A 144,179-nucleotide genomic window follows, 5' to 3' on the forward strand; every position below is an offset into this window, starting at 1 on the left:
ATTCAATCAAATATCAAATGTCCGATTATGTTTTCACGGTGACGCTCAGATATCCGAGTGTAAGTGAATGCAGCATCGCTTCTGCGCTATGTGCATCACGTTAGCAAAGGTAGGAGAGCCAAGCACGAAAGACGTCACTGCAGGAAACAATTTTTGGGTGAAAGAAAATGAGGCCAGAATAAATGTCCCGGTAAGTAATATCAAGTTTGTTGAGTTTAGTAAACTTCGGTGAAATTAGAATACCAAGGAAAAAATAACACTTAAAGAATTATTGCAGCCGTCGAATATTTCAGACAGTATGCTACTGAGGGCAGCTAACATAAGAGTTATGAGTTATAAGATATAATCTAAGTCGTAACATTGCTGTATGGAGCTGCAAATTTGGTTGCAGGTTAACATAGCTGGACTGGCCATCGGGCTTATTTGACTTATTTTTTATTTTTTTTGTAATGGCATGAACAATGAGAGGTGGTGGATTGGCCAGATGCAGGTCGATGTGTAGCAATAACTCAGTTGTTTGGTGGTGGCTATGGCGGGGCTTCCACAGAGGCAACAGGTGGATGAGGGAAGGGGAGGCAGGAGGAGAGCCCCGAGGCAGCCACCAGTCCGAGTGTCAGGTGAACTGAACTTCAGGTAAGAAGTTATGACCTGCAGTCTATCTGGGTCAGATATAAACTAAGTTTAGGTGGAGTTTATTTTCATGTTGCTGACTTTTACTGTCAGTTGCAATAACTCATACTGCGTTCTAGCCAGTTTGACGGAGTTTTTATACAGCTGGGTGGGTGCTATGATGTTACTGATAGTGAACTTTATTTTATTCATAAGGTTAGTAGAGTTGCCAACGGCTCCTTAAAAAAATGGAATGGTCCCTCATTCAGAGAAAATATTACACGTTTCGTATTGAGCTGAGAAGAGACGCACTTTGTCCCGGACTTCAGCTAGAATGGAAAAAGACACAAAGCTGGATTTATTCTGTCGTTACGCTGCACAGCTGCCTCTTCTCCTCTCATTCTCTCCCCCTCCCTCTCCTGTTGCTACTTCAATCATGAAACTGATCAATGATCAGCTGATCGGCTTTTCTCTCTTGTTTATTTATCGCCCACTTTGCGCCAGAAAGAGGAAACCAGCAGATGTCGCGGTAAACAACAGCAGCACGTTTAAGCTTGATCAGCTGTTGTTAGAATTTATTTAATATTAATTTCTAGTATCAGCTGATGTTTGCTGGAGCCACAGCTGTAAAGCTGCTGGTCATGATGTTGGTTTGGATATGTGGTGAGAGGGAAACATGAAGATGAAACCAGGAGATGTCCTTACTGAACCATCAGAGCTGAACAGGTGATGGAGAAACAGGTTTACCTTTTAGGTGACATGAATGAGTTGAAGTTATGAACTGTTTCTGAGAGACAAATAACACCAGGATCCTTTTTTATGTAGCTGACAGCTGGTAACTGTGCAGGGGCGGGTCTAGCAAAGTTTTGCCAGGGGGCCACATAGGGCATTAACAGGGAGACGGGGGCACAAAGAAATACTTTTCTTTCTTATTCTCATTTAAAATATCTAGCTTTTATTAAATAATTATCTAAATCTTACAACCAAAGTTTTTATCTGACGTAAAATGTATAGAAATCATACATATACCAACAAGACTGTACATCACTGTCACAACAGCATTTGTTTTCATTCAAAGGCTTTATGGCTTTACTACCTGGTGGGCCGGTCTGTAGTGAAAATGCCCGATTCTTTTGTCCCAGTCCAGCCCTGCAGGTTAATACTGGCAGTGTCACCATGCCAGCTGACTGTATTTCATCATCAGCCAGTGTTGTTCTTTATCAATATTACCAAAGTTTACCATAAGGCAGCATAGAAAGTATTTACTTGCTGTCAGGTTTTATTCAAATATTAGTCTTTTCATTTGTTTCTCCACTTTTTTCCTGTTTCAAAGTCAAACACCAGTTTGTGAGAAGATTATCTTCTTTTTTTAACAGGCAGATAAAGTTTTACATTGGAATTGGCTAATTTGTCAATTGTTTGTTACAAATGTTCGTATTTTAATATTCAAAAATGTTTTTGCCCAAAACATATGTGCACTACATGTCAGTAAAAATACTATGCAAATATTGCTGTCCTTGAATGCTGAGTAAACATTGACAAAGCACTGATTGTATCTCTTGTACTTTATCAACGCAGTATCTAAAAACTTTGCACCGTAGTGGTTAAAATCTCATTCTAATAAGAGTTAAAAGTGCATTCGGTTATTAGGTTTATAGGGTTATTGAATTATGGTTAACAGTTGGTAGAATTTTTTTTAAACATTATCTGCCAATTAAATCTGCCACCCTTCTCCAAATCTGTGCCCCTACCTGGCCCCCCCAACAAAAATTTTCTAGACATGCTACTGACAAGCAGGATTCACTGCACTGTTAATGTTAGCTATGTTATATTGCTGCCTCTGTTCGGTGGTGTCGAGCCAAACGGACTTTAACGTGTGTTTGAACGAGCTGACGGTTCACTCGTTAAGCTGAAAGAAAGATGCTTTAATCACAGCAGTCACACATGTGTCCACTGTACCATCTGGGAACTGTTTTTGTTTAGTCAAGTCAAGTCAAGCTTATTTATAAAGCACATCTAAAAACAACCAAGGCTGACCAAAGTGCTGTACAATAAAATACAAATATAAAATACAATAAAACACAACTACATAAAACACCTCACTGATAAAACAATAAGTTAAAACAGTAAGTTAAACCTTGCTAAAAGCCAATGAGAAGAGGTGAGTTTTAAGAGCAGTTTTAAAAGTTCGTAGGCTTGTGGAGAATCTGATGTGAGGAGGTAAACTGTTCCACAGTCTGGGTGCAGCCACAGCAAAAGCCCTCTCTCCCCTAGTCTTTAATCTGTACCTGGGAACATCTAAAAGCATCAGGTCTGCTGACCTCAAAGATCTCCTGGGGCAGTAAATGCTAAGAAGCTCTGCCAGGTACTGTATATAGCCTCTGTAGAAATTATCCACACCCTCACTTATCTTAACTGCACTACTGTATACAGGGAGTGCAGAATTATTAGGCAAATGAGTATTTTGTCCACATCATCCTCTCCATGCATGTTGTCTTACTCCAAGCTGTATAGGCTCGAAAGCCTACTACCAATTAAGCATATTAGGTGATGTGCATCTCTGTAATGAGAAGGGGTGTGGTCTAATGACATCAACACCCTATATCAGGTGTGCATAATTATTAGGCAACGTCCTTTCCTTTGGCAAAATGGGTCAAAAGAAGGACTTGACAGGCTCAGAAAAGTCAAAAATAGTGAGATATCTTGCAGAGGGATGCAGCAGTCTCAAAATTGCAAAGCTTCTGAAGCGTGATCATCGAACAATCAAGCGTTTCATTCAAAATAGTCAACAGGGTCGCAAGAAGCGTGTGGAAAAACCAAGGCGCAAAATAACTGCCCATGAACTGAGAAAAGTCAAGCGTGCAGCTGCCAAGATGCCACTTGCCACCAGTTTGGCCATATTTCAGAGCTGCAACATCACTGGAGTGCCCAAAAGCACAAGGTGTGCAATACTCAGAGACATGGCCAAGGTAAGAAAGGCTGAAAGACGACCACCACTGAACAAGACACACAAGCTGAAACGTCAAGACTGGGCCAAGAAATATCTCAAGACTGGTTTTTCTAAGGTTTTATGGACTGATGAAATGAGAGTGAGTCTTGATGGGACAGATGGATGGGCCCGTGGCTGGATTGGTAAAGGGCAGAGAGCTCCAGTCCCACTCAGACGCCAGCAAGGTGGAGGTGGAGTACTGGTTTGGGCTGGTATCATCAAAGATGAGCTTGTGGGGCCTTTTCGGGTTGAGGATGGAGTCAAGCTCAACTCCCAGTCCTACTGCCAGTTTCTGGAAGACACCTTCTTCAAGCAGTGGTACAGGAAGAAGTCTGCATCCTTCAAGAAAAACATGATTTTCATGCAGGACAATGCTCCATCACACGCGTCCAAGTACTCCACAGCGTGGCTGGCAAGAAAGGGTATAAAAGAAGAAAAACTAATGACATGGCCTCCTTGTTCACCTGATCTGAACCCCATTGAGAACCTGTGGTCCATCATCAAATGTGAGATTTACAAGGAGGGAAAACAGTACACCTCTCTGAACAGTGTCTGGGAGGCTGTGGTTGCTGCTGCACGCAATGTTGATGGTGAACAGATCAAAACACTGACAGAATCCATGGATGGCAGGCTTTTGAGTGTCCTTGCAAAGAAAGGTGGCTATATTGGTCGCTGATTTGTTTTTGTTTTTGAATGTCAGAAATGTATATTTGTGAATGTGGAGATGTTATATTGGTGTCACTGTCCATCCATCCATCCATCTTCATCCGCTTATCCGAGGTCGGGTCGCGGGGGTAGCAGCCTAAGCAAAGAGGTCCAGACCTCCCTCTCCCCAGCCACCTCCTCCAGCTTGTCCGGGGGAATACCAAGGCGTTCCCAGGCCAGCCGAGAGATATAATCTCTCCAGCGTGTCCTGGGTCTGCCCCGGGGCCTCCTCCCGGTGGGACATGCCTGGAACACCTCGCCCAGGAGGCGCCCAGGGGGCATCCTTGCCAGATGCCCGAACCACCTCAGCTGGCTCCTTTCGATGTGGAGCAGCAGCTGCTCTACTCTAAGCCCCTCCCGGATGGCCGAACTTCTCACCCTATCTCTAAGGGAGAGGCCAGCCACCCTTCGGAGGAAGCTCATTTCCGCCGCTTGTATCCGCGATCTCGTTCTTTCGGTCACTACCCACAGCTCGTGGCCATAGGTGAGGGTAGGGACGTAGATCGACCGGTAAATTGAGAGCTTCGCTTTTACACTCAGCTCCCTCTTCACCACGACTGACCGGTGCAGCGTCCGCATTACTGCAGCCGCAGCCCCAATCCGTCTGTCGATCTCCAGCTCCCTTCTCCCATCACTCGCGAACAAGACCCCGAGATACTTGAACTCCTCCACTTGGGGCAGGAACTCATCCCCGACCCGGAGTGGGCACTCCACCCTTTTCCGGCTGAGAACCATGGCCTCAGATTTGGAGGTGCTGATCCTCATTCCCGCTGCGTTACACTCGGCTGCGAACCGCTCCAGTGCGAGCTGGAGGCCCTCACCCGATGAAGCCAACAGAACCACATCATCCGCAAAAATCAGAGATGAGATTCTGAGGCCACCAAAGCGAAAGCCCTCCGCCACTTGGCTGCGCCTAGAAATCCTGTCCATAAAAATTATGAACAGAACCGGAGACAAAGGGCAGCCCTGGCGGAGCCCATCACCCACCGGGAACGAGTCCGACTTGGTGTCACTGGTAAAAATAAATCATTGAAATGGGTATATATTTGTTTTTTGTTAAGTTGCCTAATAATTCTGCACAGTAATAGTCACCTGCACACACAGATATCCCCCTAAAATAGCTCAAACTAAAAACAAACTAAAAACTACTTCCAAAAACATTCAGCTTTGATATTAATGAGTTTTTTGGGTTCATTGAGAACATGGTTGTTGTTCAATAATAAAATTATTCCTCAAAAGTACAACTTGCCTAATAATTCTGCACTCCCTGTAGCTCTGTGTAAATAATCATTCTGTACATACGATAATTTTTAACCCTACAACTGTTTACAACTTGATAGTTTCATCGACCAAATGCAGAGAATACACACTTCAACAAACAGTTAAAATCCAAACGAGCGATTCCTTCACATTGTAACTATTGTTCTTCATCCTCTCTAAGAAAACCATCTTTAAAATATACCGTATCAGTCAAAAGAGAGCAGTTCAAATGACTGTCTTTGAACATCACACAGTGATATTTTACATAGCTTACAGGTGGTTCAATCATCCAGTTTGTATTTTTGGGCCTAGATCCCTCTCCAGGACTGAGTATATACGCAGAGAACAATGGTATACGACGGTTTCTGTCATACAGGGTGGCAAAGCGGTATTGACTTTTATAGTACTGACATAATGCCTGGTAGCCGTCTCCACTGATGCCCTGTGGTATCGTTTCTGCGTAGAAAAATTCAATGCATGGTTTAAAGTCAGCAGTGATCTTTCCATAGAAGAGAACACTGAAAAAACTTAACAGTGATGAAAAAAACCCATCCTTCCTTTGAGACAGCTCTCACAGCAAAGTAGAAGGTAGACTGAACCTTTCTCCTGAAAATGAGGGTTGGAGTTAAATACTGTCAGCCTCTGGGTGGTGGCAGTGATGGTGGCTGGTACTAATGCAGATACCAAACACAGGCTGCTGTTTAACAAAGGACAGGGCACTTGATTATCCAAAGTTTTTATCCTACAGTGTCTATAAATTTATGACAGTGTCATGTGTACGCATTGTAACATAATGTTTTACATACAATCTTAAAGAATACGCAAACCATTTTAACTGTACGCCCAGCGAACTAGTACTGACCTCTGACACATAGTTGCACCTGGTTGCAACTGAATGCAGAAAGCATTCAGACTTTTGAAACACACACGCATAAATATATATAAACAACATTTTTTTTCTATCTGGCTGCTTATTGTATTATGCAAATAATTTCTGCTGAATAAGAAAATGAACTAATAAAATACATGCGGATTTTACATAAACCTAAACTCAGGTGACAGTGTGGTGACCTGCGCCTATTCAAACGTTTTCTTATTTGCATGCACACGACCTGAGTGAGTGAATGAGTGTGTGTGGGGCCCCATACTCAGCTGAAAACAAACGGAGACAGAGCCTCCTGTTCAGTGGCCTCCAGACTCTGGAACTTTTCTCTCTTCCTTCTTTCGATTTGAGACTCTGTGATCTCTTTTAAAAATGAGTTAAAAACAAATGTTTTAAATCTGCTTTCTATTAACTTTGCTTGTTTTTTTTTCATTGTTGGGTCTTGTGAAGCACTTTGTGATTTTATATCTTGAAAGTTGCTATATAAATAAAATTTTACTTACTTACTTACTTACTTAATATATACAGTCTACTATACAGTTTAAAGTGTCATATCAAGTAAAATGCAACTAAAGAAGAAACTAATGGAAAAGACAACAATTTCTTAACCCTGAGATGTATTTTTATCTTTCTATAGTTAATTTTTCAATTTTTTAAGTTTTAATGAACGCCTTCTGTTTCTATAAATAAATTATTCAGTTTGTTCTTTTATAAAAATTATTTTACAATAAATGGTTACTTGTTTACTGCTATAGTTTAGGACACTGACATAGTATAGTCTCTGGTATAGTGCGTACACTGTTCCCTGTTATAGTCTGCTCAGAGCGCTACGCTTCCACTGCTGTAGATATACTCATAGGACTCTGTAGATCTGTTACCACACACCAGCACATCTGTATATATTTAGCAAATCTGTATATTTGTTCATAGTACATCTCTATATCTGCCCATCTGTATAGCAATATAGAACATCTGTATGCTATACCGATCATCTCTATATCTGTACATATGTACTGTATATTTGGTCTCTCTGTACATAATCTGTTCATAACTATTGCCCCATTTATACTACTCTTATCTGTATATATCAGTATATCCATACATTAGGCCGTAGTACATCTGTATATTTGCTTAACTTAACTGTAGAATTTCTCTGATTGCTCTGACTATATCTAGCCGGTACCTCTCAACCTCACGCACTAACTCAGGCTCCTTCCCCACCAGAGAGGTGACATTCCATGTCCCTATTGCCAGTCTTGGCAGCCGGGGGTCAGTCCGCCAGGGCCTCCGCTCCTGGCCGCCACCCGGCACACAATGCACCCGACCCCTATGGCGCCTCCTGCGGGTGGTGGGCCTGCGGGAGGATGGGCCCATGTCTCCTCTTCGGGCTGTGCCCAGCTGGGCCCCATGGACTAAGGCCCGGCCACCAGACGCTTGCCCTCGGGCACCCTCCCCGGGCCTGGCTCCAGGGCGGGGCCCCGGTAACCCTATCCCGGGCAGGGTAAACTGTTCCCTCGCTGTCCTTTTCATAAGGGTCTTCAGAATCGCTCTTTGTCTGGTCCCTCACCAGACAAAGAGTGCAAGAATTTCTCTGATTGCACTTCTAATTAGATGCAAACTGTATTTCGTTACATTGTATTTATACATGTGTAATGACAATAAAGTTGAATCCTAATCCTAAAGATACCACACATAAATAAATTCAAGTTATGTGTTGTTTGTTCCACCATTAATGATTATGATTGATTACACTGATGACACTGAACGCTAATGATGAGGTAATGAGGTTCAACATGATTTTTATCTAAAACCTGTTTTTTGTTGTTTTTTTTTACTTGAGCAAAAGAAATTTGTTTTATTTTATTTTATTTATTTATTTATTTATTTTTTGTGTCCCGTTTGGATCTTTAGCATCAGAATTGTTGTCTTAAGGCCAAGAAAGATGCCAAGCGGATTTATTTTACCAAGTGGATCATCATGGCCTTGCCATATTGGTCCATTTGATTGACCTTTATTATAATTATGAATTTATTTTATTTTCAGTTGCTACAAACGGGACAGACATGACTGGGGGATAGGACAGGGAGAAAGAATGAAAGAAAGAGAGGGAGAGAAAGAAAACCAAAGGGGAGAAGAGACGGTGAGAAGGGGGGGGGGGGAGGAAACAAACAAACAAAACACCTGGGTCACCTGTATGGAGAAAAAAAACAGAAGAGAAAGCAAACAACAAAGAGCAACATAATAAAAAAACAGCACCATCACAGTAAACTAGCTAGCAGTAGATATCAGTAGATACTAAATAATAAACGATATTGTGCAGCACGCAAGATAGACAGCGCACAATGTGCTTTGAGGCAGCAGCCAAGAAAGCTGTAGTCCGCGTCTGTGAACACCCGTGTGTACACCTGTGTGCACACCTGTGTGGATCAGCATGCTTGCATTCCAAAGGTTTCTCCATGTAATGATCTGCTAGGGAGTGTGGGGGGCCACAGCCCCGTCCCCCAGGGCATGAAGCAGGTATGGAGGAGATCCAGGCCCCAGATATCCAGAGGCCCCAGAGTACAAGGACCTGAGGAGGACCACCAAAGGGGGGGGGGGACCGTGCCACCCTCCTGGGAAGAGCTGAGTAGAGCCCCAAAGGAGAGGTCCCCCACTGACCCCAGTAGGCACCCCCACACTCTGGAACCCACCAGGGCAAAGATATAACAACCTCCCCACCATTTAGAGAGCCCCCTAGTAGGGGCTAGGGGGCTCCAGAAATTTGTTTTAATCCGTGTCAGTCTTATAACAAAGTCATGGGGTTGAAAAATGTTATTAAAATCAAATCATCATGAGAAAAGAACGCCTTTAAAGTTCATCCAGTAAACACAAAGGACTGATCATTCTACTGAGTGTAGTCAGCTGCTTTGCTTACATGACAGATAAATAGACAAAGAAGCCAGTTGATTCGGGTTGATATGTGAATGGAAAAACTGAAAACGTCTGATCTACTTTTGACCACATTTGCCTGTGAACTCACAGTAGGCACAGTATCTACTCAGTAAGAAAATGAACTGATTAAATGCTGCTCATGCATGGCTGGAGGCTGAGGTCAGTTTAAAGTGATGTCACTACAGAGATATTTCCATCACACATCCTGATGCTCTCTAAGAACTGATGAGGCAGCATAAAGTTTCAGTCAAAAACAAGACTTTAATTTAGGAGGACGGTTTGAAGCACCCGGGCTGGATACAGCAGCTGTGAAAGGAAGAAGAATTTGTGATCGTCATCAGCTGGAAATTAAACTGCGTTGGAACTTCATGTGAAGCTGTCTGTTCTTTTCTTTCCTGTCCTCATATGTGTCCAGTTCGGCCTCATGTGTGTCATGGCTTACTTGCTGTACGGTCAACAAATATGCATCATCGGGGTCACATTTGTGGAGGGTGGTGTCATTTAGTGAACTGACCATTAAACATGATATGTGTTAATATTATAATAATACAGTAAATTCAGCATGGCTGTGTGTGTTTTATTAGGATTAGGAAAGCTTCAGTGATCTATGTGGTTATTAAAGAAACCTTGCTCACTGTGGTGTATTGTGTATATCATTGAATCTGTCAGACTTCAGCATTATCCAGTTTATTTTTAGCCCTGCTAATAACACAACTTAATCTGTAAACAAGTTAAAGATTACAGTGGGGCAAAAAAGTATTTAAAATCAGAAAGAGGAAGTACACTGCAGCCAGTAACTGCGTATGTCCTCTTAAAAGGGAAGAGAAATAAACACATATGGGACAATTCTCCCCAAATTAGACAAAATATGACCATAAGTGTCCTTTTCTGAGTCATGTTCTTCTCTACACACAACTCTTGGCCTCCAGGGCATAAAACTTTGGACTTATAACTGTGATATAAGTCCTCACAGCGCACCAAGCACGGAGAAAACTCAGTCTCAGTGCTTCAAAATTCTCACAAGATTCAAAAACTGTTTCTGTCATTTATCTGCCCAAGAACTTCATCAAATGGACCTCTATGGGTCCAGTAATCTTCAGCACATGTATCTCACTGCAGCCCGTGAGGATTTAAAACAGTTTCTTGTCTCAGTGCACCCAGCATTAACTTATCAGATGGATCGCAGCCGATCCATCAATATCAACACAATTGTGTATCCCCATGTACACAACTGATTCTTCACTTGTGCACAGCACATCTAGTAATATCTTCAGAATTACTTCAACATGGTCAACATTGATTTTCCTTTAAAATCAACTTTCCATTAGAACTCAAAATCACAACTGACTCGATTCTCTGAAATCCTGAGCCACTTAGACACCTTGCCCAGTTCTAGGTGCCCTTCTCATCAGACTTCCACGTCCGGAATTACTCTTTTTACTCACAAATAAGTGTCTCCTAAAATGATCCTGTCAATCATTGGCTATTTTTAAAACCAAGCCCACAACTCTTGGCAGGTGCCACCTGCAGTATGCCCACGCCGGAGCCCCCTTCCAACGTCTCAGAGGGGTAGGAGGTTCTCGAACCCCGTGAGTTTGACACTTATTAAACCATAAACTGACCAATTACCTATGATCCTGTGTTATCCTAAACACACATTGGTCTCTTTTACCATAAAATACCATATGACCTTTAACTCAGTACTGTCATTCTCAAGGTTTCATTATCCTTACTTCAAAACTTCACTTTATTCTCAAGAATTTAGTTTTACCACTACTGAGCCAATTTAATAGTTAAGATCATCACTCAGTGAACAGATAATTTAGAATTCATCCAATCTGCACAAATGTGCTTTTTGAACAGGTTTGTGCCTACCTTTAAATCTCTTTAGACCGGTCTTCTGTTCGCCTCATATCAGATCCAACCTTCGGCCACATTTCTTCTCTCTGTCACACGAAGAACCGGGCGGAAACACCAAATATTAACCCCGATTCTTTTGTCCCTGTGATAGAACAGAGAAACCCGACTCATAGTGTGTTAAAACATTTATATTTCTTTTTATTCAATCATCTTCTGGAAGAGAGAGACCCCTGCACAGCTCAAATGCCAGTTGCAGGATCTCTAACATTTTTAGCTCCAAGTGTGTCTTATATGGTGTTATTTCTGCACTTTACACGTCACACAGTCTCAAACATTGCTTATATGGAAAAGTTCCTCTTTTCTGTGTCTTATCTATTAATATATCTGTGCACTAAAACTTCCTGTTTTTCAGTCTGGCTGAGCACTTAGCTTGTGAGTCAAAAGTGGCCTTGCTCTACAAGCCTTCATTATTAAAGTACATAAAACAATCTAATGAGCAGATACACATTAAAAATATCTCTCTATTTCTTAACACTGCACTCACATGGACTCCACAGTCACCAGATCTCAGTACAATAGAGCACCTTTATGATGTGGTAAAATGAAGATTCACATCAGAGTTGTGCAGCTGACAAACTCTGTGACACCATCATGTCAATATGGACCAAAATCTCTGAAGCATGTTTTCAGCACCGCACCAGACAAATGGAGAAAACTTTATTGAAACTGGAAACTAAATAATTTTGAGTAAAACCAGTAAACTCTGTATCAGGTAGGAAAGAAAAACACCCACACTCTCCACAGGTCCTGCTGTTAGTTTTCTCCTATTTACTGGATTTTATGATAAATACTTTTTTGTTGTCTCATAATTTCTAGAGGTTTTAGAAACACTGCCTTTGCTACTGATTTGCTAGACAATAAAACACTGGCCATACGAGACAATCAAATAAAAGTTATTTAAACTAAAACACTGTTTTGAAACTATTTACCTCACGCTCCATGGATGAAATATTCCCCCCAAAAACATAATCCACACTAAACAACATCAGCAGACAGGAAGCTGTTATGGCATCACATGACATTAAGTTTTATTTTTGAGATGTTTTACAATCTAATCTGTTACATACAATATAGAAATGAAATGCAAACAAAAATATCCAGGAATTTTGTGATCATCTTCAATTATCAGAAGTCTGACACGAATCAGAAAAGATTTAAAAATATGCTTTAGTATGTTTAGAGAAATGAAGCTTTATTGTACAAAATGTGCTATTTTCTAAGATTGAACTGATGAATTATCATTTGCCAGTTTTTACTAATCCACTACTTATAACATGAAAAAGTATAAAACAAAGACATTTTACCTTCAAATAAGTGACTATCTTGTTTATGGAGCGTCTTTACTTTTTGTTGCATAAGAGAATGATTTTATGAATTTTATCGTTTTAACATAAAATCTCACAGATTTCAGCGCTACCACCGTATACACCGAGCCCAACCAGGAGTGGGTAGCACCTAGTCTTGACTCTGTGGAGAAGAGTCATGGTTCGAGTGCTTTCAGAGACGCTGTAGAAGGACAGAAAAATGTAATTAGCTAAATCCTTATTCAGGAACACTCCAATTCTCGAGGACTGTGGACCTTTAATGAAAGTCCTGCTGCCTGAATGTCTGAATGTATAACCGCCACTGAAACACTCCAGCGCCCATGAACTGTTATTGTTTCCAAAAGCACTCTCTTTTCCTGATCTGCTTACACTGCTGTCAGCTAATGCTATAAAGACATCATCCCCGCTCCACTCCACCTCCCAGTAACAAGGTCCTGTGAAACTCTCTCTGCTCAACACCTGAGGCCAGTCAGTGAATCTGTCAGTGTGATCATAGCGCCTGATTGTCTGAGTATGACTATATTTTGCTTTTAAGCCAGGCCCAAGCACAACACGCTGGTGTGCTGTGTTTGGGTTAAATGTGATTTCACATTTATATTTTAGGAATTCAGCTCTGGTCTTGGGCTCTGACTCTGCCTGATAAACATCCCTTTGAGTTTCTTCAACAGCAGTTATGGTCCATTCAACACTGGACTGCAGTTTCTCTCTGGACTCTGACACAGCTGCTGCCACATCCTCGGTGTAGCTCTCAGGATGAATATTGATTCTGGCTGAGTCTGGAGCTTCACTGAGACGTGACAGCAAGGTGTAGTTGTGTAGAAACTGGGTGGGGTCCTCTGTGTGAGAGAGCTGCTCCAGCTCAGTTTTTCTCCTCCTCAGCTCAGAGATCTCCTGCTGCAGGACCTTCACACTTTTCTCTTTCTCTTTAATTTTCCTCTCGATGTTCTGCTGTCTCTCTTTGAGCTCTGTCTGCTTCTCGCTCATCTCTGCTGCAGTGGAAACTGTGTCGTGGCCTTTATGTTCATCCATGGAGCACAGATAACAGATACACTGCTGATCAGTGCGGCAGAAGATCTTCATCACCTCATTGTGGCGAGGGCACAGGATCTCCTGGAGCTGCTGGAAGGGGTCCACCAGCTTGTGTTTCTTAAAGGCAGAGGATTCATAGTGAGGCTGGAGGTGCTGCTCACAGTAAGAGGCCAGACACTGCAGACAGGACTTGACAGCTTTCAGCTTTGTCTCAGTGCAGACGTCACAGCTCACATCTTCATGTTCAGCATGACAGAGATCAGCTTTAGCAGCTTGGAGTCCAGTCTTCTTTGTTTCCTCCACTAAATCTGCTATCACGGTGTTTCTCACCAGAGCAGGCCTCGGTGTGAAGGTCTGTCTGCACTGAGGACAGCTGTGGGTTTCCTTCTGATCCTCTTCATCCCAGTAGCTTTTAACACAGTTCATACAGTAGCTGTGTCCACAGGGAATAGTCACCGGCTCCTTCAGGAGATCCAAACAGATCGAGCAGCAGAGTTTGTCTCGGTTCACCTGGTTTTCTCGCTGCGCCATTTCCGGGACGCTAAATGCAATTTAGCTCGTTGTCGCCTCAATAATCCAACTCTTTTCAAACACTCAACGTCGGTTGGAAGAACACAGGAAAGCTTTATTCTGCGTGGATATTAAGCAGGTCAAACTCACAAGTCTTCTTGCTGGATGATATAAAACTGCAGAAGTTTGACGGTCTGGAAATCTGAACGTTAGCTTAAGTAATCCAGCCAGGGTTGGTCTCTTAACAGCGCACAATTAACACAAAGGTACAAAGGAAGCGCAAAGTCCCTCCTCTTTATGTGAGCATGAAGAAGGTACAGAAGAAAAGAAAAATAGAAGTATATCACGTTATAACGTGAAAAGTTTATTGTTCTAACAAGATACTTTTCACGTTTGAACAACATAATATCACGTTCATACAATATAAATATTATATTGTACGAACGTATAAAGTTTTCACGTTATAACATATTGTATTGTTCGAACATGATATATTACCATAAAACACAGTGAAGTGGGTGACAGTGCAGATCAGAGTGCGAGAAAATGGCTCGTTTATTGGAATGAATTAAGTTCTATTTTATGCTTGGATTGAGGCATGGGGAGATTTTGCTGTTATTGAGCAGTTTGGACAGTATTGTGATAAGCATGCGGACACTTAGAAGAAACCTAAAACGCATGGGACTGTACAGGAGAAAGAATGAGTCCGATCCAATTGAGGTAGCAGAATTTCTTATTGATCAACTGGAGGAACACGGGAGGCTCCATGGATACAAACTACACCACCTGAACTGCATTCAGGCAGGTTATGTTGTCGCGCAGAGTACTGTGAGACATTTACTGAAATATCTTGGCCCTTATGCGATGTATATAACAAATCCTGGACCAAATTTCATGTGGCATATTGACTCCTATGGCAAACTGAAGCCTTTTGGAATCTGTATAAATGGAGCTATTGGTGGTTTTTCAAGAGTTATGATTTGGCTTCATGCCTATTCAACAAACAATGATCCCAAAGTCATTGCTGGCTATTTCATAGCAGAAGTTGAAAAGAGGATGGGAACACCTGCTAGGATTCGCTCTGATTTGGGAACAGAAAATGTCATAATGGCCGAGATGCAACGATTCTTGCGATGGACTATGGATCCGAACGTCAGAAACTGTTTTATTACTGGATCCAGCAATCACAATCAGCGTATTGAAGGCTGGTGGGCCTTTCTGAGACGACATCATGCTCAGCACTGGATAAATCGTCTCCAGGAACTAAAAGACCATGACTGCTTTTCTGGATGTTTTTTGGACAAGCAGCTCATATTGTTTACATGCCTGAACGTCATCGAGGTATGTAACCATGTTTATATTCTTTTAATGAGTCATTGTGTGTGTGTGTGTGTGTGTGTGTGTGTGTGTGTGTGTGTGTGTGTGTGTGTGTGTGTGTGTGTGTGTGTGTGTGTGTGTGTGTTAGAGAGAAAGAGAGACACGGAGAGAGAATAAAAAGTTTGCTTTAACACCTACCATGCACCATCCCTATTATTATCACTGCGTTCAGGATATGAAAAAAATGCATATTTCACTGGCCAGAAACATAAAATGTCTAAAACAATTCACGTTTAATAATTACTTTAAATTTTCCACAGTATCACGTGTCTACCACTGTTAATCTTGTTGTTGAGTATTTTTGATAAACTCTGTTTTTCTGACTGTCACTGTGTGGTGCTTTTGGGTAACATGTTGAGCCCAGAGAAATGTGTTCTTTTACTGATATGAGATTTTTAATTTTTAATATTTAACAGGAAGAGCTGCAGCAAGTTGCACATATGTGGTACACCCACATAATACATAGAAGCAGAAATGCAGTTGCTCCAAGTGGGCGTCCGATTCTCATGTACACCATCCCTCATCTCATTGGAGGACAGGATCATCTGAAAGAGGTTTCTCGGGAGGCAGTGGATGCTTGTAAGCAAGAAGGCCAACAGAGAGGACCTTATACCTGTGATGAAGCCGTTTTCAGCTTGTGTTGCCTTATAACGTCAGAGAACTTCTTACTTCCACCAAGCACAGCAGATGAATCCATTGAACTGTATCTCTTCCTGAGAGCCTATATACTGAAGGACTTATAAACCTAAATATAATTGGGCTTTGGGAATTTTTACGGACATATTTTTTGGTACAATGTTTTATTTGTGCAATAAACAATAGAAAAGACAATTGTTATTATTTTGTTTGGATTTTCGGTTCAAGATAGTAGTATTAAATTCAGTTCTTTTGAATTCTTTTGGCGGCAGAAAAAGATTGGACTCAGAGTGGTCAAAGTTTAAAAAATTATCTTTATTTTACATTTCTGGAGGCCTGAACACACAAAGACTACTGCATTCAGCCAGCATGGTTATATTTCTGCAGCACGTCACACACACTCAGTTCCTCTTTCTTTTTGTGTCTGATTTCCTCTACAGCTCTGCACTAAACTTCCCCTTTCTAAAGTCGGTTGCCAGGGCAACCTGTCACCCTCTGACCTAGTTTTTGTCTCGTCTGAGCTTGGTTTCTAAAGGCCTCTCTTATTAAAATACATAAAACAATATAATCAGAAAATAAGCACTAAAAATATACATTTATTTCGTAACATACCCCCTTTATAACTAATTGTATTAGCTAACATAATTAACTGACTCCCTCAATAACTACTGTGAACTAAAAACAGATATAATTAGATTTTTCTGGTAAAAGGTCCTACATCACTTTTGTCACTCTTTGGAAACAGCCTCTATAGAGTTAACCTGTTTCCTCTTTCAAAAATTTACTCCTGCTTTCTTCACCCCCTTTAACGGGTAGCGCATATCCGGCCTTAACACTGTTTTTGGGCAACTTACATAACATAAAAATCCTACAAACTATTACTAAAGTCCCTCTCATTACTCTTCATTACTTTATGCTCACATTATAACCTCTGTGTAACAAGTTTTTGATCTTCTTTGCAATCTAAACAACTGCTCTTCTGAGAGGTTTCTCTGTGCTTCTTTTGGGTCACATCCGTGTCCCTCTCTCTTGGCCCGATCCGTTCAGACTGATCCTTCCTGGATTCTCGCCAACCCCTTCGTAGTTTTGCTGTGGTTCTGGAATCTGCTCCTTCTTCTGTAAAGGACAGAAAACGAAAACACCTCTCTCTGCTACGCCTCAATATCCTAATAAGTTCATCAATTGTTATCTAAATTGTCCTAAGTTAGTTTAAACTATCATGTTCTGGGCTCTATCCTTTATATGTATTTAATCTCCATGTTCTTTATGTGTGTAACCGACGCTTTTAATTTTATTCGACACACCCAGGGGAAGATATACACCATCACCATATCAGCATAGATCTCCACTAGAAAGTACACTTCAAATGGTTTTTGTCTATCAGGGTTTACGCCCCTTTTTGCTTCAAGCAGATACCTAACATGCAAAAAGTTACAGTTAGTGACAGTCGCCACAGTTCCTTTTTTGACAACCTTTAACACACTTAAAGAGACAATTTCCCCGCCTCCGCTCCAGTTGTTTTCTGTCATTGCTCTCTTCACCCTTATCTCTGGAACATCTCGAGCACGTCTTGTACAAAACTGTTATTTTTACAGGCACAAATGCAGTTACAAGAAAAATATGTCTCACCTCTACCCTAGAAATAGGTCCACGTCATGTCTGTGTCTGTAAGCATGTTTGCATTCACCCCTAAGCACTCTAAATCCCTTTCCTACGATATTTCAATCCAGACAGTCACACTGAACAAAGCTTATGACCTTCACAAGACTGAGCGGCAATTCCTATGATCACAATTGCAATGTGTGTATGAAAAATGATAATAAACGCTTATTCTAGAAATCCAAAAGAAATCAAACATTTTCAATCCTAACATCTTCCCTCCCTTCACCAAAGGATATGTTTTATTCAAGCTGCCGCCCCACAGTTTCCCCTTGAGTGTGGTATTCAGCTTCCTATGAACACCGGCATTTTATCTTCTAAAAAGGATTCAGTTTATTCTAATCCTTTGGTTTAAACATGAAAATAATGATTTCTGCCTAAGTTTTACCATACTTAAATTATCAAATACACAAAAAGTCATAAAATGATCATATAATCCATTGTTCCACATTAGACCTAAAACTCACCCTTTTTGACACATTTCCATGTGTCGAACAAAACCACAATTAGGAAATTAAAAGAAAAGAAAAAGGTTAATCATATTATTTCTCAGAACACCTCAGCAATTCTCCTCTCGAGTATATTTGCCTACAAACCTGTGTTAAGGAATAAAATCAGTTTAAGTATCATGTTAAATCTTTTGAACTCCTGGCTCCATCCAGAGCCTGCATCCTCGGAACTGCCTAGAAACAAACCTGTGTGTTAACCTGAACTTCACATTTGAAACTCAGTTTTCCCCACTTATGATCCAATCTGTGTTATAAGAAACAAAACTTAAAACAGTTATCAGTCATGTGCTTCATACAAAATTTCCATACCTTTTTAATTTCACCTCGATCCTCTGCGTGTCATGGTACTTCTTTTAATTTTGACTTTATCAGAGCTAACCAAAATGTGTTTTACTTTCCTTACTTTGCTCCTGTTTCCCTCCAGTACCACCTCGTATCACATACCCTTACCGATTGTGCTCTTTTAATAATTTACTGTTTTAAAGGGAAAAACCCTCGGTCCCCTGGACCAGTGTTTGTTATTCCATAACTCTATTCTTTTTATTAATACTTTCTCTTTATTGATTTTCATCTTATTTTACATACAGAACTAAAGAGGGCAAGGGAAACCAACACAGTCACATATGTTCACATATTCCAAAATACACAACGCCTTGTTTTACTTACACATATTACATATTACACAGGTGCATGTTCCATTCAAACAAATTCATAGCTGTCCCTCTGCATCACAGAGGTATCAGTTTCTAGTCTCTTGACGTATAACGATCCCATCGTTCCCAAAGTCTCTCTCCTTTCTCCTTCTGTAGCCGCAGTGAGAGGGTAATCAGTTCCATATGATGAATTATGTTAATAATGTCTATGACCAGCTTCCGTGTGGGGGGGCTTGTCTGTAACCAACACTTAGTAATTGCCTTTTTGCATGCAACCATAACTATTTTCAGTAAGTATGAGTCTGTTATTTATATCCTCAGGGATATTCCCAAGGTACATGGTACTAAAGGAGAAGTCCAGTGTTACTTCCAGCACATCCATCACCATTTGTTTAATCTCCTCCCAAAAGGTCTTCAGTTTAGGGCATGACCAGAAGACATGGAAGCAACCTGCAGCGACCTCCCCGCACTCCCTCCAGCATGAAGCGCCTGAACCACTTATTTTGGATTTCTGCTTTGGTGTGATGAAGAATCTAATTAAATTCTTCCATCCAAAATCTCGCCATGTTAAAGAATTTGTGGTAGACAACACATTCTTCCACATCCGCAACCAATCTTCCTCTGAGATAGTTATACCTGCTTCTTTTTCCCATCGATGACTGACATATCTTGTTGAGGTCTTTTTCATGGCTGTAAAACTTCTGTATATTTTGCCTATAGTACCTCTTATAATGTTCTCACCATAAGCATCCATAAATATTCGGATCACCCCACTAGCATCTGCGTCAAGCATTCTAATTTCCTTCCGGAAGAAGCTCCGAACCTGCAGGTAACAATAAAAATCTTCCCTGCCGATCTCGTAAATCTGACACGTCCTCAAAATTGATCAGCTCCCCATCTTACAGATTGCAGTGATTCCATGCCTGGACCACTCCCTGAATTTATGGTCTAACAATGCTGGAAGGAAGCGTGGGAGATACGCTGGCCATCCCAGCAACCCTATTTCCCTATTAAGACCAAAATTTTTAATCACATCCGCCCATTTTTTCAGGGAAAAACTTACACAGAAATTTTGCATCTGATATGCCTGTGGCAAACTCTCAAGGGACCCCAGAACAGACTGTATTGGGAAATCCATCAAAGAAAGCTCAATGTGCTTCCATTTTGCCTCAAACTTAGAGTTACACCAGCACACTAGAGGTCTGATCTGGGCTGCCAGATAGTAATCCTCAAAGCACGGTAGAGCCATGCCCCCCCGCTCACCAGGCAGCTGCAATGTTGCATATCTCACTCTCGGTCTTTTATTTCCCCATATGAATCTTGAGCAATGCATATCCCATTCCCTAAATTGTTTTGCTGGAACCTCAACTGGAAGTGCTGCAAACAAATATAGCAGCTTTGGGAGGATATTTATCTTTATCGCTCTAACTCTGCTGCCTAGATCGAGGAGGCGCAGAACCACCTCTCCAGATCTTCATATATCTTCTTGTTCACCCGATTATAATTAACTTCATATAACAATGCAAGGTCTTTTCTCAGCAGGATCCCCAAATACTCCATTTGAGATTGATGCCATCCGAATCTATATCTTGCTACCAATTGTCTTGAGGGGTTAAAGAAGAATGTCAAGATTTGAGTTTTTTGAATGTTCAGTCTCTAACCAGACAGTCTGCCATATTCTTCCAGTGTTTCCATAAGCAGAGGAATTCCCTCTTCCGGGTTTCCTAGCGCTACCAGCACATCGTCTGCATACAAGCAAATTTTATTTTCCACATTCCCTGTTGTAACCCCCTCCAATCGAGTATCTTCTCTGATGCATTGAGCCAACGGCTCAATGAAAAGGTTAAAGAGCAGTGGGCTCAACGGGCAGCCCTGCCTGCAGCCACGTTGTAGTGTTATCCAATTTGAGAGGCTTCCATTAACTTTGATCCTCGCTGTTGGAGACATATAAATCATTCTTATACACTGAATAAACCTGTCACATAGCCCAAATCTCTTCAACACATGAAGCAGAAATTCCCACCCGACTGTATCGTATGCCTTTTCCGCATCAAGCCCAATGAGAACTGTTCCAGTTTTCCCTTTAAGTATCTGGTCAATAATATGAATGGCCCTTCTGATATTATCGTGTGTTTGTCTGTTACCAATGAAGCCTGTTTGATCCTCCAGCATGGGCATCAATGTACTCAACCTCCTAGCCAAAATCGCGGCAAATAGTTTATAGTCTATATTTAACACGCTAATAGGTCTATAACCTCTGGGGTCAGTTTTATCCTTCCCTGCTTTTGGTATGACAGAGATATACTCATACCACCGTTGTCTATTATATTTTTATTTTTTTTCAATTTCCTCACTTAAAATTTTGTGGATCTCCTGTTTAACCGGCCTCATCTGCTCCAATACCTGGGGGCACCTTGTAACGGTGTGCAATTGTTCCAATTTCCCCAAATTTTCCTGCAAATCTGACAGCTTTTTTGCTCTCACCTTCTTTAGGACTGCACATTTTGCAATAATTTTACCCCTAAGGTATGCCTTAGCCGCATCCCATAAAATCGTAGGATTAACTGTTCCATTGTCATTGAGTTCTAAATATGTTTTTAACTCCTGTCCCATTTCTCTTTTAAACAAGTCATTATTTAACAGACCTGTGTTAAGCCTCCATAAGGTGTTTTTGGGGCTAGCTTTAAACCCAATCTTCATAGTTAGTCCCGAATGATCAGATAAATCTCTTTGTCCTATTATACAATCCTTCACTCTGTGGAGATCTTTACTAAAAGTAAGGAAATAATCAATCCTCGAGTACATATCATGTCTCGCTGAATAAAATGTAAATTTGCGTTCATGTTTGTGTAAATATCTCCATATATCTATAAGCCCCAACTCAGACAACATTGTTTTTACTTGTTTCTCTAATTTAGTTCCCCTCCGGTCTCGGCTAGTTGTATCCCATTTTGGATGGAGAAGTAAATTAAAATCTCCTGCACATATACATGTGCCAACACTTTCTGCGGCAATAAGACTGAATATCTCCTTAAAGAACCCTGTACTACTACCAGGGGGTGCATATATATTACACAGCGTGACGTCTTCCTGTTCCATTTTCCCTTTCACCAACACAAATCTTCCCTCTTTATCTTTATGTTCTCCAGTAAACTCAAAACCAACCTTGTTCGGTATCAGAATGGCCACTCCTCTTTTTTTGCCAGATCTATGTGAGGCATAATAGATATTTTTGAATCCCATTCTCTTCCACTTCTCATGTTCTTCCTTTGATAGATGCGTTTCTTGTAGAAATGCAATATCAATTTTTTCCCTTTTTAGCTTTGAAACTATCTTACTCCTCTTAATGGGATTCTTTATACCATTTACATTCAAAGACAATACCTTATAATACCGCATATGTTCTATGTATTTCCAACTTATTTTCCCGCACCAACATAACAATACTCCCAGCCCTCAGAACACATAATAAACACACATGAACAAAGACAGAACTTGTCTTAACCAAATAAACCAGGTCTTCCATAAGAGAGGTTTTTTTTCTCTCCTCTCAGTCTGGGGGAAATGCCACAGTGTGGGGCCCCTCTCGTTCCCTATTTTAAAAGAAAAAGGGAAACTAAAAAACAAAAAACATGTGAGTCACCTGCATCGGACCCTCACCACTCTATGATCAAAGGGGGATCGACGTGCCATATTCCATCACAGCCAGGGGAGGAGGCCATCCAACCATATACCCCCCTGTAATGATCAGCAGCCCGGCGCACCTGTTGTTCCGTTGGTCTTATGTTCATCTTAACAGCGAAACGGGGTGGGTGGGGCACAGGTGTTACTCCTCCGTACCGACGTCCTCCGTGTGCTGGAAAACCTTCAGCTTTTCCCGTGCGCTCCCGCGTAGATCAGCTGTATTCCCGGCGCGCCGCGGCCCAACCACGCTTGTCGGTAGGATACTGCTGATCATCTCCGCCGTAATGCCTTTGGGCTTTCTTGTGGCCACCGGTCCCACCGTGTATCCGCGTCTTCTTAGATCCGCCGCAGCTTCCTCCGCGCTATTGTATAGGACCATTCCCGAGTCAAAATGAACCCGCATTTTAGCGAGCGGGGTCTGGAACCGGATGGCGTTTTCTTTAAGTACTTTTTTAACCGGGCCATACTCTTTTCTCTTCATTTGTATGTTTTCGGCATAGTCGTGATCAAAGAAAATCCGTTTCTCCTTTATATATACCGGCTTCTTCCATGCAGCGCGTAGGATTTGTTCTTTAATATTGAACTTTAAGAAGCGCACCACTGTTGATCGAGGGGGCGCCCCCGGCGGCTGCACTCCACGCCCGGTGAAGCTCTCTCATCCTAGGTTCTTCTCGCTGCCCAAGTCCACACCGTCCCCCAACTCCGATATCATCATACTTACGCATGGAGGTGCTTCCTATGTTCCTCAGGGAGGCCATCTATCCGTATGTTATTAACGGCGTTGAGCCGCCCTCCAAATCCGTAACCCTTACTCTTGGGAGCTTGCCTCTGGTTATCCGGAGCAGCTGAACAATCAATCAATCAATCAATCTTTAATTTATAAAGCACTTTTCATACAAAAAACAATGTAGCACAAAGTGCTTTACATAGTTAAAACAGCCCACCCAACCCCAACTCACTCCCACACTCTCATTAAACATAAATGAATGTGAATACACCATATCCCCCCCCCCCACCACACCACACGGAGCACACTTAAAGAGTAAAAAATTGGGCTGGGCCCAAATGAGGAAACACTATCACAGGGAGCCGTCTGCCCGGGAGCCGGTCACAGACCGCAGCCTCCAGGCTGGGCACACAGCAGGAGGGAGGCCAAGGAGCCCCCAGCCAGGCTGAGAGACCCCCAGAGACCCAGCAGCCAACGGTCGATCACAGCCCCGGTGCAGAGAGCCGCCCTCGAGGAAACACTGGAGATATGACACAATAGGATATATACAGGGTAAAATGATAAAATAAATAAGAACAGGATACAATATAAATATAAATATAATAGAGTAAGAAGATTAAAAAATGAATAAGAATAAAATCAATAAATATTAGGTAAAGTCTAAATTATAATAGAATAACAGGATAGAATAAATAAGCATAAAATAAATAAACGCTAAGTAAAAGCTAAATTAAAAAGGTGGGTCTTGAGCCTGTTCTTAAAAACATGTACGTTCTCTGCGGCCCTGAGCTCCTCCGGCAGGCTGTTCCACAGACGAGGACCATACCACTGAAACGCTGCCTCTCCGTGAGTATGTGTCCTGACTTTAGGGACAATTAAAAGGCCAGCACCAGAGGACCTCAGGGTCCGCGAGGGTTCGTATGATAAAAGCAGATCTGAGAGATAAGAAGGCCCAAGACCATTAAGACATTTAAAAACCAATAAAAGAACTTTAAAATCGATCCTGAAACACACGGGGAGCCAGTGCAGCGATTCTAAAACCGGTGTAATGTAATGTAACAATGGCATCCCTCACTCCAATGTCCCATTTCTCCTTCCCTACCATGTTTCTTTCCATTTCTTCCAGACGTTTCCCCACCTCCTCGATCCTGCTTGTGGCGGCGGTAACCTGTTGATTTATCTCGTGTGTTAACTCGCTCATTTGGGCTTTCATGTCCTCTTTTAAACTTGTTCTCACGAGCGATAGCTCCTTCTTCATCTCTGCCTTAAGGTCTTGCATGCCCTCCGCCACTTCTTCACTCACCACTTGTCTGAGGGGGCCTAGCGCTGATGTTGCGGCCACCGCCGCCATCTTCTCGCCCTCTTGCTCGGAGCGTGTTTCATATGTCTTACTCTCAAGTCGCGTTTCTAAGCTTTGGCCCGGGGCTCGTCCCTTCTTATTTTTATCTCCGCTCATTATTCTTGAAGGGAAAGTCGCTTTTAATGAATTGTATTCTTGAATTGCGGATTATTTTAGCTATCGATGCAGGAGCTCCTGTTTATGCTGCTACTCTCGCCACCATGACACCGGAAGTCCCCCATAACTCTATTCTTAATGTGAAAAGTCTACCAATCCCCTATATAACTCCTAAATATTGCTTTGGTTCTGACTATTTCACTCTATAAAATTTAACTGACTTATACAGTGGCCTGCTTTTGTTAATGGTAATCTGAGTAATATCAGAAATTTTCTCCCCTTTAGCATTTGGCATTTTCCCAACAATATAATGTGATACCATAATCTAAGCCCAGTCAATAAAACAGAATTTCCTTAAAGCAAACATCAGCAACCCAAAGTTAGCAGCCCCAGGGTTAAGTCTGCAGCTCCACCCTCATGTGAAACTACACTCTTCCCTTCTGGTCTCTCTTCTCCTCCTGCTCTTGGCAAAGCAAAACATAGCAAAGTAAAGCATCCACCCTTCTCTTCCCGACATGGTGAATTGTTTGTCAACATTTATTCATCCTAACCTTGGTCCAGTCTTGGTCTCAGTGTCAAGTCAGTCAAAACTTTAGTCCACATCATCAGTCCATCACATTCACTCACACATTCACTCACACGCATTCACACCAGATATTGCTGATAATCAGATTCTCCACCCTCAGCAACATGAGCTCATTCATTTGTTAATTAATTTTCCCCACCTCATATCTCAGTGGTTGGCCTCGGTTCTTCAGCGTCCTGACAGTCTGAGGTCAACTGATATAATTTCACCTGCGAAATACACAGAAAATCTTGTTAAAAGCCGCGCAGTTTGCACAACAGTAATATTCCCATTAAGCACTTTCTAAACACGTTATAACAATGTGTCATCACTAAATTAGAAACTTCTTCTTCAGATCTGCACGACTGCACTTAGTCACAGACCTGACCACTCTATTTAATTATCCTGTATGTTACCATTATATATTTTACCAAGCAATTCTGCTCACGCAGTCACAGACATGTTTCTTTGCACTCACACGGCCCGACAGGAAACTTCAATCCTTCTTTTTTTTTGTCACCACTCATTCAACTCATTTGCATACTGAGTCATATCTCAAGAAGTTGCCTTGACAAGAGAAATGCATATTTAAACATTACCACATGATTAAATTATTTTTATTTTTACCATAATCACTTCTTTTGCTCAATCAGCACGAGAGCACTTCCAGTTCACTATTCTAAAACTACTTTAGGCTTTTAATCACTGGCTTATCTTTTTCCTTTTCACAAAAGTCACTCTATTGTCATGAAACTCTCCTGAGTTATTCCTCAACTTCAGGCTTTAAGTGTGTTAAATTTACACTATGTAACACTGATGAAAGATAAGAAGCTGATTTTCATTGCATGTGTGTTATTAGGCAGGTTTAATCGATGTCTGTGCAGTGGAGCTGCAGATCCAGCAGGGCATGTTCTCAAAGCTGCCTTTCCTACACATTTCTCTGCTATAATTTGATCATTTTTTTAACTACTACCCAATACTGAACCTTGAGCTACTCCACAAGCAATATGCATCAAATTAGATTTATATTCATTTATTTGTACATATTGTTGCCTATTCCCTACATAGCTTTTTAACCATTCCAAAACCACTCCCCTTAAAACCACACCTTTCCATTTTTTTAATAGAATTTCATGATTAACAGTATCAAACGCCTTCTTTAGATCTAAGAAAACTCCGAGCGCATACCTCTTATTATCCACACGTTCTGTTATCTCTTCCATTAAATCTATCAGTGCCAAAGCTGTTGATCTGTTGTTTCTGAACCCAAACTGACTATCTGTCAGTAATTCATATTTTTCCACAAAACTGTCAAATCTTTTTATGAAAAGTTTTTCCAGTATCTTAGAGAACTGGGAGAGTATTGACACTGGTCTATAGTTTGTAAAATGATACTTTTCACCTGTTTTGTAAATGGGAATAACTTTAGCAACTTTCATTTTTTGTGGAAAAACTCATTTTTGAAAAGACAAGTTGAATATATATTTTAATGGTTTTACAACACCATCAATAACTGTCTTTACTGTTACCATATCAATATCATTCCAGTCTGTACTGGTTTTGTTCTTAAGTCCTCTAACCATGTCATAAATCTCTTTCTCTTCCACTGCTCTTAAAAACATTGAGCTTATAGGTATATATAGGGTATTCTTTTTTATTTTTGCTGGCATTTTGTAGTCCTTTAGTCATCCATGGTCTTCCAGCATAGTTGTGTTTCCTATTAATCTCAATTACTGGACAGTTTTTCTCAAGTAATGTTCATAAAAATGCTTCATAAGCTTTATTAACTTCTTTTTGTTCATATACAATATTCCAATCATGCTGTTAAAGTTCATTTCTAAGACAACAACAAAACACCACTCCGGTTCAGATCCGGGAGGCCGTTCCTCCCAATCACGCCCCTCCAGGTCTCGCTGTCGTTGCCCATGTGAGCATTGAAATCTCCCAGTAGGACAACAGAGTCCCCAGGCGGAGCACCCTCCAGTACCCCACCCAGGGACTCCAAGAAGGCTGGGTACTCTGAACCACCACTCGGCAGATAAGCGCAGACAATGAACAGGACCCAGGACCCAGAGGTACAGGGAATGAACCCTCTCATCCACTGGAAGAAACTCCAACATACAGGCAGCAAGGATACCCACCCAAGCCCGCTGCTTCTCACCAGGGGCACCGGGAATCGGTCCGCCAGGATCTCCACTCCTAGCAGCTGCTGGGCTCACAATGCACCCGACCCTACTGCACCTCCTGCAGGTGGTGGGCCAGCAGGAACATGTGCCCTTGTCCCTTTTTTGGGCTGTGCCTTGCCAGGCACCATGGACTAAGGCCCGGCCACCAGACGCTCGCCCTCGGGCACCCTCTCATGGGGCTTGGCTCCAGGGTGGGGCAACGGTACAAGGCAAATAGTGAGCTAATAACATTCGTTAGGGTTTTCTAGAATATTTACAAACAAAATCCATTTTTTTCAATTAAATTTTATTTATATATCACAAAATTACAACAACAATCACCTTAAGGTGCTTTGTACTGTAAGACGGATCTAGAGAAACTTTCTTCTGGTGGCATGGAAATCAAATGGGGTGGCAAAATCAAAGCCATTTCTTTACACGTATGCAGGCGTTTCTGCATATTCTGTAATATATATTATATATGGTTAAAATGCATCAAGTGCAGTAAGTATACACATGTTTGATATAAGCACGGTCTGTAACTTTATTATTGGTTTTAGCCCTATCAAAGTAAACATGTGAATTTTGATTTGATTTGAATAATAATGAATAAAATGTAATTTTAAAAAAATAGCTAGAAATGCATAAGAGAAATGGAACAAGCCAATCACAGGCTGTGGCAACCCAACAATTTTTGTTGTTACATTTCTATGGCAGTCCTTGTCACATTAGGGCAGTGGTTCTTAACCTGGGTTCGATCGAACCCTAGGGGTTCAGTGACTCAGTCTCAGGGGTTCGGCAGAGCCTCCGCCATGACGTGCATGGCTCATTTTGTGCACCAGTAAAAAAAAATCACATTTTATTTTTCACTAAAGAGGGGTTCAGTGAATGCGCATATGAAGCTGGTGGGGTTCAGTACCTCCAACAAGGTTAAGAACCACTGCATTAGGGCATAGGTTATGACTCAGGGCTTGTAGAAGGGTTTATGGTTACAAAGTACCACCAGCAAGCACACAGAAGTACAAATTTTTGTCAGACATTTTTAAGGTTACTTTTTCGAGACTTTTATGCATAGTTATAGACCTTCTACTCTATTTATTTATTTATTTATTTGCTGTTGTATTTTTACAGACATATTTAAGGCCTTTAAAGATGTTTGCAGTCATAGGGTTGCATCAGTTTTGCATCAGATTTTTTTGACAATAAAGATATTATTATTAGTAGTAAATTCCTTTGCTTAGGATTATGGATACAGAAGAAACAGGAGAGATGTGTCACTTATATCATCGCTCAGCTTTGATCACAGTTTAAATAATACGCCAAATAGCCAAAGAATAAACATGTGGCGTAGACACAGATTCAAGTGTACGAGACTTTCTGCAAACGTATCCAATAATGTAATATTGTCATTTATTCAGGCAAATGAATTTGGTCCTAAGAATTTTGGGTAATTGTCTTAGAATCCGGATAGGTGGCGGTAATGCACGTTCTTTGGTTTGACAACTGCCAAAAAAACATAAAGAAGAAGGAGTGCCGTAAGCTAGCTGTAACAAGAAGTTGCTAACCTATTTGTGAGGTTTGATAAAGCATAATAGAGAAAAGTAACGTTGCGGAGAGATAAGTTACCGCTGACAGTAGGTCATGCAGCGCTCTAAAAGGTAATGAGCCGTAAAGCCACAGGGTCTCGGCTCAGCGGCGCCCACAAACTGCGGCCACACTGGAACGACTGGCAGTCCAGGTTGGTGCTCTGTGGGCCTACGGCTCGCTGTTGTGTTCAGCTGGGGCCACATGGAAGGGAAGCACTGTTTGTTTGTGCTTAAACGCTTAATACTAACAGACCGTAACTGCACTGTCTTGAAAACCATAAAACCATCTTGTTTACGCAGTATAGACTCACCCACGGTAAACGTAGGGCTTGCTTGTGACGAGCCTGTGTCGTGGACTGTCGCTGCTAACAAGCTAACGCTAATGGCTAATCAACTGTGAGGCTTTGGTACAAAAGCACGCCAGTTGAAAAAATAATACTGATCTTTTATGTATTTTACTGATGAGCGATATTTAAAATGAAACACATGGTAGCTCAAAGTGTTTGTGAGCTGTGGGTCTTCGCGCTGGCTACATATGGTTAGCTAATGGGAAAGACTACCCAAAGCAATGTTATCAACTCCTCAGATAACTTCCGGATACGTTTTTTACAGCTTCTTCACAGAGAGGTGTACGATGGTGTTGGTTTTTTAACCTGTTGGCGTTATAATAACTAACTGGGCAATGAGTAAAAGAGGAGATGTCATTGCTGGCTGTGAGCGTGGCAGCTGCCCGAAGGCCTCGCTTAGTTTTGAAATGCGGCTCACTGCAGCTTTCTGTAAGAGACGGGATCCATGTTTCCATACTCCCGTGTCGACCCAGGGTATTTTGGGTGTGTGTGAGACGTGTGAACAGCGTCAGGTGCCTGTTGTTGTAGTCACACGCTAAATGAAGACTGCAGACTGGGCTCAGCAGCAGGTTATTGCTCCTGTTTTAGTAGGGGTGGGGGTAGGCCTGATTTGCATCTGTTTGCAAAGAATTTCTAAACGATTAAAGTAGTATGACAACAAAAATGACAGTCTGTTCATCAGTTCTTTCTTGGGCATTAAACTAATCTAATGTTAGCCTTTCATTTCTGGCGTGGCTGTAGTTCAGGTAGACCAGGTCATCGCCTAACTGGGTGGTTGGTGGTTTCATCCCAGTTACTCCAGGTTGCATGCCAAATTAATCCTCGTGCAACATACTAACCACAAGTTGCTCTCTGATGCATTCATCGGAGTATCTGTGTGTGAATGAGGCATGCTGTATAAAGCACCTCGAGTGCTCCAGTAGAGTAAAACACTGTAATATAAGAACCAGTGCAGTTACCATGTAGGCCTTGTTACCGAGCAGCATTGCACCTCATGCACAGAATTGCCAGCTAAATAGTTTATTTTTACTTCCTGCTTTAGTGTGTTTTTATTTTGTTTGGTGTCTTGCTTCATTTGCCATCCTTAGTGACTTTTTCTGGTTAGTTGGCTAAGTGAGATTTAAATGTTGCTGTTAATGATTAAACGATGGCGTTTAAGCTGGCACTAATACTGCAAGCTTCAAAGCTTAGAGTCAACCAGTAATGTCGAAGCAACACTTCATGTTTTGTGAGAGGATGCAATAGCGAAATGATGAAGTTTGTGTTGATTATTTTTGTTTGTATTCTTTCTGATTAACAGTATGCCATGATGTGATGTAAGTATTATACCATGTGATTAATGCAGTTGTTCCCTCTGCTGTATTAAAAATGCAATAGACTGTTTACCCTTAAAGTTGCCCAATAAGTTGGAATATGCACCAAATGCTTTTCATGCAGTCCCTCGTGGTTTATCTTTACTTTACACCGACTCATCTGGAGACTAGTTTGATGTTTACCTGTACAGAACACTCACCACCTGTGATTGGGCAGAGAGAAGGAGCACACAGTGTAAAAGCTGTACCCCTGCTTACAGATGGTGACATGTTTCTGTAGGTCATGCTTTAGCAATGATCGACTCCCAGACAAAAATAACTGCTGAGCAGTGGCACTTGCTTGAATCACTGAAGTACACCTGTAGCTCATACGCTCCAACCTGTGGTGTCATTACAGTTGAAAGTTTCATTAGTCACGCACTGAAACTTTCCAGTTGAACTGTGACATTCATTAGTATTAAACTGGTAGTAATGGGATGAGTTCAGAGTTAGATCAAGAGTCAGCTGTGACATTGGTGGTCTTTTTCTTTTGTCTGTGTTTGTTTTATCCGTAGAGTTAACAGTGTGTCATCCAGCCAGGACGAGGTGAAGTCTAGAGAGTTTGGTTCAGGACCACTGTACGACGTGTTGGCCTCCAGTTGCCCTGAACAGCCAGCAGTGCCCAGTAATGTCTATGCTGCTGCAGATACCCATCAGGAAGAGGGTGAGGCCTGTGGTTAAGCTGAAACTCTTACTTCTTACTTAGACTTTGGCTGAAAATAACCCAAAAAGGAAGCTTTTTGCCCCACTTTCAACATTTTCCAGTTTCAGGGTCAAAATTTCAAGTTAAACTCCCATCATTCATGTTAACTGCAGATTTTCATTTCTAGTCACTGACCCGTCTAAAGACAAACGAAGAAGCAAAGATGCAGATTTCTAATTAAAGTGAAATGTTGAAAAGAATGATTTATCTTCTGTCGTGAGCCTTCTGCAGGTCAGCTCCTCTTTGACTTGTTGGTTAAACCAAGTTGTAAAACAGGCTGTTTACATGGACAAACACACATTGTATTTGAATAGTGCAGCTTATGCGTACTTGGCCTTTCTATGAAATGTCTCTTAGGTGGATATGAAGCTGGTCAAGGTGTCTGTGATACTACGTTTGATTGGAAGTCGCTGGGGCAAGAGCTGAGGCCAGATGACTTGACAACGGATTTGATTCCTTTTAAGCATGGAAACCGTGCTCTAGCTTCAAAGGACATGAGGAAATCGCAGGGTAAGTGGTGCAGCAAATGCATGCAGAAGCACACGTTCAACGCAGGTTCAAAGGAGTTGGCTTATAAAAATAAGCTCGCGTTGTGTTCAGATCGGGTTTGCCTGAGTCATTCACTGACAGTTGGAAAAAGGTAATGCCAGGTTTGGTTAACTGAAGTTTCCACTCTAACACAAGTGGAGAAATGGTATTAAGACTTAAATTTAGGTTTCCTTGCAGTTCCTACCCAGTTTCCATGGGAACACTAGGCTCTGACTAGCTAATTAACAGCTTGTGTCTAAAGAGCATGTTCCCAACATGTTTTCTGCAGTAGTTACATCTATATACTTCTGAAATGATGCTGAGGAACTCCAGCTGTGGTTGTAGTTTAGTTTTTTCTAATATACTGGTGTAGCTGCAGCGGGATCATGTGTGTTCACTCGGAGTGTCGGGATGTCGTTGCAGACAGAGGAATGGCTCACTCAGAGGAGTCTCGACTGGCCAACCTCCTGCGCCGAGTCTCCAGGGAAGATGATCGTGACCGGAGGCTGGCTACAATCAAACAGCTGAAGGAATTCATCAGCCATGGCGAGAGCAGAGGGGTCAGTCAGATTACTTTCCTGGTGTTTCAATCCGTGATAGCCAGCAACGCAACTATAGTCACACTCACAGGGTGCAGCAAACTGTATTGGAATACATTATACGATGTGTTTACATATTTACTTCTCCCAGCACACACTGTGAGGGTAAATGGACTGGTTCTTATATAGCGCTTTTCTACTCTTCTGAGCACTCAAAGCGCTTTATACAACTTGTGCATTCACCCATTCGCAAAAGCACATTTTTCTAAGTGTTTTCTAGCTAACAGTCACACACATTCACACTCCGATGGATGCATCAGAGAGCAGTTTGGGGTTAGTATCTTGCCAAAGAATATTTGGCATGCAGACTAGGGGAAGCCAGGAATTGAACCACCAACATTCCGATCAGTAGATCAGCAGTAACCTGCTCTACCGCCTGAGCTACAGCCACCCCAACTGACCAGCTACCTTATGACCGCTTGGACTGTTGATTTACCTAAAGGTCCTTCGTAGGCTCTAGTACTCATGTATTTATGAATACTTTGACCCTCGGGCCTGTAACTGTGTTAAGATAAAACCCTATCGTCTCAGTTTTCCTGGCTTTTCCTAAAATGGGCTTTTTCATTAAATACTGAATGTTGAGGTGTGTGAGAACAAAGGACAAAAACATTATGACTGCTTTTACCTGCAGCGCTGCAGGGGGCTTTAGTTTTAACGTAAAACAACTACTGGCATGCACTGAGTTGCCTAGCAACATGATTGTTTAGACATATTTTGATGTGAAGGCTGCTATAATATGAGCCTGAGCTAGCTAGATGTGACTGATACATAAAGGGGACTGTAGTTCGATAAACAGTGAGTAACTACTGAGACTGTGTAATCCTAATGACTTCTGTCTTGTCTCCACAGACTCTGGTCAAACAATTGGACACCATCCTTAGCACTCTGAATGACATTTTAAATGAGAGGTAAGAGGATGCTGGGTGCGTGGGTTCATTGGCAGTACAGGAAGTTTCAATAACTCAGGGCTGTAGAAATAGAAAGGAGATTAAAATATTCACATAAACTCAGACTGTTGCTCAGTAGCGCTGCCACAAGCGACTAATCGGATCATCATCCATTTGGACGTAAAACGTACAGGTTATTGCACCAGCAGCATCTGCTCTTCTATAACTATCATTAGCTTACAGCTGGAAGTGTTTAAGGTCTGTGCTAACTAACAATAAAGACAAGATGAGAGTTTATTAAACTTTCAATGTTAACCGTTTAATCAGCTGTGTGCAAACTGTAACTTTAATCTCAGCCAAACCGATTTACTCAGGAACAAATAAAACACTGAACAAAGCCAAACAAGAACATTTTTAAGTTATCTGAGTGACTCATATATCATGTTTAACCTGAGTAGGGAAAGAACTCCGGGGGGTTTGAAAATGATGTGCCGGGAATCCCCTGTTTTCACCGGCTCTAGTGACCCTTGACCTCCCGGTCAGCTATCGAGCTAGTGGGTAACAGATGGCTCTGAAAACGTCGGCGCACTTTTGAAAATATGTGTTGTCTTGATAAACTGAGCAGATATTAGAAGTTTACACAGCTACATTCTGAAAATATGTTAAATGTTCATTTTGCGACCCAGAAAGAATAATAAGAGTAATATTAAAACTAAGTAGCTGCCGCCATTGTTGGGAACTGGAATTAGCTGGGCCGCGCTATGAATTCTGGGATATGGTGGGCCACGCTGTGACTTAATCGGCTTACAAATGCGGTCTCCAAAGGATGCGGCCCCCGAATTTGGACACAGCTGTGGTACCGGGGACTGCTGCTGCTGCTGCTTCTTCTTCTTCTTTGGTGTTTAATGGCAGCTGGCATCCTTGCAGATGCATTGCTGCCATCTTAAATCCTACTATTTATTCCTAACATGGAAAAATCGGACACGGAGCAGCGAACCGTACTGTGCTAACCGGTCCCCACCAAAGTTTGCATTAATCATTAGGACTCCGGCTGTGCTCTCTGCGCATTCAATCTAAAGTCAGCTGCTGGTGCTTGTTCTTTTTTCTACTGTTTAATAGAAATTATTACAGAAGTTTGTTTCAAATATTTGTCAGGTTACAACCTTTTTCCAAAATGAATTACATTCAGTTTTCACCTCTATATTCAATGAAATGGTCCATAATGACGAAGGTTATATTTGAGGTTGTTATTTTGTTGCCATGACCCTCAAAACGTTGCTCAGGTGCTTCTTGTTTCCACTGATCATCTGTCACATCATTCTTCAACTCTGTTGGAGTTCATCTGAGGTGAATTCAGTTGATTGAACATGATGTGGAAAAGTGCACACTTGTCTATATAAGGTCGCATATTTGACAGTGTCGGGGCACAAACCCAGCCATGAAGTCCAGGGAGTGCTCTGTAGACCTCTGAGGTAGGAGTGTATAGATCTGAGGACGTCTCTGCATCACTGAAGGTCCTAAGGAGCACAGTGGCCTCCATCATCCATATGTGGAACAAGTTTGGAACCACCAGGACTCTTCCTAGAGCTTCCTGCGTGGCGAGTCTGAGCGATCAGGGTTGAAGAGTCATGGCTGTGCACCGACGCTGTCCATCCAAGCCGATCGAAATAATAGTCAGGCCGGCTCTAAAGTTGTTTTTTTTCCTGTGTTGATGTTTTTAGCAGTAAGATGCTGTGGGAGCTGCGTCAGGATGCTGCAGCCTGCCTTGGTATCCTGTGCACCGTACTCAGCTATGAGGCAGAGCGCATCTTCAAGTGGCTCTTTGTCAAGTTCAATTCAAGCAGTCGTGATGAGGTGAAGCTGTTGTACCTGGTGGCAGCACAGCGCGCTTTGGAGGCTGCTGGGGAGAGGAAGGCCTTTTCTCACATTATGCAGGTAAAGACACGGCCTGATGCTTTTCACGAGTACAACTCTATCTGTCCGGTTCATTTTGACCTGTCTCTGCATCAGCACCATGCAGCTATTCACTGTTACAGCTTCAGGCTACAGATACCCAGGGCCAGTTAGCCTGCATTTATACTACTGATGATGATGATGTAAGATGTAGGTGTATGTTACATGCCTGTGTACACTAGTGCTGGAACAGCAGAGGGAGTGCAAGTCTTGCAGAGAGAGTGTTGTTCAGGCTTATTGATAGTAATCTGTTAAACTATTCACAGCACCTGCACTGAAATTCACACCATGCATAAGGTTGGTTGCTGTTAGCCAGTGCCGTGGCAGTGGCTATTGCTTTCAGTCAGTTTGAATTAAGAGCTGCAGTTTAGTTTGACAGTAGCTACAGTAACAATCTTCAAAGAGCCGTGCAGTGTTGTTGCATAGTAAACACACGTTCTATCAGGGATGTTTATCATATTTTGGTCAATTTTTAACCAGTTGCCATATCATACTTTCACATCACATAGACGTGTATAGCAATGTTATTGCAGACGATGCAAAGCCCTGCAGAGATGTACTGTAGATGGGGCCTGCTGTGTGTTTCAGATGGTGATGAGCAATCTGCAGTCCATCCTTGAAAACGTGGACACTCCAGAGCTGCTTTGTCAAAGTGTCAAATGTATTCTTCAGGTGGCACACTGCTACCCACATGTCTTCAGCACCAACTTCAGGGTGAGTATTGTTCCATGGCTGAGACCAACAGGTGCACTGTGTTCAGATCACAGCATCTCTGATCTTTCCAGCCACTGTCCTGATGTCTTCTGCTGTCTCACAGGACACTGTGGACATCCTGGTGGGTTGGCACATTGACCACACACAGAAGCAGGCACTCACCCAGCAAGTCTCAGGTCAGTAAGCGCATGTTAGCGGGCAGTACTTCTGCAGCTGTTTGACATCAGCAGGCTTATTTATAACCCAGTGGGAAGGACGAGCATTGAAAAGGTTCATGAGAAAACGGGAGCAACATGTCCACACATTTCCCTGCCACCACTGGGATTCCTCCTGCCTCACACCCTGAAACACCGAGCAGTGGTTTCTACCCCCTTTGTACCTCTAGTTTAGATTCTATTGCAGCTGTTTAAATGTACGGACCAAGCGTGCTACTTGGCCAGTACCCTGGATTAAAAGAAGAAGGCAAACATTCAGAGACCAGAAATGACAGCCTTAATGTTTGCGTTCATGGACACATTAAGAAGGAAAGCTACTCCCAGTGCTGTGTGATACTGTACATACAGGGCCAGTGTCACTGATACTAATCCTGAGCTTATGCAGAGGAGAGCTGTGTGTTTTCATTTGCAAAGTGAGTGCATCGTTAGTACTCAGGAGTTCATTGTCATTTCGTATTTACCCAGCCTGAGACCAAGTACTGTTTCTCAGCAGCCGCAGTGCAGCAAACAGTACAGTTTAAACAGACTGTAATGAATCGCAACAATAGTTACGGATAAATAACATAACATTAAGTTCTATGTGCACATAACAAAAATGACTGTTAACACAGAAGGATCATTATATTCAGATTTAGATTTTTTTTCTGCTACTTCCAGGAAAACGTTTTCTTTTCTCTCTTTTAATGAATTATGTCAAATAAAATAAGATGTATACACAATCTGAACTAATTTATGAGAAATGTACCTTTACTCTGTCTTCATGGAAGGCTCGAGGTTAATTGTCTTCATGTCAGGTTTTCCAAGTGAAGGTTTCAGTGGTGATCACAGAAACAGCGCTGCTGTGTCTTTTACTGAACTCAGCTGTGGGGGCTTGATGTTGTTCAGAAGCTGCTCCTAAACATGTTTGCATTGCAGCTCTGCTTTTAGTTGCAAATGTGGGTGAAACACATTTACAGTGTTTAACACAGCAGCATGCTATGGTGCTGCGTTAAATGATCAGAAGTTGTAGAGACTGTCTTTATAATTGAATTATTCAAAGCACTCGATGAGTGCAGACCTGTTCTGCTGCTGACTCACGGCTCCATCAGCAGTAACATCAAAGCATTCAGCAAAGCTCTCCAACCTTACAAATGGATGTTAAGAAACTTATAAAAATATATTTGAATAAAAGAGATTTGTTATTGGCACACCTGTGAGATAAAACAAGGTCCCCCAGTCCTGCTGCTGCTGCTGGAGGAATATCACGAGTGACATTTAGACTTGGATTATTATAATAGTGTTTTAATACACATCAGTGGGAAAACACTACGGCTACGTTCACTCTGCAGGTCTTGATGCTCAACTCCGATTATTTGATCAAATCCGATTTTTTTCGTCTGCTCGTTCACACTACAAATAAAATGCGACAGCAAACGCGCTCTAGTGTGAACGCTCAAAGTGCCCGCATGCGCAAAAGAAGACGTCACACACAACGCGCTCTGTTTAGACCCAGAACAAACTATATTGTTTGACTGATGGCCTTAATATAAAGACTTCGGACTTTACGTTTCCCAATTTTGCTTTAAGTTATAAAGTTAGTTTGTAAATAACAAAATAACTTTATAACGATCATTATTGCTGTTTTAGAGGAGCGCTGCTTCAAAGGATAGCTGCAGGTTTCTGTCAGAATCTGCAGATTATACAGTACAAATAAAATGTTCACGTTTCTCCAACGCTCTCTTCCCAGCAGTTTCACTGGACGGACAGGAAGCGTTCGCGATGTCTTCTCCGGCGCTGATAATTGGCGTCTGTCTTGTGTCGGTGACGTAAAAGACGGATTTAATGCGACATGACCATCAAACAGCAGCAGCTTTCTAAAACATCAGATATGTATCGGATTCAGTACCACATACGAAAGTGACCCAGGTCGGATTTGAAAATATCGGATTTGTGCCGTTCACACTGTCACCATGATGGGATAGATGGTCGCACAGGGTCAGAAAAGTCGGATTTGATGCGCTTTCGCCTGCAGTGTGAACGCAGCCTTAGACTTGTGCAAAATGCAGCAGCCACACGCCCTGTCTCTCCAGCCCTCATGAGTTTACACGGTCTGTCCTTCATGGCCCAGAGTAGCATTAAACTCTACAGTTTGTTCTTTTTATTCATTTTTTATGAATAAAACTGTTAAAGATGTACATGCTGTATATTCTTTGGGCTTGGAAAGTTCTCAGTGATTCTCCCGGCACGTTTTGAAGGAGCGGTGGGTCATGTGTTTGGATGGGTGGGTTGATGTGTAAACACAGATACAGTTCAGCTCGTTTACCTGCAGCTCTGCTCTCCCTGTCTGTGCTTAGGCTGGTTACAGAGCCTGGAGCAGTTTTGGGTGGCCGACCTGACCTTCTCCACCACATTGCTGGGACAGTTCTTGGAGGATATGGAAGCATATGCCGAGGTGACGTCACCGAGCCTCTCAGCCAGTTATACTTATTTAGAAGGTGCAGTGACGAGAAGCAGCCAGGTACCTGCAGTACTGAGTTTAACCCGGCCCGTGTCCCAGGTGGTCTCTGTGTCACCTGTGAGCTGCTTCCAGAACTGGTTTACTCTGTTAGATCCCTCCCTGGGAGTTCGGTCTGACCACTTGTACTTGAATGATGTATGTTAGGTCTTCAGCCGTGCTCAGTACTGGCAAGTATGGTAAAGAGTGAGCACAAGTACTGTTGGAAAAAGCCCAAACCTCTGTGGTGAATGAGCCATGTTGAAGCTCAGACCCCGGGGAAAGGACTCGCTGCGGTGCTGACCTGACGGGCGGTCTGCTGTAGATCAGCTAAATTTAAGTCTCTAGACTTCACTGCACCTTATACTGTTCAGTAGGCTTTATTTAAATGTGCAACAAACTGGAACCAGTGTGTTTGGGTCCAGTTTATGCTCAGACTGGAAACCCTCAAAGATCCTTGATGGTATTAAATTGGATTCTCTTACCAGATAATAAAAATTAAATGATGCCCCATAGAGCTAATGGCTATGTTTGTCTCGTGCTTGGCTGACTCTTTGCTCTCTTTAGGATCTGAGCCACGTGGTCTCAGGAGAGGTGCTCGATGAAGATATCCCCCCTCCCTCAGTGTCGTTGCCCAAGTTGGCAGCCCTGCTGAGAGTTTTCAGCACAGTGGTCCGCAGCATCGGAGAGCGATTCAGCCCGTTCAGAGGACCTCCTATTACTGAAGTCTACGTGACAGACGTAAGAGCTGCACCTCTGACAACCAAACAGGAGATCTGGAGAGCACTCACTGACAAATGTGGATCGCAGTTTGGAAATAACTTACTGTTAAAATGCATTGAGAACATTGTGCTGTTGGTAAAAGGAGCACATCTTCCAGGTTTCCTTTGATGAAGTACTTAAATACACACTATATTGACCACAGTGCCTTATTTTCCAGTAGTATTTAGTTTGTTCTAAGAAAGCCTGAGGAGCAGCTGGTCAATAAGACGTTCCTCTGAAGTGTGCACACAACGTGCTGTGGTAGTTGGATAATGACAGGTTGGACACAGATATTGATTTTAGCCACAACAAGCAGAACATCAGAATTTAGTGCACCTTCTTTTTACATAACTCGGAGTAACTGAGCCTCGTGGACATTTAGGCTCATTCTTTTTTTTCTGCACATTGAACTTTTCTCACGTGTGAATTTGATCGTTAAAAGAAAGATGCAGATTTGTAGCAAGGCAGTCAGCGTATACAGGATAAGCCAAATATTTCTTTACACTTCAAATCGGTTACAAAACGTTTCTGTGGTCTCTAATACGTTTTATTATTACAATCTGTGAAGTTCGCAGTCTGGGCTTCATCACTTTAGTCACTGTTCTCTGTTTCCTGATCTTTCCAAAGGTTCTTAACCGGGTTCTGGCCTGTGTGACTGTGGCAAAGCAGGTGCAGTTCTCTGAGGCCGTTCTCACTGCAGGGAATGAGTGTGTGGGTGTGCTGCTGGCCAGTGTAGAGCCCTGTGGGCAGCTGATGGATGCTGTCCTTGCCTACGGTCTAGACCAGCTAGACTGCTGCCAGGCCTGTGGCCCAGACTACAACCTGGCAGTGCTCAATCTCCTCACTCTGGTACAGTCACCTAACGGGTTTTATATGTACTCATAGAATAAGATGTGTTCATTTGTATGCTCACAGCCTGACTGACAAAGTCTACACTGATGCTGTAGTTTGACCTGTTATGATTATAATTGAGCTGATGGCAGCTTTCTTACAGTCTGTGTTGCAGATACCAGTTTTTGTCCTTTTCTGCACTAAACATTGTGATTTCCTGTAACAGCCCCCTGTCTCCACCCCCACACATTCTTAGTCCCTACCGTGCCCCCTCCCCTCTGTGGCAGTTACCAGTCTGGCTGTCGAGTGCTGTAAATTGTCCAATTCTGATAAACCTTTGATTAAAGTTAAATCTGGGACTGCTACAACTTGTGGAAAATTCTGTGACGGTCTAAACAATTAGCAAGCCTGACTTTGACGTTGTGTGAGGAATTTTTTAATGTTGCCTTTCAGATTGTAGACCAGGTCAACACCAAGCTGCCCGTGTCCTTTGTAGAGAAGCTGTTGGCACCAGACTCCCAGCTGCTGAAGCTTCGCTTTCATCAAGAGAAAGAGGTTTGGCTTCACTCAGTGTTCCTGTACCACCTTAATGGGCTTGGCATATATTTTACACATCTAATACACCGGCGGCTCAATCCAAGGCCGCTCCAGTCTGCATACCAAATATCCTCGGGCAACGTACTGAACCCAAGTGGCTCGCTAATGCAAAAGGCCTTCACCTTAGAAACAAGCTAAGATTCTACCAAGAAAAACATGTTGCATATATATCAGAGCAGGAACATGCATGAAGGTCAGTTATATAGACTCAGTGTGTTCTTGGCTCATTCGTAGGTTGGGTGAGTGAAAATAATTTGAAGATTTTCTGTGTTGATGAGTGTAATCCCTGTCCATGTGCTCCCTGCACAGGTCATGTCAGCTGTCCACGGTGTGTACCAGGCGCTGCTGAGCCTGAAAAACATCCCAACACTGGAGGCAGCTTATAAAATGGTGTTGGGCGAGATGGCGTGTGGTCTCAACAGCTTGATGGAGACTTTGGGTCCCCTGGAACCAGGGACCCTCTGCCCTAATATCCAGCACCCTGCTTTTGCTCCCCTCACCCTACCGCCAGAAAAAGCCCAGTTCACCATCATCTTCAACCTCAGCACCTTTACCACCATTGGCAACACCAAGAATTCTCTGATTGGGGTGAGCCGTTGTCTATTGTTAAACATCACAGTAGCACTGTAATAATGTCGCAGTACTTCCTTTGGTGTGACTGGTGGGGTAAAAGGTTCATATTAACTTTACACTCATTAATACATCTAAAGATATGTTCCTGTAACGCATTTTGGGACATGCGTCATTGCTGGGTTCATCACTCAGTGTCTGCACGACAGCCATGCTGATATTCCTCACAGTTTCATTCTGTCACACTCACAAAGTTAACACAGTGTGTCACAGTAGGGCAGCACGGTGGTCAGCACTGTTGCCGCACAGCAAGAAGGTCCTGAGTTCAATTCCACCATCGAGTTTTCTGTGTGGAGTTTGCATGTTCTCCCCGTGTTTGCGTGGGTTCTCTCCGGGTACTCCGGCTTCCTCCCACCATCTAAAGACATGCAGCTTGTGGGGATAGGTTAATTGATTAATCCAAATTGCCCAAAGGTGTGAATGTGAGTGTGAGTGGTTGTCTGTCCCTGTGTGTTGGCCCTGCGACAGCCTGGCGACCTGTCAGGGGGTACCCCGCCTCTCGCCCTGTGACAGCTGGGATAGGCTCCAGCGCCCCCCGCACCCTGAAAAGGAGAAGCGGATGGATGGATGATGTCACAGTACTGCAGATAGGAGGCCAACAATGTATTTTTGCCTGTCTGTCAGAGTTGTTCTCTTAAGGCCAAAAAATGCCCAAAAGATTTACTTTCCCCAGTGGACCATTATAGCAAATCCAATAATGGACCACTTGATAGTCATATTTTATTTATTTAGTTTATTAGTGTTTTTATTTTGAGTTATCAAAATCCTAACGGACTAGACCGCGGATGGAAAAGAAGAAAGAAGAGAAAGTGGGCAAAAAGTTAAACAGAAGGGGAGAGAGAAAGATGGGGAGGAGGAAACAACGGTGAGAATCTGCGTCAATACCTGCTGACGGAAAGAAACAGTGAAACCACAGCAACAACCAATATATGCATAAATAACAGCCCTGCCCCCAGGACACGAAGCAGGCATGGAGGACACCCGGGCCCCAGAGGCCCCCCAGAGCACGAGAGCCCCAGGAGGACCACAGCAGGGACGAGGAGCCTGAGATGTTGTAAGATAGGTGGAGTGTAGCACCTGGCCTGCATGCATTCCCACCCTCAGGCACACATACATACAAATACTCTCACACTCACACAACATGGAGACACACAGGAATGCACACAGTACACAATCACACTCCCCACACACACACTGTACTTCAGAATCGAAGCACCAACAACCCCATAGGGGCTTGGTTTACCACGACTACTTTATTCTTCCTCAGCCAATCAGCAGCGCTCGTGCAATTGTTTCACGTTTTTAAGATTTCACCTCTTCAAATGTATGACCCAGCACTTCGATGTGACAATGTTTGCACCGCCACAAGATTCAGTCCATGGTCTGTGTCCGCATCTTCTTTTGGTTCATTAGTGGTTTTCTGTGTGTTCTATCTAGATGTGGGCCTTGTCGCCGACAGTCTTTGCTCTTCTAAGTCACAATCTGATGCTGGTCCACTCTGAGTTGGCTGTCTACTACCCTGCTATCCAGTACACCGTACTCTACTCCCTGTACTCTCACTGCACCAGGTAATACACCCACATGTACTGTGAACAGAATCACTGCTGTCCACTGCAGCATTCTCAGTTATGCAGACATGCACTACAAAAGGGACGGGCCACCCCTCTTAATCTTTTTATTCAGGTGTTTTCAGTCCACTTGCAACAGGTGTATAAACCAAGCAGACATGCGGTGTGCCTTTGTGCACACTTGTGAAAGAACAGGCCATCTTTTCCTCAGGCTAGGTGCTGTAACAGATGCCACCGTTACAAGTCCTTTTACCAAAATCCTTCCCTTCTAGATCTTCCACCACCAACTGTAACTGCTGTTATTATGAGTAGAAGCAGTTGTTTTGCTGATTGCTGCTCACCGTCATAGTAATGCTGAATTAGAGCCGTTATCCTGAAGAATCCTGAAGCTCCCTTTCAGTCGATTCACTCAGTACAACACACGAGTGTGAGATATCACGCCCCCACGTGTCCTGGCTGAAGGAAGCTTTGTTCATGCCTTTAAGACCCACCTGCACATATACCCCCGTCATCACAGTCACCCTCAGTTCTTACACCTCACTGAGTCGGGCTGCTCCTAGTTAGGTTGGCTTAACTGTCCGTGTTGGTGTTAGCCTCCACCGTGCAGTTAGTGCTGCCTGCACTGTCCACCCTGTCCTCAGAGGTTCAGTTTCTCTTTGCACGACAGCAAATGCTACGATGTCTGCCCATCTGCCTGGGGATTATCCACACTAGGACAACACTGACGGAGCCCGAAGCCTGTGCGTTTTGTCTGCAGCTCCGGTACTCGACCCTGGAAAGACGGGGGCCCCAGCTTTGTCCTAGTCCGAACACAAGGAGTGTCTGGTTGATGCCCCTGCATTTAGCTGGGCTGACCACATGGAATATGTTGATGGGTTAGCTGAAGATGAGCTGGAACCAGGCAGGAACGCTAACGGTCACAGATGATGCTGTGTTGGGCATCGGCTTGGACATTCATGGTTTTTCGGATGATGAGCAGGAGAGCCCGCGTCGGCCCAGTGTGCTGCTCCGCTGACGACCACGATGACAGCTCTTTGTTTCCCTCCTCAACGCGGTCAGAATTGTCACGGATTACATCCGTCGTGCGTCCTGCTGTGCCGCACTCTCCCTGGGCAGAGGGATGGTGCAGAGGCACCCGAGCAGTTACAGATATACCTGTTCATTAGAATATCCCCTTGGTTGTTCTAGTGTTAAGTCTTCTGGAGGAGGAGTAAAATGCCCCCAGAAACCACTGACTTGTCTGTCTGAAAAGGGACGATCATTTCGTTTCGTAGCTCTCTGCATCGTCTGAACGATGTGGCTGTTCTAAAAAATTGTTGCTACAGAAGAATGCCATTTGAGAAAATCCAAGCTTCGTTATTACCAGTGTATGTATCCTACTGAGAGGGCGCACAGAAAAAGAAACCAAAGGAAAAAATCTGCAAACGCCTCTGACTCTGCTTTTATTTTGCTTCTTCAAACTAATTAGAAACCTCGCTGGATTTGAACTCTGCTCACCTTCTTAGTACAAGTGTCTCCTTGTGCATCTCTGGATTCTTCCAGTGCTGCTGTGTAGTTTCATCATGGACGTAAATACTATCCAGACATGAACTCAATGAAGTGGCCTGGCCCTCAGTTTGTTTGTTTTTTGCTGTGTGGGAGGAGTTCGGAGAAGCGATGGAAAAAGACTTTCGGACCGCCTCGAAGAGATTCAGGCGACTCAGGAGGGGAAAGCAGTGTTCCACCTGCACTGTGTATAGTGCGGGTGGAGTGCTGCTGACTTCGACTGAGGAAATCGTCAGGCGGTGGAAGGAGGATCTCCTCAATCCTACTGGCACATCTTCCGTGGGAAAAGCAGAGTCTGGGGATGAGGGGGATGACCCGCCAATCTCTGGGGGCGAGGTCACTGAAGCAATTAAACAACTCCTTGGTGGCAGAGCCCCTGGGGTGGATGAGGTCCGCCCCGAGTTCCTGAAGGCTCTGGATGTTGTAAGGCTGTCTTGGTTGACATGACATGGACAGAATTTCTAGGTGTAGCCAAGTGGCGGAGGGCTTTCACTTCGGTGGTCTCAGAATCTCATCTCTGCTTTTTGCAGATGATGTGGTTCCATTGGCTTCATCAGGTGAGGGCCTCCAGCTCGCACTGGAACGGTTTGCAGCCGAGTGTGAAGCGGTGGGAATGAGAATCAAGACCTCCAAATCTGAGGCCGTGGTCCTCAGCCGGAAAAGGGTGGAGTGCCCACTCCAGGTCAGGGATGAGTTCCTGCCCCAAGTGGAGGAGTTCAAGTATCTCAGGGTCTTGTACACGAGTGATGGGAGGAGGGAGCCAGAGATCGACAGACGTATTGGTGCTGCGGCTGCAGTAATGCGGCTGCTGCACCGGTCCGTCGTGGTGAAGAGGGAGCTGAGTGTAAAAGCGAAGCTCTCAGTTTACCGGTCGATCTACGTCCCTACCCTCACCTATGGCCACGAGCTGTGGGTAGTGACCGAAAGAACGAGATCGCGGATACAAGCGGCAGAAATTAGATTCCTCCGAAAGGTGGCTGGCCTCTCCCTTAGAGATAGGGTGAGAAGTTCGGGAGGGGCTCAGAGTAGAGCCGCTGCTGCTCCACATCGAAAGGAGCCAGCTGAGGTGGTTCGGGCATCTGACAAGGATGCCCCCTGGGCGCCTCCTGGGTGAGGTGTTCCAGGCATGTCCCACCGGGAGGAGGCCCCGGGGCAGACCCAGGACACGCTGGAGAGATTATATCTCTCGGCTGGCCTGGGAACGCCTTGGTGTTCCCCCGGATAAGCTGGAGGAGGTGGCTGGGGAGAGGGAGGTCTGGGCCTCTTTGCTCAGGCTGCTGCCCCCGCGACCCGGCCCCTGCATAAGCGGAATAAAATGGATGGATGAATGGCCCTCAGGTGCAGCGTCCTACCTGTTCAGACCAACTGGTTTCTTGGCTGTGACCCAGGTTTGGTGTGGACGTCTACTGTGGCAGTTTAGGCTTCAGCTGTGGTGGGCCTGTGTCGTTATACGGCCACTCTTCAAGTTAAAGCGTTGAAATGTTACCACATTGGAGGACACGCAGCAGATGTCCAAGTGGTTGTCATGGGACATTCTAACAGTAACAGTGGAAACCCAAACCTGATTAATATTATATGGGTGGTGTTGTAAAACTAGCTGAATGAAGAAAGTCAAGTTTGTCTCTGTCACTGAAGATTATTTGAGTGAACTGTGAGCTGTGTGAAGGTTTGGCTCCCAGACCAAACTGAAGGAACGCTTAGTGTCTCTCGATGTTCCTGTTTTATGGCTGCTTCTCTAATCAGATGACCTCCTCTGTCTCTGTTTGCAGGCACGATCACTTCATCTCATCCAGCTTATCGTCGTCTTCTCCCTCTCTGTTTGATGGTGCTGTCATCAGTACTGTAACCACGGCAACTAAGAAGCATTTCAGCACACTGCTTAGTCTTCTTGGAGGTCTGCTGTCCCGGGAGCATCTTTACCCCGAGGCCAGGTTCTCTCTCCCCATTTTTAACCAAACACAGCTCAGTGTTTTATCACTAAATGTTCACTGTTTAGCTAAATGACTCATTAGCTGTCTAACGATGACTGTAAACCAGATTGAACATATTGGATACAGCTATTATAACAGTCTTATGTTGGTATGTTAGGAAACTGCTTCTCACCTGGGCTCAGGAGATCTCTCTGCTGATGAAGAAGTCGGACACCTACAGCCCCCTCTTTTCCCTGCCCTCTTTCAACAAGTTCTGCAGAGGGATTCTGGCTAACGGTGAGAGTAAACTCCAGAATTGTGCTTTACACAGGCTTCACCACTGAGCAGGATGTTTAATGCTGTCCTCGTTTTCTGTGGACAGCTCTGAATGAAGATCAGGGTATCTGCCTCCAGACCTGCCACACTTTACAGGTCCTTTCTTCATCACTGTCTACTGAGCTGCTGCAGAGGTGAACGGCTTGCTTCTGACCTGCACGTATATGGAAGCATATGATGCCTAATGTTTGTTCTCTTGTATTAAAGCCTCTGTGTGTGTGTCTGTGTGTTGTGGGTTGGGGGTGTCTTAGGTGTACAGATGTGTGCAGAGTGCAGTTGGTCCACTCGGCCATGAGGGTGAGGCAAGCTTATGGTAAACTTCTCAGGACAATCCCTCTTGATGTGGCTCTGAGGTAAGACTTGCTGCACAGCTGTACCACTGCACACTTGATTCATTCACGTGATTTGACATATACATGGTTGATGTGCTGTTATTAGCAGTGGATGTCTTCCTGATTGCTCTGGTGTGATATAGAGGCATCACCCAGCATCTGATAGACTAACAAGCTCCACAGTCTTGTTCTTGACGTCGGTTCATGCTCAGTAGGATGAAATGTTTTGGATAATTTGCCTTTGGGATGAAAGCTGTGGTATTCGCCATACAGCAGAATATATCCGTCTCTGTGACCACTACAAAACACCAAGTTCAGACTTGGGCCAGCTATGAAGCATTTGGTGCTACAGCAGCTGTTGGCTCCTGGCTATACAGAGCCTAAACTCTCTGAGCTCCACTTTAATGAAAGGCAGTCAATAAACCTGCTGTTACTTTGGCTCGTTTTCCTGTATCTAGTAGAGCAGGGGTGGCCAACCCGCGGCTCTCGAGCCGCATGCGGCTCTTTGCCTGGTTTCATGCGGCTCTTACGTTCATATCAAAGTTTGTGTTTTGGGTTTTTTTTTTTTTGTGTTCTTGTTTTAAAATGTGCACGTTCGCTTCGCTTGAGTTCAATACGGTATTTTCATCAAATGGCCATGTGTGTGAGATGAAAATACCGCAAAGTTTCCCAGTAGGAGCAAGTTTGCCCTTAAAATGGCAAGGAAAAAAATACACAGCAAAAAGAAAATATGAAGATGAACACAGGACGTTTTTAACAGAGTGGGAGAGTTTATATTTTTTTGTTGAACGCAATGGCAAGCCATTCTGCCTTATATGTCAGACGTCATTAGCGCATTTCAAAGCTTCAAATCTTCAGCGCCACTTCAGCTCACTCCATGCTAACATCGACCAGAACCATCGACCCAAAAGGGACTGCACTTCGCAAGCACGAGTCGGCCACTTTGAAAAGTCAGCACATACAGTTTTTCCAAAAATTTACGAAGCGGTCAGAGACCATAACGCTCGCATCCTATCAGCTGGCTTGGAACATTGCACGGGCTAAAAAGCCATACGATGAAGGGGAGTTCGTTAAAAAATGCCTCAGTGACGTTGTTGAAATCTTGTCTCCTGAAAACGACAAAATAAAACGCGTGGTATCAGACGTCCAACTGTCCCGCCACACTGTTGAACACAGAATATCGGACATTAACACGGCTATTGAAACACAGTTGCACTCTGACCTTCAAGCATGTGAGTATTTTAGTGTCGCATTGGATGAGAGTTGTGATATACAAGACAAGCCTCAGTGGGCAATATTTGCACGGTCTGTGTCAAACGATTGTGTGATCAAAGAACTCCTGGATATTGTGCCATTAAAAGACAGAACCCGTGGCATAGATGTGAAAGAAACCATGATGGCTGCATTAGAAAAAGCAAATCTGCCCATAACGAAATGAACTGCAATAGCCACGGATGGAGCACCAGCCATGATGGGATCTGTGAACGGGCTTGTGGGGCTGTGCAAAGCTGACCGAACTATTCCTGACTTTTGGATCATCCACTGCATCATCCACATGGAGCAACTCGTGTCTAAATCATTGAATTTAGATAACGTCATGAAGCCTGTGATGGAAATCGTCAACTATATCCGCACACATGCGCTTAACCACAGGCAATTCAAGAATCTCATCGCTGAGCTGGACCAAGGGCTTCCAGGTGACCTGCCGCTGCACTGTGAGGTGGCTGTCAAAAGGCCGGGTACTCTCTCGCTTCTTTGAGCTTTTGGATGCCGTGAAACTGTTTATGGAAAAGAAGGACAAGGACTATCCCGAGCTCTCGGACCTCAAGTGGATTATGGATCTGGCCTTTTTGGTCGACATGCTGTGTCACTTGGACAGACTGAACCTGACCCTGCAGGGTAAGTTAAAAATGCTGCCTGACCTGGTGCAAAGTGTGTTTGCGTTTGTCAACAAACTGAAGCTGTTCAAGACACATATTCAAAAGGGAGATTTAGCGCATTTTCCCACTCTGCTAAAAGCCAAGCGGGCAAGTCACCAGTGCTGCCCTGAGTAAGCAAAGAGCCAGATATGCAACGCTGATTGAAAACTTGCACGAAAGCTTTGTGACCCGGTTCCATGATCTACAATTGAAAAGGCCACAGATTACGTTCCTCGTCGACCCATTGAATGCAGAGACTGGCTGTTTGAAAGTCTCGCTAGTCACAGATAAAGCTGCAGCTGAGTTGGAGATGATCGATCTTTGTGAAGAGGACCAATTGAAACCTGCTTTAAGGGAAGGGACCATTGAGTTCTGGAAAAGTATGCCAATGGAAAAATACCCCAATGTCAAACGGGCTGCGCTTAAGATACTGTCAATGTTTGGGTCAACATACAAGGCAAGGAATGCCAGAAGTCCCATTAAACAACATGCATTGTAAAAGTAAATGCTATTGTAGATTATTATATTTTTGTTTGTGGACTTGGTTGAACTGAGAGTTTGTGTGTGTGAGACAGTGCGCACAATTGTTGAAAATGACTGGCCTGTGGTTTTAGTACTGTAGGAGTCATTATCATATTGGTGTGTGACATTTACAATAAATCTGGCTGAGCAGAATGTGTGTATATTGTGACTGGTTGGCCACCCCTGTAGTAGAGTGTGGGTCTGGCTAATGATTAGCTAAGGTTGTACCGAGTCTGAACAATAAGTGGTCCTGGTTAATAACTACAGACTACTACTTATACAGAGTTATTACTTGAGTTGAGTCTAACTACAACCCGGCAGGTCCCAATTCATTAACCAGCTGCTCAGCTAACGCTGTCTCACAGCTAATGTGAGTGCAGGTTGTTGCATCCTGCCTGACTGCCATTTTTCAAATAAATTAAATAGTTTTGATTAAACGTATGAAAGGGAGCTCCGTGTTTTAACCAATCTGTACTATTCATCTATGACTCTCAGAGCTGCACACTCACAAACGGCATTGCTTTCATCAGCACTGTCATAGTTAGGGGACAGTTGGTGTTAGATTTGAACCGCAGTTGTGACCCATCAGGAGATCGGATGCATGTTCTCAACATATGCGTGTATATTGCTTGTTCACAGTAACCACAGCCATCCTGAAATGAGGAAGATCTCTCTGGCCATTCGCCACCACATGAGCCATGCTCCGAGCAGCACTTTCCACCCCCAGGACTTCAGTGACCTTATTAGCTTCATCCTATATGGCGTCCTGCACCGTGGAGGGTAATGGCACAGTGACAGCTGCACAGAACTCTGAGAATGTCTTTTGTTTTACAGTCTCATGGTCATTTTTGATCTTTGGTAGTCGTGCTGTGGGTTTACACAGATGTGTGTATCATGACGATTTTGAGTCAACTATAGTGAGAGATTCACGTCAGGTCTGCGTAATGTAAGGGAGATCTGTGATGCACGCTTGGTTTTATGGAGGATAGGACTTGTGATGAATAAAGGTGGTCATGTCCTGTATCTACAGCAAGGACTCCTGGCTGGAGCGCCTGTACTACAGCTGCCAACGCCTTGAGAAACAGGATGGCCGTGGAAGTACAGATGGTAGCAAGCCAGACGTGGTGACACGGGCACTGCTGAAAACAGAGGTGTTGCTATGGCAGTGGGCAGTGTGGGAGGCTGCACAGTTCACCGTGTTATCCAAACTCCGAACACCTTTGGGTCGAGCTCAGGACACCTTCCAGACCATTGAAGGTAAAGTGAAGAGTTCATGTGACTGCATTCACAGTAATTGTCATTTACTTTCAAGATCTTTTTTGTAACCTCCAGAAGAGGTTTCTCAGATACATACAGATGCTGTCTGGTAAAGAAATAAAACTGGGACAGTTCATCTAAAGTTCTCAGACACAAACCATTTTCTCTGCTTTGTTGCAGGTATGATCCGGAGCTTGGCTGCACAGAGTCTGAACCCCGAGCAGGATGTTGGAGCTTGGGCAGGCAGTGGAAGTGACAGTGATGGTCACCACTTAAATCAGCTCCGCCTCACTTTGCTGCTTCAGTACCTGGAGAACCTGGAGAAGCTCATGTACAATGCCTACGAGGGCTGTGCTAATGCTCTGACAGCTCCACCAAAGGTACGCAGACAAACTCCACGGCTTGAAAATGAAATAGTTTAATATTTTGACACTAAAGGAGATGATAGAGCCTCAGAGTTTTATCATTACTACAGGTGTCCTTGAGTTTTGTGATAAAGGAAAAAGATACTGAGTCACAGTTTATCAGTAATTTATAAGTGCAAACAAAATGTATGAAGGGTGTTTTTAATCTTTTGTCTCCAGGGAGTGATTGTCATTGCTGACAGATTGGCTAAGTCAAAGATTGAATCTGCTAAACCTTACATATAGCCTCCTCTATAATGTCACATAATAAAATTGAAACAACTATTTTCTGTCTGGGATTTAGTGTCCTGGATCGATTGACGATTCATTGTTCATCCTGTTCATAGCCTGTACATACTTATAGTTATAGCATATTGTAACTGTAACTTCTGTCGTTGCTGTGCTTTTTTTGGAAATCGAATTTCCCAGAGGAACCCACCCGAGGGATTAATAAAGTTCTATCTTATCTTATCTTATTCACAACATACTTCATACCGTGTACATTATAACATACCATAATAGACCCATTTCTGTAATATACTTGCATATCTATATTATTGCTAATATATATTGTAATATATCTTTATCACTAAAGCACTTCTGGATGGATGCAGACTGCATTTCGTTGCCCTGTACCTGTGCATGTGCAATGACAATAAAGTTGAATTCTATTCTATTCGATTGATTAATAATCAGTCGCTTGTATAAATGATCACGCATGCCTTCTTCGCCACTCCTCAGGGAATTCGGACTTTCTTCTACACGAACCGTCAGACGTGCCAGGACTGGCTGACGAGGATCCGCTTGGCACTGATGAGAGTTGGTCTTCTGTCTGGACAGCCAGCAGTAACTATTCGCCATGGGTTCGATCTGCTTGCAGAGATTAAAAACAGTGGCACTCAGGTCTGTGTTAGTAGAATATCCTCTATGTGTTAGATGTAGTAGAGATGTATATACAGTGAAAATATTCATATTACTTCACTTGTTTGTCATGTTACAGTAATCAGCACTGAATGTAGTACACAGCTGCAGTGCTGTCAGAGGCTTAGGATGCTAGCCACTGGATTTAACTAGCTGAGGTCACCATGCTGCACAACCCTTCTCCTCAGTTCACTGACCATCTTCCTGTTTGCTGATGACATATTTAACATCTGAGAAATCTAACATAGCGTTCTACCTTAAACTGCCAGCTCCACTAGAGTTGACCAAAAGGAACTCTTTGACCTGACCCTTCGGTCATGTCTGGAGGAAACCAGGTACCGCTTATTACCTGGTCAATACCATCCCATCTTCCAACAGGACAACAATCCTAGGCACACAAACCAAGATAACAAGAGAGTGTCCCAGCCAGAGTTCAAACTTGATCTGAACTGAACAGATGTGAAAATGGCTGTGCACCGAGGTTCTGCATAGAACAACGGGAGAAACTGCCCAAAAATGAGTGCCGAGAGGCTGTAACATGACCAAATGTGGAACGAGTGAAGTGCTGTGAATAAGTGCTGTAGTAGTTCTGTTTGTCTGTGCAAATGCTGAGTGTTAGATTAGGCGGTGTATCATTTGACCATCCTACAAATACTGTGGTAATAAATAGTGTCATCTGTCTGGGTGAACTGTGGATCTGTGGACTTTAAAGGGTCCAGAGCTGGAGGTGCCCGTGGTGTTGCTTGTGGAGGCTCTGTTGGAGTTGCATTGTCCCGAGGCCATCCAGGGCTTGGCAAGTTGGAGTGCCTCAACTTCAGGCAAGAGTATGGGCTGGTTGTCATCGGTTGCGCTGCAGGCTGAGGGACGGTAAGGACTGGCACACTAACCGATTATCCTCATGGTTCACTGAGATACTCATTTGTAATAGATTCATGTAGTTTCATTGCTGTAATCAACTGTGCATATGTTTGTATGTGCAGGTTTGAGAAAGCAGCCCAGGAGTATCAAGACCAACTGTCTGCAGTTACAGGGATGGACTGCAGCATCAAAGGCTCTGACTCCTTCATGCTCAAACTGTCCAGCAACACAAGCAGTCCAAAACACTGTAGCAATGGTAACTAGCAAACATCCCCTTAGATCGCAGCATGTTTATTTGTTCAGCTAGCTTTCTAACTGTTCCTGTAGCACAGCTGTGAGGCACACAGCCACTGCAGGTAGGCTGTGCATCACCCGACTCTTAGAAACGTGTGTTTTCTGATGCTTTCTTTGTTTTTTCATCTTTCCTTTAAGTTTCACTGATGCTATGATGCTTGGTGTCATTTTCAACAGGTGACAGCAGGAAGACGGTGTTACTGAAGTCGAGTGAGTGCTCTCCAGAGGTGCTGAACTTTCTGGCCAACAAAGCCTGTCAGTGTTATGTGGCACTTTGTGACTGGGCTTCTGTTAAGGAGTGGCAGGCCACTGTCAGCACCCTCAAACAGAACTCGACCAATCCAGTCAGCATCAACCTGAAGACAGATTTCAATTACATCCATGCTTTGAGTCACTTTGAGGAGGGCGATCTAGCAGAATGTGGGGTTCAACTGGAGCTGCTGCCTGGAGAGGATTACACCGCTCTTTCTGGCAGTAAGGACAAACTGGGTAAGTGTCCTTACTGCCCCGAGTCTTAACAGACGTCTGGATTGTGACTGAGTTGTGCATTTGCAGTAAAACTGGTATTTTTCCCCAGAATGTAATGTAGGATTTTCAAAGTAAGACCACAGGTATCTGCTAAAAGGCTTGGAACATTTTGAATCTCAGTGACCTTGACCTCAAGGTCAGCTTTTCTGAAAGTCAGATTTATACCATGGGACCCATCTACTGGTGGCTGCTAGTATTTCTAACACTCTTTGTGCTCAAATTTAGATCTGAAAAGGCTCCTGCCCTCAATGAGTCCAGATCCAACTGAGCTGCAGAGAGCTATCGAGGTGCAGCTCCTTCGCAGCGCTGTAAGTGCAATGACCAAAGTCAGCGAGCAGCAGGATCAGAGAGCAGCACCAAACTCAGAGTGAGTTCATTTTTTATGGGTCAATCATTGTCAAATGCCGTACCAGCTCTGATTTCAAGGGGGAAAAACCCCATTAGGGTAATGAAACCCTTCTTAATAGGAGAACTGCCACATTTTAGCTTTCTATTGTTCAGTTTGCTCAGAAAGTGTTTTTGTGATAAAGTCGGGGCGATTCAAGCCTTTTCTGACGGCTGTAGCAGCATACACACAACAGAAAACTGAGCAGCCATGTAAGACAAAGCGTAGAAACAGAGATGTAAAGAGATGATTATTGAGATATAAATACAAACCCAAATATTATTATAAAGGGACACAAGTGTGACACTGTTTCTGGGATGTTATCAGTGCACTGTGTGCAGGCATACATTGTTTTCTATATACAAGAAGTGCAGTGATCGACTCCCAGATTGCAGCCAGACATCAAACGTTAGAACATTTTCTTTTTGTTATTGGTGCAGATAACCACAACCCAGTAAGATTAAAGGCTCTTCTAAACTGATTCCAAGTTTTAACTGTATGAATTACACCTGGGTTGAGTATACGGTCTGAGACTGGATGTTTGGAACCTCGTGAGGCTACAGGGGAGGTGCGCACAACTCAAGCTCCTTCCAGTGACTACCAACTGGGGCTGATGGTATCCCTCTTCACCAGTACAATAATATTAATACTCTAACATTTACTACCCAATAATATATATAATATGAATTTTGGAAGTGACGTGCGTTTTTACGTATCTTTGGCAGCTTTTTATTCCATATGAATGTTGATTTCTGGCTGTTACGACTGGACAAGAAAGGTTTTGTTAAAAAATGGGGACACTTAAAGAAATCTAGGATGCGAACACATGTTGATAGAGTTGTTTGTTCCTCCTAAAGTAAGAGGCTCGTTCTTTAGAAGAACCACTGATGATAGCAGAGGTGGATCATTGGACTTGTAAAGATCCTTAACATCACGTGGTACTCATAGACCTAAACACTTGGATTTTCTGTGGCTAATCTTGAAAGAGTTGGATCCAATTTGTCCCTCGCATGCAGAAGGGCGGGGCCTTAACTCACCTTTTTGAATATTAACTTCATAACCAGATATTTCTCCAAATCTTTAAAGTAACAACAACAAACGAGGGTCTGATATAAACAACTTGTCATCTGTATGAAGAGAGACTTTGTTCTCTGATCTGCTGGATCCCTTTAATAACGTTCATCATTAACTGAATCCGTGACAGAGGGCAGCCGTAGCACCCACTGGGAACAAGTCGATCCTATGGCAGACAACCGAATCTCCACGGCGTTGCAGAGGCGTGTCAACCAAGGCAGCCCTACAGCATCCAGGACCATGAAGAACTCATCCACCCCCAACAGCCCAACTACCTACAAGCTAGTAGTTTGACTGCCTCAATGACCTCGCCCCTAATGATCAGCAAGTAGCCGCCCTCATCCACAGACTCTGCTCCAACTATTCCCTCCACTGCCTCCAGTTAACTCATTCACTGCCTCCAGTTAACTCATTCACTGCCATTGACGTCTATAGCCGTCAATGGCAGTGAATGAGTCAATGGGTTTAACTCATTCACTGCCAATGGCTGGCAGTGAATGAGTTAAAGGCAGCATCACCCCATCCACACTATCTTTACACTGTGTGAGTAGAGCATTGCTTTTAGTCACCTGACAATTTGCCAGAATTGCTTAGAGTCCGACCAAAAGTCTTGAACTGAACTTCTTCCACACCCAAGGTTGGGAAGGAAGATGCTGTGGACTGGGCCGTCTGTCAGACAGGGCACCGACCCTCTGTCACAGATCTGTTGTCTCTGTTCTGGAGGGTCCCATTTAGGCGCACCGGGCCTGTCCAGTTTCCTCTCACAGCAGCTGATCTAACTCATCAGCAGGGCGTGATCAGTTAACAGCTCAGCTCCTCTCTTTGCCTGAGTGTCATAGCAAATCCGTCAATGCAACGCCAATCTAGGTCTTGTAGTTTCGTCAAGTTTCCCAGTAGAACAATGGAATCAGTTCTAGGAAAACTGTCATTCGCTGCATACTTGCAGTCAGGTGGTCAGGGACCTTTCCCTGACCTGAAGCAGCAGGGAACCAAAGTCCAGCCCTTCTCCTGGAGACTGTGTGGTCTCACTCGTGCTCCCTGTCCAGCCCTGCCTCCAAGGTGTAACGACTCTGCGCTATAGTGCACACTTCTTTCATCTAGGCCAACACGCTTGTTCCCAGCATTGAGCGCATACGGTTTACTGAACATTGCTTTTGTTGCTTAATATACATTTTTAGTGTGTTGTATATGATTGTTGTTATTAATTAGGTTCTTTCGTCAGCAGCAGCAGTAGGTTTACACTCCAGACTGAAAGAATAAGGTCATATAGTAACAACCAGGCTTGGCAAACACTGATGTGTATATAGGGAAGGCAGGTGTTGCTGGAATAAACTGGATGTGGTTCCTTCAGAGATCTTCTTCGTGCTGCTACTTTGTCGTTGCTCTGATGCCAACTTCTGTTAATTCTTTTGCATGACAGTGAAAACTGAGACGTTTTAAACCTCTAGATAAAAGAGAGCATGTTTAGCAGCACGTCCAAGGTAGGAGGGAGAGACTGACAGCAACAGACTGTCCTCTGTGCTCGTAAGTAAAATAGAGTATAGGAGGAGGATAATAGAAATAGGACCAAAGCAAGTACTAAATATGCAAACAGATAACTGTCACTAATACATAGGAAAGCAACAGGTACAGAGCAAACAAGAATTTAAATGAGCATAGAAGTGCATGATATAAAATCATAAAAGAAATATTAACTAGAGGGAAAGGCAAGATTGAATAAGTGGGTTTTTAATCGTGATTTGAACAGTGCAATGGAGTCAGATGCGCGGAGGTCGAGAGGAAGGGTATTCCACAGTACCGGGGCAGCCAGAGCAAACGCACGGTCACCCCGGGACTTCAGTCGAGATCTGGGTTGGGTCAGAAGTAGTTGAGTGGCAGATCTGAGTGTTCTAGCAGGAGTATGTGGTTTGAGAAGTTCACTAAGATAACTTGGCGCTAATTTATTAATAGTTTTGAAAGTAAGGAGTAATATTTTAAATTGAATACGGTACTTTATGGGCAGCCAATGCAGGCTAGCTAGGACAGGGGTAATATGGCAAAATTTCCTGGTACCAGTCAAAAGAAAGAACTCTTTAGGCTGAAATGGGGTTAAGAGTGTAAATCTCATCTATCCTTGGTATGTTCAGTCCATTTCCTGATTCTGTAAAGTGAGACTGAACGACAGCCTCCATTCCAGGGCCAAAAAGGAGGAAAAAGTCGGTTAATTCTGGAGTCGTTGCAGAAAACGGTCTCTTGTCTGTTTTCTTTCCAAATGTTAATGTTTAAAATGTGTTACTTATTTTTAGCACGGTGCCATTTTCAGACTGGTAACAAATCGTGTGATGTGATGTTGCAGTACGTTGGTGCGTTGCTTGAAACAGACCGGACGGATCTGCTTGGGTCCCCTTCGCCTGTCGACCCTCACCCTCTCTGAGACCCTGCCCACATTTCCCACCCTGCAGCTCCACTCTACTGCCACCCTGGAGAATGCTCTCACTGGACAAGAGGTTCATAAATAAACTCATTTCATTTGCATCAAAAACGACTTTACAGTTGTTTAGTGTCAGTTTGGCGCGCGCACACACACACACACACACACACACACACTTTCTAGGTTTCTAGCTTTAACTTCAGACGAAGCAGCTGCAATGAGCACCAGCTTGAACTGTAATTGTCCAGTTTAAAGAAACGTGGCTTATCTTCACCCTTTGTTCTTCACAGGACTGCGTGATTCCTCTGTGCAGTGAGGCTCTCAACTCTTGTAAGCAGCAGGATGCCCAGCTGTTCCTTCATGCCCTCAGATACAGCACATTTCAGAGACAACTCCTCCACAAACTTAAGGGTAACCATTGAGTCCTGTTGTTTCTGAGAGAATTAATCACACCTCAGTTTTGTTTCAGCAGCATCGAAGAAGAAAAAAACAATTTATGCGTGCTTCATAAATTGTCAGAGCAATTCTTCCAAGAAAGAAATGAAGCCACTTTGTATCTCTGAGGGTTAACCCAGGCGGTACAGTGGTTGGATGATCGGTCAGGCTGTCCAGCTGGTACCTCAGCTCGTCCCCAAAATAGCCTGAGCTTGGATTGGAGAAGAAGTTGGTTGGACCTGACCTTACTTTACAAAGTCCCAAATCCAGCTTTGTGCTGCAGACGTACTTTTTGCTGGGCTGAACGTGATCACTGTGCTGCATAGACAAAGGGCCGTGGAAACATGCTGGATGTATTTGTCCATGTAAACCTCTAACATTTCTCCTCATTCTTGCTTAGGTTACTCTTCCTCCACCGATAGCCACCTAATGGAGCTTTGTCTGACTGCTGTCAAATTTGCCCGTAAAAAAGGCAACATTACACTGGCATCTCGCCTGCTCAGACAGTTCAGTGACACACAAACACAAGAAGAAGAGCAGGAAGAGCACCTGTGCAAGGCCTTCAGGCGTCTTAATCTTGAAGGCACCCTGGGGGAGAAATGGGGACCAGAGGTGGAGATAGAAAAAGCCAAAGTCCTAAGAACTGCAGGTGAGGGAACATCTTCATTACTCTACCTTACACTCCATTGGATGGGAAAAAAGGACCTGTTCACCTCGAACACACACACACACACACACACACACACACACACACACACACACACACACACACACACACACTCCAAACCCAGGAAGACCCAACAAAACAATTAAAATCACTGTAATATGATGAAAAATCCTGACTGTAATCAGTGAGGTGATTATTTAGAAAGGGCAAACAGCTGGGAGATCTGGGTCCAAGCAGCACCTTGGCCTAACTTTGTGCTTAAAAATAAACTGAGGTTTTGGTTCCTGAACAGCTGATTTCGTTCGGTCGTCTGCGTGTTCACTCTGAGGTGAAGGTAGAAATGTGGAGCGCACATCAGAGACAGTTTACTGAGCTGTGATATCAGGATGGCAGCTGACTCTGTGTCTGCATCACTTTTCATTTAGTAAAAACTGTTTCTGCAGCAGTTTATGACAAATTTCATTTTTCAAGAATTATTCAGTGATCATTCACTGATGTGTAGTATACCCTCACTTTATTTATAGAGGGTTACTCAGACAACCTAAAACTCCAGGTCCTGTCCATATAAATGCACAGACTGGACACAAGGTATCCAGCTGCTGTTGTTCCTCTGAGACGAAAGATGGCGGCTAAAAGGCGCCGGTTCTATGCGGGGATTAAGCCGCACATTGATCTTCGTATGTTCTGGGAGAACTGAATGCACGACTGATGCTCTTGAGAGCTTCTCTCCTACACGCTTGACCAAGCAGGCATTTGTATTTCCTCTGACCACTTTGCCACAGATAGCATGTTGGTGCCCTCTTGTGGTCAAGTGTGTAAGACATGCTGTCCCGGTGGCCCGTTACCTCCATGAGACGTGAGCGAGGTGTCTGCATGGTCACAGCCATGGAAACGCGACTCTGCGGGCTGTGTAATAGCCGACAGCATTGCTCTGTTTTTCAGCGTGTTTAATGTTTTCATGTGTTTTACAAAATGTGACAGCGCTGTGGGCAAACTGCCTGGATGCACGTAACGGCACAGTTTTAATACAGAGTGCATGAAGAAGTGCTTGTAAAACAACACGGAAAACTTTGCATCGGTTTCCCTCGGGTGGCTATGGTAACATCCACCCAAAGACTGCTTCCCAGCCCGTGGATTCTTGAGAGCCCCTGCACCTTATCTACTTTAGGGATCCTGAAACGGTGCCACAGTTTCAAAGCCAGCATCTCTCTTTTCTCCTCACATCTCATCTCCATCTCTTTATCTGTTCTTCTGACGACTGCACCGGAGACATTGATCTTGTCAACAAGGAACTCCTTGACAAGGAGTTCCTCTTTTTCCTTAGTTGTGAGGTTGGTGAGCCTGAGCCAGCGTGCCTGCTCCTGGAGAATCACCAGGCCTGTGGCTCTCCCAGTAGCCACTAATTTGTGGAGGCAGAGGACGTGGAGGACGTGCCTCGTTGACAGAGCAGCTGCTTTGTAGCACTTATCAGTAAGGAAGCGGCCTTCCTTCCAGGGGAGGGACGGGGCTATGAAGATGAAGACGACTTTGGGTAAATGATAGATGGACTGATTTTGTATGAATGGCACCTGTTTGAACTCATCATCTGTATAAAAGACACCTGTCCACAGCCTCAAACAGTCAGACTCCAAACGCCGCCATGGCCAAGACCAAAGAGCTTTCGAAGGACACCAGGAAAAGTATTGTAGACCTGCACCAGACTGGGAAGAGTGAATCTACAATAGGCAAGCAGCTTGGTGTGAAAAAATCAACTGTGGGAGCAATCATCAGAAAATGGAAGACATACAAGACCACTGATAATCTCCCTCCATCTGGGGCTCCACGCAAGATCTCATCCCGTGGGGTCAAAATGATCATGAGAACGGTGAGCAAAGATCCCAGAACCACACGGGGGGACCTGGTGAATGACCTGCAGAGAGCTGGGACCAAAGTAACAAAGGTCACCATCAGTAACACACTACAACGGCAGGGAATCAAATCCCGCAGTGCCAGACGTGTTCCGCTGCTGAAGCCAGTGCATGTCCAGGCCTGTCTGAAGTTTGCCAGAGAGCACATGGATGATACAGCAGAGGATTGGGAGAATGTCATGTGGTCAGATGAAACCAAAGTAGAACTTTTTGGTATAAACTCAACTCGTCGTGTTTGGAGGAAGAAGAATACTGAGTTGCATCCCAAGAACACCATACCTACTGTGAAGCATGGGGGTGGAAACATCATGCTATGGGGCTGTTTTTCTGCCAAGGGGACAGGACGACTGATCCGTGTTAAGGACAGAATGAATGGGGCCATGTATCGTGAGATTTTGAGCCAAAACCTCCTTCCATCAGTGAGAACTTTGAAGATGAAACGAGGCTGGGTCTTCCAATATGACAATGATCCACAACACACCGCCCGGGCAACAAAGGAGTGGCTCCGTAAGAAGCATTTGAAAGTCCTGGAGTGGCCTAGCCAGTCTCCAGACCTCAACCCCATAGAAAATCTGTGGCGGGAGTTGAAAGTCCGTGTTGCTCGGCGACAGCCCCAAAACATCACTGCTCTCGAGAAGATCTGCATGGAGGAATGTAAGCTGCGTGCTTACACATATCTTGCATGTTGAAATCCAGGGGAGACGCCATTGCAGGTTTATCAACCTAGCTGGTAGCTGAGTGCTTTGCAGCCCAGCTGATGCTAGCCAGGGAGTTGGAGTCCACCTCCTTGTTGTCAGGCAGCAGGAACTGTGAGTCGGCCGACTCCTCTTCATTCTCGTTAAAACCTCCTCCCTGTTCTTGTAGCATCTCCTCCCATATGAACTCCAGCAGGGGAGAAACCCTCACATCCTCCATGTGGCTCCAGCAACAGGAAAGTGGTAGTGATGGTCTGTGGGTCTCATCTGCCCAGCTCACGCCTGGTGTTGCAGCCAGATCCTCAGGTATCTCCATTTCGCCTTGCTCTGCAGCAGCCACCTGACAGGTTAGCCTGGTGAGCTACCCGACTGTGGAGCAGTTTGTGTGGACAAGCCACGCAGTGGATACGATCATGAGTGGATCTCAAGGCAGCCTGAGCATGCGATGAACCTATGCATGCTCCACACGGGTGTGCATCTCAACCTAAAGTCTTTTTGCATCAAGGATAGTTTTCTAACTTCCCTTCCATCTTCACTGTGTACGGCTCTGGACCCTGTAGCTCCTCTGAAAAAGTGCTTGCCTCCGTGGTATAATTCTCAGATGCACGCCTTAAAAAGCAGATAACTTGGAAGCTGGATAGAAAATTGAGTCTCACTAATTTAGAAGACCATCATGTAGCCTGGAAAAAGAGTTTGCTGCTCTCAGTTAGAGAGAAGAAATTACTCATAACCTTCTCATGAATGTAAAATGATGCACAGCTACTTTGAATAGCATTTATATTAAACGCCTTTCCTCCAGTTGAATTTTACAGAGATGAGTTTGCTCGTGTGTGCGCTCTGAGTCAGTCATCAGCTGGTTCTCTTTGCTGAAGAAAGCCTGGCAGACCTGACCTGGGGTCTGCCAGCCTTCCTCTGTCCTTGCTGCCAGCAGCTGGAAGCAATAATAATGATAATGATGGTAAATGATGAATAATTAAAAATAATAAATCATTAATTAGTTATCAATACATCAGAAAAACAGACAGTGGCACTGTAGTTACGACAGATGCTGTGAGTCCACTTAGCAGAATAATTTAAAAAGCACACACAGTTTGACATCTTATAAAACAAATATGGAAGTTTCTCCCTTCAAGTCCCTGTCGAGCTGTTTAGCAGTAATGCCACTGAAACCAGAGATCCTAATCCAACCCTATTTTACAAAAACCCAGGTGTATGTGCAGAGCATTGATGAGGGTCCTGAGGCTCTGTTTTCTAAGTGGTTGTTTCTCAGCAGGTCAGTCACTGACAGCCATGGAGATGCTGAGCAAAGCTGCTCTGTCTTATTGCCATTTGGGGAAGAATGAAGGCGCCGCCTGCCGCTCGCTGCTGACACTCTGCAAATGGTTGCTGGCCGACTGGAAGGACATGACGCCTCAGCTCAAACAGGTTTACTGCTTTTTGGAATATTTGGTAATGATAATCACGTATGCAAAGAGCTGTGCCTAACGTGAAAGCAGTACAGTGAAGTTAATAGAACACAAGAACATTAAATGTAAGAATCGGACCAATGATGGGACCTAACCCTCTAACCTGCTTTGGCTCAGCTGATATTTGTCCTGGTTAAGAGAAGCAACATTTCCTCTGTTACTCAACTCTAAGTAAGTGAAAGCTGACCCAGGTCTGTGTTAAACAGCCAGATATGCAGACGCACAGCTTGTGGTGGTGCTGATTGTCTTCTCCACCAGAAGCTTCTGACGTGTCCAGGTTGCTGCAGAGCCAGCTTCCCTGATCACTTTATTCAGCCCACAAAGTGCACTCCATCTCCAGCATTCTGAAGATTGTGTTCAGTGTTGGTGCAGGCGATCGGATTATGTTGCTGGGGTGGACAGGTGCTGCATATACCATAAGGAAAGTGAAAAGCCCAGGTTGTAATCCACCATGGAGCCATGTGCTGACCCCCCTTCTTTATTGTCCTGTTAAAGATATTTAACCAAAACATAAAAAATAGGGTAAAGGACTTCTTGAAGCATCTTCGACACATTTTAGAAAAGAATAAAATATGTCTAATATAGCAGATGTGATTGTTTGGATATATCTTTAAAATGCATGCTTTCAGGCTGTTAATGTTTTTGTAGGTGGTAAAGAAATCTGCAGCAGTGAACGCATGCAGCGCTCTGGGCAGCATGTCGGCTCTGAGCAGGAACATTGCTGCTCTGCTGGAGCTGCCCCTGGAGGATCAGGCCATCCCATCAGTCACTGCTGAGATTTCAGGTACCATTGGAACCTGATGTATTCACACAGGACTTCTCTGGGCTGCAGTAATGTTGATTGTCCCCCTCTTAACTCTAAATCAATGACTTCTCAATAATGCAGAGTTGGGATGTACCACTTTAATTTCCCAGTCTACTATACTACCACTCAAGTGTGGACACGCCTCCTCATTTAATGGTTTTTCTTTATTGTTACGACTTTCTACACTGAAGACATCAAATATATGAAGCAGCATATATGGAGTTATGTGACAAAGAAAAACTTAATAAATATATTTTAGTAGCCACTGTTTGCTTTGTTGGCAGAGCTGCAAACCCTGCTCTCAGTGAGCTTCATGATGTAGTCACCTGACATGGTTTCAGCTCACAGCTGTGCCTGTCAGGGTTCAGTGGTGGTGACACTGTTGGGGATTCATTCAAAATTGAAGGCAAACTGAACCAGCATGGCTACCATCCTGCAGACACACGCCATCCCATCGTTTAAATTCCAACAGGACGATGACCCCAAACACACCTCCGGGCTGTGTCAGGGCTATCTGACCAAGAAGGAGAGTGATGCAGTGCTGACCAGACAGCCTGGCCTCCACAGTCACCTGACCTCAGTGGAGATGGTTTGGGATGAGATGGAGCGCAGAGTGAAGGCAAAGGACCAACAAGTGCTCAGCATCTCTGAACTCCTTCCAGACTGTTGGAAACCATTTCAGGAGACGACCTCATGAAGCTCATGGAGACGCCGAGAGAGCAAAGCAAAGAATCTGAAATATCAAACATGTTTGGAGTTATTTCCCACGTTTTTGTTCACTACATATTTCCACGTGTTCATTCATAGTTTTGATGGCTTCAGTGAGAATCTACAATGTCTTATGTTTTCTATTCCCATGTGAAGCACTTTGAAACAACTTCCTGTTTTAAAAAGTGCTATAGAAATAAATGTTACTTACTCATGAAAATAACAAAAACCATTAAATGAGACGGTGTGTCTGAACTTTTGACAGGTGTACGTCCATATTAACCTGACACTCTGTCCTCTTATGTCGGCAGTACATGTTGGCTTTTCTGCACATGATGAACACTTAAGATCTTTAAACTAAAAAACACTGAATCGTTTTGTTACACTTTCTTTCTCCAGTCCAACTAATCCCAGATAACTAGAAGTTAAACATGCTTCCCAGGCTCAGGAGGACAAATTACTCAAAATGATGAGACACCATGTACCTGCAGATGAATACTGAAATATCCACAACCCTCTAAAGTGTTTGATGTTAATGTTCTTCCCTGTACAGTCAATGTGGGTGTTGGAGAGCCAGACTTCGTGTTGGGTCAGCTGTATCAGTTGTCCACCAGTCTGGCTCCAGATGTGGCAAAGTCCTGGGCAGCCCTGGCCAGCTGGGCTTACCGCTGGGGCAGGAAGGTAGTCGATAATGCCAGGTTAGTGGACACACACACACACACACACACACACACACACACACACACACACAGACACACACACACACACACACAGACTGTTGTGTATGCTCTACTGGTCTGCGTAATGTCTTCGGTGGCCCAACAACACAGTGGAAACATTACTTTTAATGGAGCTTCTCCTCTTCAGCCAAGGGGAGGGACTGCCTCTTCTTCCTGGGGAAAAGAAGGAGATAGAGGAGCTGCTGCCAGCAACAACAAGTGAAGAAGACAAGGACATGATCTTCAGTATTCTGGGACAGGCCATGTGTCGACCTACTGGTATCCAGGTAAAGTCCTGAACAGCTGATAGCACGTACATATAGTACACTGGGCGTAGTAGCGCTGCGAGGACACCAGCTGCTGCCTGAGGCGTGTGGACCTTGCGTCAGTTTCTGCAGTTGTGCTCGCTGCTTGAAGAGGCGATGGCAGTTGCGTAGTACACTTCAGTAACAGGCTTGGTCAGTACATGTCTGTCAGAGGTGCCATCAGCTCCTGTAGGCTGCTGCTGGCATATGTAGTGATCTGATCTCATGCACAGGTATACGTACTTGAACAGGGACGTCTTACACATTGTGGCTTGTACTGCTGTGTTTTGATGTTTCTGACCTCTGTCCGGACTCTTCTCACATGCTTTGTTGTGTTCGAGCTTGTATTCAGTGCACGCTTGGTGTTTTCAACAGTCATTGTTTGTATATTCTTGGATTCTTTTCTGCAGCCTGTGTCAACCCTGATGTTCTGCTTTATGTCAGGATGAGGAAATGGCTCTGCAGCAGGAAGATGATGAGGATGACATGGTGGACGTGATTTGGCGGCAGCTCACCAGTTCGTGCCCTTGGCTGGGGGAGGCCAGCCAGCAGGTTACAGATGGTCTGATCCGAGTTTGGAGACTGGTCGTGGACCGTATCTTTGGTCTCTACCGCATCTCCTGCCAGGCCTATTTCACCTTCCTCAAGCTCAATGCTGGACACGTGAGGCTGAGTTCCTAAAGCTGATGACTGTGAAACAGTGACTGCCATGTGAAGATCATGACATAGATGTAAGTGCAGCGCTTGGTTCACTCCCTCACTCTGTGTGTGTGTTTGGTTTTAGGTCCCTGTAGATGAAGATGACCCCAAAGTGCTGCTTTCATATCACAGCAGCAAGCAGAGCAATGATGACGTAATTGTCATGGCAACGCTGCGTCTCCTGCGTCTTCTGGTGAAGCATGCCGGTGAACTGAGAGAGGGGCTTGAGCTAGGCTTAGCTTCGACTCCTACGGCACCCTGGAGGGGTATGTCCTAATGCAGGTTTACTGTGTGTGTGTGTGTGTGTGTGTGTGTGTGTGTGTGTGATGGATATAATAGATGGGTTTTTCACTCATAGTTGAAGCTTACATACATTAAGAGCTCCCAACACTGGAGTGAAAACCTCTCGATTCCCTGATGGAAATTGATGGCAGTGAGGGGCAGATGAGATGGAAAAGAAGAGCATGTGAAGATGAAAACAAACACAGTGGACAAACAGTCTTGTCCGTTTGTAACAAACACCTTCATCATGATGTGAAGGCCACTGGTCCTCAGAGCCTGATGCCCTCAGGGGTCTGTCTCTTGCCCTGAAGTCTCTGACCGTGTCTCCCAACCCGGCCAGAACTGGCAAACAAGCACAGGGTGTCTGATCCACAGAGTTCACTGGGGGAAGAAGAGAAATTAAGTTAGTGGAAATGTGTGCTGTTCATGTGGTCAGGGGGCAGTCTGTGCTCTGTTGGCTCCAGGGTACCAAGTGACTGCTGAAAGGTTACTGATGTTCTGTCCAGTGATGCCTGGTTTACATAATGTAATGAATAAAAACAGCCACAGTGATAGGTTAGTGTTACTCTGCGAGTAATAAGGACATGAGAATATCTCTGTGGTCAAGCTCCGAACTCTAGAGCAGACCTGGGAATGTTTGGTCCGTGCTGTAAATCAGCGGTGTCCAGCCCCAGTCCTCGAGAGCTACCGTGCTGCAGCTTTTAGAAGCATCCTTGTTCTGACACGCCTGAATCAAATGAATGGCTTGTTATCAGGTGTTTGCCAAACTGGATGGCTGCTGAAGAGGAGATCCAACCATCTGATTTAGCTGTTGGAGTAGGGATCTAGAGCAGGGCGATATGGCCAAAAATATTTATCACGATATATATTTGAAAATTTGCGATAACGATATAACTGACGATATAATTGATGCGAGACAAAATACAACTCCACAACATTACTAGCGCAAAAAGACAACCTATCATTTATTTTCACTTAAACAAGAAGCTGGTTTTTATGTACATTAAAGCTTTATAAAAATGTAACAGTACAAATGCAAATTCCTTGCTGAAAGTTTAACCAAAAGGCATTTCCAGTAGAAATGGGCTGACATATCCTGAGCATAACCATGTATAATATCCACTGAAGTTAAAAAGAGGTGCTTTGCAACATTAAACTGCAGTGTGCAGTACGTATTTTTCGGACCATAAGGTGCACGGGATTATAAGGCACATTAAGCGAAACAAAGCAGTCAGATAAATCAAACTTTATTAAACTCATTCTTCTTGCTTCCTCCACTTCTGTACCATTGATTCATTAATGTTGAATTCTCTGGCAGCTGCTCTATTCCCATGTTGTTGCAGTATATTAATGACTAACCTCGTATTGTGGATGGATTATCTCAGTTGTTCTCCTGACTGAAGATTGGTCCTTTTACAGCATCCTGCCATGCGATTGCATTTGTCTCTAACGAATTTGCGTGTCATCCTTGCGCAGGGGCCATGCTAATCTTCTCTGTATCGTATCCAATTTAGCGTACGCGTTTGCCAAAGCAAGCACATTTGTCTCTAACCATGAGGAACCTTAACGTTAACTTTTATAAGTGCAAAAGTGTTAGTGTTTGTCCTCCAGCTTCACTGTTATGCTAACATAGCTGTGTCGCTAGCGATCACGTAGCACATAATTATATACCAGCTAGCCCAACTTCAGTAACCCTACAAACGTCACTGCTGTTTAGTTTCCTGTCTTCATTTATGTTGGAAGTGATAGCAGAGCTGTACGTTTGAATTTTTTTCAGAAATCTCTCAGTCAGAACATGCAATATCATGCTTAGGTAACTAGCGAAACTAGCGAGCTAACTTCCGCTAGCTTCCTGCTAGCTTCTAACTCCGTTAAATGTAATAACTTTTGTTTTCATGGATGTCTGGAAGTTAAACTTAATAGTTTCACCTGGTAAAGCAGCAATGCTGATCGTTTTATTAAAGATGAAAGAATTGAGACAGTTTTTAACTCTCAGTGATGCTGCAGTGTTCGTTTGACCTGAAGTTACAGAGTTTAGGACCCAGATTACTCCCAGATTTAAGAGCATCTTAGTCCGACAAATACGACAATAACGACGGCCGCTTGCATGTTCTGCAAAAAAATGTGCTTTGTTGTGTATCTGACGGACAAACACCAAACCAGTTCCACATCACTGAAGTTGCACCATTTTTACAAACCAATTCTGGTTCATCTGTTTCACTCAACAATCGGCCATGTGCGTATGAAAACAAAGGCACTGCGCATGCGCGTTTTACTCATATTCTATCGCGATATTTCATTTTCCTATCGTTCCATCTAAAAGCTGCAGGACAGTAGCTCTCGAGGACTGGAGTTGGAGACTCCTGCTGTAAACTCTTGTTTATGTCGGTCAGCCAAGGGTACCAAAAGACCACACTTTCAACATTTAGCATTTAGCTAGTCATAAAGTATGTACTTGTTGCTTTTCATGTACTGATTCTTCGTGTTGTCTTCAGGTATCATCCCACAGCTTTTTTCGCGTCTCAACCATCCGGAGGCGTACATCCGACAAAGCATATGCAGCCTGCTGTGCCGTGTGGCCCAGGACTCCCCACACCTCATCCTCTACCCTGCCATTGTAGGCTCACTCTCCCTGGGAGGGGAAGCTCAGAATGCAGGTAGGCTTACTTTTCTTTTCTTTCTTGTTGCAGCCATGTTCTCTCCAGCTGTTTAAAGAGTTCTACATTAATATCTCAAATATTTCACTTTGCTTGTTCACTCGGTATTAGTCATATGTGCAAGAAATGACTAATACATAGTCAGAAAAATAGGAGACTGTATAAAAAAATCCTTAGCAGTTAATGCAGTAAATGTATTGTTACTCCAGATGCATTTGTTTTATTTTGGTGGTATAAATGTGATCTGGCAGGTTACACTTAATATTCTGAAACAAGTCTGCATGGTTTGAAAGGGAGTCTCTGACATCAGACACCCTGTGCTCGTTTTTCTGACTTCTCCTCTCGATTGGTTAATTTTGCAAACAGGGAGCAAACTGCCGTCAGCTCTGCCTACCTTCTTGGGGAGCATACAAGGAGAGGACCTAGGTGTGGATGAAGAGGAGCAGCTTGGGAGTGATGAACAAGGCAGATCATCAGAAGAGCTGGCGACCTGTTCAAGTCAAGACCAAGCCATGATGCAGGACTGTTACAGCAAGATTGTGGAGAAGCTGTCTTTAGCCAACCCTAGCATGGTGCTGCAGGTAGAAGGCTGACCGCGGTTACACGTTTTGTATGGGGGGGGGCTATACTGTTTATACTTGAATCAACTACAGCTAAAGTTCAGTTAAAAGAAATGTGATTTTCTCAAATGATTGACTTGTGTGTGCCGACCAGGTCCAGCAGCTGGTGGGTGAGCTGCGCAGAGTCACGTTGCTGTGGGATGAACTGTGGCTAGGTGTGTTACAACAGCAGCACATGCACGTCCTACGCAAGATCCAGCAGCTGGAGGATGAGGTCAAGAGAGTGCAGAACAATAACACACTGCGCAGGTGAGACTTGCTTTGACCTTAGCCTCAGGATAGGGTCTGCTTTTTTCTGTGTACATCGTTGTTTGAAAAAACATCTCAAATCAAAGCTAACCGCTGCTGGCCCACAGTTCATTTGGTGCCATGGAGCCAACAATAAGCAAAGGTCTCACTATGGAAAGTGCTTTCTTGAGTGACCAGAAATAGACCCACTAATACCAAATGGCTGTGGCTCAGGAGGGGTTTTCTACCAGTTGGAAGGTTGGTGCCCAGTCTGTCCACCTCAGTGTCAGCATGTGCTTGTAGTAAAAAGTACTTTGAATGTTCAGAGTAGAACAATGCTGCTACCATACACCACTTAGACGTCCTTCCTAACTCCTCGTGACCCAAAACAGATTCTGGAACCTTCTGACTTTCATCTGTTTTAGGAAGCATTTCAGGTCCAAAACACGATCTTTCAGACCTTGGTTGATATCACACAGATGGTACGCTCCTAGAATTCTTCAGCACCTTGAATTAAGAATGGGGATGTAACACACCAGTGCACAACTAGTCCGCTCATCCCGCATCGGTTTGTAGATGTGCACTAGTCGTTACTGGACCTTGCAGGTTATGGTTGCACTGGTTAGTTGTAAGCTGTACTTTCTTTACGTTTCTCTCGTATTTCCCTAACTGAGTCATCCACGTCAAAGGTAAGAACATCTGAACTCCACCCTCTTGTGCTAAAACTCTGGACTCCATTGACAGTCCATGTCCTGTAGTTGCTTCAATGCTCCCGGTCTCATCTGTTGTGGAACCTGTAGAACCTTAATCATTTGTTACTGGTGGTTTAACAGTTCAGCGATGACATGATGAAAACCAGCCTGTGGAAAAGCTATTACCCCTCAGCTGTAAAAGGCTGATTTGGGGTACTGTCGTCACCCCGCTGGGCGAGCAGCGTGGGAGGTCTCAGGAGGCTGAGGGCTGGTGCTGGCAGTCACCAGTCAGTTGCTGATCTGTATTTTTCTGTGTTCAATGAAAAGTAAAGTTCTTACTAGGCTTGTCTGATCTCCCAATACCATTTGTTGATCTGCAGGGATGAAAAGATCGCCATAATGCGTGAAAAGCACTCTGCTCTGATGCGTCCCGTGGTTTTTGCCCTGGATCATGTGTGCAGCATCACAGCAGCTCCGGCAGAGACGCCGCATGAATCCTGGTTTCAGCAGACCTACGGTGATGCCATCACGTCTGCCCTGGAGCGTCTAAGAAACCCCGTAAACCCGGCTAATCCAGCCAGTAGCTGGCTTCCCTTCAAACAGGTATGATGTGCTTTGTGTTAGTGATGACCATGGTTTTATTTTCAAATTATTCAAGTTCTGTAAGCTGCAGGGATAGCAATGGGAGCAGAAACTGATGAACAGCGTGTGACAACAGGTTCACTGAACAGGCGACAACAAGACGACCCTTAAAAATGCAGTGGTGGTGGTTGCTTACCTCATCCTGCTCACTGACTTTAGCTCGGTTTTGTGTTATTAGTGTCACTGCTGATAGTGACGTGTCGTCCCACCTGCTGCACGTTCGGGCCAGCATGTCATCGTAAGAAGGCTTTGCTTTGTCTCCCAGCCAAGTCTCAGGACTGTGGAAGCCAAGAGATGGACTGTTAAACCAGGAAACTCAAACAGGCCAATAAAAAGGTTTTAACCCAGGGCCTGGTATTTGCTCCATTGTTAGAGGGGGGCTGAGAGTAGTACTGCCAGAGCCCTGCAGCATGACATACCAACCAGTGGGCTACAGGTACCGTTTCTGATCAGGTGGAATGGCCTCACATCCTTCAGTGGAATCTGTTCACAGCAGAAACATCAGAACTTGCGACCCCACCACAGGTGCAGTGTTCCCTTCATGGACGGGAGCACCTGTGATAGAGTGGTAACAGCGTATGCTGCTTGCAGCTTAGTGAAATCATTTCCTCATTGCCTTTGGGGCGATCGTTGCTCAAGAGTTAGGAGTTCGCCTTGTAATCGGAAGGTTGCCGGTTCGAGCCCCGGCTCGGACAGTCTCGGTCGTTGTGTCCTTGGGCAAGGCACTTCACCCGTTGCCTACTGGTGGTGGTCCGAGGGGCCGGTGGCGCCAGTGTCCGGCAGCCTCGCTTCAGTCAGTCTGCCCAGGGCAGCTGTGGCTACAATGTAGCTCCATCACCAGTGTGTGAATGTGTGTGTGAATGGGTGGATGACTGGATATGTAAAGCGCTTTGGGGTCCTTAGGGACTATTAAAAGCGCTATATAAATACAGGCCATTTACCATTTGTCAACCTGGTGCTGGTGCAGAGGGCCCTGGTCTCCTCCTGGTCCAGGACTGTGTGCAGCTCACATGGCCATTGTGTCTGTGACGTTCCTGGAAGATGAAAGCGTTGATGTTCCCCAGGTCTGAGTCCAACTGAGAACCTCTGGGCCATCAGTGCGTCTGACTCTGCCAAAAGCACCACTGCCCCCGAGCTCGCTGATGTCCTGGTTCAGGTCTGGAAGGAGAGCCCACTCAGTCTGCACATTCAGTTTTCACTTTCAACTACGTGTGATTTCAAATCCAGCTCTCAAACGGTTGATGATCCACCGAGTGTCATTTTGTCCTTAGCAAACTGTGTATTTGTGTGCAGTGTGTGTTAAATATACACAGGAATTGTTTCCCCAGCACCTGTGAAGATGTACCTGTGTATGTATTCTGTTATGTTGAGATGCATCACTTCCACAGATGTAGGATCCTTGATATTTCCATAGTTTTATATTGTGTAGCTGTTCCAAACCTGACTGATGTGCTGTCTGTGTTGGACAGATCATGATGAGCCTGCAACAGCGTGCTCAGAAGAGAACCAGCTATCTGCTGCATCTGGACGAGATTAGTCCCCGCCTGGTTTCCATGACTACAACAGAGATTGCTCTACCTGGCGAGGCATCGGCATTAGATGCAGTGACCATACAGAGTGTAGGGAACACCATCACCATACTGCCAACCAAGACCAAGCCAAAGAAACTGTTCTTCCTGGGCTCAGATGGACACAACTACCCGTACCTCTTTAAAGGTGGGGAAACTCGGTCGCAGCAGCAGTCGTAGATGGAAACAGTCTTCTAAAGCTGCAGGGAACAGGAAACGTAAAAACTGCATTAGCATTCAGTTGGTAATATTGACAGTTGTGTTCTGTGAACAACTGAAGCCTGGCTTTTCTCATTTTTGTTGATTTTCAGTGGGCAGAGGAGTGCTTTGAAACAGATAAAGTAATGTTAGTAAAGTCATTAGAACATGAAGTATGAGAGAGGCACATCGACCCGTTGAGTCTGTAGTTTCTGAGAACATCATCTGTGTTTGACGCAGTTTGAATACAAGCTGTGTGACTAAACAGGACAAATGAATATTCCCCAGCTGGCTGCTGGAGGTGGGGCCAGTTGTAAGGTGAAGCTGGTCATAAAGATGGTGGTACTCCACAAAACGTGGCAGTTGCCATGGTCACCCACAATTTGCATGGAAGACTTTTATCTGCAACGTTATAGCGAAATAGTGACGATGGTATTCCAACCAAAAAGTGTTTCCTGTAGCAGTGAGGCGCAGCTTTTACTTTGAAGGCGAAGGTCCTGTTTCCAGTTTTTATTGTACTTTGTTTTGCTAACAGTCAATAGTTAGCAAATAAGTCGTAACTGTGGCAGCCACAAGGTTTTTGGTGTCGCCAATTTTAACTAGTGACAACCAGCAGCAACAAGTGCTAACCAAAGGTTGGGTAATGCAGCCTTTGATTTATATATTTGCCAGTTGGTCCCCACGCCTGCGTGACAGATGCCTAATTTTATTTTTAACAAATGGGGTCCAAGCACTTTAAGACAGGGTCCTCCCAAGAGCACCTTTGACACTTGGCATTATAGTGATTGTTATTATAAAAAGGTCTGTAAGAAATCCAATTCTTTTTATTTTCATATATATTTTGTTTGTTTCATCATTCGACCCGCTGACCCGATGTTAGGCTCTCTAGTTGCTTGTTTCCTGCGTCACATTCAACGTACATCATCTGTGTGTAAACTCGGGGTCGCCCAGATTTGTATCCACGATTGAGTCTTTTCGAGTCAGCACGTACACGTGAAATACAGAACGTGAGAAAGAAACGCAGACCTGACAGAAGCTGGGGGTGAGTTGAGAGTAGCACAAATGTTTTCTGTGGGTGTTCATACTAAATCGTTTGTACAGTGTCATTTTACCAAGACAGAGTCGTCATTAAAAAGCTTTTATGTGAACCGCCAATGATCCCTTTGAGCTCGTGAGCTGTGTGTTGTGCGTAGAAAGCAAAGGGAAAAATGTCAAAGTTTCCTTTGTGATGAAATAGTGACTGAAGTTTCTCTCAGGTCTGGAGGATTTGCATTTGGATGAGCGCATCATGCAGTTCTTGTCAATTGTCAACACCATGTTCACCAAGATCAATCAGCAGGAGCAACCACACTTCCATGCCCGACACTACTCTGTCACGCCGCTTGGAACTCGTTCAGGGCTGATCCAGTGGGTGGACGGTGCCACGCCCCTCTTTGGCCTCTACAAACGCTGGCAGCAGAGGGAGGCTGTGCAGCAGGCTCAGAAGGTAGAGGTTTGTCTGCACTGTAACACACGGCTTTAACACTGGTCAGGCGGCGAGCGCTTTCTGGTTTCGGGCCCATATTACTGGTTAGTGACGTGACTTTGTTTTCTGAGCAGGCCCAGGACTCCTTCCCACAGCAGCCTATACCTCCAGTGCCCCGCCCCAGTGAACTGTACTACAGTCGCATTGGGCCGGCTCTAAAGGCAGTGGGGCTGAGTGTGGATGTGACACGGAGAGACTGGCCTCTCAGCGTTATGAAGGAGGTTCTGAAAGAGTTGATGGAAGCAACGCCGTCCAACCTTCTGTCCAAGGAGCTCTGGTGTTCTTGCACCACGCCGAGCGAGTGGTGGAGGGTCACTCAGGTGCGAGGAGATGCATTCAAAGCGTTTCTCACCTTCTTCCTTGTCTCCTGTTTCAGAAAAGGACAGATGCTCAGAAATGTAATCCAGATGTTTCTTTGTTTCCTTTTCTCTGTCTGCAGTCCTACGCCCGATCTACTGCTGTCATGTCAATGGTGGGATACATTATTGGCCTTGGCGACCGTCACCTTGACAACGTTTTGATTGACATGACCACTGGAGAGGTGGTGCACATTGACTACAACGTATGCTTTGAAAAAGGTGCGTTTAACTGTGTTGCTGCGATTCATTTTAAAGAGAATAGTTTAGAACCACATTTATTAAAAGGTAAAAAACTATTGTGCTGCATGTGATAGAAGCAAAGGGACAGAGGTGAACACCACTCACACAGTGCTCACCACAGCTAGTCAGCCTGTTCTGTGCAGATATAATAAAGCTCTTTTCCTCCACAGTCCCCCATAATATGATCAGACTCAAAGCTCTTTATCACACACTGAGATGTTGGAGGAAACCCAGCTGAGGGGTTATTTTTGGCTGCTAGCGTGGAACAGTATCGATTTTCCATGTAGTAGGTGACCTGCTCGTTTTCCTGGGTGCACAGTATCAAAGTGTGTGTGTGTTGCCAGGGAAAAGCCTGCGAGTGCCAGAGAAGGTCCCATTCAGGATGACCCACAACATCGAGATGGCTCTGGGAGTCACTGGGGTGGAGGGCATCTTCAGGCTGTCCTGTGAACAGGTTACTCTCACATCACACTGCATATAAAACCATTTGTACAGGCGTTAACTCAACCCATCTGTGAAAGGGTATCTAAAACACACCCATCTATGTTATCATCAGTAGCATTTCTCACACACCTTGTAACAGATTGGACTAATTTCACGTAGCATAGTCGCAGTGTGCCCCGTGGCAGGTACACCATACCACCGCCCACCTCTGCTGTTAGAATGAGGATCTTCATCTCTTGCTGCTGATGAAGCGAGAGCCAAGTTCAAAGTGTTCAATATGTTGGAGCTTATAAAATGAACACATGAGCCTGAGATGATTGTTTCCCTGAGGGTCACGATTGGAAAGTATTCCCACTGGGCTGTAATTGATAAATATTGAGACGAGTGGCTTTTTTTGCACAGTTTAGAATAATGAAGGTAAAATTAAGCAGTAGATGGAGTGACAGTTTGTTTTTACAGTTTGCTGCAGCTTACAGGCTGTTTGTTAGAGGGATGTAGCCAGTGCACGTTTTGTACCTCGGGATATTTCCCATGCACTGAAACATGGAGATGTTAGAGCTGTCGGCTATTGTGACAGGATGGAAGTCAAAATACACGTGGGGGGAAAAAATCAAGTGGGATGTGTGTTTCTAGGTGGTTCAGATAATGCGACGAGGCAGAGAGACCTTACTGACCCTGCTGGAGGCCTTCGTGTACGACCCTCTGGTGGACTGGACCGCGGGGGGAGAGGTAGGATTTGCTGGTGCAGTGTACGGAGGGGGAGGCCAACAGGCTGACAGCAAAAAGAGCAAGCGGGACATGGAGAGAGACATCACGCGCTCTCTCTTCTCCTCCAGGGTGGCTGAGATCAAGGTGAGTTCACAGATGTCAAATAATCATACAGCACCTTATCAGCAAATCCAGTCGGTTCTGTGGTGGTGTCTCAGGTTGCCATGGTTGCAGCCGTTTCTTTAATTGCAGTTGTCAATGTTGCTTCACTTTGTCTGGCAGTGAGAACAATAAATAGGGGAGAAAGTTAAATAAGGACTGCGTTACAGTGTATAGAAGGAGAATTTTAGTGGCTTTTATCTGTCATTCCAGGTTCATCCACAGCTGACTGACACTACAGTTATTGCTCTTACAGCTCACATTGTCTAAATAGGCAGGAGTAGGGTTGGCTTTGTTTTTAACAACCCTGCAGGCTGTAGAATGAATCCTTTCCTGCATTTCATATTTTTAATGTGTTATTGTTCTGTGTGGGCCTCGTGCAGGTGAACTGGTTTAAGAATCGTGACGAAATGCTAGCGGTCCTACCACAAGTAGAAGAAGCCGTAGAAGAGTACTTGGTCCTGCAGGAGCTTCTCTGCCAAGGAGAGAAACGCCAAGCTAAACTACAAGAGGAGAGCGCCTTCTTAGAGGGGGCAGAGAACCACCCTGACCACGACATCTTCACCCTGGAGCAAAGGTCAGACACAGCACACTGTTCATGTTCTTTCAAATGCATGCCAAAAGGTGCATTTAAGGATATACATTTGAAAGACTGAAAGGTGCGTCCGGTGGATTCATTGAAGTTTGTAACATGTTTGGATATTTGATCGTCTTTTAAACAGTCACTACAGACAACAAAATAAGGAAATGTGGCTTTTAAATTATTCATTGATAGATAAAGTTAGGTGATGTTGTTGCTTGGAAACATTGTGGTCACACTTATAGCATAAGATAAGCTTTATTACCCCTGAAGGAAGGAAACAAATGTGTTACAGCAGCCAGAACATGAAGAACAATGTAACTCTGTAAAATAAATACATGGTTCAGATCGCACGCTCATTTGCAGCAGTGCCGACACACAGCCTGCACACACTCGAATTAAGTATTCAACAGTTACCACACATGTTAATGAGACCACTCTTAGGGGTGTTCTCCTGGTGCAGGCGGGACGGTTGTATCAGGAAGCAGATCTGTAACAGACGAGCTCGGTGAACACAAATCAGCTGAATGTTTGGAGGCGGAGCCCAAAGGAGGACGGGGTCGTAAAGCGATTGGTCGCTTTGAATAGATGATCATAGTTATATAAACAGTCATACTGTGGCAACAACAGAAAAACTATTTGAAACTTTGTTTACAATTTGAAAGTGTGCAGAGTGAACTATCAGCAGTTTGCTGTGTAGCAGTGGAGATGCTGACAGCTGGATTATTTACTGCTGAGCCTCTGCACTGCTCCGACCATTCAAACTCAGCTGATCCGTGCGAGCAGGGTTTCAGTCCAAGAAACGGAGAGCTGGTGGCGAGAATGTGAAACTGCAGCCGCGTGTGCGATGGCTTCTTTGTGCGCACGCCTGCCGAGTGCTACGTGCAGGAAATTTAATAGCACCGCTGGAATGGATGAGATCAGGACGATAACAGAAATACTGTATCCACAAACATCATCGCCTCATTCTGAACTCTTACTCACCCAGCCCTCCTGCTCACAGGTACTCTGAACATACCCAGCTGCAGTCACGACAGCGGACCGTGCAGGAGGCCATTCAGGGCAAACTGACTGAACTAGACCAGTGGATCTCCCAGTACCAGGCAGCATTCTCCAGCCTGGAGGCCACACAGCTCGCCAGCCTGCTGCAGGACATCAGCAGTCCTATCGATCTTGGTCAGTGTCTGTGTAAAATACTCTCCTCAGGTTTCTGAATATTGTGTATTTCAACATATTTCTGGGTGTTGCTTTGGTATATTTTACTTAAAAATATATAAAATGAAAATAGGATGATTTGACATTTAGTTCTAAATCAGGGTAAAAACTTCATATAACCTCCATTTAAAACAGAATAACAATAAATAAGAAGGCATACTCTCCTGACCCAGGATGTTCAGTACGTCCCACCAGCTCAGTAGTGCGAGGCCAAGCAGGTTGGCAGCTGTTCTATACAATGAATATTCTTTTCCCTCTATTTTAGTCGTAGCATGTTTACACAATAACTGCACAGCTCTTGAGTTGGTCCTGACCTGATTGGAGGGAGCCCGTTTTAATATGTAGTCAGCAGCCAATAAGCTTGCATATGACACAGGAAGTCTGCGTGCACCTGGGGCTCCACCTGTGCGTCCCACTTCTTGGTTTGGACTCCCTCACCCAGTGGAAACAGACACAGGTTGTCTGAATACGAGCTCAATCGTCTAGGTCAGGAAATCCCAGGAACGTGATTGTTTGCCTTCATGTAGCGTTTTCAGTGGGAGGGACATGTTCATACGACTCTTTTCAGGATTATTGAAGGTCTTGGAAGAGTATTGTCTGTACAGTAAAGTGTGAGTTCTGCCTTTTGTCCTGCTGTTAGTGTTTCTGTAAATAGAACAAAGGAGGGAACGAGAACATTGTGCTGTGGAAGTGGAACTACAGCCACTGGTTGAGTGTCATGGCCCTTTATCCAATTATTGATTCTCCAAACTCACATTTCAGGTTCACTCTGTCGGACGCTGTTTCTGTCTCTAGTGATGTCATCGTGAACATTTACTGTTCTTGAAGAGCTGGATGGTTAACTGTGTGCCCGCCTGTCAGGGTCAATGTTAATTATTTATGTGATATTGATGATTTATCCCTGCTTAACACTACGATTAAACAACACTGCTTGTGGTTCAGTTTTCAGTAAAAATGCATTGATTGTACTGAGCTGTGCTGTCTTGTTCTTGGCTGTCCCATCAGGCCCTCCCAGCTATGTGCCAGCCACAGCCTTCCTGCAAAATGCAGGTCAGGCCCACCTAATCAGCCAATGTGAGAGCCTGGAGGCGGAGGTGAGCACCTTGCTGCAGCAGCGCCGTGGAGCCCTCCGCAGCTCCCTGGAGCAGCTTCACAGCTATGCCACAGTGGCTTTGCTGTACCCACGGGCTACCCTAGTATTCCACAGGGCCCATCAGTGGAAGGCCTGGTTGGAAGAGCTGCTGAGAGACATGACAGCAGATCACTGCCAGCACATCTACAGACAGTAAGGAGCCACGCATTGTCTTTTCTCATTTTCATTGGTTAACCCTAGGACTGCATGTGTCGCTTAGCTGGTACCAGCCTTACTGGTGACCAGTCCTCGCAGAGTCCCTAAAATGTTTTTGGTGAAGAAGCACCCCTGAGACCCACCGTCAGGTCCAAGTTACACACCTAAAAATGTCCCCTATGATAGTTCTCTTCAACTCGGCAAACATCCTGTGCGCCCCTTCACCTGAGTTACCTGCAGATACCTGCAGTTCATGAGACAGGACAGGTTGCAGCATCACCATGAATCACATCCAAGCTTATGTTCTGCTCCTCATGGTGTAACTCACGATACCAGCTAAATGTGTGTCTCTCTCTTTCCAGATATGAGTTGCTGTTTGCTCCACAACCTTCTGCTGCCTCCTGCCAGTTTCTTTCCAGTGTGGAATTGACTCTGCAGCACCAAGTGGCTGACACCAACGAGCGCGTGGTGCACCAAGCAGAGCGGCTGAAGGCTGAGGGCACCACAGTAGCAGCGTGTGAGGAGCAGCTGCAGGAGATTGAGCACTGCATCACAGTTTTCCTGCGGGAGAATGGAGAGCCAGGTTCTCTCAGCCTGGCTGCAATCATCACCTCTGCCCTCTGCACACTCTGCAGGTTTCATTCACATTTTCATTCTGTGTCTCACAGTTTTCAGTCCCTGTGACTGTCTGTGAGGGTTTAATTGTGTCCGTACTGTAGGTCAACAGACAGATGAATAAGAATCTGGTAGTATGAGGTCCAAAAACATGCTGATGGTAAGTGAAGGCAGCCAAACATAGGTGGGAAAAACTCCAACCTAACACCAGAGTTTCTGAGTCAGTAATCTGAAGAAATCCACTCAGCGGCACTAAAAACCCTGAAAGACCACTTAAAGCTCTGGTTAAGGTTCAAACTACTGGTTAGGACTGAAAAGATTTAAAAAGTCTTTGTTTCTGGAAAAGAGATCTTTGGTAAGATAAAGCAGGAGGAAAGAAACGAGCCCTAATCTGAACCACATGGTGATGGTCACTCATGTTAGCGGTCCTCTTCTGTCTGAAGTCGGTCACCATCATTATTTACATTTTAAAGAAGGTGATTCCTGCACGAGCGCTCCACAAATCATCCTGCTGCCTGTTGTTGCATTGGCACAGAGCTTTAAAGGTTGTATCCCGAAGCAATCTGCTAGCCTGTTGGCCTTGTCACAGGCTGCTCTACAGACTGGAAGCAGGCCTCCTCATCCAGCTCTCGGCGATTTGTCTTTGCTGTCAGCACGACTGAGTCCTGGTCAGATCATGTAGGACTCTGTTTTCTTTAGTCAGACTTGGCCAACTCACCTGTGATAATAACCATGGAAGCTAGCAGGCGTGCTACTGTTACTGATCTCACACATTAGAGTGGGCAGAAGGTCACATGGCGAGAAGTGCCCTGTGCATAACGTGAAGTGTCTATTCAGCAGCATGCAGTCATGTGAAAAAGACAGTGCACCATTTTTACTTATGGGGCTTTAATGGGACATAATAAAAAACGATGTGGTCCTCAGCAGCGTTGGAAATGAGATCAGTCCAACCTCGGTGTGGTTGGGTTTGAGTGGGTGGATAAAAGCTGCAGTGGACACAGTGAACCCACTTTTGTCTTGTGTTTGATTGACCGTAGACGCAACCTGGTGATGGAGGGTGCAGCAACCAGCGCTGGGGAGCAGCTCGTGGACCTGACGTCTCGGGATGGGGCGTGGTTTTTGGAGGAGCTATGCAGTATGATTGGAAACATCAATGGGCTTGTAACACTGCTGCAACGCTGCCCGCTTTTAACTCATGACCTGGAGCTCCCTCCACCTTCAGCTACCACCCAGGTTGTTTACCTGGCCAGTGCTGTGTATACCTGCTTACAGGTAGGTCCACCTGCAAACTATGAAGCCGCGCAGGAACAGGCTGAGGCCGTGTAAAGTCTTTTTGCTGACATTGCTCTGGCCTGTCATCTTTTTATTGCAGGAGCTGAACACCAATTTCCGTCAGATCATCTTTCCAGAGGCTCTGCGATGTATGATCAAAGGAGAGCCGACTCTGGAGTCCATGTTGGCAGAACTGGAGCAGCTGGTAGATCAGAGCTCTGATGGTCTTGGCCTGCAAGGTTTGGCCGATAGTTTGCAAACCGGCACAGGCCTGGACCACAACGGCCGTAACCACTGCCTCCACATCACCAGGTGGAGTTCCTGTCGTGCATTTTTAGCGGGCACAGTGCTGTTTAACTTGCTGCTAACCTGCATGCTTAAAGTTTGTTTTGTGTGTGTCTGTTTGTCAGAATGCTGCGTGTGCAGTACTCTGAACTGATCCAGCCTCATAGCATGGATGGACAGGGCCAGGACACACCAAAGATGTCTGCAGGTCAAATGTTGTTGGTTGCCTTTGATGGCATGTTCACTCAGCTGGAGACGGCCTTTGGGCAGCTGACTGAAAAGGTAGAGCTTACATTTGTGCACATTCAGTGAATGCATGTTACGACCCGGCTCCAAAGCTGCGACATAAACATGGAGACTGATACCAGAACTTCACAGAGAAGAGCTTTTATTTTAAATCGCATAACAAGTTGGCCAAAATAACTGGTACCACTAAGACAAACAGTAGTGAGCCTTTATGAAAGCCCGCCTCAGGTTTATCCACACCTGGTCAATTAGCTGTACACTCTTGCACTGCCACTGCAGAGAGATTAGGGGTTGCAGAGGGCAGAACAATGCAGTGAAAGACCTAGAATGACATCAGAAATCCTCGTCACGTCTGTAACGGGATATTTTTATGACTCACGGTGCATTTTATAGCTTGTTTATTTTAAATATTGAGTTCAATTCTGTACCATAATTGGCCGCCAGGTTCCATGTTATTCTCAACACAGGCATGGTTGTGTACCAGCACAGCAAACAACAATGCACTTTGTATCCTGACAGCAGGTGGAAACACAGTGCAGGATAAGCTTGATCCAGTCCTAACCTGCTCTTCAGGAACTAGTCTGTGTTTCTTACACCGTTGTTTCCTGGAGCGACTAATATTACTTTGCTCTGCATTATCCTTAGCTGAGTTCTTTAGAGGTGCCGCCCCTGTGGAGAAAGGTGGATGTTCTGAGGGAGGCCCGAGCCACACAGCTCCACTTCTTTGATAGCCTGAATCAGCGTCAGCTGATGGAGGAAGTGTTCTTCATCAAGAGACTGCAGACCATCAGGGATTTCTTCAGGCTGTGTTCCTCGTTTGCTCAGACTCTTTCTGGTAAGAGCTCTTCACGGCCACACAGACTGAGGATGAACTTATCATGTTGTTGCACTTTATTAAAAGCACCCACTTGATGCCATGGACACTATAGAGAGGGCTGAGCATTGTTAAAATATTGGTTTAGCCATAATCTACAGCCTTTTCTTCTTCCACTATGAAGTGTTTCTGGATGTTTGCACTTTGACAAAGTCAGACTGCTCAGTGTTTCGCATAGAAAGAGAGAACATAGCTTTCCGAGGTATTTGTGAGCTCTGTGGTTTAAATAACCAGATATTCTTGCGGCATGTCTGATGACTGTGGGACAAATCTTTGCAGGTACCTGCGCCCCAGCTGAGGAGCTGTTACCTACAAATGGACCTGTTGGTTTGGGGAAGTCCCTGTACGGCCGGCCCGGCAGCACTGGGTCGGGTGCAGCAGTGGTCAGTGAGGAACAGATGATTCGTCCCATCAAGGCCTTCACTGCTGAGTTTGTCCGGCAGATGCTTATGGGTATGCCCAGCCAAGCCCTCAGTCTGGCCCTCTGCAGCACCCTCTCTGCCCTCGGTGTGGACATTGTCGCTCAGGTGGAAGCAAAAGACTTTGGTGCAGAGAGCAAGGTATGATCTGTGTGGAATTATGTGGTGTTCAGTATCTTTGTTCTCTCAACGTTCTTTTCAACCTTCTTCATGTTCTCCATGTCAACGTTAAAAAAGAGTGTTCATTATTGAATTTTTCCAACTATCTTAAAGGAGTCTTTAGAAATGCTGATCACCTGTTGGCTGCGTTCTAGTTCAGGTTGGTTGATCTGTTGATCGTTGCTGCCCATCAGGTAGTCCTTACTCAGCCTGTTTAAAAATAAGTATCGCTCTCTCAGCTGCAGAGTAATCAGTGGGTTTGAGTTGATAACCTGTTCTTTCAAAGCCTCCCCCTGACTGTCGGACAGTCATCGCCCTTTCTGGATCTCATACTCGTGTGTCACCTGTTCCAAATATTTTTCATGTTGCAACCTTCTTCCACAATGGATTCTTCATTTTTCACCAGATTCTACTCACCGTGGAAAAACCTTATTTACAAAAAACCCTGTGTGTGTGAAATGTTGAATGTTTTAGTGTAAATGCAGAGTGGATACACATTTATTGTTCCAGTTTTCAAAGACTGTAAAGAATACCGTAAAGTAACCTTTGCTATGTGTGTTCCTCCAAAGGTTTCTCTGGACGAGCTCTGTAAGAAGGCAGTGGAGCAGGGGCTGACGTCAGGTCGAGTCTCCCAGCTGCTGTTGAACAGAGCCACAGTGCTGGTGTCGTCCTATGACACAGCATGGAAAAAAGTTGACCTGCTGAGGAGGCTGGATAGCAACCTGGAAGCTGCCAGGGCCAGCCTGCAGAGGAGCCAGCTGCACATCGCTATGTTCCAGGTACATGCACCAGTAGTGCTGCTTTTGGAGTTGTGATCACTTTTCACATCACAAAAAATACTTCCAGTTGCCTGCGGTGTAAGCTGAAGATCAGTGAAGCTAACACAAAGTGCTGCAAAGAACGGGGCGAGTTCTGGTCAGCTGTATTAGAATCATGATGATGTCTGGATCATCTCTGACGTAACTTCATGTCATTTGGTGATTGTCCAAATATACCACTGTTTTTATTGGTGCGTTTCTTTCAGTGGCAGCACGAGGATGTTCTGGGTCCCAGTAATCAGCCTTTAAGTGTCAGCATTCCTCCTCGTTCTGTGATCCTCAGCAACATGAAGAAGAAGCTGTATAAGCTGAGTCAGGATGAAGCAGCCATCGTTGCCATTCAGGTGAGTTTGTCTTCATTCCCAGATCAAAACCATAATAGTTTCTGGCCACTTTAGGAGAATGACATTTTTAAACATACTTTAGTATGTTTAACACAGGAACTTCTACAGGAAACTCTCATAGTAAAGTTAAACTGCAGCAGCTCAGAAACATTACCTGAAAGGCATGTCAGTGAAATTCAGGAAAAGCCTGCTGGGTTGCCAGGCGAACCAAAAGTCCTTCAAGCTAACTTAAGGTTATGTATGTAACCCAGGTTCTCTGAGTATCAGATGTGAGTGTCTCACTGTGGGGACGCCCCTCATCAGAAGCTGCTGTTACACCAGCCCCTGCAGGCTGGCTAAGTGACGCCAGTGTCAGGAGGGGCCTCCCTGTGTATAGCGTCAGGTGTCATTCAGAACGCAGGAGGGGGGTCTGGTGAGACGCTCACTTATGCTACTTTAGCAAAAAGGAAAGTTTGAAGCCTGATTTTAACCAAGCGACGCCCCCTTTGTTGTAGCGTTCATGTCGCATTGCTATGACGACAAGCATGCACACTGTGTTGTAATGGGAAACCAGTCTATGTATCCCACATGCACCCGCCCTCTCTTCCTCCTTTACCATGGAAACGATCCTGTGATCATGTGCATCCACCTCAGTATGTGCAAAGTATTCCTCTCAGAGCTTCATTATGACTTTGTAATAATATTTCCGCTTATCGTTATCAGGGTTGTGAGTTGTATGAAACATTTTTCCTGTCCTGTGATTCACGTTGGTGGTGTCTTCAGGAGAAGCTAGCGTCGCTGGAGGCTAGCATCGAGCAGCGTTTAAAGTGGGCCGGTGGAGCCAACCCAGCACTGGCGCCTGTCCTGCAGGACTTTGAGATGACCATCAGAGAGAGACGCGCCATGGTGGCCAGAGACAACCAGCGCACCAGCCAGGTACAGCCGCTGCTGTGTTCGCCTCCTGCTGTCACTGATCACCACATTTGGACAAAATGCCAATTTTGCCACTCTTCCTTTCCAGGTCACATTCCTGTGCTCCACGATCCTCAACTTTGAAGGCCTTCGGACCCGATCCCCCGAGGCTCTCAGCATGGACGCAGCCCTGTTTGAACTGCTGAAGCGCTGCCAGCAGACGTGTTCGTACGCTGCCCAGTTTAGCAGCACGGTGTCTGCACTGGAACTCCAGCTCCTGCACAGACTGGTTGGTTTGACCTTTGACCTACATTTCTGTCAAGTTTTTCTGGTGCAGCCTTGTTTTTGTACCACATGCACTGATAACATTTTAAATAATTAGTCCTTCATCTTTAATAACATTCATTTCCACATGTAGGATATGAAACCTAGTTCCAGCCGGCCCTTAACGAGTCTGTCAGGCTGTGATACATTTAAAAACACCGAGTTCAGGAAGTTATTAAAACTTTTTTATTAAAACTCTCAGCATGCAGTCAGACAACCAGCTGAGTTAATAAACAAACATTTCCTGAGGTCAGAGCGAGGGTCAGTTTTCTCCTGTCGGTGTTTGGACAACCAGACTTTACAGGTGCTAGCGGAACATTAACCACTCCAAACCCACTTCTGACATGTAACGCGTGGAGTTCCTACTGAGACTAAATGTTTCTGTTTGCATTCACAGTTCATCTTCACAGTCTAACAGATGTTTGTATGAAACCTGTTCTTTGTGTTTCTCTATCAATGGCCACCATGTGCGTCCTTCTTTGCCCTCACCTTTTTGAGTGATCACCCAGTGAGTTTGGAGAAACTTGATAAGACGGCGATGTGCTTTCCATTGCTACAGAGTCCAGTGCTAGACCTGCCTATAGGCAGTGTGGAGTGGCTCAGCTGTGCCCAGAGGCAGCTGGAGGATGAGCTAAACATGGAGCAGAGGAATCAGGAGGAACGGGAGCAGCAGCTGGAAACCTGTGGAGAAACACTGCAGCTGCTGGTGGACTCGATCAAAACGATTCTCTCTAATCACAACCGCCATTTAGCTGACGTCAAGCACCTGCTGAGGGCCATGGCCAAGGTACACCTGAGGCACACACACACAGCTGATTTTAAAATCTGGGGTGTTTTCACCACTATTATGTGTTTGCCATTCGAATAAGTGTAGAAGATGAGCGAGCACAAAGGTTTAAAAATGGTCCACACGTGTGTTGCACGTTGCTGCATCCTGCTGTGAACCTGCAGTCGTCACTGTTCTTATGTCGTACAGGACGAGGAGGCAGCGCTGGCGGATGGTGAAGAGGTGACATACGAGGGCAGCGTGCGTCACTTCCTGTTGGAGTACAAAGCTTGGCAAGACAACATCCAGTTAGTGCTGTTCACTGTTGTCCAGGCCAGTGGACAGCACCTCAGCCAGGAGCAGCTCGAACTACTGGAAGAAATCCCCAGTACTCTGAAAGAGCTGCACTCACAGAGCCAGAGGTGCTTGGGTCACACACACACTAAGTGATCTTTTTCATTTTCACATAAAAATCGTATTAATTATTATTAATAATCGTTATTAATGCATGCATGCGTTTATTCCAACAGCGTCTATAACGGCCTGGTGGGCTTTGCCTCCCCACTGGTGACCGACAGAGACGCTGAGTGCTCCAGTCCTGTTTCTGCAGCACAGTCGAGCTTTGCAGCAGGTATAGCCTCCCGATGTTGTAGCATGCTACAAACCTTATGGTGGGGAAAATGGGTTTTCACTGGTGTCAGTGTGCGTCCTGTCAAGTGAACATGTGACACGTACACACACGTGTGTGTATTTGTTGTGTTTTTCATTTAGCTGTCAGATGCAGTGGGGTGAAAACCCAGCCAGACTCGATGTCCCAGAATGCACGCAAGGCTCTCCCACGCAACCTGGGAACCCCGACCGATACCCCGCCCAGTACTCTAGTGAGCAGTAAAGGTCTCAACTCCAGCCCCAAGAGGGCTGTACGAGACCCCAAAACAGGACGAGGTACTCTTCCTTCACTCTCCTCACAATCTTTGGAAACTGGGGCTTTTGAAAAAGCAGCAGGTTTCACAAATATGTAATATGTATGCAGCTGTCTGAGGTCAGAGCATTCGTTCCCTTTCTCAGAGTGAGGATTACAGTCTCAGTACTTGTGTTCAGCAGGAGTTGTAGGCTTGGTGCATACCTACCTTTAGCAAATGAAATTGTATCCCAGTGACTACACAGGTTCCTGTGCAGAACAAACTTAACATTAGAGACTTCATCTGAACAAACACTTTGTTCGATTTCAGCGGTCCAAGAGAGGAACTCCTACGCGGTCAGCGTGTGGAAGAGAGTGAAAGCCAAACTGGAGGGCCGAGACATCGATCCCAACAGGAGGATGAGTGTCTCCGAGCAGGTAGCACATCATTTTGTAACCACCAGGAGAATAGGGAGGCATGTCAAAGCAGCCTCGTGACAGGATGAAGAGGTTGTTTAAAAGAAACAAACAAAATGTGCTGACACAGTGTGAAGTCGATGTCTGCTGCTGTGAGAGTCGCATGGATTTATCAGATGTCTGAAGCCTTTGTAATGCAGCAGCAGTGGTCTGCATGAGTCTGAGCACAGCAAAGTCCAGTTTTAAACAAAGACTGGAATCGGATCGTCTGAGCAGATTCTAATCATTATGAAAGAGTCAGATATCGTAACAATAACGTTGTCTGTATTTAAAACTGACCACATCTGGTTTGGTTGCAGGTGGACTTTGTTATCAAGGAGGCTACCAACATGGATAACTTGGCCCAGCTGTATGAGGGCTGGACTGCATGGGTGTGAACGCTCTGCTGCTTCATGTCTGGTCCAGCGAAGGCTTGGAGATCCACCAGAGTCCAGCGGGACTTGGGTGTCAACACAGCAGTACCAGGCCATACTAGGGGAAGAATATGGGACGTGGATGCTTAGTCCACCCTCCCGCACCCCTGGGTACCCAAACTGGGGCAGCAACCTCGTAGCATTGCTGCAACCACACTCCCCCCAACAATGGGTGATTGGGCTAACACGGCACTTGGTGCGCCTGCTGACCGGCCTTCCTTTTTGGGGTCTGAGTGGGCATGGTGGCACCAGGAGAGGAAGGAGGGAAGGAAGGCAAAAGCCACCTCACCCTCAACTTGAAAATACCTTCCCTCTCTCACCTACATTGCTGACTGTCAAGTTGTACCTATAAACATCACTGCATCTTTTTGTGGCCGTCAGAGCCCAGCAGAGGGCGGGATGAAGCGAGAGGTGAGCTGTTTTCCTCCGGAGCACACAGCTGACACACTGGCTGGGACTTTACTGTGGCTCAAACTCAGTGGACGGTTAGATGGCTTACACAGCTACGCGTTTTTCTCTCAACTTTTGGCATTATCATCCTGAGCAGCCAGTGGGTAACACTGTGAGGGAGGACGGAGTGAAATGGGGGTTTAAAAAACTCTATTTCAATCCAGCTGCAAGCACGGTGGAAACGTAGTAATCAAACTTTGCTTTGGTTGTTAAAAAGAACAAACTTGACTCTGAAGTGCTGTTAGATTTCACCGAATAAAAGATGAAGTAGAATTGTTTTCTCAGGAGGTCTTTTCTGTTTTTTGTGGTTACAGCTGAAACACCCTGTCATGTTAGTTTCAGGTGGCTGTGAGTCAGCTGAAGGGAAAACCTCTGCTTGATTTTCTTCAGTGTGGATCTTTAATCTGTGTTGTGCTTTACTATCAGTAGGATTAGATTTCTGCCTTTTTCCAACTTGCCCGTCTCGAGCTGCTTGCATCATGTACTTACACCCCAAGCCGTAATGCTTGCTTTTTATGATTTTGGACCTTCTAGTTTTACATTTTTATTGGGAGAAATGTTGTTTTTGGTGATGGTGAAACATGTTAATTCTTAAAGCTTTTATTGGATTTTGTTGGATGCCAAATAAACGTGGAACAGAGAGGTGTGCTGTTTTCTGTGACACTTCTAACTGGGGCTGAACGATTAGACTGGTGCTAAAGAACAGGGGTCTGCTGGAAATGACCATCCTCGCCCAGCTCGACTACGTAGGGATGCTAACTTACCTACGACACAGATAAGTCTTCAACCAGAGGGCTCGATTTTGTACAGTCAGGTCGGATCTGTTTGTTGCATCTGAATTTCTTCAGCTCTTCTGAAGCTCATCCAGGCGAGACAGTGATATTAGACGCCTTATGTCAAAACCAGTGATTTATGGCCCCCTGTCAAATGAATAATGACTTAGTAAGTATTAAAGGAAGTAATAAAAGTTAATGGGAGTCCTCATTTTTATGAATATCATAAAATTCTGATATAACCCCCAAAATTGGATCATAAAAATATGGCAAGAATCAGATGTTTGAGACAGAAATTAAAATGATGGAATATTAAATCATAATGTCGTACTGTTGTCATTTTAAGACAAAGTTTACTTTTTTGTCAAAAAGTAAACTTTTTGAAAGGTTTTTATGGACCTGTGTGAGAAAATGTGTTAAACCACAGTAAAAAGGTTATTAGGATAAGATGCTCGTTATTGTCATGCAGTCACACATGGTGCAATAAGACAAGGAAATTGGAAACTGTCCCACGTCGGCACAACACAGTAACTTGAAGTGGACTTTTTTAAGCACAAGAAAGGTACGAGTAAAAAAAAAAAAAAAATGAAATGACTTAATAAATGAGTGAATGTTTATTGCACATTATTATTGTGTGGGCAATAACAATAATAGTAAAGTCCAGGGAGGTATTCAATCAGCTCAGCTGTTTGCATTGATCAGGGCTGTTACCCTGATGTAAAAGCCGCCCTTCAGTCTGTTTGTCCGCGACCTCAGCAGCCTGAACATCCTGCCAGACGGCAGCAGCTTAAACACCCGATGTCCTGGGTGTGGACGGTCCCGTAGGATGCTGGAGCAGGAGACCCATCCACAGGTGGAGCACACTGTCAGTGGAGCAGCAGTAGAAGACGATCAGAAGCTCCTTCGGGTCCATTTTCTGAGGATTCTTAGAAATTGGAGACGCTGTTGGGCCTTCTTTATAATTATTATTCCAATATTATGATTCTTAATTAAACCAGTGCTTTTGTAACAAGATGGAGGGAGCTGGAGGCTGCATGCCCCGCTGGAAGGCTTTCACTCGTTTTATTTGTTTGTTTGAATCGATTTTCCTTTTTTGGATTAAAGTCCGAAGTATAAACGCTCCACCTCATGTAGAGGATCGTACCAGAGTGAGGATCCCCGAGAGGGTCGCACAGCAGCCAGTGTGGGTCAAGTAACATCTAACTCACGGTGCGACCCCCGAGCTGGGACTCCTCCCTGATCCACCAATAAAGCAAAATAAAATATTTAATCTTGTATTTGTGTACTTTGTGGTTATTGAATAAAGATTAGTCACTGATAAACACAGATAATAATAATAATAATGGATTGCATTTATATAGCGCTTTTCAAGACCCTCAGAGCACTTTACAATTCCACTATTCATTCACTCTCACATTCACACACTGGTGGAGGCAGCTGCGGTTGTAGCCACAGCTGCCCTGGGACAGACTGGCCGATGGCGCGATATGGCAGATGACTGAAAGAAATGTTTGATGGAAAAAGGAAACAAAGTGTTTTGTTGCTAAACTTTGAGGTTCCAAGTCACCAATGGTTAAATAAGAAAATGCCAAGAGGAGACGAGCAGCTCCGAGTCTGTATGTAAAACAAACTCCACAGCAGTGATGCTTGTTCTTACATAGGTGCACTTACTCTTTGTTAGGGTAGATCTCATTTTAAAGTCCATTTTGTTGCCATCCTGTGATCTCATTCTGTTTCCAGGGGTCAGAATGTTGACGTTAGACTGTTTGGAATCAGGTTGTGATCTTAAAGTCACAGCAATGATTTTACAGTAGTAGTTACAGTATAATGTCCTTTACATTTCCAAACTCCAGTCATGGTTATGGGGACATTTAAGTTGTTGTTTTGTGTGACTGCACACTGCCCATCAGAGGACACTCAGTAAGCTGCACAGCAGAAGTATGAATCCAGTTTCATTTACAACAACAGTCACCTGGAAGTGAAACAGTTAGTCGCAAAAATGGTGGAAATTGAATAAATTGGAAAATAGTATTTTAGTATTTAGTATTTATTTATTTATTGTCATTGTCAAGAACAATGAAATTTTCCAATTTAGAATAAATCAAATGACTTGATTAACATTTATGGTTTTATTTATTATCTATGACAAAGTGTGTACAGACTGTAAGGACGACTGTATCTTAACTGTTAAGCTCACCCTTCCAACATACGTCTGTGTGCATTACTGACATGATGTCAACATATCAAGGAGTTTATGACTTCTCTGTTTTTCTTTTCTCAAAGATTTCACAACATGTGAAGTTACAGCACAGTTTGTCCAAATGTGTACTTGTTTTTTCAGCCCGGCTGATTTTACAGCATCCACATTAGCTCAGGTAATAAAAGTACAATCATCACACAGACCGGAAGTGAACTTTAATGTTCCAGGTTCTGTTGAAGTCTTGTTAGATGATGTGAATCTTCTCATGGGTCTTATTAGCAGCTCCTTTTAGCTTCTGTGATGCATTTACTTCTCTCACCTTAAACTAGACGTTAGTGTGGTCAAAGTTAACCCGTGTCCTGTTGCCATTTGTATTTCTAAAACCCAACTTCAGTGTTCACCCTGTAGACTCTCAGATGGAAACACCAATGAATTGAGACATTCACAGATTTTATCAGAACATCTTTAACGTCTTTGTTGTTTTTATGTTTTACATAAAAAACTTTAACATTTTATATTTTCAAATGAAAACACAGCAACATGAAAAGATATTTTTCTTTAATTTTGTTGCTGCAGCAATCTCAAATACTAATTATTCTGGGATTTTATGTTCAAACTATGTGATTTTCCAAATGTGTGTGGAGTAAAATGAACTTTCTCTGATGGCGCAAATGTTGTGACCAAGAATCATTCAGGGTTATCAAAACAAACTGTTTTAATAGCAGAAACAGTTCTCAGAGGTTACTGGTTTAAAGGCCATTTAAACCAGTTAAAGTCTAGGAGACAGCGGGAAAGTGGTAGATTAGTGAAAGAGAGAAGACAATAGGGGTGGGGGAAAAAATCGATACTGCGTAGTATCACGATATTTTGTTTGCCAATAATGTATCGCTACAGGGACAGCAGACATCGATATTTTGTTCCAAAAACTTCCAGTCCACCAGATGGTGCGGTTGAGCCTTTTCTCTAGTGAGGTCAGCAGAGGTTAGGTCAGCACATGGGAAAATTGATCAAACAAAGATGGAGGAAGAAAAAGAGATCAGGAAAGTGCCATCTGCGTTTAAATCAAACGTCTGGACGTACTTTGGATTTTTTAACAAGGATGGAACAAATGAGATGGATATGACACATGGGATTTGCAAGGTGTGTCGTATGAAAATAAAGTACTCTGGGAATACTACGAACATGAGGGCCCATCTTACACGGCACCATCCAAATATAGCATTAACCGCGGACGGGAAAGCTAGCTCTGAATCAGCTCCACTGAAAAATCAACCAACGCTGGACACTCTTAGCTTAGCAAAGCTATCTCCCAATTCAGAGCGAGCTAAGAAAATAACACAATCTATCACGTACTTCATCTGCAAAGACCCGCGTCCTTACAACATTGTGGAAAACGAGGGCTTTTCTTACATGATGAAGACGCTGGAACCCAGGTATGTGATACCATCACAACGTTTTTTCGCGGACACAGCGTAAAGTTGAGGACAGTTTGAGCACAGCAGAAAGGGTTGCATTAACTTGCGACGCATGGACCTCGCGGGCTGTGGATTCATATGCGACTATAACAGCTCATTATCTCACAGCGGACTGGCAACTGCTGTCTTACGTTCTCCAAACTCGAACATTACATGAAAGTCACACCGGAGCGAACATTGCAAATCTCCTGCAAAATGCAGCACAGGAATGGGGGATTGCTGACAGAAATCTGGTGGTTGTCACCGACAATGCTTCTAATATGACAATTGCCACTCAGCTAGCGGGATACCTGCATGTGAAGTGTTTCGCCCATATGCTCAATCTGGCATCACAATGAGCCTTAAACCTGCCTGCAGTAGCCAGGGTCTTGGGGAGAGTGCGGCGCATAACTGGGTTTTTCAATAGAAGCACAGTGGCAAACCACGCTCTGGAGCTCTTTTTAGGGCAGCAACAAACAGGACAGTTTACTTATTTTAATTTAAGACATGTTTTATTTTATTTAAATTTAAAACTTTTTTATTTAATGTAAAATTATATTTTGTTTTAAGCTATAATTGTACCAGATAGTTACGTTCAGTTAAGTTGGTTACTAGACTGTTATACAAACCGTTCACTTTGTCAGCAATAAGACTGACTGATGTTGCCCCCCTGGTGTGACAGGTGCCTGGGAGGGGTGCGATCCTAGATCCTGCAGCTGTGTATTGAAATAAAGAGGCACAGATCATGAACTTGTTTACGTTTCAACTGCAGGATTTATTCTGCAGATTTGCCTCCCAGGGGGGTTTACGCTCCTCCTGGCCGCTATGCGCCACCTAGTGGTATTTTTTAAGTAATGCCATGGAAGATGTAAAGTGTAATTAGAAAATACTGATTTAACACTGAACGATATAACAAAGACCAAAATATAACTGGGGTGTTCCCTTTATTTCCTTGTATGAAGACATAAACTGAACTAACATCCCCATAAGTCTTTTTATCTCTTAATTTTTTAACTATTAGTGTAATCCAGATTTACCAGCCACACATTTCAACTTAAACACATATGTTAACCTTTTACACTGACATGAGAGAAAGACTGAGTGTGAGACTTTATTATTAGATAAAATGAATAATGATAAAGTTTACCTTTATGGACAAAATCTGCAGTAGAAAAAATATGTGATAAATCACAAAATATTGTATTGCAATACCCAGAATATTGCAAAAATATATTAAAAAAAAAAAAATCGCAATAATATAGTATCGTGAGTTAAGTATTGTGATAATATCGTATCGTGGGGTGTATGGTGATTCCCACCTCTAGAAGACAACTGAGGCAACAGTGGAGGAGGGCCTATGAGACAGAAAGGGAGGGACTCACTGCCCTGCAGGAGGAAATAAAGCAACAACTTACTAAGCTGCAAAGAGCAGAACACCTCAGACGACAACGTAAGAAGAAAGAACGGACAAGGACCCTTTTCTACAGCAACCCATACAACTTTGTTAAGGGCCTTTTTGTTGAAGAGAAGAGTGGGTGCCTCCAAATGCCCATAAAAGACCTGGAAGATCATCTGAGGAAAGCTTACTCTTATGATCAGAGGCATGAGCCAGTTACCATTCCGACTGATATGCCACCCATCCAGGCACCTGAACACCAAATGGACATAAGACCACCTACATGGAGTGAAGTGGAGAAGGTAGTGAAGAAGGCAAGAGCAGCATCGGCCCCAGGACCTAATGGCATCTCATACAGGCTCTATAAAAACACCCTACGAGTCCTCAAATACCTGTGGAAGCTGATGAAGGTAGCGTGGCAGAAGGCTTGGCGAAGAGCAGGAGGTATTCTGATCCCTAAGGAGAAGAACTCTTCATCCATCAGCCAGTTTTGCCAGATCAGCCTGCTGAATGTACAGGGAAAGATCTTCTTCAGTGATTTGGCCCAAAGACTATCTGCTTTCCTGCAAAGAAACAACTATGTTGACACATCAGTTTAGAAGGCTGGCATCCGGGGATTCTCGGGATGTCTGGAGCATGCTAGCGTCATCTGGCACCAGATTCAAACTGCCAAAAAAGAACGAAGAGACCTTCATGTGGTCTTTTTAGACCTTGCCAACGCCTTTGGGTCAGTCCCACAAGACATCTTGTGGATGGCCTTCAACTATTTCAGCATCTTCCTCCCATTAGGGCCTACATGGATGACATGACTATCATTACAACAACAAAACCATGTACTAGGTGATTCCTACAGAAGCTCCTGGAAAACAATGGGCAAGGATGGAGTTTAAGCCAAGTAAATCTTGCAGCATCTCCATCATAAAAGGAAAACTGACAGTCAAGCAATTCTATATCAGTGGAGAACCAATTCCAACAGTCTTGGAGAAGCCCATAAAGAGCCTGGGACGGTGGTATAATGCAGACCTCAATGATACGTGGCAACTAGAACAATTAAGGCAGAACTTGGCTGATGACCTCAAGCGGATTAACAACACTGCACTCCCAGGGAAACTGAAGCTCTGGTGCTTCCAGTTTGGGTTATTACCCAGACTACTGTGGCCGTTGACAATGTACGAGGTCTCACTCAATCACGCCAATCAACTAGAGAGGCTAGTGAGCTCCTACGCTAAGAAGTGGCTCGGACTTCCCAAGTGCCTCAGCAGCGTTGGACTCTACAGCGACGGGATACTGTCATTGCCTATCCCCAGCCTGGTTGCAGAGTTTAAATGTGCAAATGTGAGGCTTGAGATGTCACTCACGGACTCCCGGGACCCCGTAGTGGGAGGCACTGCTCCCACCCTAGCAACGGGGAGGAAGTGGACCCCAGCCACATCTGTGCTACGGGCCAAACCTGCTCTTCGGCATCGTGACGTGGTGGGTCACGTCCAACAGGGCAGAGGTGGATTTGGTCTTGGCGCAGTAACACCTCGGTGGCAACAGGCATCTGTAACCGAATGTCGAAGAATGGTGGTGTAGGAGGTGTGTCGACAGGAGGAAACAGCCAGACATGCCAGAGCCGTAGCGCTGGCCAAACATGGTCGCTGGATGAATTGGGAGAGTGTGGAAAAGAGGAAACTCTCATGGAGTGAAATCTGGGGCTCGGAGTCTAATAGACTAAGTTTCATCATCCGCGTGACATACGATGTGCTACCTTCTCCAATAAATCTGCAGCTGTGGTTTGGAAAGGACCCATCCTCCCCCCTGTGTACAGTCCCAGCAACACTCAAGCACATCTTGGTTGGTTGTAGGACTAGCCTTACTCAGGGCAGATACACATGGAGACACAACTAGGTTCTCAGGTGTCTAGCCAAGAAAGTTTAGTGCAAAAGAAAATCCATCAACGCTCAACCTTTCACGAACCAAGAGGAGCGTCAGTGTTCATTAACATTTGCCCGGGAAGGAGACAAACCACAGCCAAATACGGCGAGTGTCCTCAGCGACCAGAAGAGAGAAGGATGCCACACCATGGATGTGGACAAGTGGGTGAAGAATTTGTCTGACACACAGCTCACCCAAGCAGAGAAAAACATCCTTGCTAAAGGGTTGAATTTTGCTGTGACGCAGAGACAAATCTGATCGGAGCTGATCACAGCCACAGAAACTGCAATTCGAAACAGCAACAATATTGCAAAAGTGGAAGCAGAGCAACTACGGCCTGTCTCAGCAATGCAAAGCCCCCAGCATCCAACATCAGCATGGAGGAGAGGAAGGCACTCACATCACTTGGTAATGACAGGCAAGGGTATGTGCACAGTTTTGCTAAACCAGAAAGACTATCAAGAGAAAATGTTGTCACTGCTCAGTGGTGAAAATACAAAAAGGGAGGCAGAAGAACAGCACATCAAGAAGGCCCTGAGTAAATGTAGTTGTCCCACCTGGACTTTTGCCAAAGCTGGGAAGACTCCTAAAGAAAGCTCCAGCCGATCCAGGAGAGAAGGACGACCGTTGCCTAAGAGAAAACCTGTAGTGATCCCGTACATGTCAGGAGTATCAGAACTGCTGAGACGCATTCTTTCTAAACACTGAGTTTCTGTGGCTTTTAACCCCCAAAACACGCTAACCCTTATAAATCACTGGTTTGACACAAAGTATCCACAGAGTACCACCTCTCTGCTGTTTTTAATGAAAACATCATTGGGTTCAAAGTTCACAGAAGGCACATGAAGTTTCAAAGTTCGTAGGCAGTCAGCACTAGACATGGCAACACTCTAATCTGGCAACACACAGGCCCAGATGGTGTGGAATCCTCACAGCTGCAGTCTTATCTTGTGTAAACAGAGCAAAGCAGAAACTCCTCTGAGTTTAATTCATTTATGATTTATTTCTATAGGACAGAGTCACAACAACACTCGAGCCCAACAATAAAACAATCAAAGCACAGGAAGGACAAACTGGGCTTTAATAGGAAGAAACCTTCTGCTCAATCAGGCTCAGGGAGGCGTCGTGTCTGATGCCATCAATGAGGGCTGAAGAGAAACGTAAAGCACAGGAGTCAGGACGTGAAAGGCTCACAGCTTGTGAAACCTCTGGCAGGTTAATGATTAAACTAGTTCTGTTTATTGCAAATCACAGAGAGGCTGCAGTTTTCAGTTTTCTGGTAGTTCGAAGTGAAAAACAATGCAGCGTGTGTGTGTGTTGGACTTTGAGGAGGAAGCCAGGAAAACTCTTCCTAAAGCTGTGTATGACTACTACCGCTCAGGAGCTGATGAGCAAAAGACACTGGCTGACAATGTGGCTGCCTTCAACAGGTAAAACACAGACGTGTGGAGGTCACTGTCGTTGATGTGGTAATACAAAAATACTGAACTGAACATTCAGAGTAAGAATTTCTACAAACCGTGTTGGAGCCTGAATCCAAAGCTGAAATTACACACAGCAGCTGCTCTGGACTCTGATGCTTGTCTTTTTATCATTTTACATTATTTATGTGCTAACAGGTACGTTTAATGTGTAATGAATTACACTATAGGGACATAAGTACCACACCTGTTTATCTTTGGATCCAGGTGTTTTCTGTGCCATTTCCACAGGTGTATAAAATCCAGGAGTTAGCCATGCAGGCTGCCTTTACAAACACACTACTGCAAACCTGCAGAGCTCCAAGCCTCCTGCGCTGGAAGCTTAATGGCTTTCAACAGCTGTGTAATATGTAATTCAGATAAATGTAACAGCCCAGTACTTTGTCTATATATATATATATTGATGTGCTTCTACCAAAGCTTTCAGTTGTAGAAATAACGTGGTTTTTTTTTTGTTTTTAAAAAAAAAAAAAAAAAAAAAAAAAGGATGACAAAGGATGAACTGAAGCTCCGCCATCACGTGATGTCACATGCTGCTGTTTCTGATGTCACTTCCAAAAAAAAAAAGAAATAACGTGTTTTCTTTTCAGAATCAGTCTGTCTCCGTTTTTCAATGGACATCAGAGTGTGAATGAATCTTTGTAAGTAAAAAGAAGCTGCAGAAGTGTAACTGTAGAATGACCTCTTCCACTATTACACACGTGTGTAGGTGGTATCTGGTTCCTCGAGTGCTGAGGGACGTGTCTACAGTGGATCTGTCTGTCTCAGTGCTGGGGGAGAAGCTCAGCATGCCGCTCTGCATCGCTGCCACTGCAATGCAGAGGATGGCTCATCCTGAAGGAGAGACAGCCACAGCAAAAGGTTAACACACACTAAAGACACACGCACAAAACTGGGAACACAAAATGGAAAAAATGTAGCCTCGGTTTTCCAATCAGGTAAAATGAATGGATAAAATAACCCAGATCGTTTTATCACAGTACAGCTGTGCTATGTAGAGACAACATCAGCCAGAGTGTGCAGGTGTCTGTAAGTTATTACTTCTGCATCTGGTGCTACAGAAGAGGAGCAATCATAAAACAAGTGGCAATGTTTCTGTTGGCTCAACAAACAACAACAAACACACAAACTGTGCAATCTGCTGCACAGTGTGATGCTCGCTGAAGGTCCAGCCGCTGGATTACTCAGGAGGAGAAATGCGTGCAGGTATCTGCAGTCAGAGACAGAGAACGCTAAGAGAGGAAGATGAGAGGTAGTATTTTGTCATGGTTGGCTGTGTGGCAGGCAAGCAGAAGTGGTGGACCCAAAATCGACCCAAAATTCGGCTGCTGCTGGGCGACCTGGTGCCCGCGGGCACCGTGTTGGTGACCCCTGACTCAGACCATTATATTTGTTCGCAGATGTTGGCAGCTGTCAGCTAATAGTTTTCAGCTATTTTGAAACCAAAAAAGAAAAAACACATTTTATCCATAATAGCAATCGAACTGAAACAGAAAATGCAAAATGCTGTTTATGGTCTCCTCACAACAATGACAAGAAAAATAAACTGGGCCAATATGGCATGTTTGTTAATACAGAGACACACATGTTAATGTGATCTCTGGTCTCCCACTCAGAGACACAGGTCTCCCAGTGTCCAGCATTCAGACGGCTACGTGAGGACACTCTTCATGTGAGAGAAAATCTGCTCACACAGACATGTAGAGCCAAATACTGTCAATAAGGCCTCTGCAATGTTCTGAAGACAGTTAAACTTGTCAAGTAGTGATGTCCAGCAGGTGAACATGCAGCTCCATGAACACACACAGCTGTGGATTCCAGCTGCATCTGTAGTTCTGCAAACTTTGACCCCCACAGTGTCAAGCTTTTCAGTTCAATCAGCTGCATTTCGATGTCCTCTGTGTTCAGGCAGTTAATGCGAGACAAACCCAGCTCCTCATTAAAGCTTTCTGGTTTGATCAGAAAAGAAAACATTGGTCCATACACCTGAAAGTCCCAAAAACGCATTGTGAATTCTGTCTCAAGTCTACGGATGTATCCGTGTATTTCCGTGGTGATGATGCACTGAGAAGTGAGAAGGTGAGAAGTTCGGCCATCCGGGAGGGGCTCAGAGTAGAGCAGCTGCTGCTCCACATCGAAAGGAGCCAGCTGAGGTGGTTCGGGCATCTGACAAGGATGCCCCCTGGGCGCCTCCTGGGTGAGGTGTTCCAGGCATGTCCCACCGGGAGGAGGCCCCGGGGCAGACCCAGGACACGCTGGAGAGATTATATCTCTCGGCTGGCCTGGGAACGCCTTGGTGTTCCCCCGGATAAGCTGGAGGAGGTGGCTGGGGAGAGGGAGGTCTGGGCCTCTTTGCTTAGGCTGCTGCCCCCGCGACCCGGCCCCGGATAAAGCGGATGAAGATGGATGGATGGATGGATGGATGATGCACTGAGCTGAAAGCTCCTGAAGCATTTGAAGTATCTGAATGTGGAAATTTCAACATTGACTGATAAAACTGCCAGCTAGCAACGTCCCTCTCACCAGTTAGCTAAGTTATTTTTAGCCAATTACAAGTTGAATAAGTTGGGGTTGTTAGCTAAGATACCGTCATTAAGAAGCGCCACAACTAATGTATTTATGCAAACTCAAGGAAAAGGCATAAAGCCTTTGAATGAAAACAAACGCTCTTGTGACAGTGATGTACACTGTCTTGTTGGTATATGTATGATTTCTATACATTTTGCATCAGATAAAAACTTTGGTTGTAAGATAATTATTTATTAAAGCTAGACATTTTAAATGAGAATAAGAAAGAAAAGTATTTCTTTGTGCCCCTCTTACAAAGCTGTTACCAGCTGTCAGTGACTTAGAAAAGGATCCTGGTGTTATCTGTCTCTCAGAAACAGTTCATAACTTCCCTTCAACTCATCCATGTCACCTAAAAGGTAAACCTGTTTCTCCATCACCTGTTCAGCTCTGATGATTCAGTAAGGACATCTCCTGGTTTCATCTTCATGTTTCCCTCTCACCAGATATACAAATCGATATCATGACCAGCAGCTTTACAGCTGTGGCTCCAGCAAGCATCAGCTGATACTAGAAATTAATGTTAAATAAATTCTAACAACAGCTGATCAAGCTTAAACGTGTGTCAACTTGGACATCCGGTCAAACTGACGCATGCGTGCACTGCTTCTCGAGCCAATTTTGAACTAGTTTTGTCATAATTTTCAGTGCTTTTGCTTGCTGTTAATTTCGAACCAGAACCAGTGAGTACCACATGATTACAAACCTCGGTGAACACTGCTTAATTTAAATCATCACAAGAGAAAAGGAAGAAAAGAAAGAAAGAATAAAAAAAAGAGAAGAAGGAAAAAGGAAAAGGGAGGAGAAAAAGAAAAAAGACAAAAAAGAAAAAGAAAAGAAAAAAAGAAAGAAAGAAAGAAATAGAAAAAAAAAGTATCCTTTGTGTGGGAAATCCGCTTCATTAGGGTCATGACGCGGGCGAGATTGCGCTCCCGGGATGAGTCCGCTGGGTCCATGTACTGGTCGCGTCGTTCTGTCATGGTTGGCTGTGTGGCAGGCAAGCAGACGTGGTGGACCCAAAATTGCAGGACTCTTGGAGATGGGAATAAACTGAAAATGCAGCTTTATTGCTGGAGGAATGATTCACGAAATAAAACTTACAAAAACAAAACTCCAACCCGAGGTGCTGGAGGACAGGACATTACAAACACACAGCAAGTTGAGGGTACGACGCGACACTGACACAGAGAAACACAGGGCTTAAATACACAGATGGCAGTAATCAAGGGATGAGAGACAGGAGGGGAACACACCTGGGAGAAATCACAGCTGACGAGACAGGGGAAACGTAATCTGAGCACACTCACATACGACAGAGACCTTCACAATAAAACAGGAAACTCAGACACATGGAACCAGACAAGACATTGAACTAAACAGACAGATTAACAAACAGACGGGGTGACACCATAGACAGACAGATACAGACGCAGACTCAGAGGCAGACCGAATATAACACGTAGAACTCGAACAATAATAATAATCATGATAATAAATTGGAAAATGCTAATAATAAACTTAAAGCGCTGGGTCACCGACCAAGGACCATGACAGTATTTGAAGGGAAGAACTGCACATTTAAAGATTTGATTAATGTCATAATGTTTCATCACAAATTGAATCTGTATATGGGGTATTTTCATAAATTATGTATTTTCATATTGTGAGACATCCTACAATTTGTTGCATCAAAGTACTGGGTAGTTTTGTGCTGTACTGAGGTGAATTCCTAGTAAAGCACTGTTAGGCTGTTCCTTATGGTCAGACTTATGTTACGCAGTAGGTTACTTAGCATTTAAGATGATAATACTTAGATTAACCCACTTAATTCAACCTTTATAACAACTGTATACAGTATAAGGATGGTAGTGGGCTATCCCCAGTGGATAAAGATGGTACAAACAGCATGCTGTAAAGGACAGCTTGTGAAATGTCTGCTTCTATCTTGTTGGATTCAGTTTTGTAAATCCACAATGGTCAGCTGGTCACACCCTGCACAGCCTGTCCTGGAGCTCACATTACACATCACTGCGAGTTGTGAGACACTGCACAGATCTCAGGCTCCCACTTTAACCCCTGACTGTTCTCATTGTTCTGTGGAAGCAAAGTCGCCCTCAAACAGACAACAGCTAAAAAGTTCTCATTCTCATAACAGATTCAAGCCGAGTGAAAACATTCAAATTAGAATTTCAATTCAAAGATTCTTTGCCTTCTCATCTTTTTATTTTACTGTTTTATTAGTCGATCACAGGGTTCAGTTATTTCCTCCGACATACTCCTACTGAGATACTTTGGGAAACTTTGGGAATCACCTTGTTGGTGCAAAAATATTGTTTTGTCTGTTACTGTGTTATCGTTGGCATTTGTCATAGATTTATTCTGTGACCATCTGCCAGTAAAATTGCTTAAACAAGCAAGTGAAAAGTCTTTGCCAGGTTTGATTCATCCTCTGAGTCAGGAGCCTTTTTTGTCAGTTTAGTTTTATTGGTAAATTTTCCTTTCCGGTTGTTCTGAATTTTTGTTGCTGTTCTGGTTTATAAAGCGTCCATTTAGTCCTTTTTTCTTCGTGCTGAGCTTCCTTTGGTGTGTCACCTCTTCCATAATGTAGATTTCCTCTACAATCTGTGTCCACTGGTCCAGGGTAGGAGGATCTTCTTTTCCCTATCCCTTGGTGATAGCCTTTTTCCAGCATTAGTGATATTTTAACCAAATATCTGTATTTTAAGGTGCGATCATAGCTCAGGAGTTGGTAGTTTGTCTTGTAATTGGAAGGTTGCCGGTTTGAGCCCCGGCTCGGACAGTCTCGGTCGTTGTGTCCTTGGGCAAGACACTTCACCTGTTGCCTACTGGTGTTGGCCAGAGGGGCCGATGGCGCGATATGGCAGCCTCGCTTCTGTCAGTCTGCCCCAGGGCAGCTGTGGCTACAACTGTAGCTGCCTCCACCAGTGTGTGAATGTGAGAGTGGAATTGTTTGTTTTTTTTAACTTGAGTATGAACTCATACAAAAAGCAGCAAGATATTAAAAAAAACTGTTTTATTGATTAAAACACACTATATCGGATTCATATTGGTATCGGCAGATATCAAAATTTTTGATATCGGTATCGGACATAAAAAAGTGGTATCGTGCCATCTCTACTAACAACAGCTGATCAAGCTTAAACGTGCTGCTGTTGTTTAGCGCGACATCTGCTGGTTTCCTCTTTCTGGCGCAAAGTGGGCGATCAACAAACGAGAGAGACGATCAGCTGATCATTGATCAGTTTCATGATTGAAGCAGTAACAGGAGAGGGAGGGGAGAGAATGAGAGGAGAAGAGGCAGCTGTGCAGCGTAAACACAGAATAACTCCAGCTTTGTCTTTTTCATCGTAGCTGAAGTCCGGAACAAACTGTGTTCCTTTTCACCTCAACACGAAACGCGTAATATTTTCTCTGAATACGAGACGATTCCGTTTTTTAGGGAACGGTTGGCAACTCTAATAATTAACCTTATGAACAAAATAAAGTTCAACATCAGTAACATAGCACCACCCAGCTGTACAGAAACTCTATCATGCTAGCTAGCACGCAGCACGAAAAAGTCAGCATAACAAAAATAAACTCCACCTAAACTTGGTTCATATCTGACACAGATAGACTGCAGGTCATAACTTCTTACCTGAAGTTCAGTTCACCTGACACTCTCGGACCAGCGCCCGCCTCGGGTCTCTCCTCTTGCCTCCCTTTTCCTTCATCCACCTGCTGGCCTCCACCACTTGCTAATGTTACTGAATCTGTGGAAGCTCCGCGACAGCCACCACACGAAGTAACGAGTAACGAGCCTATCTAAATCCCAGTAACGACTAACGCGTTCCTGATTTTGGCATAATAACTAGTTACCGTGCTCGTTACCACAATAATAACGTAGTTACTGTAGCGCGTTACTTAATAACGCATTAGTCCCAACACTGGCCATTTCTCTGTCTGACAAAACTCTCACTCACTTTTTCTCTGTGTGACTCAAGAGTGCCCCCCACGGGAGGAACATGAATATTCCAGCACGCTGAAGACATGAACACAGCATCAGCACACAGAAAAACACTGTGTCCTGATTAAAAGTTAACAGAACTAAGATAAAAAAGGTACATTCTTCCCTGCTGTGCCTCATGTGTGCTACATGTTCACGGTGGCTGTTTCGATTATTCGAAAGTTCTGTATTGAAGACAAATACTACCCCCGAAAAAGTAAGTACAAGATGGATTCATGTGATTGCTTTCAAAATCATAGGAGCATGAAGGAATTACAGTTGTCAGAACATATATATCTATAAAATATGGCAATAGTTTTATCAAGGTCTTCTATAAGTTTGTTCTGATAATTATCTTGTTCTGTTCTCTAATCCTAAATAATTATAGTCTTTGCATGATTAATATATTATTCAGTGTTAAGTATCACTGTATAAACAGTGACACATCATTTAAAAAACAAAAAAAAACCCAAAACCTGACATGAGGACATTTCCCTCGTGTCTCTCGGTCCATTGCTCCCTACTCATAGGTTAGTTTTCAAGTTTAATTTATTTTCATCTTTTCATTTTTTGTGTCAGCCTACTAAGCGGCTAGTCTTTGATTAAATTTACACTGCCTCAAAGCCTCTGCATTTGGGGCATCACAACCCTCACACTTCACACGTATGACATGCCCCTGTAGGAGTTTAGAGGTGTTTAGGAGTTTGGTCTTTACTGTGATTTTGTTGAGGCCATAGAAATCTATCTTTGTCTCTGTTCAACAAAGAAAAAACATCACCAATAGGAGAGGAAAGGGGCGGATTATACTGGAAGCAAGAGAGTGAGTGAAATATTTCTCCATAGCTTTTCATTTGGGTTCAGTTAAGTTGTAGAGACGACTAGTGGGCAAAAGGCAACTGGACAGATCTATGGAAAAATTATTAGGTAGGTGAGGAAGGGGAGAGGGCGAGATCTTTACTGAATACCTGAGTTGGGTTAGTTAAGTTAAAGTATTATCATAACCTCCTTTGAAACTTCTTTGGAAAAGACCATTGTCACCAGTAATATAACATTTCTTCACAGCATGCAAAGCAATGGGAACTGGGATGATGCTGAGTTCCTGGGCCACCTCAACAATAGAGGAAGTGATGTCAGCAATGACTACCTCACTGGGCAGTGGTGGTGTCCTCTGGCTGCAGCTCTACATCTATAAAGACAGGGAGCTCACGCTGTCGTTGGTGCGCCGGGCCGAGAAGGCGGGCTATAAAGCCATCTTTGTTACCGTGGATACACCATACCTAGGGAAGAGATTGGATGATGTGCGCAACCGCTTTAAGATGCCCCCACACCTGAGGTAGGGAAACAAAAAGAACAGTACAGGCTGTGTAATTACACCACGTTCCTTTGTAGCATCGAACTCTGAACTCTTCTTTCTCTCTGTGTCTTTGTGCATGTGTGATTCCAGCATGGCTAACTTCTCAACAGCCTCCCTGGCTTTCTCCGAGGGAGACTACGGCAATGACAGTGGCCTGGCTGTTTATGTTGCAAACGCCATAGACCCTTCTATCTGTTGGGATGACATCACGTGGCTGAAAAAACACACACGCCTCCCTGTGATTGTAAAAGGAGTATTAAATGGTAGATGGACACACACACACACACACACACACACACACACACACACACACACACACACACACACACACACACACACACACACACACACACACACAGTTACAGATCGGAGTGAGGAAAGAGAATCATGACAGTCTCACCATCTCACTCATATATCCACCATATTACCAAAACTGTTCACTCACCCATCCAGGTGTTCCAGTCACTTCCATGGCCACATGGAATCAGGTACCTGGAGGCTCTCAGCTCAGTTTCCATGGCCAAGCAGCTGCATCTAAGTCTTACATGAGCAAGTGCAAAGTGCAGTGTTGTGGGGCACTCCGCCACTAGACTGTCGAACAGTGCAGACATGTCCTCTGAAGTGACGCGTCATGCTTGTCCGTCTGGCAATTCCATGGACAAGTCTGGATGTGGTCAGGAGACTTGTCTGACTACACTGTGCCGACGTAAGATTCTGGTGTGGGGTTCTTTTTCAGGAGCTGGCTCAGCCCTTTAGTTACAGTGAAAGGAACGCGTGTTTCAGTATACCTAGAACATACCTAGAACTATGTGGGAATAGTGTGGGGATGGCCTCTTTGTGTTCCAACATGTCTGTGCACCAACGCACAAGATTAAGTGAGTGTGGTGTGGAAGAACTTGGCTGGCAGGCACAGAGTCCTGATGACACACAACTCTATATTTTATCATCAACTCAGGACCATAGCTCCTACCCTCGTTTATAGAAAATAAAACGGTTTTTAGGTCTTACGGGTCTTAGCAAAAGATCTCCTACAGCTTATTCAGATGCAGGGGGCTGAATCAACCAGGTTCAAAAATGTTGAGAACATTGGTCCTGTTTTCAAATCTATACATTAGCATCTGATGTCACAATGGATGTATTTTAAAACTCTTCTACTAGTTTAAAAAGAACTAAATGGACTTGGACTGAATCAGCGTAATACTAAGGCATCCATTGTAACTTACACTATGTACTGAACTCGCAGTAACAGACCTTCAAAATATCCCCAATCAAGAAAAAAACAAAGAAAAATCATTTAGTCTTTTTTTTGTCATCAACTGTGGAACAAACTTTCTGAAAACCTGAAATCATCGAGTTTTACTTCGTTTAAATCAGGCCTCAAAACGTTTTATTATTGGAAGTAGCCTATTAATGAACCACATCTGCAAACTGATTTGATTCCATTTAATTTCTAGTGGGTGGTCCCTCATGTTCACCTTTTTGTGGTCTAAAAGTTAGATGTCAGAGAGCAGACTAAGAGTTGGCTACAGAGGACTGGATCTTCTCTTAATAAACTGTTTTGACATTACTTTTACCAAAGTTGTTGCAGAAATAACCTCTAATCTCTAATAAATATATATTACTGCAGATCTGCAAACACAGAAAACAACTCTTCCGATTAGAAGCAAAAAAGAAACAAGACTTTTCCATTTCTCTGATTAGTTTTGTACGGTTTATATCATGACCTGTATACATGTATCTTTATACTCCTTTCTATCCCTCTGAGTTGGCTTGTCTGGATAGTTGTATACAAATAAATTTGACTTAAGATGCTTTTCAAGTAGACTTTAAAGCATCCAGTGCTGCACACATCAGTGGTTATATTTTGGCAGTATTAGGAAAATGAAAGTCGCAGACATTTGGTGAGGTACATACACACTGGTTCCTCACAGGTGTACTAGGAAAACAATGCTATCAAGAGTAACTGTATTCAAATACAGAATATGCTCATCACACAGAAACCCTGAGCTTATTTCTCTGATTTTGTGTGTCAGGTGAGGATGCTGCCAAGGCTGTGAACTGTGGTGTCAGTGGCATCCTGGTGTCCAATCACGGAGCTCGGCAACTGGACGGGGTTTCTGCCACGGTCTGTGTGTGTGTGTGTGCATTTGAATTTTTCTGTTTTTGGGTGGATTGCAATTGAACTCTGACAAATACAAGTTTTCATTAAGCAGCCCTAAATGTTTGATCTTATAATAATAATAATAATAATAATATTAAAAATGTATAACCTGAATCTGTTTTTATACTCGGTGCGTCCATCCAGTAAAAGTGGCTTCACAGATGCATGAGGTGACCTGAAATGATTGTTTTGGATAAAACTGGGGCTCCCGAAGAAGGACCTGACTGCTGAACCCAGGATTGTCTTAAATATGTTTAAATATGAAATCTTATCTACTTTTCTTAAGACTCTCATTTCCTACTCTGCGTGCAGTGTTACGGTGACAGTTTTGAGTTTGAGTTCATGTTTCCTTTTGGTTTTGGAAGTGATTTATCTTTGAGGGCTTTGGTTGTAGTTATCATTTTGTGACTCTCTTGTGGCCTTGCATATAAAATTCAGAACTGCAGGAAACCATTCCATCCTTTCCACCGGAGGTAGTCTTTAATAAAACCACACTCTGTGGGCACAAGCGTGGTTGGAGTTTGGTTCCAGACTATGGAGATAAAGGATTGTCAATCTCATCTTAATATCGCTTTGCATAGAGACTGCCTCGTGACAAGGACAGGCACAGAACAGAGGAGACATGTCCTCTAAAGTGGTGCAGCTTGGTTCGGTTTGGCTTGATTCTGCTGTGGTCTGTAGTAATAATACAAACAACTAAACAATCAGTAACATAAACAATGACCTCACAGGAGGGTTAAAACTAGCATAAATTAGCTTAGTAGCATGAATGGTGCCTTAGCATAAGATTAGTGTATACACAAGTGAACAAATACATGTGCTAATATTTAATCTACATGACATCATCAGAACTCACCTTCTGGCATTCACACAGAGCAGTTAACCAAGGAAATACAGCTATCCAGTAAAAAGGGCAAAAGAAAAAGATGTGTGCTATCAGCAGCCGTAATGGGAGAAAGTAGACATTATAAACATTCACCACATGGCATCAAACACAGGTCGTGCATTGAAGGAGCTCCAGTATAGAGATGGCTTTCACAGACTATCAGTGGATGAAACATAATACTATAGAGAAATAACCAACATGTAAACGGTGTGCTTTCTAACACCTCAGATGATGACAAGCCTTGTCTCTTTATGGGAGACAGCACCCCACATCATCACACCTTTTCCACCAAAACATGTTGCCCTCAGTATTGCATTCAACAAGTCTTCTCCACACTTCTACCCACCCACGTCCACCTGCCATAGGCAGAATCTGGACTCATCGCTGAAATATGGGCCTGACGATGAAGGGCAGTCATGGCAGGACTCCTGGCAGAGACCAGACATTGGCTGTGTGCAGTTTGTTCTGGATTGTCTGGGTAGAGAGCAGTCAACCATATTGTCCTGAAAACCTTGACTGCAAATCTGTTGAAGGTTGCTTATGTTTCCTAAGTGCTGACAGGGAGAGGAAATGTTATTCTTGTGATGTCGTCATCTTGGGACGCCCACTTCATGGCCTGTGTCTGACATCCCCTGTTATATGCAACTTGGCCTTCAATTTGAAGATGGTACTAGGGCACTCCAAATAATGCTGTAATTTGGGGTTTTTGGTTGTTTTAGGAACAGCAGCTTGAAAATGCCCTCTGGCACAGGCCCTATCCAGATCAGTCAAACTTAGCATGATGGGAGCAGACACCAACTGACTGCTGACATGCTCACTCAGGCACCAATCAGACTCTTAATTGTCAGCACTTGGGATACCAGCAGCTCAAAACAAGTCAAGTCACTTAAGTCAAGTGGCTTGTCATTTCAGCCATGTGCAGTGGTACAGTGTACTGTGAAGCAAGACAACGTTCCTCAAAGACCACGGTGCTACATATAACAGGCAATCAACACAGGAATACATAAAGTGCAAGTGTGCAAAAATTGCAACAGAAACAAAACAAAGACAGTGCAACACCAGACAGAACAGAACAATGCAGGCAAATGCAACAATGGGCTGTGCAAAAAGTAATTTGATGTACGAAGGGGTGTATGAGAGGACGTAAGTCCTCTGCTCAACCCATCGATGTATTTTCTTTAAGAATGTGGCAACATTTAAGGGCAAATGAATCTTACTGTTGGAAAGACTGTTTATTGCCAGGAAACGTGGTTGCAATGAATAATCAACCAAACACAGATTTCCTTACTATTTGTTAAAGTTCATTTAGTTTGTAATTTGTGTCGTGTACTTTTGGTTTTCGTCTGGATTGGAGTCAATTTGTCTTTTATTCTATTTGATATCTGGTTTAATGTTTGTGAAGTTGTTGCTTTAGATCATAGGTGTCAAACTCTGGCCCCCAGGCCAAATTTGGCCCGCAGCCTAATTAACATTTGGCCCGCGAAGCCAAAACAAGTTACTATTAGAGCTGGCCTGCTGGTATCATACAGCTAATATATATATTGTTTAGTATTAAGCTTTGCTTGTTCCATATTCAGTTTTCCAGCAAAACGGGTTTGAGTCCATAAGAAAAGATTCATTCTTATATCTGGAGGAATAAATATATTTCAATAAATATTAACGTTAGCCCACGACTTTGTTCCAGTTTTGAATTTTGGCCCACTGTTTGGTTGAGTTTGACACCCCTGCTTTAGATTAATTCTTTGTTTAGTTTAGAAGTCTTTATTTTTCTTTTCAAGTTTTATTGAATTCTTGTCAGAGTTTTCAGTATTTGCTAACTTTAGTTCCTGTAGACATTTAGTTTACTTTTTAGGTCAACACTAGTGTTATTTCTTGACGTGTGCTTGAACAAAATGTTAAACATCTATACCAAATTCATTTGGAACATTGATACATTAGAATTTGAGGATATGATTTGAGTTAATAATTGTCATTGTAGTTGATCACTGTGTGTTTTGTGTGTGTAGCTAGATGCCTTGGAGGAGGTGGTGAGGGCAGTGCAGGGTCGATGTGAAGTCTACATGGATGGAGGAGTGAGACGCGGGACAGACGTCCTAAAGGCCTTAGCTCTGGGAGCAAAGGCTGTTTTCATTGGTCGACCTGTGCTGTGGGGCCTTGCCTGTCAGGTGAAGCACTTCAGTAGCTTTTTTCCACCATCACATTTTTTGGGCTCCAAAATAAAGATGGTTATTTATAAAAACATCATCTTGATTTTCTATGTCTGCCCAGGGGGAACAAGGAGTTATTGAGCTTCTGGAGCTTCTGAAAGATGAACTGCGACTGGCTATGGCCCTGTCAGGTAACAAAAACACAGGAAATGTACTTTGCAGAAAAGTCACCTATAAACTATTTTTACAAACCCGTTGAATATAAACACAAATGTGGACAAAAAAAACACATTGTGTATGTTAAAGTGAAGACTAGGGTTAAGGTTTGGTTTCAGAAAGCAGCAATTTATCTTAATTTGTTAAAAAGGAATTATATTGTATGTTGCCAAAGACAGCCTTACCTATCTGTTGTTAAAATGACTCTAAAAACAGATGAATTGTGCAAACTACATGCCAACAATGAACTGTTGTGGAATCAATCATTAGATGTTCTATGCTGCCAATGTCTATGACTAAATGCATAAACAAGGATGCAAGGATAAAAACAATCTTCAGTAAACGTATTTAAAAGAAAAGACAGCCCAGATTAGGCCCATCTTTACTATATCTCCCGTATGACAGACAGAGGAGGCCTGTGTATGCCAGGTCTGCTCAGGTCTCTGCTGCCTCCTGCTGGTTTTCACCCACAATATCCCAAAACAGTAGCATGGAGTTCCAGGTGAAGACTCTCAGAGGCTCTGTCTCTACGCCATGGATAAGATATTTGTCGACCTTCAGCCAAGTTCTAACATGAATATAAAGCTCTGATTGTTCTGATTGTAGAGCTCTGTGATCAGCATGTGTTGATGATGCAGCTCAAATAGATCTTTGTTTTTTATTAAGAAGCTTTAACATTTGTTTTATTATGTGGATCTGCTTAGCTAGTTTTACATTACATGTGCCTTTTTACTGCAATTGTTTTATATTAATTTCATTCATATGTATTGATGTTTTTTTTTTTCATTTCAGGATTTTGACACCATGTAATTTTATAAACTGAAGAATCCACAAAAAACATAATGAAGTATTAAGTGGAACATTCCCACTGCCCAGTCCTTAAATACTTTAAAGCTCGGAGACTTTCTCTCAGTCAGCCTCAGAATATGACTTTGATTAGGGTTTTTTTCTGCTGGGAATGAGAGATGTAAGAAGGAATATGAAAACAAACTGATTAGAAATGTATAATTAACAGAACTAAAACATTAAAGTCAAAGACTGTGATATGTTGTTAAAAGTGGAGAAATTATTCTAGAATATTTGGTTCCTCCAATCTTGAAAACACAAGATGAAGTAAGCTATTTTATTGTATCAATATATTTAACCTGATTGAGTCTTGTTACATTTACATCAGTTCAGATTTCAGACTTTGTCATCACTGGAGACTATTTGACAAACATGGTTTTGTGTGTTTGTGTCCAGGTTGTCGTTCAGTTTCTGAAGTAAGCAGGTCCCTGGTCAGGAGAATGGACTTCACCTCGAGGATGTGAGAGAACTGAAGAATACACGAATCATTTTTTTTATGAATCACTAAATGAATTCTTGATGTCAAAACAAAGTGCTGTTTCCTGTTAAAAGGTAATGTTTTTAAAGTGGTGCTTTTGACTAGAGCATGTAAAAACTGATACAAAATACAGGGCCGTAAATCTTTGGACATACAGTCTCCCATAAGACAAGCCCTGGAGCTGATTGTGAGTAATGAACTTGTATTTAGCATCTTTTAACTGAAACGCTCAATATTGAGATTAAATCTAACTGTGAATTGTTAATATAAATATGTTGTTTAATTGAGAAAAACACATTCGAATCACATCACATCTAGCCCCGTCAAAAACACTTAAGGATGAAGTTGTTTCGTTAGCAAAGTCGAAAATCAAGAGTTTTTATTTAGTTTTGACTTCAGATTTTCAATTTTATATCAGTTTTAATTCGTTTTTACCAATTGTTTGCTAGCTTAGTTCAGTTTTTATTTTTTTGAACATCCTTAGTTTCAGTTATAGTTTTGATTAGTTTCAGTTATAGTTTTAGTTGTGTTTGCAATAATTAAGTGCAACAAAATCCCAGTTTCATCATATCAGTCATTCTCTTCTGCTCATCCTTGGGTATGTTGCGATTCCAGCTACCATATCCCTGCACCCTGGACAGGCCGCCTGTCTGTCGCAGGGCTAACACGCAGAGACAGACAACTCACATTCCCACCTAAGGGGAACCTATGGGTTCTTTAAAAAAATAAAAAAATGAGGGCAGATGAACAACCATTGATAGCAGGCAACTGTAAAAGATATATCTTGGCCCCAATAAGACTATTAACTCTTGCAGCACCGGGTGCATTGCTAAACTTTTTGAAGGCAACTGACTCACACAGTTGTGTAGATATCCCAGTCTCAATAAACATATTCACCAACGCTTCCTCTCGTTTGTGACAATATTTAAAATATGTCATATTCCGTAACACACCAGCTGATTTGTTAAAATGGGGAAACGAAGGAAAACAGAACTCCGTGAGCAGCACTTTGTGGAAACTGTATTTGCTTTTAAGCTACATCGGTGTTTGATATCAAATACTAAGCAGACTGTACAGGCTGACCAGGGCGACCAGACCCCAACAAACTAGCACAGAGTTTGTGTGGCGCAACAGTCCGAGGTTATCTTGTCAGACACATTATATTTAAATGAAACGTTTCCAAATCAAGTAATAATAATAATAATAACAGGAAGCTGAATTTTGTTCCCTATATGATTTCATGTATTAGTCATTATATACTCACACACACACACACACACACACACACACACACACACACACACACACACACACACACACACACACACACACACACACACACACACACTCTCTCACACACACACACACACACACACACCGCATTGAAATGGGAAAAAAATTATCTACTTCCCACCATGTTGACTTGTGACTTTCTGGTAACTCGTAACTTTCAGCATAGCACTGGACTGCCGAACCGTCGCTTGACTGCAATGTTGCATTAGTTAAAAGCCAGCCATGTCCTGCAGAGCCAGTCAAAATGTGGAACATTGTCTCAAGATGTTGGAAAGGACGACAAGTAATAAAAATGCCAAGTTATTACCTTGTGTTATTACCTTATTAATAAACTCCTATAGAGAGGTTGTTTCTCTTTTTTAAAATTACTACAGTATTTGAATGCAATCAGAGCTACCGCGTCACACTTTTTTTTCATGAACAGTTCACGAAACAGTGGGGGCGCGCATGACAGTTTTGGCTGACGTGTTACGTAGCGAGGAATTTTGACCTGACAGCTTTGCACGTTGAAATGGTCTTTACGAACATTGACTGAAATAACAGGGTTGAACGTCCAATCGCGTGTAGTTTACAGAGTGTTTTCAGAGGTATACTTACTTTTTTCTGCCTTTATCTCTCTGATTTTCTCTTTCATTCGTCTGCCGTTTTTCTTTTGTTACAGGGTGTAAGTCCTCTTCCAGTTTGATCTGTGGGTGTTTTGAGATATTTTGAGACAATAAATAACATTAACCTCTGTTTTTTTTCTATGTTCTGTTTTCCATCTTTCACTCTGCCATGCTCTAGATGGCTAAAATCCTTATTTGTAGTCATAGTAAAAAAAAAAATACCATAAAAACAATCTGTTTCTTAGCAGGTCTTAAAATGAGGTAAATACAACGTCAGATGAACTACATATTACATACATATATCACATGTTATCATGTATAACACTGATATGATACACTGTGTCATTATTTATTTTAAAAAGCTACGCCAAAATGCAATTTACAGTGTGTTGAAAACTGAGTTCACCTTTATTGCTTTAATAGGAATTTAGAAGATATGTTGCAGCCAGGTGCTACTAATCAAATGTACTTGATTAAGAGGTGTTCACAACAGTAGGTGTGCACACCGCTGTGAAAGCAGCTTTGTCAGCTTGCAGGTCTGAAAGCTGTTTGTTAATGTAGCCGGTCTGGCCTTAAACTCTTATTGGTAAATGGCCTGTATTTATATAGCGCTTTACTAGTCCTTAAGGACCCCAAAGCGCTTTACATATCCAGTCATCCACCCATTCACACACACATTCACACACTGGTGATGGCAGCTACATTGTAACCACAGCCACCCTGGGGCGCACTGACAGAGTTCTCTGCGTTGTGTTGTGCGAATGACCAGAGGAGTCAGCTCTCACTTTGCCAGCTGGGTGGATTTATTCTCCCAGAACTCTCCTCAGCGGGGCCTCTAGGCGACTGTTTAAAATAAAAACAAAACAGTACAGCAACTTCACTTTACTGGACTTCTGCATGAACACCTCTCCTCAGCGGGGCCTCTAGGCGACTGAGGAAAATAGCACGCAGCTACAGGAAGTGACTTCGTGGGAAGTCAAAGGTCACACAAACAAAATAAAAGCTCCCAAAATATAAGTACAGAAAATAAACATATATAAATAAACACATATACATAACCAATACTGACAAAGCGAGATAACACTGCAGGATGGATCTTTGGTGAAATATAAATTATTTTTTAATACACCCGTTACATCCACCCCTCCTAGATTTCACCAAAATCCAGAACAGTCAGGTGAACAATCTAATTGGAACACAGGGACAAATCTACAGAATTTATGGTTCCTGGGCACGGGTTTAAACCTCCGAGCTATAAGCTCTAGTATCAGCTGTATAAGCCACCTACCAGATAGGTTCAGAAAGAGCATGAGGGTGATCAGGCCTCAGCCTTTCTTAGATCAGTGTGATGCCATTTACACCACACACATTCCCGGCCATCCACACACATCAATACCTTAAAAACACACTATGTATTTAATTGTACCATAATGATACTGTCCCTCAGAATCAAAATACAGAAAGATCTCTAAACACCTGGATTTACTTAAAACAGCGTAAGAAGAGACTGAGACCTTCTGCTAACTGAATTTGCCAAACGCTTAAAGCCAAAAGGCTTTTGAACCATGGACTCAATGAGTCGATTAACTCTTTTACTAACTCGGCCGGCTCGCGTCATGACAACATTGTCCGGGCCTGCCCGTGGCTGTCCTTGTGGACCCACATCATGACATACATCCGTTGGAGGCATCTGCGTGTCGGCGACATGCACAGGGACTACTGATAGGGGCTTGGTGTGTGCATCACGATCTGTGTCTGATGGATGTGAGTGAGTGAGTGCAGTTTCTGAAAGTGTGTCTAACACAGACGGGGAGTCCAAGTCAGGTTCTGCTACCAAACTGTCCAAGTCTGTGTCTCTGTCTGGGTAGTCCTCTCCTACCAGGGAACACTGGGTTGAATCCCCTGCAACCACCTCTGGAGCTTGTTGACTTGTCTTGCTCAATCCTGAGAGTCCCTCACTCAGGGTCTCCTGACTCTCATCATCATCTGAGTTGATCCAAGCACTGGTCCTGTCCTCTGCAGTCTCCTCATCCAAGGAATCTAACTGGTCTGACGCACATGACCCTCCCTCTGATCCAGTGTCACACAGTTCAGTAGTCACTACTGGCAGGAAGCTGATATTTAAAACCAGGTTGCGATGTACCACCTTTATGTTGCCTCTGTCATCTTCCAACTTGTATGTGTGAGTCTGCAGATTTCTGTCTCTGACTGTGTACACTGTTGCATCCCACTTGTCAGCAAGTTTCTTCTTTCCTCTTTCACCCTTATTTGCAATGAGTACTCTGTCTCCTATGTTCAGATGAGTGCCCTTTACTTTTCTGTTATATCCTTTTGCCTGTTTGTCTTGTTCCTTGATGGCATGAGTCTGGGCAATCTTAGCTGCCTCATGAAGATGTGACATGAGTGTTTTCACATAACTTTTTTGATCCACAACTACAGGATCACAGAGCACCTGTTTAAACATCACATCAACGGGGAGCCTCGGGATGCGGCCAAACATGAGCTGAAATGGGGCAAAACCTGTGGTCTCATGTACAGTTGCATTATATGTAAATGTCAGACTCTGTATTTGTTGAGGCCACTTGTTCTTTTCTCTGAGGGGCAAGGACCTAAGCAGGTTGCCAAGTGTCCTATTGAACCTCTCAGTCCCTCCATTGCCCATGGGATGGTATGCCGTAGTATGGGATTTGGAGACCCCTGAGAACTTGAGCAGTTCTGCCAAGAGCTCACTTTCAAAATTTGCCCCCTGATCGGAGTGAATCCGCTCAGGAAACCCATACACACAGAAAACATGGTCCCATAGTTTCTTAGCCACCTGCTTTGCAGTCTGGTTTGTGCAAGGGAAGGCATGGGCTAGCTTAGTGAAATGATCTGTAAGGACAAGAACATCTACTGAGCGTTGCTTACTATCCTCCGCACTCCAAAAATCCAAACACACCAGCTCCATAGGGGCGGAGGTTCTGATGCTCTCAAGTGGGGCTCGAGCAGAGGGTTCTGGTGTTTTGGCCAGGATGCATCTTTGACAGCATTTGACATACTCTTTTATATCAGACTCCATCTTCGGCCAAAAGAACCGTTGTCTTGCCAGATATAAAGTCTTCGCTTGCCCCTGATGTCCTGCAATATCATGGACACCATTCAGTGCCTTTGCTCTGAGACTGTCAGGCAAAACAAACTGATGTCTCCTTTGTTTACTCAGGGGCTCCTTTGTGATCCGATAGAGAACTCCATTTTGGATCCTAAGCCTTTCCCACTGTTTAAATAACACCATGGCTTTCACATCAAATCCTGCCCTTTCACGCCTGGAAGGTCGCCTTCTCCTTGTGACAAATGGTAAGATCTTTGAAATACTGGGATCAAGTTCCTGGCTATGCTGGAGTTCCTCTAGTGTGGACACAGAAAATGACTCCTGTCCTGGCCACACTAGGTCCTGAACAGACTGGAACAGTTCCACAGCCCTTGTTTCAGCAGCCAGATCCCACTCACTGTGAAAATCCAGGATTGCCTTAACATCCATAGCATCACACCCAGGCTGAGACGAGGGCGTCTGCAGTCCTGTGGTGTGGAAAGGTGGTGTGTCCACGTGTTGACCTTGGACCTTCAGCCGGAATGCATTTTGTATTCCCTCAGAACTGACACTCTCAGCTTCAGCAAGGAGGTGACTGTACTGCTCTGTGATCAGCCTATGGCTGACTGTTGTTGCAAAGGGGTCTCTGCTGAGAGCATCAGCTACGACATTCTTGGTACCAGGTATGTGCTTCAGATCAAATGTGTAAGGAGCAAGCTTGGACACCCAACGCTGCTCACAAGCATCAAGCCTTGGTTTTGTCATGATGTAGGTGGGAGGGTTGTTATCTGTCCACACTGTAAAGGGATGACCTCTTAGCCAGTGACTGAACTTCTCACACACACTCCATTTCAATGCCAAAAACTCTAGCCTGTGGGCTGGGTACTTTTTCTGTGAATTGCCCAGGGTCTTACTTGCAAAAGCAATTGGACGAGCTTTCTGCTGTCCAGCTGGTATTTGTGACAATACAGCACCGAGCCCATCTAATGAAGCATCAATGGACAATATCAAAGGCAAAGAAAAGTCTGGATGTGTAAGGACTACCCAATTCAACAGCTTCTCTTTCAGATTAGACAGAGCTGCGTCACATTCATCTGTCCAGTCAGAGGGCTTCAGTTTTCTGTATACACCAGCATTGGTGCCTGTTTTAACTCTCCCTCTCCTCTTCTGTCCAGCAGTGAGGGCAAACAAAGGCTTGGCCATAGAGGAGCAGCTAGGGATGAAATGCTGATAGTAGAATATCATCCCCAGGAATGACTTAATCCTCTTAACTGACGGGGTGCAGCCATCATCCTCCATCAATTCAGCCTTTGTCATCTTTGCTATGACCTCAACCTTTGCTGGGTCCACAGCCACTCCATTGCCATCTATAATGTGGCCTAAAAACTTGACTGATGACCTCATTAAGTGGCATTTCTTAGGACTTAGTTTGAGGTTATGGATGCGCAAGCGCTGAAACACAGTCTCTAGCCGCTCCAAGGCCTCCTCTTCTGTCCGAGCAAATACAAGCAGATCGTCGAGATAGCACAGCAGACTACTGAAGTTCAGATCCCCAAAAATACTGAGCATCATTCGCATGAATGAGGCGGGACTGTTACAGAGTCCTTGGGGCATTCTGTTGTACTCGAACAATCCCATTGGGGTTGTAAATGCTGTGTATTTCTTGTCTTCCTCTGCCATAGGGATGTTATAAAATCCCGAGGTCAGATCCATGGTGCTGAAGTAGGTATTTCCACCCAATGCAGCAAGGCAGTCAGACTGGTGTGGCAGTGGGTGTGCATCTTTGAGGGTCCTTGCATTCAGCCATCTGAAATCAGTGCAGATTCTCAAACTACCATCCTTTTTCCACACTAACACCAGTGGAGAGGCATACTCGCTCACGGACCTTCTGATGATTTCCTGTTCTTCCATTTCAGACAAAACTTGTCGCAGCTTTTGATAATGTGCTGGAGGGACTCGGCGGTAAGGAAGGCGGAATGGCCTCTCATCAGTGAGCCTGATGCAGTGTACAAAGCCTTCGGCCTTGCCACAGTCATGTGCATGCTTGGAGAAAATGTCATTGTACTTCTCAAGCATTTTAACCAGTTTCTCCTTCCCCCCTTGACCAACATGGCACAGGTCAATATCAATTTCGCTGAGCCCAACCTGTTTTAGTCTCTGTTTAAGATCAGTGAGGTGGGCATCATCCTTCTCTTCCTCCTGCACAGATTTCTGGGGTCGACAGGTGCCCTGGAAAACTTCAAAATCCTCAACAGCAACACAAGGGGACACGTCAGCCAACTTACTGTTTCTTTTCAGGGTGACTGGTTTATCCAACAGGTTAGTGACCTTCATGGGAACCCACCTATCACCCCACAATGGCATTATGATGCAGCCAACCATGATGTTACGTGGCATGGACTTTGATGAAGTGGCTTCAACAATCACTGTGCTCCCTGGTGACATAGAAACATTACTCGGCAGCTTGCCCCAGACTAGATGCTCTTGTCTTGCTAACAAGGTGACTGACTGCTGAAGCTTGACTGTGCCGATCTTGTCTGGGAGTTCTTCACCTCTCCATCGGGATGAATTAGCCATGAGGTCAAGAAACTGCTCACACTCTGGGGGACAACCGCCACCTGACACGAGGCACCAATTGGTTATTTTCAACTGGTGCATGAGAAACCGGATGACATTTGTGCCAATGATTATATCATCACGTTGACCTGGCACTACAAGGATGGGAACAATACAGGTCTCTCCATACAGTTTCATTTCAACTTCATACATGCATTTGGGCTTGGTAAGTGTGCCACCACAGCCTACTAGCACTATTTCTTGAGGCAGGGGAGTGGGTTCTGGCAGTGTATTCGCACTCAGCATACTTTGTTCTGCTTGCTCACTGAGTGTGCACGCCATGGAACCAGAGTCAAGCATACCCTGCATGTGGTGTCTGTTATTAATGCTGACAGGAGTGTAAAACAGTTTGTCAAACGGGCCAACTCTCTGTGTGTTTTGTACTACCACCTTAACACCATCTGGTGCGGCTGCACATGCTTTAATGTAATGCTTTTCAACATCATCACTGCCGAGGGTTTCAACATCTGTGCCCACACATCCCCTCACCAAATGCGGGCCAGCTAGTTTAAAGGCTGGGTGTCATTAGGTTGGGAGGCAGGGTGCCTTTGAATCGGTGAGCGACGAGGGCAGTTTCTCTTAATATGGTTTGGCTCAAAGCATGCAAGGCATAGGTGTTTCTGCCTACAATGCACAAGGGTAGAATGTTCAGGGGACTGGCATACTCTACAACATCTGGGTCGGGTCTGACCTGGAGGAAGCTGCTTGTCTGCAACCTGGTTATTCTGCGATAAAGCATGGTCAAAAAGGCTGATTAGTAATTTCAGGCAACTGTCATTACAAGGGGCCTTTACTGTCTCATTTGATCCCGCCTGCACCTGTGTTTCTCCCGGGTGCATTGATGTCACTAGACCATCAGCTGCAGGGGTCTGGATGTTGGCTTTAACTGGTGTGAGACACTTAGACCTGGGGAGCATACGCTCTTTCATCTCAAGCTGGTACCGATTCACCTGCTCCTGAATCTCACTGGCTGTCCACTTATCTGGTGCCTTGAACTTGAAAACAGCAGCAAGGGTGGGATCAGGGCAGTACTTCACAAACATCATGGCTGCCTCCTGGCAGGGATCCTCCATGTGCCGTCCGAGTCTCTTCAGGCTTTCCTCTGCTGCATCAACTGCCTTATTCAGTCTGACCCAATATTCTACAGGAGTTTCTCCTGGCACTGGAACTGTGCTGTAGAAATCGGCCATAGGCATACACGAATATGTCATGTCACTGAAATGTTGCCTCAGTATGTCATATATAACATTTGGATTCTCACAAGATTTTAACGATGGGGTGCTTCTCAGAGTTATTCTTACAATGTCCTTAGCTTTGCCCATCAACTTGAACATTATTTCTTGGTACTGTTCCTGAAGGGGTGTTGCTCGCTTCTTGACATACATTCTCATCAGCTCCTCCCACTCACAGACTGTATGTTCATCCGACCCATCTCCTCTGAAGACTGGAGGCTCTCTCACATCTGACTGCAGGACTAGCTTTGCCCCAGTCAGGTTAAGGTAAGTGGGCTCGCTGGGTGGCTGGCTTACACTGCTCTGAGCTTGTGCGGCCCCGTCATCCCTTTCCCCACATTCCTTTTTCAACTGATCCCTAATGGTCTGCCCCACCTGTTGAGCTGTATGTGTTATCAGGTCATTTAATGCTGGGTCTGCTGTGGCTGAAGGGTCTGAGAATGAGTTACCTTTACTGGAAGATGTGCAACCAAGTATGCGAGTGGAACAGAAAGCTGGGGAGCCTGCACTACGAACAGGTGTACTAGGCAACCCCTCAATTACCCTCCCTCTTCCCATGGCAAAGCTGAACCCGTCACTTAAAACTTTTTCATCATCCATTGTTATAACATATGTACAATGCAAACAGCAGAATTAAATTTACCTTGTAAACAACAGTCCAAAAAAAAGGTGCAAGTGTTTCCTCGAACGCTTGGGATTTGTGTTCAAAGCTTACATTACATTGTCCATTACAGCAACCTCTGGTGACCAAACTGATGTTGATCGCGTCTCCACGAACCACGATGAGCAAGTCTGAAGTGATGTGGATCTGCGTCACGGCACCACTGTAGCCGGTCTGGCCTTAAACTCTTATTGCCGTCAGTTCTCTGCGTTGTGTTGTGCGAATGACCAGAGGAGTCAGCTCTCACTTTGCCAGCTGGGTGGATTTATTCTCCCAGAACTTTCCTCAGCGGGGCCTCTAGGCGACTGAGGAAAATAGCGCGCAGCTACAGGAAGTGACTTCGTGGGAAGTCAAAGGTCACACAAACAAAATAAAAGCTCCCAAAATATAAATACAGAAAATAAACATATATAAATAAACACATATACATAACCAATACTGACAAAGCGAGATAACACTGCAGGATGGATCTTTGGTGAAATATAAATTATTTTTTAATACACCCGTTACATTAACACAATGCCAACTAGAAAAGACATCAACAATCATCTTTGAGAAGAAATGGTTGCTTCCCATCAATCTAGGAAAAGTTATGAGGCTATAATGAGGCCAAACAATTAGAAGCCCATCATTTTACAGAGAGACAGATGATTGTCAAGTGGAAAACATTCAGTGCAGTTGCTAATCTTCTCAGTAGTGAACATCCCCGCAAATATGCCCAAAGATCAAACTGTGCAATACTCAGGAAAACTGCACAAAACCCAAGAGCTACGTCTCAGACTCTTCAGGCCACTGCTAGCATGTTACATGCTAATGTTCATGACAGTACAATTAGAAAGGACCATCCACAGCAAGTCCACAGGACCTTTCCTTTGTGTACCAAAGTATTTTTGAATCAAACGTGAAGCCATCTGCCTGACAGATAAAGCTTGGCTCAAATTGGGTACACACAACCTCAGATGAACAACAACATAACAGATTAAACAATGATCTCAAACACATTCTGCTGCAAATCTGCAACCAAATGGCTAGGTGAAAAGATAAATGTAAAAAAACAACCAAGGTGTTGCAACGGCCCAGTCGACATCCAGACCTCAACCTGATTGAAATGCTGCAGTTGGGCCTTAAGAGAGCTGTGCATGAACCAATGTCTTCAAACCCTCAATGAAGTGAAGGCCAACATTCTTATCAACAGTGATTTAAGAACCTGATAAAGTTATTGCTGCTTCTACAAGCTACTGAAGCATGAGGTGTTCTTAGTTTCCACACACTTTGTGGTTCATCTGAGCTCGTGAAGACCAGATCATTTCTATTATGTTCTTATATGTCAAACCTTAAAAATGAGAGAATGTGCACTTTCTTCCTTTAATGTTTTCCATTTCAATCGTGAGCTGTGACCTCCAGAAACAGTTGAGCAAAATGAGACTTTCCTTTTTAAGATGATTTAAGAATCTTCTGTCATACTTGCCATAGACCAGGGGTCAGCAACCTTTAACAACCAAAGAGCCACTTGGAGCCGGTTTCCACGCAAAAGAAAACGCTGGGAGCCGCAAATACTTTTTGACATCTAAAATGAAGATAACACTGTATATATTGTTTTTTACTTTTATGCTTTGTGTGAACAACTAAAGTAAGTAAGTAAAGTTTATTTATTAAGCGCTTTTCACAGACAGGCAGTCACAAAGCGCTGTACACAAATATTAAAATAAACAATTCAATCAATAGACATTATACACAATGTAAAAGATCAAATGTACATAATGTAAAGAATATAAAATATGTAGATCAACAAAAGGCTTGTTTGAAAAGAAAAGTTTTTAACTGCTTTTTAAAAGAATCCACAGAGCAACTAAGGTGTGCTGCTTATGAAATCCATGAAGTGCTACAGAGAAAATTACATTTTATTTATGTAATTAACACATTTTGAACTCTTAAAGAAATATAACAAAAGGAAAGCTGAACTAAAATGATCCAGCAAACAAACTGTTGTGAGTCGCCACCCTTATATCGCCTTTGTGTTTTTGGAGCCTTGAACCGACTTTTAAAAATATTTGGAAAAAAAAGCACTATGCTGCTAAAAAATGAAAAATAGATATTTGCAAAATTCTGCCTAAATATGTATTTTACCTGGTTAATGTGTGTGGCGGGGCGTGGTCTGCAGCGCCGCCGCAGGGGAGGCGACGCACCTGAGCGGCACCCGCAATCACGCCTCGCCGCCTTTACGTCTGTGCTCTCTCTGCTGTTGTGTTGGTGTGTGTCGGGCTGTGAGCTGCAAAGCTACAGCTGGCTGTGTGTGTACAGCAGGTCGGGGCTGTATGAAGTCAGTTTACACAGGACTGTAAGCTGTCGTCTGTGAGGCGTGAGCATGTTTGTTTTTAACATAGTTCACGGTGGAGCTGCTGACATAATGTGGATCCAAAGATCCATAATTGGCCTACCTGGGTTTGAAAGTCTCGATAAATGCAGGCGTTTCGGCGGGTACACCGGCTTCCGCGAGTGTGACGCTTATTATGAGCGATGAAAAAAAATAATAGAATATAATTGTATTTTTATATTTCAATATCACAATAATCTTCTAATTTAGAACTACAAGTTAAAAAAAGAAATAAACACAAATAAAATACACTTCAGCTAAATACTTCTAATTTATTTTCCCAAACCACCCGGAGCCGCAAAATAAAGACTAAAGAGCCGCATACGGCTCTGGAGCCACGGGTTGCCGACCCCTGCCATAGACGTTTATTAAAAACATTACAGTGCAATCATTTCTATGGCTCTGCAGGGAAAAAAGATATATAGTTTCAGCTGTGATTCTCCTTCCGTCTGACATGCCGAGCTAGGACATTTCAATCCAACTCAGAGGTTTAAACGGTCAGCTTCTAATAGCGAAGAACAGGAAAAACTGAGGGTGAAGGGTCAAATACAAAAGAGGGGAAATTTCATGAAGCTCTAACTTTCTCTGTTAGTGCAGTAAGGCAGCTTTGTTTTCTTTTCTTTGTTGTTATTTTGGTGCAATTTAATAATTAGTTTCCCCACTTCACGTACAAGTTGGTAAAAATGATATTAACATTATTGTCATGCTTTGCAACCTAACCAAAATTATGCAACAGCGCAGTAGACATATTTACATGTGCTTGTGTAATTATTAAGTGTTGCTGCACTTTGTTCAGGTCAGCCAGCTTCAGGGTCGTTCTTTGCCACAGTTTGGCTTCCAGGGAAAATTTCTCAGGCAACTGATTTACTAGAAATGAGTAACTGGTTTCACCTGTGTTAAAAAATCGGCAAATGGATAATGGAGCTGATTGTCTCAACATTTGAAGCAGCTAAAAATATCCAACCAGTATCCATCACCACACAGTGATAGAAGGTTTTAGAACAAATACAGAGCTAACATATTAACTGTAGCTGTGCTTCTATGCAGAGGTTGTATGTTCAGCTTTCTACAATGACAAACCCACAGTGACTGGCTGGTAGGTGCCAGTGGATTTATGATGGAGGAGCATGAAGTCCTCTATGATTCATGGCTGCTTAGGCACAGTGAGTCCACTGCCAACACACACTGCACCCACCTGATAAATCGCAGCTATGGATGCCCACTTGTGTATGTAGGGATGGGACTGGTTCCTTTTTGTGTTTCAGTCACAGTGAAATGCCATTTTCAACATTACATTACTCCCCCTGAGAACGCACTGTACCTTTAGTGGTGACATCATCCTTTTCCAGCAGTAGATTTAGATGAAGATGCTACCCAGTGCAATAAACCACAAATATAGGAGTTTATCACTCCCATGGAGAAAATGGTCTTTCTTTCTGACATACTAATGCTTTTAAAAACATTTTCTGCTGCAACATCTCAACAGGAGATAAGATAAAGATAAGGAAGACTGGTGATCTATTCATATCAGGAACATCAGCAGGTTTCTAGCACAGGAAGTAATAAATTCAGCCCTCGTGTTTGCACTACAGGTTGCTTTCATGAGTATTTCTGTGTTTTTGTGGTGGGGGAATTTTTCCTCGTTCCAACGATGTAAACAAAAACATTGCTTTCCGTAATGACTAGAAATCTTTTTGTCCTACTGTTCATTTACAGTACAGGACAGGTTTTGTTTGGTTATGATTGTTTTGCAAGAAATACTTCAATCACAGTCTTGATTAAAATGTTATATGAGAACTGTGGCACCATGTGTGACCAGATATTGGCATGTAGTCGTCGCCAGACTGTCATCAAACATGTGAAGTTTGGGACAGACTGGACAAAATACATTTTTAGAGATGAAAATCTTATGTTCAGTGGTAAATGATCAAAATTCCACCACAAACATGACTTTGATGAAGATGTCCCTTTCTGAAGTAACCCCAAAAAGTTCCTGAAGTAACCAAATGGAATTTAACCAGTGACCTCTCACTTTGCAGGCGAATGTGTAAACCAGCGATGCCTGGAAAACACTAAAACGTGCCAAAATATCATTTTACATTCAAAATGGCGGACTTCCAGACTTCCTCTTTGGATTGGGTTCATTAAATCTATGTTTAATAAATGTCATACATGTATTTGTGTACAGTGCTTTGTGACTGCCTGTCTGTGAAACAGTGTCAGGAGTCAGACAGAATGTTTTTAAAAATACATTTTTATGCCAGATGATTTCTTCAAGCTGCTAAAACTCTTTTGAGATGCTTATGATAAAAATTGGAAGAGAACAGCCCACATACGGCATTTTAATTTATCGTCCACCTGGGTCTGCTGCGTCTTTTCTGTCAGACCTACAAGACTTTTTAACTTCCACTATTAAAATGGGCATGGTTATTATTGTTGGAGATTTCAACATTCATGTGGATGACTCAACAAACAGTACCACTAAGGGGTTCCTGAGCATTATGGACTCTTTCAACTTTGTTCAGCATGTAGCAGGGGCTACTCATACGGCTGGGCACACTCTGGACTTGGTCTTCACCTATGGTGTTTCCCTTGACCACTTGAATTTAAATTACCTAAGTTGTTTTTAGCAACCATAAGTCATTAATAGTTCACTGAGGCAAGGCTGTGTTCCGTCCTATTTTAATACAGGTGCCCATGGACCTCAAAACATGAGTGCAGCGGCAAAATGATAGATTAACAGAATTGGGACGACAAACAGGCCAGTCTTTGGCTTGAAATTTGACAGCTTGACCTCTCATTATGTCCTTAGCCTGAGAAGAAGCTTAAAGGACAGTCAACCTTGTGATGAAGACAGAAGACAGACAGAACATCGTGGACTTGAAGAATTAACAGCAGGCAAAAGTCAGTGCAAGTGACCTATAACACTGAAGGGACAAGCAGCAGCATGTATGAACACCACTGATGGAACCTGCGCTTTGAATCACAAGCTGGGAACTTAACCAGTGACATGACTATTTGAAGGCACTGGACGTGATATTTGCCATGCTGGGAGTTAACCTAAAAGAAAAGACTGAAAAGATCAAGAGAGATAGATAGATAGATAGATAGATAGATAGATAGATAGATAGATAGATAGATAGATAGATAGATAGATAGATAGATAGATAGATAGATAGATAGATAGATAGATAGATAGATAGATAGATGGGTGGATGGGTGGATGGATGGATGTAAATTATCATACTAACCGGAATCACTACACCAGAAATTCTAATATCAAATTAATGCTAATTCCATATATGAAGATAGTGGCACATAGAGATAATAGTACCTTATTTTAAAAGTTTTGAAAACTCCTTGGTAAACAGTGTTCAAAATCAAACAAATGCTAGTAGCAACAGTTGTGTTAGAGTACATTTGAAGAGAAGTAACAGAACAGAGCTTCGGGATCAGAAAGTCCTTCTCTGATCAGCTCATCACTCAGAGTCTCATTTATCAGCTTTTTCTCTGGTAGCTCTCTTCTTTTTTCCCTTTTTTTGGTTTTTGTTGTTGTTTGCAACTTGCTCCCATCCCTCCTCACTGGAGGAACTCATACCAGAGGAACGCTCCCCAGTAGAGGGAACCTCAACTCTCAGGACAGAGGATCCCTCTCCAGAAGAAGGATTACAAACAGTCTTCAGGTTCTCATATAATTTCTTCTTTTCTCCTCTCAGTGTTTTCTGTACTTCTTCAATCGTGTCTCCATCTGCCAGCCGATGAAGGAGAGGTCCACAGTAAAGCCTGACAAAGCAGAAAATCTCAGTTAAAGTTGATGAAGTGTGTTAACCATCTGTGGAGCAAATCATTGGTCTGGTGTTTACCGGGCAAACTGAGGTTCTGGTAGAGGGGAAAGCAGCAGCTGGTTCAGGTGGAGGCTCTGCCTCATGCAGCACTGCCATTGGCTGAAAGCATGAGCCACACATGGCTTCCAGTTACTCACACCTTCATCGTTTAAAACTTTCATCTTCCTCTCAAACTCGTCCTCTACAGACAAAAAAAGAAAAAGTTTCAGTGACACAGAACCAGAGACCAGCAGCAGTTTGTCTTCTTGTTCAGGCTCATGTGGAAGCATCAGTGCTGCTACTGTCACACAAACTCTGACTACAGTCCATCTGCTGACTGCTTTCAGAGAGACTAACCTGCTGACAGGTGACTGTAAATAATAAACAGAATAATCACATTTATGGAGCTGAAACTGTAAAAGTTTCATCCGAGTAGAATATATGGAATATATAAAGTGACATGTAGCTATATTTCATTGTTAATATTCATCATGTTACCCCGTGAGACTAACCTGGACCATCGGGCTTACACACAAACCACAGCAGGAGGGCGTGGAGGCAGTGGTGCTGTTGTAGACTCTTGAACCAGAAAACAGTCACATAGACTGGCAGCTTCAGCTGGTTGGGGATGTTTTCTAAGACTGAAGTCTGAACCTCCAGAGCTTCTTCAAACACCCTGCGACGCTCATCCTGCATAGAGAGGTACTACACAGACAATATGCTTACATGTACCACAGAAACATGTCTACCTGTCAGAGTAATTAAACGCATATTTAATGATTAACCTCAGTACCTCTGTCAGACACTGTAGTTTCAGTTGTTTCTGTTCATGACTGCTGGGAGGTATTGGTCGGACATGGTAGTGTTTGATATTTTCTCCATTCCTGTCATATTCAGTAATCTTATCTCCTGTTAACAGTCCATAGAAGTACTGTCTGATGCGGTAAGCAGCTTGATAACTACTGCGCTGTGAAAAGTCCTCCACAAGTGGGGTCAGCATCATTGTCTTCTGACCCACAACACTTGTGGCGAAACTGGTGAGTTCTCCGTGCTCAACTTTTTTACACACCCATGGTGGCAACTTGGAACTTGGTTGTTTTTTGTTTTTTTCTGGTTCAACATATCTTTCAATGGCGAATTTGAATGTTTGGTTCTCTTTTTTTCCAACATACTTTAAAGCTTTACTCAGAGCACGTTCTCTCTTCCGTGAATCATTCAAGCCATCCAGGTTCACTTCACTTAAAAAGCAAAGCATACCATCCAGTCTTTTAATGCTGGACTCACCAGGTGAAGATGATTTATTTGCAAAAATGTCATTGTCTTCTAAGTTTGAATAATCATTTCCTGCTATTGAAGCAAAGACTGGCATGAGAGCAGGGTCCAATTCAAAATGCTCACAAAACGTTGAACGTGTGTAGATCTTAGCAGGAATTTTTCCATCCTCTTCTTTTTTCCACTCAAAGTTGTGGAGATTAAGGAAACCTTTGTGCACATCAAAGATGTAAAAATCCTTGTCAATGGACAGCACAGCACATTGTTCCTGATTTGCCTTAGAAACAACCTCAGGGTCTGCCTCTCCTAAACACACTTCAAACTCTATTTTTTCTTCCTTTAAGATTTCTAGGAATACATCTTTGACCAGAGGTGGTAACACATTATATCCCTCTGGTAAAGTGCCATCAGGCTCAGTTTCTGCTATTGTCTTTGCTTTTTTCAGTTTATATTTTAGACGAGACACATTTTTTTCATGCTTCTCGGGTCCTGAGCCTCCATCCAGGATGACGTACGGATTGACTTCACAGTCCTGCAGAGTCTTAAAGAACTTACAGACCTCATGTTTGAATCCAGGATAATCCCCTCCACATCTCTGGTCCAGCTTTGGATCAGATGTATAATACAAAAAATAGTAAAGAGCATTACCATCAATGATGAGATCTGTTTTTTCTACCTTAACGTCTTCACAGAGACTCAAAACATCTATCATTTTCTTTAACGCTGAAACCTCCATGATTCCTTAAAGTGTGGATAAAGATGAGCAGTGGTTATTGTGCTAATGCCTCTGTGTCTGCAGATATTTATACTACTAGAGTGCACACCCACACCGACAGAACCAGTCACACCTGTTGTGACTAATCTAACATTCCTATCTTAGGAATGTTAGATTAGGACTGGTGCCAGCTGAACTACCTCCAGATCAACGCCAGTAAAACCAAGGAGCTGGTGGTAGACTTCCGCAGGCACAAACATTCTCCACTGCAACCACTGAACATCCAAGGTATGGACATTGAGGCTGTGGACAGCTACAGGTACCTTGGTGTTCATCTGAACAACAGACTGGACTGGACTCATAACTCAGACGCCCTCTACAGGAAAGGGCAGAGCAGGCTGTACCTGCTGCGGAGACTCAGGTCGTTTGGGGTGGAGGGCCCACTCCTGAAGACCTTCTATGACTCTGTTGTGGCTTCTGCTATCTTTTATGGCGTGGTCTGCTGGGGCGGCAGCATCTCTGCTGGGGACAGGAAGAGACTGAACAGGGTGATCCGAAGGGCCAGCTCTGTTCTAGGATGCCCTCTGGACCCAGTGGAGGTGGTGAGTGACAGGAGAATGGTGGCTAAGCTGTCATCCCTGATGGACAACATCTCCCACCCCATGCAGCAGACTGTGACAGCACTGAGCAGCTCCTTCAGTGGGAGACTGCGGCACCCACGGTGTGGGATGGAGAGATTTCGCAGGTCTTTCCTCCCCACTGCTGTCAGACTCCATAATAAAGACTTTAACTGATCAAGCACACACATCCATACATATGCAATAATACTAAGTGCAATAATCCTTTCTGTCATCGTTGTATTTTTACTCAGTTGTATATAGCATTTGTATTTGTATTCTATTTTTTATCTTATTGTATATTTATTTTATTTTATTCTACTGTATATAGTATTTTATTTTATTCTATTCTGTACAGCTGTGTACTGTATTTATTCTTATTGTATCCTAATTTTTGCCTCATAACTTTTGCACTGTCCACTTCCTGCTGTGACAAAACAAATTTCCCACGTGTGGGACTAATAAAGGTTATCTTATCTTATCTTATCTTATCTTACTTTTTTGGTTTAATTTCTTTAATCTTCACGTTGTGGTTTTCTGTTTCATTTCACCCTGTGGAGCAAAATCAAACATGTTTTATTAACGTTCCAGTTGTTAATAAAGCAAAGGTACTTTGTGTCCATCACAAAGCTCAACCCTGCCATGAACTAAAAACTGCTGCAACACGAGCGTCACCGTCCACAGTGAAGCCAGTGTTATATGACCATGGACTGTGAGCATGCCAACTAAGAAAGAACCAACGGCTCCAAAACATCTTGGACCGACATCTTGAAGCTCGACTGTCGCAGCTCCTCGTTATGGACGAGCGAAATGTCTTTTGGAGAAAGGTTAAATGGGCAGATGGCACAGCTGGCTGTTTCAACAGGACAAAACAAACACACATTAAACTTTTTTTGGAGCAGCACAAAGAACAAACAAACAATTAAACCAAAAAATAAATCTCATTAGATATTAACCCATAATGCAAATAAGCATACAGGCTGATGTAAATCCACTTGCTCTTCAGCTGATAAATGCTATGGTAACAGCATTTATCAGTAATAGAGAAGCGTGTACAACTCTTACAGGAGCTGCTTTTACTTGTAACACTGTGCTATGGTTAGCTAGAAGCAAGAAACAAGGAAGTGATGTAAGCCAATGGTAAAGTAGAGATTCACCATATAAGAATCAGTCTATTTTCCATTTCACACAACAATACCCAGTAACCATCACAAGTTTTTTGTTTGTTTGTTTGTTTTTTTACTTTTTCTGAAAGTTTCGATTTTTTTTCTGACTTAATTTTTTGCTGTGAATAAGTGTTCGAAGCATTTTATATTCAGATATTACAACCAAAGTAAAAGCAATAAATGACAACAAATATTTTTTTAAAGAAGTTAATGCTCTCTGATATTTAAGTGTTAATTTGTGAATTACCCTTGCCCTAAACATTATTTGTTTTAATCTCTTTTTTTCAAAACCCCAGTGATAACTATGAGAACAAAAAAGTATTTTAATCAGTGAGAGACCAGTGACCTGTCCCAACCTCACCTCTCACCCAGTGACTCTGAAATGCATAATAGAGACCAAATGTGATAATGTGAAACAACTAAATATGTCCTTTGTCAGCTTGTATTTTAAAAAGAAAAAGTTATTTTCCTTCAATATTATTTTCAATAGTCACGAATAAACAAAGTATAATAGTCTTGTGTTTTTTTCCTGTGTTTTTCTTCTGGTTTCTTTTACAGCACATCTCTGACAGAAATTAAAAAAACAATTTTCACAGCAGACACCTGCACAATCATCTGTCACATTGTGTTGTTCAATTACTGATACATGCTGCACATTTCCTCACATAGCAAGAGCATCCAACATAAGATGTTTCTCTGTCTGATGAACAAACGCAAAACATTTTATTTAGAACAGGATGATTCATGATCCTAAAAGTCTGGAAACTTTGAGAATAATTAATTAATCGGCCACACCTTGGCACACCTTTGTACCTAGCTGTCCCACAGTATCTTACCAAAAAAAAAAAAAAGGAAAATAATTTTAAAAAGAATCAAACCATTGTACTGCTTAATTACCATCCTTACCACCTCCATCACAACTACATATGATAATATTAGGTTAGGCAGTGCTTTAGGCCAGCAGGGACAGATGCTGTTTTGGCTCCAGAACAACAAGAACAGCTGGTAATGTATACATCTATACATGTGAAACTTGGTTCATTTTTGTATCTCTGAAGATGATCATGATTACTAAACTTCCTGCTTCATTGTTGCCATATTTTGCATTGGCGTGTCTGCTATCTGTGGTAATCTTTACACATACTGACACAATAACACAACCTGCCACACCTATTCATCCTACCATACCTACATCTTTCTTTTGGTTTTGTTTTCTTGTTTTTTACTGGTATGTTGAATTGGTTTGTGACTCAGTGTGCATCTCTGTAGAGCAAAACCAAATGAGTTTCACTTTTTTTCCTGCAGCTCTGTTAAGATCCTAACAAATAATGTTGATCACAGAGATATTTTATCAAAGACTTAGATAAAATGGTGACAGTAGTGGAGTAAAAGAGAACAGGTTAAAGAACCAAGAAGTTGTTCTCAAACACTGTGCACTGTTGTGTGTAGTCCCAGTTTATCAGTTACATTACATTACATTTATATCACCAAATCATAACAAAGATTGGCTCAAGGTGCTTTGTACAGTATTATAACCCCAACAAGGCATATTGATACAACATTTTAATTGGTTTTACTTCTGGTTTTGTCAACAGTTTTACACTTTATCCTTATTAAATCATCCAACTCAATACATCGGCCTGTTCCTTGGATTTTGACAAGGAGAGTGTTTACCTGTCTGTATAGCTTAGTCTACATTCATGAGGACAACACTTAGTGAGGACAGAAAAACTCTGCTAATATACTGTACTATACAGTCTCGGTCGTTGTGTCCTTGGGCAAGACACTTCACCTACCGTCTACTGGTGTTGGCCAGAGGGGCCGATGCCGCGATATGGCAGCCTCGCTTCTGTCAGTCTGCCCCAGGGCAGCTGTGGCTACAACCGTAGCTGCCTCCACCAGTGTGTGAATGTGAGAATGAATGAATAGTGGTATTGTACAGCGCTTTGAGGGCCCCGAAAAGCGCTATAAAAATGCAATCCATTATTATTATTATTATTATTATTATTATTATTATTATTATTACTAAAGTGTCAGATCATATTTCTCTACCAACTCAGTCTTGATCTGAACCTGGAGACTATGAATCAGGCCAACAGCTTCTCAGCTGAGGTGAAGATCTGAATCTTCTGCTGCATGCTGAGGGACAAAGAGAGGACACTTTCCTGGTTTCTGGTATGACATCAATACCATATAAAGTACTATTTAAACACTGTTATATACAGTAAATGTAGATCAATAGAACTTTATTAATCCCTTGGGTGGTTCCTCCAGGAAACTCAATTTCCAGTAGCAGTTATAATGTAAAATAAAGCAGAATAAGAGAATATGAACATAAGCATAAATATAGCATATATACACATGTATAAATACGGAATACATCAATAGGAATAGCAGTCAAATATTGTCATTAATGACATGTAGACAGCCAAAAGTCTGTTGCACAGTGACAAAGACTACAGCTTAGTTTTCTCCAGGTACGTGACTCTTATGGTTTTGGTCTGTCTGTAAACCTGCTAAACTGGATTCTGCCATGGTAACAGCACTGGCATCATCAGCTTGCAGTCAGGTGAGATGTACAGATTCCTTGTCTTTGAGTCAGATACAACACAGACACACCTGAGTGAAACAGAGTGGCTTTTATTTCTGGGTATTTGCTCTGGACAATGACATTGTTGTCAATTCTGAGAAAAATAAAATCACAATAGACTCCAAATTTAAGTCTTTCAGACTGATAGATGTCAGTGACTTTGTTAAGATGGTAGTGTGATGTCCTCTCTTTGTTACACAGCTTCTACTTAATCCAGCATGTCTGTAGTCAGGCCTGGATGTGAGAGTGTAACTTGTGGTTAATCGCAGTTAACTCCTGATTTACCGGCTCTGCATGTGAGGACCCAGGAGAGCTGTCTCCCTCTCTCTGCTGTCCAAACATCCCTCAGACTGAGGTTTGAGTGTAACTGGTGTGGTTCTGTGTTGTGTCTGACGATAAAAGGTAAAAGAAAGAAAGACCTCCAAATAAATAGCTTGCCCCCTCCAGCTCCTCTCCCACAGGGGAATTGTAGAAAAGGGGCAGCATTTATTTTTTACATTAAAGAAGGTTTTAAGCTTTGTGAAGCGCTATGTCTTCACAATGTATTGTGTAGGTGACTTGGAGCACAGAAGGATTGCGTACATGCTTACAAACACATATAATCCAGAAGCCTGCCAGGCCAAAGGCCCAAAATTCATTTTGCTTCTAACTGCATTTCAGTTTGCTTGGTAACGGATGACAGAAGACCAGTCAAGAAAGGACAAGCCCTCAGGGACCATCTAGGCTTGAAATTTATTGCCATGTATGGAAGGTGTTATAGAAAGAGGAACTTCTGTGTCTGTTTTTAGCCATCTAAGATGTACCATTTACTGTAATCAATGTATTTCAAGGTTCAAGGTTCAAGGTTCTTTATTTGTCACATGCATAGTTATCAGTGTTGGGACTAACGCGTTATTAAGTAACACGTTACAGTAACTACGTTATTATTGTGGTAACGAGCACGGTAACTAGTTACTATGCCAAAATCAGGAACGCGTTAGCCGTTACTGGGATTTAGATAGGGTCGTTACTCGTTACTTCGTGTGGTGGCTATCGCGGAGTTTCCACAGATTCAGTAACATTAGCAAGTGGTGGAGGCAGCAGGTGGATGAAGGAAAAGGGACACAGAAGGAAAAGAGACCCGAGGCGGCCGCCGGTCCAAGTGTGAACTGAACTTCAGGTAAGAAGTTATGACCTGCAGTCTCTCTGGGTCAGATATGAACCAAGTTTAAGTGGAGTTTATTTTCGTTATTCTGACTTTTTCCGTACTGCGTGCTAGCTAGCATGACGGAGTTTCTACACAGCTGGGTGGTGCTATGAAGTTAATGATGTTGAACTTTATTTTGTTCATAAGTTATTAGAGTTGCCAACCGTCCCGTCTGGTATTCAGAGAAAATATTACGCGTTTCTTGTTGAGGTGAAAAGGAACAGTTTGTCCCGGACTTCAGCTACAATGAAAAAGACACAAAGCTGGAGTTATTCTGTGTCTTTGCTGCACAGCTGCCTCTTCTTCTTTCATCCTCTCCCCCCTCCCTCTCCTGTTTCTGCTTCAATCATGAAAACTGATCAATGATCAGCTGATCGTCTTTTCTCTCTTGTTTGTTTATCGCCCACTTTGCGCCGAAAGAGGAAACCAGCGGATGTCTATGGGCTCAAAATGTGGTCATAAATATTTTGTACTTGTAAAAAAGATTTGTATGTGTAAAAAAGATTTGTGTGTGCGTAAAAAAGATTTGTGTGTGTAAAAAAGATTTGCATGTGCGTAAAAAAGATTTGTGTGTGGACTTAGAAAAAAAACCCCTGCAAGTTACAAGTACGAATTTTTGACCCTATTTTTCTTCCCTTCATCTGATTGGTCAATGTCATGTCAATCACAAATGTAACAATCCAATCAGAGAACAGATGGGTTTGGCTGTCGAGGGGCGCTTTTTTTGAACTGCAGGTCTTTGAAGGGAATAAATGCCCTTTTACATGCCAACCCAGCGTTTTCCTTCATCACCACGAAGGAAAACAGTCTGTGGTCGTCCGAGTTTGGTGATTTTTGTGTCACAGGTCTACATGTTTAATACAGGGACTTCCACAGCCTTTTCAACAGCGCTGCGGACCGCGGGGTGGGGGCGGGCAGTGTTTTGGAAATGACAGTCTTTATTACAAAGCTTTCTTCGTTATGAATTAGCATACATGTTTTTATTGAACATTTGAAGAACTAGCAAAAAAAACAAACTCTTGTAGAGGACATAAAGTCAGAGATAAAAACGACAAGGAGCAGGTGCATCTAGTACAGGTAGAGCTGCTGCAAAAACCCACAGAGCCCAGCAGCCAGCAACAAATTCTGGATCCTTTGCTTTTAGTTAGCAGTTAGCATTAGCAGCACATCCTGCGTCCGATGTGAAAGAACTTTTATGCTGCGCACTGTGACTCACAGCAATGGTCCTGGGTCAGCCCTGACTTTGTGTTAAACTAATCCTAAAGCAATAATGTTATTTCTAACCACTGATATACCACAACTTTTACCAACAACCTTTAATGTTTTCCATTTCAATCGTGAGCTGTGACCTCCAGAAACAGTTGAGCAAAATGAGACTTTCCTTTTTAAGATGATTTAAGAATCTTCTGTCATACTTGCCATAGCAACCTTTAACAACCAAAGAGCCACTTGGATCACGGCTACAAAATGCCGTTGCAACTTTGCCAGGACGGCGGCTCGCAAGGCCTCCCTTGGTGCTGCATTACAACCGCAACAAGGGAGGCGTCGACAACCTGGACAAGGTCGTGAGCACGTACAGCTGCAGAAAGACCTGCAGGTGGCCCGTGGCCCTTTTCCACAACATGGTCGACGTGGCGGCCTACAACGCATTCGTGCTGTGGAGGGAAATTCACCCCGACTGGATGGCGGGCAAGCTCAACAAACGACGGCTCTTCCTCGAGCGACTGGGCAAAGCGCTCGCGCGCCCCATGCTCGAAGCCAGGGCGTTAGCGCGAGGACGGGGAGGAGGCCGAGTCGCGGGCCGAGGTACTGCCACCGAGGCCGACGATGCCGATGCTCGTACTACTCGCACCGCCGACGCTACGCCACACGACTCCTCTCCGGTCAAGAGGCGAAGGTGCCGCGTGTGTCCCAAGAGCAAAGACGTCAAGACCAAGATCCTGTGCCACGAGTGCCGAGTGTACGTGTGCACCAACTGCGCCGTCACGTACTGTCCCAACTACGCCGCTTCACGCACCGACGCTCCCCAGACGCCGCCGACGTCGTAATAACACAAGCGCCCCTGGGGGTCCTAGCGACCCCCACCCTAATCATCATAATATCACACACGCCCCGAGAACAGGCGGGCGCACAAGGGTTAAACTGTCATTTGTGTCTTGAAGTGCAGAAGCTTACGGCACCTGGTATTCCCAGGCGGTCTCCCATCCAAGTACTGGCCAGGCCCGACCCAGCTTGGCTTCCGAGACCAGATGAGATCAGGCGTGTTCAGGGTGGTGTGGCCGTAAGCGAGGGACTGTTTCAGAAACAGCCTTTTTATACATGCTGTGATGACACGGTCGTGCTTACGTTTTTTTATGTCCTGTATACAAGTTGAATTGTCCAAAGCACAAAAATGTTGGACTTCCAAATGGTCCTAACACACTGTGTGCTCTGTGTCACTTTAACACTGTGCTGTGAGAAACTAACATGTGTTATTATGGTGACGTTACCGCGGGAAAAGCATTTTTGCAGCTCAGTGTTGAAGCTGCAGTTCACAACAAAGGTTTGCATGTTTTCGCTGTAACATGTGAAGCTTAGCACAATACTATATTTTAAAGTGCGTGACATTTGCCAAGTATAAAAGGTCTTTTATAGCGGGCTTCCCTCGCTTACGGCCATACCACCCTGAACACGCCCGATCTCGTCTGATCTCGGAAGCTAAGCAGGGTTGGGCCCGGTCAGTACTTGGATGGGAGACCGCCTGGGAATACCAGGTGCTGTAAGCTTTTGCACTTCCACACACAAACTGCAGAGGGCGCCGCTGCTCACTCAGTGGAGGCAGCTTCAGGAAAAGCTTCATGACAACGCTCCTGATTGTATTTCGCTTTTGTGCAAAACAAAATAACAAGAACGAAATATTTAGGAAATACACAAACTTATTTATTCTGTAAATGTAGAAAATGTCTGTGGCTAGTCCGTCTGGGCTCAGTCGAGAGGAACTTGTTAACCTTGTAGTGTGCAGCGGGCACAGTGTCAACCTGACACCCATGTTCACTATTGTAGTCTGTTCAGAGAGCTACGCTTCCACTGCTGTAGATATATTCATAGCACTCTGTAGATCTGTTTACCTCACACCGATACATCTGTATATATGTAGTACATCTGTATATTTGCTCTTATTGCACTTACTGATAAGATGCAAACTGTATTTTGTTACCCTGTATTTAGACATGTGTAATGACAGTAAAGTTGAATTCTAAATGCTAAACATTTAAACAAAAGCAGCTACACAGCTACAGGAAAAGTTTTTAGAAGTGATTTTTAGAAGGCCAGTAAAGAGAGCATGGAGACAGATGGAGGATGCCAAATCCACTGAATCTACACGCTTCCTGTTTCCACCTCATCCTTCCAGTGCTCTACTATACTCCCTGCTCTCTCTACCACAACTGTCTTTGAACTTGCCTGGGCCAGGTCTGAGTCCAGCTTTGCAACTCCAGCCAGGTCACATGACACAGGGGTGTGCTCTGATGTCAACAGGCAGGTCAGTGGAGCCCTCTGGTGATGGATTTATGGCAGTGAAGCAGGAGGAGGCCTGAGAACAGACAGCAGGCTTAACTAGCAGGACAAAGTAGCATGTAGTACTTGAAGGAGTCATCACAGCCAATCAGTTCTCAGGAAAATGGAACATCACATAAATATTTCTCTTCTTTGATTTTCATCAATGTATTTCCTTTGAAATTTAAAAAAGTAATTTTTTTTATTTTTTATTTTGAAATATTTCCTTCTGTCAATATCTCTGCCTGATTAGAAGCTCATAGGCACTTCCTGTCACTCTACAATAAAATAATGTAAAGGCTGCCCTCTCTGCCATCCCACTAGCTGACCTAACTGACACAAGTAAACTGTGCTAAGATACTCTACATGGACTGAGGTTCTTGGCCACATACATATAGATTTGTGTGGCTGTAGAAATCATGCCATGAAGCTCCCAGCGCACATTTTTGATGCTTCTGTTTGTGGCAGAGGAGGTTTGGAGCTCGGCAGAGCCTTGGTGGCTTTTACTGACTATACACCCCTACCCATTTATTATGAACTAACAGCACAACTGTTTGTGTTTTTTTTCTATATTACACTTGCATGATTTAGATTTATACTTATGTGGCAGCTATTCACTGGCCTGACAAAGTTATTTTAAATGATATCATGTCATGAATAACACAAGTTATTTTCCATGAAATTGAAAAGTGAATGAGACGTGCATGTAATTTGACATATTTTGTTGTTTTGTGTGTGTGTTTGTCTGTATTAAATTTTGACGTGTATCTGAAAAACACAATTTTGAAAACACTGGAAAGACCTCAAGACATTTTTTCTTTTGCTTACTATGTAAACAAAAATTCCCACCAATGCTTTTCAGTGTGAAATTTAGTGTGTAGAGAAAATACCTGTGCCAGGTTGTCTCCATCTAGTGGTGAATAACGCATTACCACTACATCAGGTGAGTTTCTCTCTGTGCACAGTGACACAAAACTCATTTAACAACATAAACTATTTAAAAAATGATGTAGGCAGATCAAGGCAATGTTACAGATTCAGTAAGAACAGAAGTTTATTGCAATGCTTCAAATATGCAGGGCGTCACACTAACACAGTTGCTTATGTCCAGCATAGCACTGGGGCTAAATCCAGACCTGAAATCTTTGGAAGTTTCACTCAGTAACAGCACCTTTTTAATATTATTGACTATATTTTATAGTCACAGTTATAAAAAATGTCAAACATTATACGTTAGCTAAAGGTTGAAGTCACAGAGCTATACTGAACAACAATGCAATTTGAGTTTTTCTTGTTTGTACTATATATTTGATTTACTGTAAGCAGCGGGAGTAAAACCTAAAGAAAAAAATAGTAAAAATGAATCTCTGCTCTTACAGCTTTTATTGTGCCGTCACGTCTCCTTTGGAACTGTCCTCTTGCTCGTCTTTTGGATGCTCACCTCTTCTTCACCTTTCCTGTTCCTTTCACTAAACTGCTGCACTCTCGTTCTCTGCTCTCGCCTCCTGTTCTGGTTACAATTAGAATGCAGTCAGCATGTGCCAAATAAACTTGCTCCAAATCGATCATGTTTGATATGATGATGAAGTTTTTAACATCTTATTTATCAACTTATTTGATGCACTGTATCAATCAATTATTAAACAAATATCAGACTGTAGAAACGCCAATAATAATGCACTGAGCAAGTTCATGCCATAAGAGCTAAATGGCCATAAAAGAAAATCCTGAATGCCTGATACAGGACAGGCCAACTTTGAATGGAGCCACAGATGGACATCAGTCAGCTTTCTGCACTTTCCACCTGATCACATCTGTCCTCAAAGTCATGTCACTTCCTCTGTGGTTCATTTATGTTTCCTTTTACATTTGCAGTGACAATAAATTTAGTGACATAGTGCACACATTATTTCCTATGGACTGCTGGGTTATCTTGGTTTATTTAAGTTAGCATTTTTAAAGGTGCAGTGAGTCATTTTTTAGGTATTTGATAGAAAAAAGCATCTTGTACTCATAAATAAACATAGAATAGTGGATAAAAATGACACATTGTTAAATGTGTCATTGGTCACTGCTTAATTTCCTCATTATTTAAGCATCACTCATCCTTAATATGTCATTTATAAATACAGATATACGTTCTTAGAAAGAACCACTTCTGAACCTGATCTCTTTACTCCAAGGAGCTTTTGTGAGTTATCGTTGTGCCAGAGGAGGAGGGCATCCAATACTTCTTTCATTTCACCTGAGTTCGCCTGTGGGAAAGCAAAGCGCCGAATACCCTGACTATTTCTTTGAATTCAGGAGTACTAGTGAACTAATCTTGAGTGATTACTGAATTATCTGAATAAAGCCAATGAACCAGAGAAATTCTAAACTCCTAAACATCCCAGAGATGTCTGAATATATGTCTGCACCTTCAGACTCCAGATATGAAGGATCAAACCTGTTTTACCTCCAGTGTTGTGCCAAAAAGTCATCGTCTGACAAAAACTGATTTCCAATGTCTTTACTTATATTGGTAAATAGACTTTAGTGAACATGATTTACAAAAGGCTATATATCAAGTTTAATAACGACCCATTTTTTCAAGTATATTTATAACTCTGTGTTATTGTAACTATATTAAAACCAACCCAGTCCTTTTGGGACACTTAAAATATGTTTAGAGAACTATTATTATATTTGTTGCAATTTCTGCTGTCCTCTTGGCCAGATTACTCTTTAAAAAAGTAATTTTAATGAATAAATACGAAGTAAAAATCACTGCCAAAAAGTGATTGCAGCTTCTACCTTGTGACAGGAATGTTGTTTGTGGCACAAGATGACTCAATATCACTCATGAGGGACACATATGACATGTTTCACATATTATAGACCAAAAAGTTGTCTATAGCAGTTTATCCCTCCTGTTATGTTGCGGGTCAGATTGACCCAGAACAGAAGAGATGTCACATGTCATCTGCATCACTGCAGAAAACGAAAAAAATCTAAATTATAAAAGAAAATTGTAAAATAATCAATGCCAGTGTTTCCTACACTTTTGGATGAGTAAATTTGCCCCGGGTCAAATTAACCCAGAAGCATAACTGTTGTTCCTGGAAACCAACATAACAGGAGGGTTAAATATGATCAACTGGTTTTTGACAAATACCGAAAATGAGTTTATGGCAGATATGACTTTTTGACACAACACTGGCTAACTGACAAGACCTAGTTATAAGCTAATATTACGGCTGAATATTATTGCACCTAACCTTGGGCTCCAGTATTCTAAAACTCGCACTTCCCCTCTGATAAACCATATGATTATGTAACAAATATGTCAGCTTACCAAAGAACAGAGGACAATTTATTCAGGGTGTGACAGCACTTTACCACCTGTGTCCAACATATAATACAAATTTCTGGACTGGAGCACGTACATCGTTAAAAACTCCAGGACTTCATCACAGCCTCTCTCACATCCGCTTTACATGTGTAGTTTACAGGAAACTTAAATGACACTGGGTGAATATGTTTGTAGCAGGATAAAATTAGGGTCCCTTATATGAATGGGATTTAAACAGAAGAAAAATATTGGCATCAGTTACCAACACTTCACTCAATTGAGACTCACTTGTGTTTAACACTGGAATATGTGAACATATTACTTATTGAGTCGTTTCTCAGTTCATGGGTTGTAAAACCGCAACATCCTCCATCCGTAGTAAGAGAAAGCGTCTGTGGCAATAACCAAAATGTCTCCATACAGCCTTTGTGAATAAGAAAATATTTTTAAAAAATCTTTTTAAAATGTATAGAGCTAAATATAAAACGTGTCTGTGAGTCCTTCAGTCCAAATACTCGAGGTCGAGGAGAATATATAGCAGCCGCTGATCCCTCAATGGCACCAGTAAGACGGCAGGACAGCAGGGCCTCTTCCTCAGCAGAAGTCTCCTCCACTGCTAGCAGGAGAATGACACACGAGTATTTTAAAGGTACTGCGTGTACAGATATCACCGCTGGCTCACACAAGCTGCTCTGACACAGCTACAGACCTTGGCTGTGTCCCAATCCAGTGACCGCACGCTCCTGAGTACGCATTTTGAAACCTATTACGTCACAGCGACGTGACGACGGCTGTCCCAATTTGAAGTGTACTCCAAATGCGCCGTCGATTTCCCCAAATTTGAAGTGTGGTCCGCTGTACACTTCGTGGTCCCATATATCCCACAATTCATAGCGCGGTGGTGGGTGTGGATAATTTTGCCGAAAAACACGGCAGAGGGCAGAAGCGGAGCAGCCGAAGAGTAAACTTTCAAAAGTAAGTTTACTGCATATGATGTCACTTATTTATGTGCGAATGTTTAATAATGAAGAACATTAAAACATTACTGTTGGCCACATGTCGGCAAAGTTATGTGACATTAGTTGTGAATGTACTAACTTGGTTTTACAGCCTTTA

The 144,179-nt window shown here is 43.5% G+C and overlaps 4 protein-coding genes, 1 long non-coding RNA gene and 3 other non-coding genes across 12 annotated transcripts in view; 3 read left to right on the forward strand and 5 right to left on the reverse strand.

The window, feature by feature from the left end:
- Positions 1-12,682: 12,682 nt before the first annotated feature.
- LOC113034061 (E3 ubiquitin/ISG15 ligase TRIM25-like) lies at positions 12,683-14,276 on the reverse strand. The gene has a single exon (XM_026188355.1). The coding sequence runs from the start codon at positions 14,180-14,182 to the stop codon at positions 12,683-12,685; it is 1,500 nt and encodes a 499-aa protein (XP_026044140.1). The 5' UTR covers positions 14,183-14,276.
- A 14,794-nt stretch (positions 14,277-29,070) lies between these two features.
- Positions 29,071-89,739, forward strand: smg1 (SMG1 nonsense mediated mRNA decay associated PI3K related kinase). 5 transcript variants are annotated; one of them, XM_026186270.1, is made up of 65 exons: positions 29,274-29,330; positions 30,826-30,841; positions 31,393-31,541; positions 31,938-32,090; positions 32,532-32,668; positions 33,557-33,615; positions 35,316-35,529; positions 36,136-36,261; positions 36,365-36,437; positions 38,810-38,907; positions 39,517-39,690; positions 40,339-40,560; positions 40,996-41,097; positions 41,449-41,727; positions 43,207-43,337; positions 46,652-46,813; positions 46,971-47,089; positions 47,175-47,262; positions 47,380-47,481; positions 50,541-50,681; positions 50,932-51,158; positions 51,339-51,538; positions 52,304-52,465; positions 53,196-53,350; positions 53,464-53,597; positions 53,813-54,124; positions 54,389-54,530; positions 57,958-58,108; positions 58,323-58,443; positions 58,868-59,116; positions 63,007-63,161; positions 63,851-63,986; positions 65,269-65,413; positions 65,583-65,721; positions 66,184-66,402; positions 66,524-66,704; positions 69,216-69,377; positions 69,744-69,958; positions 70,092-70,246; positions 71,298-71,520; positions 73,029-73,275; positions 74,582-74,817; positions 74,925-75,170; positions 75,290-75,428; positions 75,794-75,903; positions 76,527-76,745; positions 77,144-77,337; positions 78,344-78,516; positions 79,561-79,840; positions 80,206-80,478; positions 81,496-81,730; positions 81,831-82,042; positions 82,141-82,297; positions 82,907-83,096; positions 83,415-83,695; positions 84,283-84,492; positions 84,738-84,875; positions 85,638-85,790; positions 85,876-86,055; positions 86,650-86,877; positions 87,067-87,278; positions 87,387-87,487; positions 87,628-87,801; positions 88,089-88,195; positions 88,534-89,739. In XM_026186270.1, the coding sequence occupies exons 4-65, from the start codon at positions 32,075-32,077 to the stop codon at positions 88,609-88,611; spliced, it is 10,599 nt and encodes a 3,532-aa protein (XP_026042055.1). In that variant the 5' UTR covers positions 29,274-29,330; positions 30,826-30,841; positions 31,393-31,541; positions 31,938-32,074; the 3' UTR covers positions 88,612-89,739. The 5 variants fall into 5 exon arrangements, with proteins under 5 accessions (XP_026042051.1, XP_026042053.1, XP_026042052.1 ...); XM_026186266.1 differs by lacking the exon at positions 30,826-30,841 and having other exon boundaries at positions 29,071-29,330; XM_026186268.1 differs by lacking the exon at positions 30,826-30,841 and having other exon boundaries at positions 29,072-29,330; positions 74,582-74,811.
- On the reverse strand, positions 68,150-68,257 carry LOC113034434 (U6 spliceosomal RNA). Its single transcript, XR_003274178.1, has one exon. It is a non-coding gene; the product is annotated as a U6 spliceosomal RNA (small nuclear RNA).
- An 8,325-nt stretch (positions 89,740-98,064) lies between the features above and the next one.
- On the forward strand, positions 98,065-113,251 carry hao1 (hydroxyacid oxidase (glycolate oxidase) 1). Its single transcript, XM_026186292.1, has 8 exons — positions 98,065-98,267; positions 99,028-99,179; positions 105,955-106,225; positions 106,337-106,509; positions 108,280-108,371; positions 111,300-111,458; positions 111,562-111,631; positions 112,899-113,251. The coding sequence occupies exons 1-8, from the start codon at positions 98,137-98,139 to the stop codon at positions 112,964-112,966; spliced, it is 1,116 nt and encodes a 371-aa protein (XP_026042077.1). The 5' UTR covers positions 98,065-98,136; the 3' UTR covers positions 112,967-113,251.
- Positions 113,252-128,019: 14,768 nt separating this feature from the next.
- LOC113033028 (protein asteroid homolog 1-like) lies at positions 128,020-130,863 on the reverse strand. The gene is made up of 4 exons (XM_026186284.1): positions 129,446-130,863; positions 129,165-129,357; positions 128,692-128,854; positions 128,020-128,611 (listed from the first exon to the last, which is right to left on the reverse strand). Exons 1-4 carry the CDS (start codon positions 130,658-130,660, stop codon positions 128,320-128,322), a joined length of 1,863 nt encoding a protein of 620 aa, XP_026042069.1. The 5' UTR covers positions 130,661-130,863; the 3' UTR covers positions 128,020-128,319.
- A 7,503-nt stretch (positions 130,864-138,366) lies between these two features.
- Positions 138,367-138,485, reverse strand: LOC113034440 (5S ribosomal RNA). The gene has a single exon (XR_003274184.1). It is a non-coding gene; the product is annotated as a 5S ribosomal RNA (ribosomal RNA).
- Positions 138,486-138,844: 359 nt separating this feature from the next.
- LOC113034432 (5S ribosomal RNA) lies at positions 138,845-138,963 on the forward strand. Its single transcript, XR_003274176.1, has one exon. It is a non-coding gene; the product is annotated as a 5S ribosomal RNA (ribosomal RNA).
- LOC113033049 (uncharacterized) overlaps positions 138,947-144,179 on the reverse strand; it is an 11,262-nt gene continuing 6,029 nt past the window's right edge. The window contains exons 2-5 of the long non-coding RNA XR_003273989.1: positions 143,352-143,679; positions 141,110-141,242; positions 140,623-140,687; positions 138,947-139,769 (exon numbers count right to left, since the gene is read on the reverse strand). This is a non-coding gene — a long non-coding RNA (uncharacterized LOC113033049). The remainder of the gene's footprint in view (positions 139,770-140,622; positions 140,688-141,109; positions 141,243-143,351; positions 143,680-144,179) is intronic.

Source organism: Astatotilapia calliptera, chromosome 12, assembly GCF_900246225.1.
Source record: "Astatotilapia calliptera chromosome 12, fAstCal1.2, whole genome shotgun sequence".
NCBI lineage: Eukaryota > Metazoa > Chordata > Actinopteri > Cichliformes > Cichlidae > Astatotilapia > Astatotilapia calliptera.

Bases quoted from the DNA above. Each gene is read 5' to 3' on its own strand.
- LOC113034061 (XM_026188355.1), bottom strand. From the start codon at position 14,182: ATGGCGCAGCGAGAAAACCAGGTGAACCGAGACAAACTCTGCTGCTCG.
- smg1 (XM_026186266.1), top strand. From the start codon at position 29,254: ATGAGCCGTAAAGCCACAGGGTCTCGGCTCAGCGGCGCCCACAAACTG. The intron at 47,263-47,379 runs GTGAACGGCTTG...GGGGTGTCTTAG, and splicing joins TCTACTGAGCTGCTGCAGAG to GTGTACAGATGTGTGCAGAG. The intron at 84,876-85,637 runs GTGAGTTTGTCT...TGGTGTCTTCAG, and splicing joins CAGCCATCGTTGCCATTCAG to GAGAAGCTAGCGTCGCTGGA.
- hao1 (XM_026186292.1), top strand. From the start codon at position 98,137: ATGCAGCGTGTGTGTGTGTTGGACTTTGAGGAGGAAGCCAGGAAAACT. The intron at 99,180-105,954 runs GTTAACACACAC...ATTTCTTCACAG, and splicing joins AGAGACAGCCACAGCAAAAG to CATGCAAAGCAATGGGAACT. The intron at 111,632-112,898 runs GTAACAAAAACA...GTTTGTGTCCAG, and splicing joins ACTGGCTATGGCCCTGTCAG to GTTGTCGTTCAGTTTCTGAA.
- LOC113033028 (XM_026186284.1), bottom strand. From the start codon at position 130,660: ATGGAGGTTTCAGCGTTAAAGAAAATGATAGATGTTTTGAGTCTCTGT. The intron at 129,358-129,445 runs GTACTGAGGTTA...TTGTCTGTGTAG, and splicing joins AACTACAGTGTCTGACAGAG to TACCTCTCTATGCAGGATGA. The intron at 128,612-128,691 runs GTAAACACCAGA...CTGCTTTGTCAG, and splicing joins CCAGAACCTCAGTTTGCCCG to GCTTTACTGTGGACCTCTCC.